Source organism: Melitaea cinxia, chromosome 10, assembly GCF_905220565.1.
Source record: "Melitaea cinxia chromosome 10, ilMelCinx1.1, whole genome shotgun sequence".
Lineage (NCBI taxonomy): Eukaryota > Metazoa > Arthropoda > Insecta > Lepidoptera > Nymphalidae > Melitaea > Melitaea cinxia.
In genome coordinates, this window is record NC_059403.1 from 17,014,923 (window position 1) to 17,159,101 (window position 144,179).

Here is a 144,179-nt window from a genome sequence, read left to right on the forward strand (position 1 = left end):
AAACGTACATGTACACCAAATACATTTACTTACAACGTCTAAAATCTAAAACCTACGTAATGTTTAACACAAAATTTTCAATAATATTGCAGGTGTATCTCTGTCAAAAATGCCGGTGCGATGGGCAGCCGGGGAACCAGACAACGTGAATAACCACGAGGATTGTATTGTCTGGACCGACGGTAGAGTCGCGGACGTGAATTGTTCCAAATTGTTTCCGTACATGTGTTTCAAGAGAAAAACTAAAGACATGGTCATGACTTCATGTGGAACTGTCGACAAGGGTACATACTCGCACTACGTTGTATTATATACATTACTAGCGACCCGTCCCGGCTTCGCACGGGTGCAATGCTGATACTAAATATACTACAGAATGTCTTTATTTATAGTGTGAAACTAGCTTATAGCTTATAGCATAGTTATTAACATAATCACAACAACATTAAAATATGCGTCGTTAGATTACACGCTGTTACAGAATGCGTTGAAGAAATAAAGGTTCACTACTCGTTCCCCGTAAGTGATAGCGTGACAATATGTAGCCTATATGTTGACCCGACTTCTTAATAATATTCGTGCCAAATTTTAAGTAAATCCATGCAGTACTTTTTGAGTTTATCCCGGACATACATACAGACAAACCGACAAAAATTTTAAAAACTATATTTTTGACTTCTGTATCGATTGTTGATCACACCCAAGTATTATTTTAAAAAATTATTAAATGTACAGTTTTGACTTTCCCACCATTTTATTATATGTATAGACTTACATCGTGAGAAAATAAAATGTTAACTGCTAATTTTTAAATGAAAAATAATTTTACAGATTATGAATTGAGTCCTCTAACTGGTAATTGCTACAAGTTCCACCGCCACGAAAGAACTTGGCATCGAGCACATATGACCTGCGCAGCTGAAGGTGGCTATTTGGCTGTGATCAATAGTCAAGAAGAGGCTCTAATCTTGAAAAAAATATTCGACAAAAATTATTCTAAAAATTTTCCTGGTTCATACACTAATCAGATACACATTGGTATGCATGATTGGGATGACCCCGGTGTTTGGAGGACTATCCATGGTACGTTTAAAATAAGCAGGAACTAATGATTACTCAAAAAAAAAATGTGAAATAATTTATATTTCGAAAATCAATTCGCACCCATTGGTAATGAACCAAGATTACCTTGAAAAGTAAAATAAGTAAAAACAGTTTGTAACATTAATCATTTTATTGTAATCTAACATTTTGTTCATACCAGGGTTGAAGATCGAGGAAGCAGGCTACGCAAAATGGTCTTCAAAACAACCTAATAATGTTGAACCTGGTCAGCACTGCGGATCTATGTTTAATACCACTAAACTGAACGATTTCTGGTGCGACCGATTAGCTCCATTCATTTGTGAGAAGAGCCCAAACAGCCTGTTAGATGACGGTATCTCAGAATAACTGCTAAATCCTTTGTATAAATTACCTTAAAACTATTCTTTTTTACTTTTGAGACAAATTGACAACTTTATCGTCACCTAATGCCTACGATCATCTAAAATACTTTGATTTTGTCATTGTGATTTTGTCAATATTATAAAAAAAGGAAATAAAATATCCTAAAATCTATTATCTATTGTTTAATATGAATTATTGACTGCTACTCTTCTATTTATTTACTCAAGTCCGCAGCAATGTGTACATGGAATACGCTGTTTGAAGAATCTGAAACATGCAAAGATTTTTTGAATCCAATTATGTAGGAAGTTTTGTCATTGTAGAGATTTGTGCTTAAAGCTGGTGTGTATTCCGAACACCTTACACATATTTACGTTCTTTTGGTGGCCAGAAAGGTAAGGTTTGAAGAGTGAAGACTTGTTCAGTCTTTAAGAACTATAAGGCGTTTCCAGGTGATGCTGAGAGTAAGTGTTAGCCGATAACCTAGTATTATTCGATACAATTTTCATTAGATACAACACATTAGTGTCAGGGGTCCGTAAACACAATCAATACACAAGCATAAACTTCCCAGACCACGACAAACATCTATATTACCAATATATATTGGCGTGTTTATCATGAGCGGGGATTGAACCCGTAACAGCCAGTTCTGTGACCACTGCACCAACGCGTCTTCAAACTATTATAAATAGAATTAACATACCGAGACGAACATCTCCATATTGAATGTTAGCATGCCTAGAGCTTTGAAGTGGATTGGAATCTGGGCTCGAGCTATGATGATGCAGATAGATTTACGTAATCCGGAGTCGGTGATCGTCTCCCATGAAGAACCGTAGGCGTAATTTGCTACTTCTGCAGCCTTTGTAATAATTATTTGAATCAATAACTACGTGTGAATATCGGCTGCCCAATTTCAAAACACAGTAAGGGACGAATTTTTCGCAATCGATTTTTTTGCAATTTTCGTTCCAGTGGAGTCGTGTGAACATGATTGATTATAATTATAAAAAAATAATTTTTGTCCCTTACTGTGTTTTGAAATTGGGCAGCCGATATGTATAAATTTGTCTATGATTTTGTGTTCAAATACAACGAAATTGTGCAACACTTAATATGGACCACAATAAAAAAATCTACAAATCATAAGCTTTTTTGAAAAGCTGAGCCGTAACTTTTTGTTAACTTCCATGTATATTAAATCTTCGGCCATCAAAACGTTATGCTTACTAAATTATTTTCATACTATTGTATGAGGTAGGGTACAGCAGGATCGTTCCTCAAAATTTGGAGCAGGTATACTGGCTTAGGTATGGGTAGGTAGGCTGACTGAGAAAATCACTGCTTTAGCAGTAGTAGTAAGTAGTGTTGTGTTCCTTTGGTGTGTAAGGTAGCCAAAACTTTGGGGAAGTGTAAGAGGTTAAAGGTAGGTAACGCGCTTGTAATGCTCCTAGAGTTGCTGACGTCCATATGTCACTATATCCGCTTACCATACATACATTTCTGTTGACTTTGTGTGGCATCATTTATGATTTGTTTATTTTTATTTTTATTGGATGAATGTTGAAATAATTGTTTTTTTATTGTTAAAATAAAATATAAATGACAAAGGTGATATTAGTTACTACTCACATTGTAAGTGACGTCAGATGCGAGGTAGCAGGGCAAGTATATGTAAACGATGGTACATGCCACGAACAGGTAGTACATACCGTTTATATCACTCTCCTGTAAATATTTAACTTATCTGACACACGAGAGCTGGGCAGGAGTTAACGAAACATATTAAGTTAGGACACAGCAGGAAATATCCTACTTAAAAGGTTGCTTGGAGCAGCCCGACTAGGGTAGTACCTCGACCTTACAGAAGATCACAGCTAAATAATACCGCTTTTAAGTAGTTTTGTGTTCTTGTGGTTAGTAATATGGCCAAAGCTCCTGGGCAAGGGTCAGCAACGCGCTTGCGATATTCTGGTGTTGCAGGCGTCTATGGTATATGACAATCGTATGGTAACAAAATACCATCAGCTGGGCTCTACGCTTGTTTGCCAACCTGATCGTATAAAAAGAAATACTCGTAGCACCGATTGAATGTGACCGTGATAGTGTGTCTTTTGGAGTATGACATTGATATCATCATGAATTGCACCTCGCACAGGGGTCGCAATTAGAGAATAGTGTTTTTTTTTTCAAACGTCCATTAAATGTGAAAGTGTTTAATACTCATTGAAGATTATATCCATAAAATCTTAAAGTAAATTGAAGTTAAATTTTTAAATTGTTCGGGTTATCCGTACATTGAGCAATATGATTGTTTTGCAAACTAATAACCTCCTTAATTTAGCTTATTTATTACGAATTGTTATTTGCCTGATGCAGGTTTCTTATGAAATTACATAAATGTTTAAGTCAAGTCTCAAGTTGGTGGTCAGCGTTCAAAACCTGTGCCGATATTTATCTTAGTGTAAATAAAGCTCATATGTGTGCAGTTAACTTTCACATGTCCGTCATAGCAACAAAATACGTAATTACTAATTATATAGATGATTATTAATATGTAAAAGCCTAGGCTTGTAATTTGGACAAAATAAGACAAAGTCTCGTCAAGTCTCATTTTCTATTACTTCTTAGTATTTAATATAATATTGTAAAAATATATTTAATATTAAAAAGTAAAACCAATATTTACAGCATCCGCCGTGACCTGACTCAGTGCCATCCCGATCTGCACCACCGACAAAAAGAACATTCCAGCCAACCACACTTCGTAACACTTCTGAATCTCACCTACCAATCTAAAATTTAAATATTTTTATAATGTCTGTACAACAAACTGTAAAAAAAAAACACTTTAAAATAAAACCGACTTCAGAAACGAGAAGGTTCTTAAATTTGACTATATTTTTTATGTGTGTGACCTCAGAACTTTTTACTGAGAGCACGAATTTTTATAATTCTACTAGCTGACCCTGCAAAAGTTGTTTTGCTATATATATTATCATCATCATCATGTATGTTATATCATCATTTATGTTATAAGCCCCCTTAATCTCCCTCCCCTTATAACTTAAGGGCATGAAAAATAGATGTTGGCCAATTCTAAGACCTACCCGATATGCAAACAAAATTTCATAAAAATCGGTCCAACCGTTTTGGAGGAGTTTGGTCACTCACATTGTGACACGAGAATTTTTTATATAAGATTTAGTGAAAATCTGATGGCAGTCGTTAGGTCCCATTTCAAATTGGATCGAGATCTGACGCTTAGTTTTAGTTTATCTCTAATAATGCGTATTGAATTGACTATTTTTTCAACTACCCACGTTATTAGGTTTTTTTTTCGTTTGCGAGCAAACATAATTATTACATTACGTTAATTTTACCCCAGTATCAATAATGTATATTGCTGATATTTTCTGTTTTTAACCGACTTCGAAAAAGGAGGAGGTTACTCAATTCGACCGTATATATATATATATTTTTTGTATGTTCAGGGATAACTTCGTCGTTTATGAACCGATTTTATTATAATTCTTTTTTTGTTGGTTAGGAGATTTCCCAAGTATAGTACCAAAGTAAACCAGGTACCAAAGTTATAAGGAAACCAGGATCTGATGATGGAATCCCAGAGAAATCGAGGGAAACCCTCGAAAATCTTAGTGATGACTAGTGTGTTTGTAAATTTTTTCGTCTACTTACGTTGTATTACTTGTCGATGTAATTGAAATCGGTTTTTTTTTTCGTTTGCGAGCAAACACACTTATTAAAATAAAATTTGTAAATAGGTATATTTAGGCCGCTGTGTCATTGGATTTCTAACGATTCACAATTTAGTCTATATATTCCCACTGCTGGGTATAGGCCTCTTTTTCCGTGTAGAGGAAGGTCGGAGCTTAATCCTCCACGCTGCTCCACTACGGGTTGGCAGATTTCTATTACCTGATAATTTCGCAATGCCCTTCAACGAATTCGGTAATGTTTCTCTTTATCTTGATCACGTCATTTGTATCAATGAATAAATACTTCAAATTAAAGCTTAGTAATTTTATCTTCAAAGATACATGTTGAATACACACAGTGAACATGCCGTCGTAACCTGTTGAAACCAGTCGAAACCAGTTACATTATCTTCAAGTTTAACAAACATGTTAAACTAGAATAAACTTTGAATCTATATAAAGTCTTGCATAACACAAGCAATAATAAAAGCCAAACGAAAATTACTTTAGGGGTTTAAATATATTGTAAAACGAAACTTGCAATAAAATTTTTACTAAAGATTTTCAATTTTCTTAGTTCTTCTTCAGTCTTTATCAATCAAAGCATATGAATACCATCGGCTACATAGAAAATTTTCAATTTTATTGTTTTGACAATTCTTGGTATCGTGGTGTGTTTAATCACCCAATACGCTGGCGGTCGTAGCTTCGATTCTCACGCGGAGAAAATATTTATTCTGGTACAAGTATTTGTTTCAAGTCTAGGTGTACGTTCTTGTGGAAGTCCTTACCTTCAAGAGCACGCAAGAGTGTTGATTCCAGTTGTTATCACAATTATTCAATAACAATCATAAAGAAATTATTTTCCAATTCGCGTTGAAGCAGCATGATTGATTAAGCTTACAGAAGATCAAATCCAAATAACACTGCTCCCAAATAGATTTATGTTCCTGTGGTGAGTAAAGTATTCAGAGCTCGTGGAGAAGATATAGGTCAGCAACTCGCTGGGAATGCTGCTGTTGTTGCAGACGTCCATAAGCTACACTATCCGTTTACAATCATGAGTAACGTACGTTTGTTTGAAACCTTTATAAAAAAGTGAAAGTGGCCTTTGTACACTCTTCTATACGTACCAGTAAATCCAATGAAAATAACCCATACTACGAAAATACTGTAGGCAGCTATCATTTCAAAAAAGGGGCTGTCATATTTCTGATCCTCCGTCAAAAATATTATCTTTATCTCATGCACCATAAAACGTCTAGGATTTTCAGAGAAAAGTGCGGAATAGATCGTACAAACACTGGCTAGCACCGGATAGGACAATGCTGTGGTCCCCATAATAATAATCCATATTTTTTCGAGGATTTTCGTCTTCTTGATTGTACCCTCGACAATTTGCTGGTGCTCGTCTGGTAAATCGTTATAATTTTCGTAGTCCTCGTTTATTCCGTCAAATATTGCTTTCATTTCATTACTTCGGACTACCGTCAAAATGAGCTGATAATAAAAAATTAGAAAAAAATTTATTTAAACTTAATACTCGAATGATTCTGATATTATTTATGACAACAGAACAAAAGTCAAAATAGCTTTAACATGGAACTATTTGGTTTTCTTCACGTAATATTTATTTAATATATTTCCAGTATCAGCGTGAATGTATTCTTATATTTCTCTATTCTCTCGCGTTCTTCTAATACAACATAGCCTATATCATTCCACTGCTGTGCATAGGTTTCTTTTTCCATGTAGGAGAATGATTGGCGCTTAATCCATCATGCTGCCCCACTGCGGGTTGGCAGATATGTTCCCTAGTATGAGAAACGATCGTTATCAGGTATTCATGATAACCGGGACAGACGGCTTAAAGTGCTCTCCGAGGCACGGTGGGGAGATCCATAAGGATAGACATCCAAATCGGAAAGAAATATTTGTACAAATACAAATATCCATCCCGAGCGGGAATCGAACCTGCAAACCCTTGGTGTTTTAGGTGACACGCAACTACTACACCGGAGCGCTTGTTTAAGAATAATTCAAAACTAGAGCATATTATTTGGGATTATTAGTTATTGCAATTTATTTCATACAAGACATAACTAAATCTATAGTAATTAACCCTTTTTTTTAAACAGTAACTGCGAAGTTTGTTTCTGATTCTTCTTAGCAGAATCTCCATTCCGAATCGGCGGTAGCTTCACATAAACTACAATTGATTTCATAAAAACGAATATAATTTTGATTTTGAAAATGACGATTCAAAAGCTGTTTTGAAACCTTGAATAAAGTTAATTGTGATTTTTACGAGAACTAGCACAATCAAATCTGATACTAACATTTCCAAAGCAATCTTTATAGACAACAAAAAAGTCATAATGAAACCAAACTCATCTGTCTATCGTTAAATATAGTTAAGAGCCATTTCACAATTTTACGCTCTGCATGTTTAGGTAAATTTGGTCGCATCGCGCGAGTCGTACGAGCCGCGCGATCTTTGTGCTAGTACGTATAGTGTGACAACCAAAAGACCATCGTGATCATTTTCTGATGTATAATAAAAATTATAACTATGGTATAAAATGTTTTTTACATAATTAATTTGTTAAAAATTTCAAGTATGTTATATAACAACAGTCAATAAATTTAAAATAAAATAAAAAAAATCAATTTTATGAAACAATTTTTTTAAGTTGATTTAGTTTTTTCAGTTTACGAATGAATCTAATATTTACGATATGAATAAAAAAGCATTTAATGACATCGACACCGACAAACGTATTAATTAACAAATAACAAGACAAACAGATTGAAATGCCTATTTGTATTGATAGTGTGAGAAAAGAAAATTAAATTATACATTTGTTTACAGAAATTATCATTATATTATTTTACAGTCATTTTCGTAATATGTTTATTTTATTTATATTTTATTATGAAAGTATCAAATGCGTTTTATCCGCTATAACAACAGGCGCTTGGCGCGTGTGAGCGAAAGAGACGGCTGCGCAGAATTTGGCGTGGACCTTACCTCTAAGAGCGCTAGCGCTCGACTGATTTACCGGGCTTGATGCGTGGCAATATATACTATCTTTTTATTATTTAATATAAAATGTATTAAAAATAATTACATCTTTTAATTATTTTTTTTTGTATTCCTTAATGATGTAAGTTTACTTTGATGAAGATAGTTCGTTAAAATTTCTTAGTTTTCTAAGAGAAATATCGCTTTTAAAATTGTACTTATTTGGAAAATATTCGTAACTTTAAATTTTTTTTATCGTTTAATAGAGACACAAATGGAATAAAAATCTATGATAGTGGACAACAAAATTATATTGCACATATTATGATATTTTTTTAAAATGATGACTTCAAAGTATACATTGCGACCGTTTACCCAGGGAGGAGGCTGATGAAAAGGTTGATAATTTTATACACATAATATAAATCAAAATTCTGATCTGACTATGGACTACAACAAAGGCTGCTCTATTATATTTCAAGAATATAAATTACATTATTGCATCCAACACTGAGATTAACGACGTCAAAATATTACAATTTCGCGGATTGTTACCGATTTTTGTGAAATGGCTCTTAACCGCCTTTGCCTCGTTATTAACATGTAAACGTTAGAAAAAATATATAAAATATATATACATACCTTCAAAATAACAAAAGAAACCGCCACTACGATGATAAACTGTCTGACTAAATTGGGCATATCATTGCGAATTATCCGAAAACGGATGTCATTGGTGGCCAGAATCAATACAGGTATAAGGGTAAGTGTTAACCAACCTACGATTTGAAAATTACTATTATTACTTAAGCTACCATAAAAATAAATATAATAATACCATAATAGTAAATACAATAATTATATGTAATATTATGTGTGTATGAGGTACACATATGCCGCCGTATTCTTCCTCGAGTCCTTTATTTGCTTGAAGTTGTCTGAAAGAGATCGCTCTTGTAGCGATAAGACCGCCTTGTGTACATATGTATATATTCGGGTTCAGTTTCGGGTATATACATATATAGATGTATACATTTTATGTATGTTCGGGGATAACTACGTCGCTTATGAACCGATTTTGATCATTCTTTTTTTGTTGGAAACGTGATATCCCTGGTGTGGTACTATTATAAGGAAACCAGGATCTGATGATGGGATCCCAGATAAATCAAGGGAAACTCAAAAATCCGCAGAACTTTTTACTGGTTATACCGATTTTGATAATTTTAATTTAATCGAAAGCTGATGTTTATCATGTGGTCATATTTAAATTTCATCGAGATCTGATTACAACTTTTGGAGTAAACTTTGATTATGCGTATCTCAGATTAATAAACAAAAGGCAGATGGAGCGCACCGAACATGCGAGTGAAGCCACCAAAGCGAATACAAAATCAAAAGCGAATACAAAGTCGCAGCAGTGCTAAAGATACCGTCGTATTGTTTAAACGTGTCGAGTGATTCATTATTTTGTGTCAAAAAATGCCGTCTTGTGTTATTAAACATTGTGAAAGTTGTTCCCAAAAATGAAAAAAGAGGATGGAATTTCATTTCACAGGTAATTATAAATTATATAATTGATTTTATTATTTATTCACTCAATAAATTATATGGTTATCTCGGAACACAAAACCTCGACATTAATTCAACTGTGTTGCCAGTGTTCGGCGAAATGTTTTTCCCTTCAATTGGGGAAACTACCTGATGGTCTAGGCGATAGTGAGACTGACTTTTAAATGTACGGACGTGTATTCGATTTCCACACGTAATATCACGCCTAAAAAGTTATTTACATATATGGTATATTTTGTTAAGTTGTGGGCAATAGCCAGATTATAATATTAGTGGAATTAATGGAAGATGCTAGATATATTTAAAGAATACATATTGTAATCAGTGTCAAGTTTTATTATTTAATGATTTTTGCAGATTGCCGACAGATGTTGTTCTACGCGAGGAATGGGTTTCTATTATTCGCCAAAGCAGGCAAGACAATAATTGGCAGGCTTCAAAATTTTGCGTTGTGTGTTCATTACATTTTAAAGAGATGGCTTATGCTTTACCGAAAAATGTCGTAGGTTGATAAAAAAAAATTCCAATGTAATTATTTGTAATACTATCTAATCTTTTGGTCTAGTCTTTAAGTTGTCTGTATATCGATGTATGTGTGTGTGTGAATAAATGATGATGATTATTATTATTATTATTATTAATAAATATTTTATATTGTGTATGTTTTTTTTAATTTGTCTAATGAAATAAATATGATACTACTGAAAAACACTAAAGTTTTATTATCTAGAGTTGTAAATATTGTAAAGTCCATTTAAACCTTATCAAACAAAAACAAAATTAATACCCGAAGCAAAGTGTGGACGGACCGCTAGTTATAAAAATCTTGACATATTACCTATTTCTTTCGTTATTTTTAACGAAACCATTATTAATATTATTATTATTATTAAAGTGTTTATTTAGTTATAAACTCATGTATCCAAATAAAACTTTAGAACCTATTGTCGTAAAAGGACATTTAAAAAAATGCAGGGTGTTTTTTTCTTTTTATGGTATCATTATACACACATAGATGCACGTGTTCCTACAGTGCCATTTCTAGTCTCCACGCACACATGAATAAAAAGTGGCTTCATACTTTTTGTTGCACACGCTCCATCTGCCTTTTGTTTATTAATCTGTGATGCGTATTTACTTGACTTTTTTTTTCGTCTACCTACGTTGTACTACTTGTCGATATAATTGAAGTCGCCCTTTTTTATTTTGCCAGGAAACACAATTATTTGGTGTACACTTATATATGTTTTCTATTTAAAATATACCTAAAGAAAATTCCTCACCAATCATGATTTTTCTCTTATTATCGTGACGTGGATTCGGGTACATGAGAGATAACGTTAACAAAAATGTGTTCATCTTGTACGTTTCCGTCAGATTTTTAAACTTTTTTCCGCGATTTTCTAAAAAAGATAATTTAAGATACATTATTGATTTATTGATGGATTTAATTACAGCTTATCATTGGTTTAGAGTGCTTTTTGTAGTAGTAATTGGTGGAAACTTTGCTGGATTATGTACTATCTATTCATGTTAAAGTATTTTATTATGTATATCTGTTTGTTTCTCAAATATAAATTTAATTAAATTACTTAAAGCTATTTTGAGAAGAATGATTTGTGATTGAATTCAATATCCCAAGTATATCTTTTGAAGTATAATCTAACATTTTACAAAAGACTAGCCTTAGTTACTTAGTAAGTTAACTGTGTTGCTACGGCATTAAAGAATATAGCCACCCCCTCTCTTCCCGTGGGTGTTGTAAGAGGCGACTAAGGGATAACACAGTTCCACTACCACCTAGGAACTTATAAAGCCGATCGATGACGGGATAACCGTCATCAAAAGTCTTAATAGTACCTTAAAATCTTAAAAACTTATATCGATTATTTCTACCCATCTTTAGCTTTCTTCTGCTCGTGTCCTCTCTCAGTCAGCACTTTTGTACCCTCTCTAATGTTTCACCATCACAGTAAACACATTAGCAATAAGAATTAAAATTGTAAATGAGCAAAACAAATAAGTAAAACGTACCCATCACTGTGCCCTGGGGTATACTTTTTCAACAATATTCAAAGAGTCGTATTGATTCTGAAATGTAACAAATTTTAGTATTTGTTTTAATTATTTGGTTTTTAGTTCTTTGGTAGTTTAGAAATATTGAGTGTTTTTTTTAAATCAGTAACTGTGGAGTTTCTTGCAAATTCTTCTCAACAGAAATTACATTCCGAATCGGCGGTAGTTTCCCATCGACTATAGTTATTAGTTAAATACGAACATCATTTGAATTTTATAGAATATCTATTCAAATATGCATTTACATCCTACTTAAATAAAGTAGTTTTCGACTTTTTTTTTAAATTACATAGCTGCAAATTGAAACTCTTTGAAGCTTAACCATTTCACAATACTATTTTAGATGTTGCTTGAACATCACCGCACAGGCTTTTCAATCGTCTCAATTTTCAGTACAAAGTAGTTGACATCATTTAGCGCGGTAAATATTTTAATTGCTAGCGTTAGACTACATATATGAGAATCATTATAAAGGTTAAATAATAACATTTATTGGGATAGGGCACATCTTGATCAAAATTAGAAGCAGCCTCACTGCGGAAGTACCTGAAACTTTAAGAAGATCACAGCTAAATAGCATTGCTCTCAAGAAGTGTTGCGTTCCTGTAGTAAGGTAACAATAATTCTCAATAATGAAAAAGGACACTTACTTGTTTATTTTTTTTTATATTTAAAAATATTCTAAGTACTAAACCTTGATACTAACAGCCGCAAATTTACGCTTAATAGAAATAATAATAAGAATAATTCTAATTTACTTGCTTTTATATCAAACGATAAAGTTGTCAACTCTTTTAATGTATAGGATTATGGAATCATATTTTTTAATAAAAAACCTTTAATAAAAATTCTCAGACAGTACACTAAGGCATGTATTACCGTTACTATTTATTTAACTTTGTGACATTTTATTATTAATCTGATTTATTATGTTTATATTTATTGGTTGTATATTTAATGGTCTGTATTTACTGGTTATCAAATCATACATATAGAAGTCATCTTGCTTTTTAAAACAAAATTTTTAATTTATAACGGACGATTCACGAGTTCTTTGTAGTTTAGAGTTTCTTTTGTAGCCTATTTGAGTAAAGTAATTTTTGATTTTGATTTTGATAGGGTAATGTTGTATAGCCTATGAACTTCCATAATAAAAAGGCTACGAAAATTAAAAATATTTTATCTCGTCGAATTGATAAATTCTAAAAAATATAGTGATCAAACAAAGGTTTCTTTTTTTGTACAACTAGGCAAACAAGGGTATGGCCTAACCTGATGGTAAGTGATTACCGTGGTACGTCTGCGACACTAAAAGCATCACAAGCGCGTTGCCGACGCTACCCTCAATCGCCCCGGGAGCTCTGGTCACCTTACTCACCACAGGAAAACAACATTACTTTAACGCTGTATTATTTAACTGTGATATTTTGTAAGGTCGATATACTTACCCAGATTTCAAGTAGGATATATCCCACTATGCCCTTTTTTCTTTTTTAATCTTTTTTCAAATATTGTTGGATTGAGAGCCTTTTCCTTTTAAATCGAATAAGCGGTGATAGGTGAATACGAAGCTACCTGTACGCGACAGCTGTTCAAGTCTCATAGCTTCTTCGATAAAAGGAGATGTCAATCAAAATGCGCTCAGTTATTCGTTAGAATACTTAACCTTACGTCAGAACCTTTATGATTAAAACGTAAAAAGTATATAATTACATACAAGCTATTTATTGACATTTTTATTTTATCTATACTAATAAATAAAATTTGTGTCTATTTGTAGTAATAAAAAAACCGCTTTTTGCTAAATGCATATGGATGTGTACACGGTACATATACTAAAATAACATTTTTATTTTTGTCTATCTGTCTGTTCCGACTTATCTCTAAAACGGCTGGACCGATTTTGACGGTACTTTCGCTGCCAGATAGCTGATGTAATAAGGAGTAATTTTTATTTTAGAAACTCATTTATTTTATAACTCTGCGAAATATAAAATCACTTTTTGGTAAATTCCACGCGGACGAAGTCGCGGACACAGCTAGTAAGCTATTTTTTTTAAATCGTATGTAAACATAGGTACCCGATCGCCATCGCCTTTTAGGATATCCAATTTAATACTTATGTTTTAGATAACATCTTACCGATATACATATAAATAGTAATGCGTAGCTGACCTAGCTCGCCAGCTGTGTAGCGCATCCCTAGTAGTAGATCCCTATCTTACTCACTACCAGATCAAAACATTTACGAGAAGTATAATTTGCCTGCGGTCTTCTGTAAGAATGAGTTCTTTCTCTTATTAAGTAGTTCCAATCTTTGAGCAAAATATTCCCTTTCATGCACTGCTGTTTATGACAACAACTGGGACCAACGGCTTTGTTTGGCAACGTAATGTTCGAGGCTCATTAGGAAGACCTATAAGGACACATACCAAGGATTGAAAAAAAAAGTGCGTGCGTACAAAGTACACATGTCAGTGAAATGAAACTTCTTCGGCAAACTAATTTTTAAGTCTCGTTTATATTTATACAAATGTAACTCTTTAGATTTCCGTTGCAGCGCCATCTAGTTAGTTTGCAATGTAATACTATCGATATTAATGTAACAACCTTTGCAGTTTCTATAGTACACGCTAGGTGGCTCTGTTGTTCGACAAAACATTGTCGTTTCATCAAAACGTTGCACATCTTCGTACGTTTCATCCGTAAAATTTTTACCCTCATGCGCGTAAAGAAGTTTCACTTCAAAAAATACTTATACAGTACAAATGTCTACTCCATCGAACCCACGACAGTCGCTATTAAGGTTACTAGCATCAACAGAGCTGTTGGCAATACTAATATTAATAAATCAATAATTTAGTTTGTAATGTATAAATTGACAAATTTATTAAACATTACAAAACTGAAAATCGAATTGAAATGTACGCAAATATTTCCAAACTTCACACTGTTATATAAATCAAGTGAATGATTCATTTGTTTCATTTGAGTTCAGCGTAAAATGAATCAATCGTGTGTAACAATTAAACGGCGCCGCATCGCAATTAACCGCATGCGTGACCAAATAGTGCGTATTTGATACGGAGTAGACACAAACACTTTTTTATTTATTTAATATTTTTATACTTTGCTGTCCTTACAAATTTGACAAACTCTCTATACAGTTTGACGGCAAAAGGGACGATTGATTTTACACACACTATACTACTATAACTAAAAAAGTTCATAATAATAATAGGTCGGCGAAAAAGTCTTTTCGTATTTTCTAGTAAAAAGTTGCAATAAAATCTTCTTAGATGTATTTTTTGTAACTGGCTGGTTTTGATACCATGAAAAGGTGGCAGTAAAAATGAAATCAAAATGTAAAAAACACTTTCCCGCCACTTTTCAATTGTTTTTTTTTTTATTATTCGCTAAAATCATAATGAATAATACGAAGAAATTCGTTACATTTTAAAGTTTTACTTTAAAAACCGAAAATGCGACTCAAGCCACGAGAAAAATTTGTAACTTTTATGGACCTAATGCAGTGTCAGTAAGAGTAGCACACAATTGGTCACAAAGCGTTTTCAATCAGAAAATTTTGACTTCAAAGATGCATTTGCCCCCACACAGGGGTACCCTAGTGGGGGCCGGGGCAGTCGAGTGTGAGGCGTTAAGTATTTATTTATTATTAGAGTTTTAAAAAGTGTCTAAAATAAAATATAAAAATGTAGTAGCAGATGTGCTGATACAGCTACAAAACTTACAAAATTATTGGTAGCTGAATTGAATCGAAATTGACTGTGATTGCCCCACTTACTTACGACCAATAACTTCTTTTCTACGTTAACGTAACTTTATATTGACATGCTTCATTGGTCATAATAAAAAATGAAACGTTATTATTATTAAATATTTATTATTATTAAAAATATAACAAAAAAATGATAAATAATATTCTATGTACAAATTAAATAAAATCTATTTTTACATTATCGATTTCAGTTGTAAGTTGACAATAAGCAAAGAAGGTTGTTTTTATTTTTATAACATTAACGTTTTGAATTTAAAAGAATTATATAACATAAGTGCTGTGTGGCTACGGCGTGCTGTGTGGCTACGGCACTAAAGAATTTAGCCACCCCCTCTCTTCCAGTGGGTGTCGTAAGAGGCGACTAAGGGATAACAAGGTTCCACAACCACCTTGGAACTTAAGAAGCCGACCGATGGCGGGATAACCATCCAACTGCTGGCTTTGAAATACACAGGCCGAAGACGGGCAGCAGCGTCCTCGGTGCGACAAAGTCAGCCCTGCGATCACCAATCCGCCTGCCCAGCGTGGTGACTATGGGCAAAACACATGAGTTCACGTTATTTTTGGCGTAAACTTGTGGAGGCCTATGTCCAGCAGTGGACTGTATAGGCTGTAATGATGGTATAACATAATAATATATCCATTAACGTCGTCAGACTTAGAAAATATAAATTTAAAAAGGGTCATTTATTTAACGACGTCCTCGCATACCGTCTCACTTTTCACTTTATTTATCCACAAGTTAAATGGTGAATACGTGAGAAACAAACAAAATTTAAGTTAAAGCCTGTTTCACCAGTTCTGAATAAAGTTTATCCTGTTATTAAGTTACGATTAAACAGTAACAGCGGGAGGTAGAATGGGGACATTGGGACCTGTTTCGCGTCAATTTAAAGTACAGCTTTTAGGTTCATTTTTGCGAATATAAACATCTCATTAATATAGTGAAATTCGATGGAAAAATAATAATAAATCAAAAAAAGTGTGTGTGTCAGCTCCGACACACGACAGGAGCTTACTCCTTCAGATCGACTAGATAGTAGTAAGCCTTTTTTGTGCCTATGTAGATACATAGGCACAAAAAAGGCTTACTAGTCTAAGAAAAAGATTCATACCATATCAAATGGTAAATAAACGAATCAAATAATGCCATTTTATTAAAAAAACGTCGTAACGCCATCTATTGAAACCCTATTGGATTCCGATATATGGCGTTAACAAAAACGTAACGAGGTCATTCGTTCAGAAGATTTTACTCCTGAAATTTTCTTCATACCCGAGTAAACTCCAAAAGTTTCATCTTTTGAGTATCATCATATCCGACAAATGACGTTATCCACAACGGATGAACCAGGCCCTTAGACAATTATATCACAGACAATAAAAAAGTCTAGTCTTCGTCGTCTCGTAATTATTCTATGTCAAGAGGCAACATCGAACAATTGAGACTTAGGTGCCCAAAGTTGTCTGGGTTACGACGTGACCTACCTAATACAAGTGTCCAACTCGGGACCCGACTCTAGAAAATTAACCGTTATCAATATCAATAAAGGACTTTTCAAATAACAAATAATGTGAATGATGAAATTCTTTCCTACGTCGCCATTACAGTTTTGACATCAACTACAACTAGAGTTACTTTTAATCGCAATGAGTGTCAACAGGGCCCACTCATAATCGTTCGCGACCCACCAGTTGCAATGGGTCGCAATTCACAGTTTGGGAAACCCTGATTTAGAGCGTAACTTACAACTACTGAATTTCTTGAATTTTTTTTTATAAAAATCTATATTTCTATTCCGAGCGGCGCCAATGATCGTCAATCATGATGATGATAATGATGTGAATGAGCTTTAATGTTGTGACAAATTTAAACAACGATTTAAAATTTCATGTAAATAACTACTCTTACAAAGTATATTTAAATTATACACATTATTACAGTTTGAAGAGACCTTTTCGCTATCTGTGTCTTTTTGAGTTTTGTTTTAATTGGCCAGAGGATTCAGACAGAAACTGTCATAAGCCGAGAATGCTATGACTTATTTCAAATACGTTTGCATTTTATTAATTAAAATTACCATTTCAAAGGTTTTAACATCAATAATTGTTGTAGATAAAGGAATAATACCGTTAATAAAAAATTCGATCGCAATACAATTTTATGTGGATGTTGAAAACGAAAATCGAAAAGACATTTATAAAATTTATTCAACGGTTAAAAAATGTTGTCTTACCGATTTAGTAGAAGAAGATTGTGATACACTCGACGTTTACAGTGAAACATTTGCTTTTGTAAAACCTAAAGATAGAAACACGTTGATACACGTTTTACCCGCTCTGTACCAACACGATTTAGTGGGTTACTGTGAAATAATACTTGTGATCAATTCTTCTGGCAAACAGGAATTGTTAAAGATTCAAATTCCTTTTGATACTGAAATACGAAAAGAGTCTTTGTCTCTTGTCAAAGATTATGTTGATAATAATAAACCTATGGCATGTGAAACTTTAGATCAGAACTCTATAGACAAGTGTTCACCGGCAAATTGTAATTTGAAATATTTCGATCGAAGACCATTTTATGATTTTAATGTTAAAAGATGTATTAAAGCACCTGTTTGCCTTGGAGATATGGAGACAGATTTGCCAGATTTAATTTACGACCCTAAGATAAATGTTTGTAAAGATTTAAGTCTACCGTTGTCGTTTCGAGACATTTATTCCATGAGTACAGGAATTGGAACTGTTGTTACTACTGTCAAACCAGATTTAGTTAAAGTAAGCTTGAAATCAAATTGCACAACAATATCTCAAAACTTGTTATTTTTAAAAGATCTTATGTATGGGAAATTGTTTTCAAATGGAAACAAAGAAGATGTAAATTACGAAGATGATTGTAAGTCTGCAGTTTTTTCTATTATTATTTATATCGTGTATGTGTGTATGTTATTATTTTCATTCGTGTGCTGTGTTAATACAACTGTGTGGGTACATAGACAGTGGTTAAATGGCAACATTGGAAATATAATGAAGAAGATTCGAAGTAAATTTAAGCGGACGAGAAAATTGTCACGAAAGCCTTGCACCCGACGAAAAGTACGAAATGCTTTGTTACGTGATGTCGTAGTAAACGATGTGCCGCTGAAATTACGTGGAAGCATGATAAGCATTTGTGATAGACTCGAAAAGGAAATTCATAAGAAAAAGAGATATAGGAAATCAGATATCGGTAGTCAAATAAGCCTGCAGGAGGATAGGACAGTTTCTCGTTCTACAAATTCTTCGTCAGATGAAGGAGATGCCAGACGACCGTTAGTTAAATAGAATTAATAAGTTAACACTCTGTTTAACTAACGGCCTTCTATATTTTATTTAACTTCAAAAACAGGATGTAATAAAAATGTGTTTAAGATTATTATTCGTGTGCTTTAATTAGTGTGTCCATACGCGATAAGATTACAGAATGAAGAACCAGTGCTGTGACCGTTGGTTCAACGGTCACAGCTATGGATTGTCCCTGTTGCGTTGGCGGCTGTGGGTTCGATCCCCGCACATGACAAACATTTGTATTGGCCATACAGATTTTTGCCGTGAGCTGGGTGTTTATGCAGTCCTTGTGGGTCTTCCCACCGTGCCTCAGAGAGTACGTTAAGCCGTCGGTCCCGGTTGTAATCATGTACACCTGATAGCGATCGTTACTCATAGTAGGGAATATATCCGCCAACCCGCATTGGAGAAGCGTGGTGGATTAAGCTCTGACCCTTCTCCAGCATGAGAAAGAAGCCTAGCAGTAGAATATAACAGGCTGAAGCATTGTTTTAATCGAAAGCTTATATATGTCTTGTTCCATTTATATTTGATCGAGAAATTTTTTTTGAAAACGCGTAGTTTCTTGACAATTTTTTGTACCTACGTTGTATTACTTGTCGATGTAATTGAAGTCGGTTTTTTTTTTCGTTTGCGAGCAAACACAATTGTATCTTGGAAAAACCAAGATTTTTTCAATACATACATCTGCAAGCTGAATTTTAAAAATATGTCGTTATAATTTTATAAAATTCGGACACTTATTAAATAATTTCGCTTCGTCCCCTGTCATTTTACTTCTACATTTAACGTAAGCTGATTTTGCGGCTAAACTAATTTTATATCGGGCGAGATTTTCGATAAACCTCGAACAAATATACACAAAATTTAACGTAAACAATATTTTAAAAAACCAGCAAGTGTTATTAAATTTTGGCTTTGATAAAAACTTAAAATTGCTATCTCTATAAATATTAACACTAGGAGGTAATAATGCCATTATTATTTGTTTTTTTTTTTTGTTTTGTAGATTTAGCAATTCTTAAATATAAGAAATTAATAAACAATAAAAGTAGACACTAAACAACATCTTAACTAAACAACTAAGCTTAAATTAAACAACAAGCCGGAAGTTTGATGTTTACAATTTGCAAACAAGCGTACGGGTCTTTCCCATCCTTTTTTTTAAACTGACTTCCAAAAAAGGAGGACGTTCTCAATTCGACTATATTTTTTTTATGTATGTGACTTCAGAACTTTTGATTGGGTGGACCGATTTCGAAAAAAAATTTTTTAATCAAAAGGTGGTGTGTGTCATTTGGTCCCATTTTTATTTGAGATTTTACAACTACTTTTCGAGTTATATCTAATAATGCGTTTTTACTTGACGCTTTTTTCGTCGACCTACGTAACACACAACTTTTACACTACCACATAACTTTTTACTGGATGTACCGATTTTGATAATTCTTTTTTCGTTGAAAAAGAGATATCCCTAGTTTGGTACCATGATAAGGAAACCAGGATTTGGTGATGGGATCCCAGAGAAATCGAGGGAAAATCTCGAAAACCCACATAACTTTTTACTCGGTGTACCGACTTTGATAATTTTTAATTTAATCAAAAGCAGATGTTTATCATGTGGTCAAATTTAAATTTTATCGAGATCTGATAATTACTTTTTTAGTAATCTTTGATAATGCGTAGTTACTTGACTATTTTTTCGTCGATCTACGTTGTATTACTTGTCGATCTAATTGAAGTCGGTTTTTTTTCGTTTGCAAGAAAACAATTTTTTTTACGTGGGGAAAATCCATCATGGATACCCATGGTGCACATCATGGCGCGGGGGCGCCAGAGAGTTATGTAAGACTCGTATTGACTAAAAAACCACCAAGTTTGAGCAGTCGTCCGCCTGGGTGGGGCGAAATAGGGTCGCACTAACATTCGCCATCTAGGATCTTCCCCATCCTAGGTTAGCTTATCTGCAAATTATTTAGTGCCTAAAGATTTATAATCAGGTTAAATACCTTACGTTATTGCAATATTATTATTGGGGACAATGTAGGTACTGAATGATAATGTGTAATTTACTTGTTTATCTACCTACATAGGGAAATCTATGTTGATAGTAAAATTTTTAAAGGAAAAGTTTATTTTATTCGTCTTAGCGCATTTAAAATAGAAGCTTGTTTTTAATTTTTTTTTACTTTATTTCGACATAACATCAAAGGTCGCAAAGTAAGCTGGCATTACTCTTAAATTTTTTTGGTATTCAAATGTAAATAAATATGTGAACATGACAATAAATTTAAACTTTAACATTATGGTAAAGCTACAAAGTTCGCTCCTTGCTTGATATCTAGATACCAAGTTTCATTAAAATCGGTCCAGTACTTTTGCGTGAAAGAGTAACAAACGTACATACATACGTACAGACATACAAACATTCTCATAAACTTATATATCGCATTTATAAATATTAGTAGGATTTATTATGACAAAGCTATATATAACCAATTATAATATTTTTTTCTTTCGTGGTGTACGTGTATCCAAACCATTTCTGGCAGGTCTTTAAAAAGTTGTCTTTTGACAATTGACAATTTGACATTTATTTTAGCGCAAAATCGCAAACGGAAAACAAATCTAAGTAAATTTGTTATTGCTTATCATTAAAGAATTATATGATAAACTCGTTATCAAAATGTACTTAAGGAAAGTATACACTCTTGTCTTTCTTCATAACGAAACACACATTTTATTAGGGTTAAAAAAACGCGGTTTCGGTCTCAACAAATGGAACGGTTTTGGCGGCAAAGTGGAACAAAATGAAACAATTATTGATGCAGCAATTCGGGAATTACGTGAAGAATGCTGTGTAGACGTTAATAAAAATAATTTAAAGAATATAGGACATCTAGAATTCACATTTGAAGGAGAATCATTACTGATGGATGTGAGAGTTTTTTCTGCATCGGTATATGAAGGCGTTCCGACAGAAACTGAGGAGATGTCTCCGAAATGGTTTAATTACGAGGAAATACCCTTCAACGATATGTGGCCCGACGACCGGATCTGGTTTCCTTACATGTTAAAAAGCAAACTTTTTTATGGTAAATTTCATTACAAAGGCTATGATACAATATTAAATTACGAAGTGCAAGAGTTGAAATCTATGGATTCGTTTTATAAAAACAACAAATAAATCTACTTCTACGGACACTAACGTATGATTGTTATTGTTTGATTTTTTAAAATAATGTGCTGTGATTTTAGCTGTATTAGTTTAATAATATAAGAAAAGTTAATTAAGTAGTCATTTAAGAATTAAAACTAATTTGCATTGTTATAATAATTATAAATAAGTAATATCTACAATGGTAAATTATGTGATTTTTTTTATTCAATAAATGAGAAAAACATTTTTTTCAATCTGTGTCATAGAAAATTTGTGCCATTGTTATACTCACTAGTATGTAGTGTCTCTAAAACTGTGTATGTATCTGCTGCTGTAAAACTGTAATAATTTAGCGAACAATGTAAAACGTACAACTTACTGTTTATTTTATACTTATACCATAGACACTAGCTTGTTAACCAAACTTTTGTTAGTCAAACTTTCTGTATAAGATTCAGAAACATCAAAGAAAGCAGGAAAGCAAAATTCTATTAACATCAAAATCATAAATAACTTTAGTTGAATATGCTTCTAAAGGCACCTTCGAATCATCATCCTACAAGTTAATAATAGTAAAGCTACCACTGATTCGGAATGTAGATTCTGAAGAAAAGTATTAGCAAGAAACTGCAGTTTCTCTTTAAAATTACTGTTATAAGTTAAAATTGGTAATTTCTTGCATCACTTAATTCGCACATCTTCGTCATAAAAAATGTAATCCTGCACTGAAAAATAAGCTTTAGCTATTAATTTCTTTTTAATAAAAGCTTTAAATTTACTCTAAGACTTCACAAATTTTAACATCATACAAAACATTTTAATTTATTTACAATTTTTGTAATAAATACTGTGAATTAAGTTTTTTTTTTTATTTAGCAAGTTTTTTAATCTGTTTTTTATAAGTCTATATATGTAGGTATAAGTAAGTCAGCAAAGAGGCGTAAGACTATTTAAGTTACGGATATTTCGGACCTACCTGTTTTATTTAGAACTAAAAAAATGTAAATAAAGTGTTTTATTTCATTTTCAAACGTGAAAACATTTATATTGTGATACTATATAAAATTACAAAAATGCTAAAACATTCATTTGATTAACTTTTCATCTACAATTCTGAAGAAAAACAATTTATTACTTATAGCAAACTTCAAAAATCATATTGAATTCCATTTACTGAAAATTATGGCTTTCATGGTTAATTAAAGCTGGCATTATGACTTCAATTGTAATTATAAACAATAACAGAGTAGTTAATCTAATATTGAGAAGACACAAAAGACATTGGTCATACGGTTGAAATAACAAAGTCAATAAAACTTTCAACCCCATAGGAAGACATGTAGACATTTTATAGTTACACCTACTTAACCCAGAGAAACCATTGCAAATTTTAGAAAAAAAAATCATAAACAATCTTACCATGTAAAGACTTGTTAAAACAATATACAAAAGATAGTTAACTGCAAACCATTAATATGCTTTTATATTGAAAGCAGTGTTGCCGTTTTAGCCATTTTGAGGATCTAGCGGATTTTCAACGGTTTTAGCCAAAAAGCAATCCATTTTAGCCACCAAAATAAATCTAGCTACTTCTGGCTGCTTTTTAGATTTTTACTACATACATATTTTTATTACTATAAAAAGTCTACCGGCTAATACATACCATCATACGGTACCAATACTACCAAACTAAAATACATAGTTAATTTTAGGCAACACCAATAATGTCCGCATTATGGTTATTTTTTTCAATTAAAGCGTGTGAAACCGCGGGGCACAGCTAGTATATTATAGTCAGTAATTCAAAGTAAAGTAAAGTCGTCGTAGTTTTTTAGGTGTATTTCAAAACTAATTCAAGTTCTAATTAAGCATCAACATAATTTAGCATTGTACTCCACTAAGTCACATTATGTTCTGTAATTGGAAAACGCACACTTTAGCCACTTCTAGCGGAATTTCGAAAGTGATTTATTTACAAAACTGGCAACTTTTTTCTTTGATGTAGCCACAAACTAGATTGTCCTAACGGCAACACTGATTGAAAGATAGTGAAACATGGTGGTAGGCTAGCATTCGGTGGTCCTCTAGTCGTTATCATAATTTCAAATATTTTCATTAATTAATTTTTGTTTCATGGTTCATAATACTTATTTCATATACCTAAAATTGACATTTCTTGTATAGCTCAAAATCATTACCTCATAGTGGATGCTATTCTTATCTTAATTATGTCGGATTTTTCTTTCTAGGTTAGAGTTTAGACTTCTTCTTTAGTTCAAACTTCATACAAATTCTATCAAATGTATGGCTAGCACCAAATCATTATCAGCCCTTTGTAATGTATATTAAGCCAAAAGTGTCATTGGCTAATTTTATTCACTATGGGAATCCTTAGTCTCCAAACATTTTTTTTTTCTATCTTCTGACTACACAAAGAATTGGGCAATAAAAGGAAAACCGGTATTGTAAATGTTTTATATAAAAATTGATTGAAAGACCAACAGAATCAGTGAGATTATGTACACTTTTAATTTTCATAAGGATCACATCACTGACAAAGGGAAAAACGTTATGGGTATATAAATTAGAAATATTATATAAACCTAAGCAAAAATAGTATTTAAAACACAGTTTTTTGGATACAAGTTTCTCAGTTCAGGAGATAGTTTTCAAATTTGGTCATCGTTTTGTTATTCAAATACTTTTACTGGGGGTAGGATACGGCACAGCAGAAAATATCCTGCTCAAAATCTAGAGCAGCCTGACTGGGGAAGTACCTCCACATAACAGAAGATCACAGCTTAATAATACTGCTTTCAAGCAGTGTTGTGTTACGGTGGTAAGGTGACCAAATCTCCTAGGGAGAGTCGGGCGTAGAGTCGACAACGCGCTTGCGATATTTGTGGTATTTCAGGTGTTACTGACACTTATAGAGGCTATGGTAATCGTTTGCCGACGTAGACGTATAAAAAAAATACATTTTATCAGTATCCTTTTTAATCTAATATATAAAATTCTCGAATCGCAGTGTTTGTAGTTAAACTCCTCCGAAACGGCTTGACCGATTCTCATGAAATTTTGTGTGCATATTGGGTAGGTGTGAGAATCGAACAACATTTATTTTTCATCCCCGTAAATATTAAGGGTAGTCTACCCCCATTTTATTTAAATAATTTTTAGATAAATTATTTATTTTTTATTTTATTATGATTTGGTGTTGATAAATACATAGAACCTTAAATTTTCACCCTTCTACCACTAACCCCTATTTTTGAATAGCGTTTAGCGGCAAAACAACGTTTGCCGAGTCAGCTAGTATTCATATAATAATTGTATACAAGCCTATGGATGCCAGCAATAAAATTGCAAGTTCATTACCGATCCAGCTCTTGTGATCATCGGTAATTTTGAAGTACTACAGTTGGGCAGCTCTAGATTTTGTGCAGAATATGTCCCGGTGTGCCTTACCCAAAAATTAAAATGTTGTCGTAGATGAAATGAAAAAAATTGAGAGGTTGTGGAAAAGTAGATATGTTCATTTAGAAAACTATCTCCTCTATTTTTAGTTTTGAATAAATTATAATTATAACATCAAATAATATTAGAAATTTTAAATATAAAAGAAGTCTCTGATATTCTAATATTACAAGAATACATTGGTACTAGGGATTCCAATCCGGTGTCGTTTACAATCCATCCGGATCCAGACTGGATTGATCAAACCATACTAACGTAACTTTTGTTTTTTCATTCCAACGTAAGTAGATCGTAATTGAAGTGTAAAAACCCAAATAAAGAACCAAATTACCGGATACAATTTACCGAATTACAATCCCTAATCCCTATCCTTGTTACATTCTCAAATTTGTTCTGCCACTAATGTGTATTATGAATACTACAAAATCATTAAGACATAAATGTACAATTATTTTTACACAAAAAAAAAAGAATATTTAAAGTAACAAATCATTTACTTTTTAAGTAATTATGATAATTATTAACAAACTGAAAAAGAAAGTACTAAATCATTACTCCAAAATTGTATTAAAAGTTACGTGATCCTGCCCACGAGTTACTAAAAAAAAAAAATATAACGTAACAGAAATGCTTCCTATGTTATATTGTAAAAAAATATTTAGATGTTGAACTCAAAACAGAACTGTACCTCTGAATAAAAATAACTATAATTTTTTTTTATTTTATTTAATACAAATGTAAGTTTTGTTTAAGTAAAAGTTTAAAAAAATCCCCATTTACATTTACAACAGTCACAGTCAGACTTATACAATATTTCAATACATTCAAGGAACCTCGATACATTAAACATAACTGCAATTTATTATGGCGTACGCACGTTGGGGCAACGTGGGGCATTTACCCCACCATTAAACAAAACTGTAATTTATTATGGTGTACGCACGTTGGGGCAACGTGGGGCATTTACCCCACCATTAAACAAAACTGTAATTTATTATGGCGTACGCACGTTGGGGCAACGTGGGGCATTTACCCCACCATTAAACAAAACTGTAATTTATTATGGCGTACGCACGTTGGGGCTACGTGGGGCATTTACCCCACCCTGATTCGAAGATAAAATAATTGATATTTTACATGTTAATAAGGAAATTTTAGGTAGATTTAGCCAGAACTTCCGGAAATTATTATTGAAGTAGTGAGACAGCGAAACTAAATAAAGATATTTAATTTTCGACTACTTATCGAGTTTTACATTCATTTTTGCTCCACCTTTACAAAATTCTGAGTATACCATGCTGCAATCACAAATTCGCTATACCAAATTCTAATGAAAATTCTTTCCCAGCCGTTTCTTTCATTAGCAATAAAAAAAATTTAACAAACACAAACATATTAAATTAACTATTTAGACAACCATAAACTCAATTCAGTAGAACGAACTATCTTTTATTTTAATTTTGATTTAATTTTAAAACAATATATTTATTTAGCAAGTACTTCTTTGCCCTCTAGCGTCTTAGCATCCACTTAGACTACCCCGTTGGCGCAATTTGTAGTGCTTTCTGCTCCGGGGGTTGTGGGTTTGATTAATGCCCAAGTCTGGGGGGTCTGTATGTTATATGATAATTATTTATATTTCAAACTCAATAACATGTTTACTTAGTCTTATTAGTCAATTTTTTTTATGACTTCATGTTTTTGGAACACTATTGATCTTAAAGATGTTGAAGGCATGTAAGGCAGGCGAAGGCTTCGATCAGCCTCTCAACAAACTGCCTCATTATGTAGATATGAACCGCCAAATTATCAAATGTTAATCTTCTACATCAATAAGCGCTGTCCTTGCTAAGTTTCTCGCTAAAGCTAGACGGAGTAAATCTGCCTTTTCAGTACTAAGGCAAGCCGATCTCAATTCTAGACACAGCATTATCTCGTATGTGTCATCTGCTGATAATACTGGTTCGTCGGTTTCTAGGAGAGGTAGCGTGTCCAAGAGGAGCGTCGGCCAGAAACTGGTGAAGAAAAATTATAGGTACAATATATTTAAATTGACTTAAAAAAAAGGAGGACTCTCAATTCGACTGTCCTTTTTTATGATAACTGAGGTAGGGCACAGCAGGAAATTTCCTGCTCAAAATATAGAGCAGCCCGACTGGGGAAGTCGAACTTCAGAGAAGATCACAGCTAAATAATACTACTTACTCTATAGCAGCGTTGGGTTCCTGTGGTGAGTAAGGTGACCAGAGCTCCTGGGGGGGTTGGGGGTAGAGTAGAGTTGGCAAGTCGTTTGCAATGCTTCTGGTGTTACAAACGTCTATAAGCTACGGTAATTGCTAACCATCACGTGAGCCGTACCTTTAATTACCGACCAATAGATATCTGTATGGCTTATACATGTAAATTTTTTAAATGATAGTATAAAAGATATTATAGTTAACAGAGGATCCACTAGCAGAAAAAAATGAAAATATCAGTACTTACTATTCAGGCGCAATATTTGAAGTTATCAAGGAAATGAGGAGTTTTGCAGCCTTCCTGAATTCTCTATTCTTGTACAGTCTATGGAAATCACAGTATTTACCTGAAAGATAAATAAAATCTTAGTATATTTTTATTTTTAGATTTAATACACTTTTTATATTTAAAAAAAATATTCACGGTCTACATCCCCACCCATCATCTGCGTGAGGGGAACAACGTGCAGTCGGGTGTTTTCGACACAGACCACCGGATAAGTGGAGGATGGCTGTCAAACATTGGAAGGAAAACTCCAGCATAGAGACGGAGCCTACAGACCGTATCCTGATGGACTTTCAATTAGTAGCGAGACGCTCGACACTCACCGGGCAGCAAGCGCTCGCCGCAGTGGGCCCCAGTACGGTCAGTAGAGACACTCACCGAGCAGCAGCAGCGTGTCGTCCACCAGCAGCGCGGCGCCGGCCGACAGCAGCAGGTCGGCGGCGGGCAGCGGGCGCGCGCCGCAGTAGGCCCGCAGCGCCGCGTGCGCCGCGCGCGCGCACAGCGGCCCGCAGCGCGCCCGCCCGCCCCACGCCAGCGCCGCGCCCACGCCGCCCGCCCCGCCCGCGCACAGCCGCCGCGCGCCCATCGCTGCCGACACGTTCTGCGCTGCAGTCACGTTACACGTTATATATTTAACTCAACTGAATATAAAATAAATAAAAATAAAATAAAAAAACCTTTTATTTCATGCATTTTTTTTTTTTGAACATTCATTATTTACAATCTTTATTACAGTCATGAAAAAAAAAATATAGAATCGATTATTTTATACAACAGTTAGACATGACCATTTTGATTTTTTCTTATAATAGTAATGTTAATTAATTATAGTTGCGTAAAATTAAGTAAAATAAAATTAGAAGTAAAATTATAACTCAACTCAACTCAACTGAATATATTGAAATGAAATTCCACGTTTTACAAACGTCAAAAAAAATTTCATTCACAAAAAAAAAACAACAAATATAAAAGAAAGTTTACATTGAGTTTACAAGAGGTTACATTGATTATACACATCGTAATGCCTGGTTAGAAAAAACAAGTGCATTGACTTAGTGGGAAAAGGAAAAGTGAAGAAATAAACAAGTGCTTTACACCATACATTGTGGAAAACATCTACCATCGAGTGAAAACTACTTAATCAGTGAAAACATCGTAACTGTGAATTGGTCGTATTACGTATTTTATAGACATTTATCCTCGACACTGTGGACATTTGAAGTGAAAGAACAACTAAACCTGAAGTAAATTGTGCTTTCATAATCCCGCCAATTTGTCTTTTGAATAATAAAATTGTGTGATAAGTTGTTTGAATAAATAGTTTACCCTACTTTTTATTTATAACAAGTGAGCAAGAACTGCACAAAGACACTGGTGACATCTGTCGAAAGTTACCCGTATTACTAATACAAGTCCGAACCATCTTCGATCTACGATCGATCTGTCAGAGCTAGCTATCTTAGCAGTTCGGAACAATAATACAAGAGGGCGTTAGTAGTAACAGAACAATCACTTCAACATTGTTACACATTTTAAAAAATAATCTAGAAAGTATAAGAAATGGAGGAAATTATGCAAGAGCTTCGAAAAATACGAAGAGACTTAGATGAACAAAAAATCGCAATAGAAAAAAGTGGAGAGAAAGTGACAGAAAAAGTTACACAAAATATAAACTGTATACTGGAAGACAAGTTTAAACTGTTCAATGAAAAATACGAGCATCTAAGGGAAAAATGTGAAAACCAAGAAAAACGATTATATTTTCTAGAAAAACAGACAAGAAAAAACAACATCGTCTTTTTCGGAATAAAAGAAACAGAAACATCATATTCTAACCTAGAGAGCCTTATAGTGAACTTCATTAAAGAACACTTCTCTCAAGAACTGGACCGCAGGGATATTCAAGAAGTTAAGAGAATAGGGAAGAAAGGGGAAAGACCTCGACCAATAATTGTGACTTGTTGTACACTCGGCACAAAAATTAACTTGTTTAAAAATAGAAAGGCACTAAAAAATACCAGCTACTACATGACGGAAGATTTCCCACAAAATATACTAGAGAAGAGGAAAGAGCTACAAGAACAGGCAAGAATCGAAAGGGAAAAGGGAAACCTTGTAAAAATAAAATACGACAAGCTAGTCATAAGTAAAAGAAACAAAACAGCTGTAAATAACAAAAGAATGCTTTCAACTTCACCTGACAACCAAACCATAAAAGGAGCCGAAACAATTACACAGACTTACAAGAAAAATAAATCACAAACACTAATAAGAAGAACTTCAAGCCTATCAGAAGGTACTTCAAAACCGGGCATGCTGAATTACCTAATTAACAGAAACACAAACAACTCATCAGATCTGCAGCAAAATAATATCGTTAATATATAGCAATCGCCGCCCCCCTCTCGCAACGTCAACATACAACAAACATCATCAGAACACCAAACTCATCTTCCAAGCCGGCTGGTCACCGTGGAAGATCACGACCATAACCCTCCAAACAACCCTCCGAAAAATGAAAAAACCTTACAAAAAACGCTATACATTCTGACGTATAACGTTAAAACACTTTCATCATATGAACGTTTGTTAGAGCTAAACGAAGCTCTCAAAGAAATTAAATATGACATATTAGGATTAGCTGAAACAAGGTGCCTAGGAAACAAAATTGAAGAGCATGAAAACTTTATTTTCTGCTATACAGGACACACACCTGGAAGACATGGCGTAGGTTTTATAGTAAAATACCACCTTAAAAACAATATAGAAGGATACCTCGGTCTTTCTGAAAGAGTAGCTATATTGAACCTGAAATTCGAGTATACCAGCTTATCCATCATCCAAGTATACGCCCCTACTGCACAAGCAAGTGATGACGAAATCGATAGCTTTTATGCGACAGTAAGTAGGGCAATAGAACTAGCACACAAAGACTTCATACTGATGGGGGACCTAAATGCTAAAATTGGGATACCAAAAAACGAGGAGCATTTGATTATGAAAGCACACGGATATGGAATCAGAAATGAGAGAGGACAAAGACTAATCGAATATGCCAGGGAAAACAAACTATCTATTTTGAACACTTTCTTCAAAAAAAAAGCAAAAAATAAATGGACCTGGCGATCACCGGATGGAGCCAACAAAAATGAAATCGACTTTGTTCTCTCAAATCGACCTCGTCTGTTTAAAAACATAGAAGTACTAAACATAAACTACCCTTCTGATCATAGGCCAATAAGAGCTACAATATCATATGACACACATTTCAAAAAAAGCAGAACAAAGTTTACTAACTGTCAACATAATACACTAACAAGCAAAGAAGATATCACCAAGTTCAAAGAATATCTAAACTCCTACATATCGAAAGATAAAATGTTCGCTGAGACTATTATCCCAGTTCAGAAGTATTACGATAACTTAATCAGAATCATCACCTTAAGCTTGCAAAACGCCAGAGTAGCACAAAACCCAAAGAAAGGCCACAAAATAATTTCAGAGCGTACATTAAAACTTTTTAAAAGAAGACAATACCTGCAAAAAAGTTCGAATAAAACCAGAGCAACTAGAAATGAAATCTCGGCGCTTTACAAGCTTGTCAACAAATACATAAAAAAAGACTACGACAACTACAGATATAAAACTATTGAAAAACACCTAAGACAAACTGGTAGCACAAAAAAGGCATACAAAGAGCTGAAACCAAATAAAACTTGGATCGAAGAGCTAAAACGAGGTGATTTAACTAAAAACAACCGCGGCGACATTATAAGTATAGCGACAGATTTTTACAGGGATCTTTACAACAGAAAAGAGCCAGAGGACACAGACCACGAAAACCAAAATAACAGCAGCAATGATAACATACTAAAAATACCCCAAATTGAAGAAAATGACGTCATCGAGGCATTCAACAAACTGAAATTAGACAAAAGCCCGGGCTCGGACAACTTAACAAACGAGACTCTAAAGATATCTGCCCCAATACTAGCTACACCCTTTACAAATTTATTCAACGCTATCCTCGAATCTGGAGAGACACCCACCCAATGGTCTGAATCTAACATAATTCTGGTATACAAAAAAGGCGACCCTAAAGACATTGGGAACTACAGACCTATAAGTCTGCTACCGAGTACATATAAGCTTTTTTCTTCAATCTTGACCAAAAAAATTAGCTCTACATTAGAAACAAGACAACCTGTTGAACAGGCAGGATTCAGAAAAGGATTCTCTACCATCGACCATATTCACACACTCGAACTTCTCATTGAGAAATATCAAGAGAGTAATAGATCACTGTACTTGGCATATGTCGATTACAAAAAAGCATTCGATTCAGTTTCACACAACTATATCTGGGAAACTTTAACAGCACAGAATGTGGAAAACGAATACTTACGAGTAATCAAAAGCATTTACAGGAACAGCAAAAGTAGAGTTAAACTAGAAACCGCAGGTCCCTGGTTCCCTATAAAGAGAGGCGTAAGACAAGGGGACCCGCTTTCACCTATATTATTTATAGCCACGTTAGAGTCGATAATAAGCAAGCTGGACTGGAACGAATGCGGAATAAAAGTAAAAAATAAGTATTTGAACCACCTACGTTTTGCCGACGACTTGGTACTGATATCAGAGAATGGAAAAGAACTGCAGTACATGGTAGAATCACTAAACAAAGCTAGCAAGCTCGCCGGGCTAGAGATGAACCTCTCAAAAACTATGGTAATGACCAACAACACCCAGGTACAAATATACGTCGACAACGAGATGCTCCAATACACTGATAAATACATCTACCTAGGCAAACAAATAAGCTTCGACAGGCTAAATCACTATCAAGAGATTGAGCGCAGAGCCCAGCTAACATGGAATAAGTACTGGAGCCTAAAAGAAATATTTAAGAGCAACATGCCAATCAAACTAAAGACAAAGGTTATGAATTCATGCCTTCTACCATGCCTGACCTATGCTTGTCAGACATGGAAGTTTAACAAGAATGTTAAAAATAAAATTATAACATGCCAACGAGGAATGGAGCGGAGTATGCTAAACATAAAAAGAATAAATAAAATAAGGCATACAAAAATACGCAACATCACAAAAGCAACAGATGGTTTAGCACAAGCTCTTGCATTAAAATGGAAGTGGGCCGGACACATAGCACGCCTGCAAGATCAAAGGTGGACAAAAAAGGTGACAGAATGGAAGGGGCCAGTGGGCAAAAGAAAGAAAGGGAGACCTTACACCAGATGGGAGGACGAAATCAAACGCATAGCCGGTCCAAACTGGACACAAACAGCACAATCCAGAGAAAACTGGTTAAATTTGGAGGAGGCCTTTACCTGCAGAGGGGTTCTTGCAGAATAATTTTACTAAACAAATTAACAGTTACATAAAACATCTATTATAATAATGTATCTAAATATTTCTTATATTAAGCTGTAATTACTAACCATTATATATTTAAAGTAAATAAATAACAAAAAAAATATTAGATAGATAAATTAAAAAAAAAAAAAAAAAAAAAAAAAAAAAAAAAAAAAAAAAAAAAAAAAAAAAAAAAAAAAAACGATACTAACAAACCAATTTAACTTGCAAACTATTATTTTCTGGAAGAAATAAAAGGCTTTTTTATTTTTTTTTTATTTTATTTATAATGCCTGGTTTATTATAACTGTTTGCTTGTAACCGAGAAAAGAATTGAGAATAGGAAAAGAAAAATAATCACTAAATCGGTACACAGTAAAAAGTTATAAGATAACACATACATGATAGACCAGTGCTAACTTTTGAAACCAAAAAATAAATTATAGAATGCTGAAAGGAAAAATAAATTATGAGCAATCTGAGGTCGGGAAGTGGTAGGAGGAGGATTTAAGGGTAAAAAAGGTTTATCTCGATTTCCAGCTAAAATACAAGTCCTATGGAAAAAAGTTCAATGACAAAGTTGTATGTAGTAAAATGATCTACAACTTTTGTATTCACACTTTTTTCACGTAACCTCAAAATTGATGTGAAAATTAAAAAAAAACAAGTTCTTGGTTATAAGAAGTAATTACACACACAAATACGACAAATATTATAATAAAATTTCACTCACCAACATCAACTAATCCATATTTCTTAGCTTGAGCAACCACTCTCATAGCTTTTGCCTCCGTATCTATTGGTAATCGTTCCAGTAGCAGCTCTGCCCTTTTTAATCCTTCAGGGGGACAGGAAGCCAGGTATGAAAGACCGACAGACCAAAGCGATTTGTGCTCCATTAACAATGAGCCGTATTCTAGGATGAGGCTGTCACGGAGATGACTTGTGACACTGAAATTAATACATTTGTAAATAAATTTGAATCTGACATATAAAAGCCTCCAGTCGGATGGAACATTTGGATGATTCATACAATATATCTTCATATACACTACAATAAACCATATAACAAGTAGAACAGAGACAGTCTAGTTAAATATAAAAAGATAATTAATTTACTCTTAATCCTATTTCATTCAATTCACACACAGGTGAAAATCCAACTTTTTTTTATATACAACTTAGTCAGGAAGCACTCTGGAGCTCTGGTCACCTTACTCACCACAGGAACACAACGCTGCTTGAAAGCAGTATTATTTAGCTGTGATCTTCTGTACGGTCGAGGTACTACCCCAGTCGGGCTGCTTCAGATTTTGAGCTGGACATTCCCTTATGTCCTACGTCGTTTACTACCAACTTGGGCCCATTGCCCGGGAAGCATTTATTTGTTTGAATTAATTAATTTATTAATATTTAATAAAACACTTTTTTCGGATTTTATCGCGGTTTATTATTAACTTTTGATTCCCGACGTTTCGGATACTTTACAGCAACCATGGTCACGGGAGGACTGAGGTGTCAGACGTCCTAACGTTACAAAGTTATTCGAAACTACCCGACATACATCAATATTTATTTAGTCCTATCTACGCAGAATGTGCTAATTGAGTCTTTAATCTGTGGTAAATTATGCTTGGTTTTTGATTTAATTATATTAATAATGGGGTCCCAAGCAGGTGGTAATTGCCAGCCATCTTCTCTATTGAAATTTGGATGTTTTTTAATTTCAATAGCCTCACGGATCATCCTTGGTTGGAATCGGTGTTCTTTTGCGAGGATCTGTGGTTTATCGAATCTAATATAATGGCTAGCTGTGTCTAGACTGTGTTCACAGATTGCAGACTTAGTATAGCGACGATGTTTCAAGTCAGCTATATGTTCTTTATTAATATTTTATTTCATTTGTTATATCTTAATATTGAATATGTTATGTTTCTAAGATATGAAAAAGGAACAAGTCAAGAAACTCACTCAGTCTGATGCTCCAGGATCTGCAACTTCCCGGAGTGGTAAAGTATGTCTGTTAAATGTGATGCAAACCAACCGTTGTCTGATATTTGCTGAATTTCGTGGATAACCTTTTTAACAATAGAAAATATTCATTATAAATCATCAATAACAAATATATATTTTAACATACACATACAGGTGTCTTATCACTTATTACATGTATTTAGATATTTTAAAAATTCTATATTTAAGAGTACAGACATTGTAAGATATTCCCTGGCACAAATCTCTAACTGACAGAACTCTAACTGTGGCGTTGAATCAACATATGCTGTCCTTTTTCATCAAGATTAGACAGTCTGTTATCCCCAGCCATCAAAATCTCATCTATTCCAGATCCCCATCGAAATGAAAACAACTACCACACCCAGTCATCGATATCATCAGAGAGTCTATTTCCCTATCTAACCTGGTACTCCCACTGTGGTCGCTGTCCCCAGGCATCAAGATGACGATACTTTCGTCCCCGTCTCATCTGGTACAAATCTACCGCCGATAGTTCCCACCGTGTCGACGACCGCTCTGGTGTAATGGTGTGTGTTCCGTGTCGGCGGCGCCTAATCGCTGATGGTCGCTGGTTCGATTTCCGCTCGGAATGGATATTTGTGTCTATACAAATATTATTTCTGGTCTGGTTGCTAGACCTTGTGGATCTCATCACCGTGCCTCAGAGAGCCGACGGTCCCGGTTGTTATCATGTATACTTTTTTTTTTAAATATTTAGATTAGAACTTGCGCTTTGTGGTGCGCGCTTGCCTAGAAGATGCCTATTCACTCTCGATTTAAAGATACCCAAGTTATAGTTTTTTGGAAAAATGGAAGCCGGAAGGGCATTCCAAATTTTTGCGGTGCGTATTAGGAACGAAGAAGCAAACCGTTTAGTGCGAGATCGTGGGATTTCAACCACATAGCGGTGCAGATTCATACGATGCCTTGCAGTTCGGTGGTAGAAAGGTGATAATGGAACCAAATTGTATAGTTCTAGAGCACACTCTCCGAAATACCTGATAGCGATCTGTTATGCCTAGGTTTAATTCGCGGTTAGTGCTGACGCCGCTAATTTAACTACTTTTAAATATTCCATTTTCCATACGGTCGAGTTAGTTGCCGTTTACCATCCAGCGCGTCACTATATATATTTTTTACCCAGAAAAGGAAAGTGAGGTGTTTCTAGGGACAGTTACTGTAAGTGTTTGGACTATTAAACAAACTTTATCAATATTTGAACAAGTTGTGTGTTTATTCTAAAAAGACTACCGGGAGGTGCCGCGTAACAGATCGTTACTCATAGTATGGTATATATCCGCCAAACCGCAGTGGAGCAGCGTGGTGGATTCAGATCCGATATTTTTCCTACATGGAGAAAGAGGTCTATACCCAGCAGTGGGATATTACAGGCTGAAGGGTAATTCCCACTGTGTGTGTGTGTTCCCACCCCTTCTTCTTACCTGGTGCAGGTCCCCCTCCAACAAGGCGCGCACGGTGAGGTCCAGCCGCGACCCCCCCGCCCCACCGAGTCCCGCGCACGCCGCCCCCGCCGCGCCCAGCTCCCGCCGCCTGGCCCAGGGCGCCGTGAACAGAACCCAGCCGCCTAGGATGTCGTACCACGAGCTGTACTTCGCTCTGATCGATTCGAACGCCGAGTAATCACCCGTCATTAACTGGAAATTGTTAATTACAACATTTTACATACTAAATATATTAGATATTAAAGAGCAACTACAGAGTTTCCTGATAAGTCTTCTCTGCAGAATCTATATTCCGAATCAGTGGTCAGTGATAGCTTTACTTTTAACAATAATAATTAATTAATTGAAACTGATTATATTTTAATTTCTAAAATGACGATTCAAAAGTGCTTTTGCAGCCTTCTTGAATAATGGAAATTTTGATTTTATATATAAATACGAGAATAGCTTCTTTTTATCCAATATTTCCACGTAATTTGAAATTACCGCGAAACGCAGATCTTATAATTAAAGATAGAATTGACTTTTGGTTCAAAGTGGACAAAGTCCGCATCAAAAAAAAAAAAATTATAAATAACGATATCTTCATTGAATAAAAAAAAAAAAAAAACGATACGATTGAAAGTAAATAAATACTCAAATAAATTTCTTTTCCCAAACTTTTTAATTTTTTTCCTGTCAACATGAAACACATTCTTAAAATAAAAATTTAAAAATGACCTCAGAAATCACAAAAAAAAATTATTAGTCAGATATTTTACACCATCTACTAACCTTTAAATTACTTAAAATTAGTTAAATATATCGTTAAAAAAAAAATAATATAATAAAAAAAAATATTCATAGCAGAGCGTGGTTTCGATCCACGGACCTCTGGGTTATGGGCCCAGCACGCTTCCACTGCGCCACTCTGCTACGAAGTCTCGCCGCAAAAATACTTATCTACTTCTAAGACGTGTTCATAATCTTATCTACTACAACTTTTTTTAAAGGCATAATAAATTGTGTTTGCTCGCAAACGAAAAAAAAACCGACTTCAATTACATCGAAGAGTAATACAACGTAGATCGACGAAAAAATAGTAATACTTTGTTCGTATTCCATATAACGCGACATTATAAAATTGTAGAATTATATAATGTTCTACTGTTATTTCTAACATTTTGTTAGCGATTGTAGGCAGAAATTTCATAAAAGGCCCGTCGTCGATTCGCGCGAAGCGCTGACATCGCTTATTACGGCGGGTTTTTTAGTTGAAGCGGATTTATATTGAATTACGGTTTATGTCTTCTTTATTAAAAATATGTAATGTTCACGTTTTCACACAGCTCCGATGCACGACTGGAGTTTACCCCTTCAGATCAACTGTCTAAATAAATAGGCACAAAAAGGCTTACTAGTCTAAGAAATATATTATTACTATATCAAATTGTAAATAAATGAATGCAATAACGCCATCTATCGGAACCTAATTGCGTTATTAGAAAACGTCTGAACGCCATCTCTAACAAGGTCATTCGTTCAGTAGATTTTACTGTTCAATTTTTTCATTCCGGGGCCTTAAATGAAAATCGATTCTTAAGGAGAAAACTCCAAAAATATTCAAGTAAATACGCATATCAGATATAGCTCAAAAAGTTCGAGTCAAATCTCAATTATATTTAAATGGGACCACATGACAAGCACCACCTATCGATTAAAAAAAGAATCATCGATATCGGTCCACCCAGTAAAATAGTAATGAGGTTAATATAACGTTGGTCGACGTAAAATAGCCAAGTAAATACCCAGTATTAACGATAACTCAAAAATTAAAAGCTCAAATATATTTATAACGAATAAACTGCTACTCTCTACTCTAGTGGAATATTGTAATTTGATCGATAGTGAACGAAGTAATTTCATTACATTTTGATAGATGGCGTTGTGGCAAAGTATTGAACATGACCACAGTCGTCTTAACATCGTCATGTAAATACGTGTCATCAAAGATTACTCAAAAATTGCTCATTATATCTCAATCATATTTAAAACGGACGACATGACAAGTATTAGCTTTTGATTTATACAAAAAAGATCAAAATCAGTGCACCCAGTAAAAAGATATAACGTATAATACAACGTAGGGTGACGAAAAAACCGTCAAGTAAATACGCAATATTAGATATAACTCACAAATTACTAATCAAATCTCAATTAAATTTGAATGGGACCACGTGACGAATAGTAGCTTTTAATTTATATAAGAAACGTCAAAATCGGTGCACCCAGTAAAAAGTTATGAGGTATAATACAACGTAAGGTGACGAAAATAATGTCAAGTAAATACGCGTTATCAAAGATTAATCAAAAAGTAGTTATCAGATCTCGATAAAATTTATATGTGACCACATGATAAACATCAGCTTTCGATTAAAGTAAAAATTATCAAAATCGATACACCCAGTAAAAAGTTATTGCGGATTTTCAAGAGTTTCTCTCGATTTCTCTGGGATCATATCATCAGATCCTGGTTTCCTTATCATGGTATCAAACTAGGGATATCCCCTTTCCAACAAAAAAAGAATTATCAAAATCGGTACACCCAGTAGAAAGTTATGTGGTATAATACAACGTAGGTCGACGAAAAAAGCGTCAAGTAAAAACGCATTATTAGATATAATTCGAAAAGTAGTTGTTAGATCTCAAATAAATTTAAATGGGACCAATCGGCACACGCCACCTTTCGATTAAAACAAAATTTGTCGAAATCGGTCTACCCGGTCAAAAGTTCTGATGTAACATACATAAAAAAAAAATACAGTCGAATTGAGAACCTCCTCCTTTTTTGGAAGTCGGTTAAAAAGTTGCACACTTAACGTAAAACCTCACGTTTTTTTTTTTTTTTTTTACAGCTCATTATACTAATCTTGATTTCTGTAAGGTTCATTATTTGAATTTTTTTCCTAAAATACGAAAATGTATATTAGGTAAATAAAGATTTTCTAAGTTGCTCGTAACTCACGAGTGAAGATCTTTTTTACTAATTTTCACACCAACTACATTGATAATTATTAAAAGTTTGCTATTCAAAACTAGCTGTCACCCGCGGTTTTGCTCGCGTAGATATTAGTGATATTTACAAAGAGGTCCCAAGATAAAGTTCCTAATTGAGAATATTGCATTAATTTAAGACCTCTTTGTACACAAAATTTATGATTCAATTTTTATGCACTAATGCCACAAGAATTTAGTATGTATGGAATTGTAAAACTCCTTTTAACTGTCAATGTGTAAAACAGTAATTTCAGTAAAAAAAGCTATTCCCCTGTTTGCTTTAAAAATTATATACTAAAAAGTTTACTAATAATATTGCATATTAGATTTTGACGAGTTTTTAATCCGTGGATACGGCGTTTGCACTAAATATTATTTAAAAATCTATCTAAGAATGAAAATTTCAGCATCAAATATAGAAAATATCGTAACAAATCAACTAAAATTATTGTGCAACATTTGTGATAATTTTGCTACCAGCATCATTATATATTAATTATAGAATGGTGTCATGATAATTTGACGGAACAATTCGTTATAGTTATATATTATATCCGTTATTCATTTATAGTTAACTGTTCCCAACGGTTAAACAATTATTTGTTAAAAAAAAATCTTTAAAGTATAGGATAAATTCGGGATATTATGAAAATTGCATCCCAAATATAAATTAAGCCAAAAGTTAAAAAAAAATAACGTTTATAAAAAAAATTACACTTACCCTCATGATAAGTTCAAGCTGGTCGTTCTGTGCCAATAGTCCACTGCTCAGTTTTGAACGACACTCTGCTTGCCAATGCTTCCATGATATTGTGAACTCCCCCGTTGATATGCCTCCATATACCTAAAATCAAGATTATTGGGATTAAATAAATATTATTGTTTTTAACAAAGCTTGAGTTAAGAAGTCCAATATTACACTAAAGCATATTAATTTGTCATTGTGTGTAATTGTAATTGTTGTTTGTTATGCTTTGTGGTTACAACAGTAAAAAATATAGCAACCCCCTCTTACATTGGAATAGCGTGGTGAATGATCCTTCTCCTACACTGGAAAAGAAGCCTATGCCTAGCAGTGGGATATTACAGGCTGAAGCATATTATTTTTACATTTTAATATAACTAGATTGGCGAACAAGTCTAAGGCTCACCTGATGGCAAGTGATTACCATAGCTTATAGACACCTGTAACACCAGAAGCATCGCAAAGCGTTGCTGACCCTATCTCCTACTCCCCCCAGGAGCTCTAGTCACCTTACTTACCACAGGAGCACAACATTGCTTGAAAACAGTATTATTTAGCTGTGATCTTCTGTAAGTTCAAAGTACTTCCCCAGTCGGGCTGCTCCAGATTTTGGGCAGGAAATTTCCTGCTGTATATATCGACACCAACAATTTATACTATGCCAACTCAAATTTTCGAATTCGAATGAGTTGGTTTTTTTTTAATGCAAACTTGATAAAGTGTGTTTTTATATGTAATTAAAAATTCTAAAATTTGCAATGAATAAATTAACTATTAAAGATACCAAATTTCAAGTTTCTTAATTAATGTAAAAGGTATCACGTTTTCCCCTTTATAAGCCTCTATTGTAACGTTCACTTTTATGAGTTAGCTTAGTATAAATTGTTGGTGTCGATATTATACCTCAGTATATTGTATGCTTTATTTATCAAGTTACTGTGTCATTCTCTCAGAATTTATTCAAAAGGATATTTAAACATAATTAATTAATAAGATTTTCATATTACATTATTTTATTTATCTAAACAACATTCAGATACTTACATTGTAAACAGGCATACTCCTTAAAGAGTTGTCAACAAGTTTGAACTCGTTACTATCAGCATTGGAATGTAGTTTAAGTAATGATCGTACCACGTCAATACGTCCTTGCACCACCATACCGATAACGGTGTCCCAATACTCCGGATGGTCTTCAGACCCTCGTTCACATGCTTCAAGTAGCTGAGCAGCAGTCTGCTCGTGACATGGGAAATGAAAACGCACCCATTCTAACAAGAACGGCAATACTACTTCTCCAGGAATTATGTCGATATACAATATTTCGCATAGATGCCAAATGCATTCGATAGAATAAAATATTGTTATGTACGAAAGAAGTGTATTCTTCTCTAGACCGTCTGTCTCCTTTTCCGCAGCTTCTTGCAGGCTTTCTATGCATACTCGGATGATGGAACGATATTGGCGGGAAAGCTTTAAAAACTCGACCTGGTTGTCTGAACTTTTCGAAATTTCGACAAGCTTTTGTAGTGATAAAAAAGTTCCGTTTGCTTCGTTGACTAATTTACGTAAAATTGGCGTAAAAAGTACAATATTTTGACGAATGTTTAAAATTTTATCGTTAGATTTGGCCGCTGTATCTGATGTCGTTTTGTTTACATTTTGGCTTCGAGGATATATACCAAATTGATTTCCACGTCTCCAAGCACAACCTATACGTTTGTCAAAACATTTATCCGGTAAAACCTAAAAGAAACATAGTGTTTAGAAGCGGTCAAACATAACCTCAGCCACTTTTCCTGTACGTATACTTACAAATGTTTTAACGCAACTAACTGTTTGCGCCTCGGTAACCACTGAAGGACTTGAAGAAAAGCTTGAAAAGTTCATTTTTTGAGAAAACATGAAATTACTGTTAATCGTATACTAATAACAAGTTCATAACCGTTTATTTTCAAGTTTCAACTTTCAATTATTTTTAAGCAGATGCTGTCATGCTTTGCGCTTATTTAAAATTGTCAAAAGTCTTATCAAGTTAACACAGATATAATAGTACCTTATAATTAACAAATGCGAATAGTCAAAGCCGATGAAATACTTTTCATATTTTCTTTTTTGCAAACGTGTTAATTTTATTATTTTTTAAACTATTGAGTATGTAAATGTGATTTAAAATTAATAGCATAAACTCATAAAGTAAAGATATATTAAGTTTTATTAATCTATGTTCCAAAATATTAGCTTGCTCATTCATGTTATTAAGCACAGATAAAATGAAATCATTCATCACCGTCGTCACAATATTTTAAAGTTAATATTCGTGCTTAATATATACAGTTTTTTTAGAAGATAAAGAAATTTATATTTATAAATTAAGGTAAATACGAATGTTCCTTTACTTTCGCATATATTTCACAACATACTATTAAACCACTGTTTACTTGACCGGATACAGTGTTGGAGGACATGTTGATTTGTCATGAATGAGACGATTTTTGTCAATTCGTCAAAAAGTGTTTTGTTTGAATGTTAATTTGTACAAAATTGTTAAGTAAATCGAGTAATAAAGTGTTGTGGTACGTGATAATAGTATAATGTGTGATATATGTTTACTTTGATAAGTCTGAATTAGGGAATCAATTTGTTTTTAGTGCCATCGCATATATATTTGGTAAGTGTTGCTTTAATATTTCCCTGTCACTCGCTTTTTACCCAGCGATTCGACCGAGACACCGTTTCGCACGGTTTAGTAGACCTTCACCTCACAGTGTGCTTAGTGGCATCGGATTTTCGAAATTTGCGAAAGAGACTTCGGTAACAGCTTGACGTAGCAACGAACTCGCTGCAAGGAAACAAAAATTAGGCCGCGATTATCTGGTTGTCTATTTGTTTGTGTGTTCGCGAGTTCAGTCGTCCTGACGTCACGTGTGTTTAACGAGGTGAAAAATCTTTGTGTTCGTGTGTACCTTGATATGATAAAAGTTTATCAACAATTGATAGCTGTTATGATTTAGATTACGACGTGCCGTATTTCGTAGTGATTGTTTTCCAGAAAAAATAGTGAACAGTGTTTGTCTTTGAGATTTTAAACTTGTGAGTTTACGAGCTACTTTTTTTTACTTTAATTTTTACTAGAAAATTCTGTGTTGAAATTGATACTGTGAAATAATATTATCATCACACATTTGGAAATAACTCACAAAAAATAAATAGATACACGAGAACAATATTTAAAAGTTAGTCGATGAAAACATTATTTTAATTTTTCATTTAGAAATAACATAATATTTAGTAAAACTTCTTTAAAACTGTCAAGGTTGCAAATCAGGTAATGTACTTTTATACTTTTTATAACAGACAATACTAACCTTAGTTCTAATAATGAAACAAGATCAAAACTTATTCTATATTCAATACTATTTTTTTTTACATGCTGTTTATTTTTTATTTTTTTATTCTAAAAAGAAAAGACTTTTTTTAATTGTTATTTCAAGCCATGAAGACTGATGACTAAAACAAGATAGTTCAATCTATGTTAGATACTAATATTAGTTCTTAATTATCAATAATACTAACAGCTTATTTTAAATTCTGAATTAAAAATGTTCTTATCATACATTTTTTTAATTGGTGTTTCAGGCCATTAAGAAATATTTAGACGAAGAATGATTACACTGTCAGTATCTTGAATATATTTATCACGTCAACAGCTTTATTCTTTTACGTTAAAGATAAAAATTGTAACCAATAACCGTTACTTAAAAAATGTTTTTAAATTTTCACATACTAATATATAAGCAACTGTATTTGTCTCATACATATAAAAAAGAAAATTAATAACTGGTCAGTAGAGATTGGTTGAATATTATGTGCAAGAACCATCGGTAATATTTTTGGTTAAATTATTTTATCATGTAACATTAACAAGGTAAGGACGCCTGCTCGTCATCACCGATTTGTCTATATCACATGTAAGTCTTGGCTATAAATTAAAGTACCGAAAGTGGTACTCCAGATGGCCGCTTTAGTGAGCCTTTAGAAAATATTTTTATTTATCGACTCGGCTCTATTAAAATAAGAACCCCTATTTATAAAATCATATATATTTTTGTGCATAATAAAATGAAATTTTTAGAATATTATCTTTAAATACAGGTATGATCTGATAAAATTTTGAAAAATTAATCATCATGATACAAATTCCTAGACTAAAAATACCTCTCCTTGTGATATTTCGTAATGCTTTACTAAACCCTTAGAGCCTCACGTAATAAATGTTGACAAAGCTATGCTTAATTTCTGATATAAAGCAAAATAAAAAATGAAATAGGTGTTATTTTATTGAATATATGTGTACTGTCAATTATTTAATTTATTTGTGTTTGTATAATAAAAAGTGTATACGTATACACGACATTACATAATCTAAAAATTATGTAAACTTTATGAAACAGTCAGATGATATAAACGCATTCTTTTGTAATAAATGCACATATAAAGAAAGAAAGAAAGAAAAAGAAAACTTTTTTATTAGCCTTTTTTTTTGTTTACAATTTATAAAAATTAAATAGGAAATATAATAATATAATAATAATAGAAACATAAAAGAGTACAATAAACAAAAGGATAGATAACAAACAAAAAAAAGCAAAAAGAAAGAATAGACCAACTAGGTTTCTGCCTCAGCATTGTTTAAAAAAAAATAATAAAGCAAAAAGCAATGTTTAGGAATGAACTTAGCTTTTTTTTACGTACAGTCTAACTATAAATAAATAAAAAAGAAGCTAAAAACGTCATTTAACATTGACAACTGATAAATAATAAGGAAGGAAAGAATGCATTTAGTAAAAATAATATTTCCTTATCACGTCTTTTAATAAATACAGGACTGAGGTTGTCGGATTGATGGCCACGGTCGTTCAATGTCACTTCCTCTGTTGACTGTTGTTATCGCTTGTTGATTGATAATTATCACAAAAATCCCTCTAACATGCAGGTGCTATCAACATTTTTTAGCAAAACGTAATAGCGGCACTTTAACATGAGTGCTATTTTTAACCCTGATGAAAAGTGTTATAAATGTTTCCTATAACATACTTAGTTCAGGAATTGAACATCTAACCATGGCTTTATATAAATCATTACATAGTACGCTTTAACCATGGCTTTATATAAATCATTACATAGTATGCTTCAGCCTGTAATATCCCACTACCGGGCATAGGCCTCTTTCCCCATGTAGGAGAAGGATCAGAGCTTAATCCACCACGCTGCTCCAATGCGGGTTGGCGGATACACATTACATAGTATAAAACAAATTTGTTTCCCGCTGTCTTTATGCTTAGATCTTTAAAACTACGAAACGGATTTTGATGCAGTTTTCTTTAGTAAAGAAAGTGATTCCAGAGAAAGGTTTATAAGTATAATACATGTATAATATAGTAGAGTAACACTGATAGTTTTTGCAATAGTGCGAGGGTGGGGTGGGTCGCAAGTATTACATAACTACTTACATAATAAATACATATAGTGATAATAAACCGATTTTAATTATGTCAACAAGTAATACAGAGAAGATACTACCGTCAATAATATGCTGTAACAACTAAATACAGAAGACTTACTTTTACCGTAAACCACTTTTTGTAAAATAGGTTAAAAAAACTACCAAATAACTTAGCTAACAAAACCATACAAACATAAAACATATAAACATTAAATTAAATGGCAGATTCTTATCAAATAGCAAAACCTTGAGGATTTTATATATATATAAACAATATTTTAATACATACTATATCTTTTCATATATTTACATTCGAATATGCAGTGTTGTGTCACACAACTATAAATAGGATATTTTTTTTAAAGAGTAACTGTAGAGATTCTTGCCGGTTTTTCTCTGCAGAATCTACGTTCTAAATCGGTGCTACCTTAACTTTTAAAAAATATTTAATTTGTAAGATGACGATACCAATGTGCCTTTGAAACCTATATATTATTATTATTATTATATTATAATAAATATTTCGAAAAAAGTTGTTGTAAGCTTCTTCATGAGAGTAATAGAGGCAAAATTAGTACACAAACAAAAAAAAAATAAGTTTAAAATATCAATTAACCCTTACTCAAAACACAGGTATCTTAGGAACAAAGTACCATATCTTAAACTAAATTAATTTTTTGAGAATAAAACACGAAATAAAATGACTGTATATAGTTGATAGTGATGAAATCGCATTGCAAATGTTTTTTCTCGGAAATGTGATTCACTTTTTTTCCCTTGAAGACGTAGAAACTTAACTAGAATGCATAGGGTAATGTTTTTCAGCCAGCACCAAACTAGATGGTTCTTTTTTGTGTTTGTTATTATCAAGACAATGTTTGAATAAATGAAAAAAATATATATAAATTTCGAAAAAGGAAAAAAATATAAATTAAAAAACTGGCAGTAAGCACCCCGGGTCAGCTGCTATTGTATTAAAGATTTTGTAATAGCAACCTCCTAAAATAGTTTCCACAAAACCGAACGTTGTATAAGATTCATCTCATTAGCGAAGCTATTGTGTCATGCATTTTGTTTTATATTGTTTAATTCAAAATTTACAATGTTATATTTTAAATTACATAAAGAGTACATTTACATAATTTAATGTGATTATTGTATGACATAGCGCTATTACGTAGTACCCTTACGACACCTTCCACAAAGCTGTTCTGGACAAGGACCCTTGAACTGCAATTAATGAGAGCCCTTAAGTCCGTCAGTTCAGCTTTTCTTTTTTCAACTACAAGGTATATTACATTAGATGTTTTGGTTGGGTGGTGTAATAGTCATTGTGACCAAATCTTCTGCGAGTGCCCAGAGCCCTTAATATTATAAAAACAGCGGTCTTTCAAGGCAATGGTTTTATTTACTAACTCGCTCTTAATCGGGAGTAATATGGGTATGGGTATAAAATATACGCCGATATGACGCCGCGTTGGCGCAACGTTTACGACGGTTCGATCCCCGCACATGACAAACATTTGTATTGGCCATACAGGTCTTCGCCGTGGTCTGGGTGTTTGTGCAGTCCTTGTGGGTCTCCCCACCGTGCCTCAGAGGCACGTTAAACCGTCGGTCCCGGTTGTTATCATGTACACCTAATAGCGATCGTTAATCATAGTAGGGAATATATCCGTCAACCCGCATTGGAGCAGCGTGGTGGATTAAGCTCTGATCCTTCTCCTACATGGGAAAAGAGGTCTATGCCCAGTAGTGGGATATTACAGGCTGAAGCGTATAAAATAATCATAAAATAAAAGCGTTTAAACTAATGTACTAAAATAGTTTAGGAGAAGTTTTTTCGGTTCAAAATTTGGCCTATCTGGGTTAATATTCGTCAATAATCGGAATATTAAAAGCAATACATTTGCAACCTTGACTGAACTAAACAGCATATGTAAATGGTAATTATGTAAGCAAAGGTATTATACAAAAATGTTAATTTAAATACCGGTATTGTTCTAAGAGGAATGGCGTACGATAAGCATCATCTAACTGAGCGATGAAGGTCGCACATAGTTGAGCGGAGGGACGTGTGACAGCCGATGTCAGCGGACGCCCAATCATATGATCGGGTCGATGACCTCCCGTGATACGGGAGAACATAGGCAAAAGATTTTGTTGTTTTTTTTTAAATATATATTAATAAATCTGATGACTCCGCGAACTCGGTATTCCCATATATATTTATCCTAAAATTATTTAAGATAAGTTACACGATAATGAATACAAGTGAAGTACGAGTTGAATATATATTTAATTAATTTATTTAATTTTAACGCAGAATTACAAACTTAGACCTAGAGTTAGACTACGCTCTTTCTAGGCTAGTTTCTAAATATTTTCAACAGTATTTTACGCTACAGTGTAATAATATGAAAAAAATAAATATTTTGTTCGAACGCACATGTGCGGCTTTTTTTTTCTTTCAATATATAATTGCTTCAGGAAGTTGACTAAACAGTTTAAAACGCAATAGTTCGCTGACCCATATGCGGCTTTAGTTATTTTATATACAGTTGTACTGTATGTACTATTTTTTAAAATTATTTTATACATTAATCTACTGTTTCCGTCGAGTTATGTATAAAAAAAATATAGAAAAAAAAAACAAGAGCTTAATGATAAACGACCCCAATAGAAAAGTGAACGTTTGTCTGGAATGAAACACACACTCACAAACAACCAGATAACAACAAAACATCTGTATGGCCATACGTATATATTTTTAACCGACTTCCAAAAAAGGAGGAGGTTCTCAATTTGACTGTATTTTTTTTTTTTTTTTTTATGTATGTTACATCAGAACTTTTGACCGGGTAGACCGATTTCGACAAATTTTGTTTTAATCGAAAGGTGGTGTGTGCCAATTGGTCCCATTTAAATTTATTTGAGATCTAACAACTACTTTTCGAGTTATATCTAATAATGCGTTTTTACTTGACGCTTTTTTCGTCGACCTACGTTGTATTATACCGCATAACTTTCTACTGGATGTATCGATTTTGATAATTCTTTTTTTGTTGGAAAGAAGATATCTCTAGTTTAGTACTATGATAAGGAAACCAGGATCTGATGATGGGATCCCAGAGAAATCGAGGGAAACTCTCTAAAATCCGCAATAACTTTTTATTGGGTGTACCGATTTTGATAATTCTTTTTTTGTTGGAAAGAAGATATCCCTAGTTTAGTACCATGATAAGGAAACCAGGATCTGATGATGGAATCCCAGAGATATTGAGGGAAACTCTTGAAAATCCGCAATAACTTTTTACTGGGTGTACCGATTTTAATAATTTTTAATTTAATCGAAAGCTGATGTTTGTCATGTGGTCACATATAAGTTTTATTGAGATCTGATAACTACTTTTTGAGTAATCTTTGATAACGCGTAGTTACTTGACTATATTTTCGTCGATCTACATTGTATTAGTCGTCGATGTAATTGAAGTCGGTTTTTTTTCGTTTGCGAGCAAACACAATTATGTCATATGCTAACGATAAGATTGAACTCACGAGCGCTAACGAATATGCTAGTCGCTGTGAATGCTAAAGCGTCGTCGTATATGTTTAATCCCTTGAAAAACTGCTTATTTATTTCAATTTGAAACATATAATAAAAGGCGCTGTGTGTAGCTGATAAAAAGCTACTTTAAATTTTTATTTATATTTATCAAAAGTATTTAAAAAATTTCATCAAATGTGTCACAGACTATCTGTGCTCTCTGATAAGTTGTAAGAAACGGCAAACAGCCGACGTTTATCTAAAGAGTTATTAGCTTTATATCAATAGGCGTATTTTATTTACTTATTTTTTAAATTTATTTATTATTTATTTATTTTTCTATTACACGAGCGTAATGGCTGCTTCTTGGATTATAATAGAACCTTATAGCGATCTTTAACATTTTTTTTAAATCTTAATATCAATTAAAATTAATCTCAACCTGTCTCCTAAAAAGTAAATGTATATTAATAGGCATATTTTTTTTGTATAATTTTCGTTTATCGTAAGTTCAATGCACGTTTCGGTTTGATTCTGCACATCTATTATCTTCGTAAATCACCGTGAAATTGTTAAAAAATGGTACTTATCGCTTTTGATATAAGTATTATATTTGTTCAGTAGACGCGAGATATAACTTGATACGGTTGGCGTCAACGGTACGCGGGAATTGTCACGGTGTTTTTATTATTATCGAGTAAATAAAAATTAATAAAAATTTATTTCACGTAGACGTCAAAGTAATTTTATAGTTTGTGAAAATCGGATAAGTAACTAAGCGTTTTCGAGGTAGAAAACAGTGGAAATACTCTACGCTTACGCTTCAGCCTGTAATATCCCACTGCTGGGCATAGGCCTCTTTCCTCATGAAGGAGGAGGATCAGAGCTTAATCCACGCTGCTCCAATGCGAGTTGGTCGGATATACTTTACTTGAAATGAATAGCTCTCGAGTTTAGTTGGTTCCTGTGGTGAGTAAGGTGGCCAGAGCTTGGAGTCAGCAACGCGCTCGTAACGGTCTACTCGCTCCTAATCTTGCTAGCTACGATAACCGCTTACTATCAGGTGGACAGTAGACTTGATTGCCACGACAAATTATCCAATTTGATGCATTCGTTCGGCTGTTTAGTCGTATATTTTGGCGATTAATTTTTATTTATCAATACGTAAAGCAAAAACTTTTTATCCCATTTTACGAAAATTGCGCGGACGAAAGAGTATGAAACTTCGCAAATTATAGTTTATATAGAGGAGTGCTAATGCTATTATATTTTTTTAATCATCCATAAAAATACATTAAATAAATTTAAAAAAAAAACAATACACACATGTATTTGACACACACACGCATGTTTTTGACAACAGAACTTTAATAATGTTCAAACTTATACTTTAAATTAATAGTAATATTAGCGACCACACTAGTATAGATTAATTTATAATGCATAATTTTTGGTTTCGTTAAACTCAATTACGCACAACATGTGACCTCCTTAAAATTGTTCTAAAGTGTAATTAACTGAGGGCACAGCAGGAAATATCGTGCCCTGAACCTAGAGCAGCCCGAGTGGGGAAGTATCTTGACTTAAGAGAAGGTAACAGCTAAACTCTGCTTTCAAGCAATGTTGGTTAGTTGGTAAGGTTGGTTAGTTGAAGAGCTCCTGAGACGGGGGGTAGAGTCGGCAACGCGCTTGCGATGTTTCTAGTGTTGCAGGTGTCTATAAGCTACGGTAAAAGCTTACCATCAGATGATCCGTACGCTTGTTCGCCGACCAAGTTGTATAGAAAAAAAATAATAGATTAATGAATAATTCCTATAAATATATATATAGATTCCAATAACGTCGCAGTTATTTTTAAAGTTGCAGTTGGTAAACAAAGGTGGTGGCCGTTAATGGTATCACCTGTCCCATTACCCATGCATGCGATGAGCGATGTGGGCAGTTTTTCATAAACGTGTTCTATTTTTAAATGCACTTAATATTTAAATAATCTAGAATTTTGTGTAAAAACTCCTTTGACTTTAAACTCTTTGGCCGATAAAACTGAACGTTCTGCGTGTTTTAATATTTCGTGTTGAAGTTTAGTATGTCTCTTTTACTTTTTAACCGACTTCCAAAAAAGGAGGAGGTTCTCAATTCGACTGTATTTTTTTTTTTTTTATATACTTTATGAAAACTACTTAATATTAATACTTTATTATACTTATACTATAATACTTTATGTAAAATGAGGAGTCGAAAGCGCTTTTGAAACCCACTTGAAGAAAGAACTTATTGATTTTGAAATAATTTTAGAACGTTCATGTTTCTATGAATGGTGACATCTCGTTGTGTGTTATAACGGTTTTGATTAAACTAAGTATAATATCGTAGTTTTTACGGTAAATTATAATTGAACCGCATGTGTTACAATTCTAACTTATATACAAAAAAATGAGTGTGCTTTAGGACCACACGACTGAAGTAAAACTTACGAAACGTAACTCTCTCTCTTTATATCTCCCTCTCGAATTCCGTTCGCCTTGCTCGATCACTTTTTTCATAACGCTCTCGTCACGCGTTCACTAGCTTACTCCCCAAATCTAGCGTGCGTTAGAGGAAAAGAGGTTTTACTTCAAAAAATTAGTTTAATATAAACAACAGTAAAGACAAAACATACCCTTACAGCTGAACTTTTTTGTATATATACTAGCGACCCGCCCCGACTTGGAACGATTGCAAAAACTATCAGTGTTCCTCTACTGTATATGCATATATTATACATATAAATCGTCCTCTGGAATCACTCTATTCATTAAAGACTAGCTGACCCGGCGAACTTCGTATCGCCTAACAGTCGATTCTTTAATTTTATTAACTTTTTTTTTTTGAATTTTTCTCTCCATAAGAACCATCCTCGTACTTCAAGGAATATTTAAAAAAAAGAATTAGCGAAATCGGTCCAACCGTTCTCGAGTTTTGCGCTTAGCAACACATTCAGCGACTCATTTTTATATTATAGATAACCGCATAAAACTCCGTTGCGTTGTTTTAAAGATCTAAGTATACAGGCAGCGGGAAGCGACTTTGTTTTATACTATGTAATGATGATGTATAAAATATAGCTTAGAAATAATTTGTACGAAGCAGGGAGGTACCAGATGTGTTTTAATTTAATGCATCTTTCTGTGCTTGTAAACTAAATGAATGAAGCACTTATCCGCGTACATACATTTCGGCTATCCATTTTTTTATTTATATAGAGTATTTACCACGCCTTTATTTAGTAATCGGTCGATCATTATCGAAAATGTGGAAGTACCGAAGTAACCGTGATATTTTTATAGGTTTTGTATTTATCAGCTCTTCGATGGCTATCGATAAGGGAAATTGTAATGACGGGGTTGTCGACCCTTCCATTCATTAATCGTTTCATTATTTATTTCTCTTCACATTATAATCAAAGGCTATATTTCCTTTTATGAAAAATTGTAAATGTTTAACAAAGGGTCACGTATTAGGTACGTTCTCTAAGAGCGATGACATGGTTACTACTAGCTGGGAGTACTGCAGGGGGAAAATCTAATTTTAAATTATTATTTTTTTATACCATACACACACGGTCGTCTGTTCCTACGGTAACCAACTTATTCTAAACATTTTTGAATATCATATCAAAAATTGACCGCTCCAGCGGGATTCGAACCCGCGTCTTCGACATACCGTGTCGACGCTCTAGCCAATTAAGCTATGGAACGATATACCCGCTAGAGCGAAACTTTTGATATGATGATTTTTACTTTCGGTTTAAGCGAACCGTGGCGCCGTCTATAGTGAGTTCTTTACAGAGACTCGTAACTATTCAAAGTTTCATATTACAATGAAAATCTTTGACAGGAGACGACACCATGCTATTTTTAATATGTACGATTTTTATTTTTGTGTTACCCACAATTAGGAATTCTAAACATTTTTGAATATCATATCAAAAATTGACCGCTCCAGCGGGATTCGAACCCGCGTCTTCGACATACCGTGTCGACGCTCTAGCCAATTAAGCTATGGAACGATATACCCGCTAGAGCGAAACTTTTGATATGATGATTTTTACTTTCGGTTTAAGCGAACCGTGGCGCCGTCTATAGTGAGTTCTTTACAGAGACTCGTAACTATTCAAAGTTTCATATTACAATGAAAATCTTTGACAGGAGACGACACCATGCTATTTTTAATATGTACGATTTTTATTTTTGTGTTACCCACAATTAGGAATTCTAAACATTTTTGAATATCATATCAAAAATTGACCGCTCCAGCGGGATTCGAACCCGCGTCTTCGACATACCGTGTCGACGCTCTAGCCAATTAAGCTATGGAACGATATACCCGCTAGAGCGAAACTTTTGATATGATGATTTTTACTTTCGGTTTAAGCGAACCCACGGTTCCTAATTGTGGGTAACACAAAAATAAAAATCGTACATATTAAAAATAGCATGGTGTCGTCTCCTGTCAAAGATTTTCATTGTAATATGAAACTTTGAATAGTTACGAGTCTCTGTAAAGAACTCACTATAGACGGCGCCACGGTTCGCTTAAACCGAAAGTAAAAATCATCATATCAAAAGTTTCGCTCTAGCGGGTATATCGTTCCATAGCTTAATTGGCTAGAGCGTCGACACGGTATGTCGAAGACGCGGGTTCGAATCCCGCTGGAGCGGTCAATTTTTGATATGATATTCAAAAATGTTTAGAATTCCTAATTGTGGGTAACACAAAAATAAAAATCGTACATATTAAAAATAGCATGGTGTCGTCTCCTGTCAAAGATTTTCATTGTAATATGAAACTTTGAATAGTTACGAGTCTCTGTAAAGAACTCACTATAGACGGCGCCACGGTTCGCTTAAACCGAAAGTAAAAATCATCATATCAAAAGTTTCGCTCTAGCGGGTATATCGTTCCATAGCTTAATTGGCTAGAGCGTCGACACGGTATGTCGAAGACGCGGGTTCGAATCCCGCTGGAGCGGTCAATTTTTGATATGATATTCAAAAATGTTTAGAATTCCTAATTGTGGGTAACACAAAAATAAAAATCGTACATAACCAACTTATTCGTTAGTTTACAAGTAACAGCCGAATATTATAGAATTTTTTCTTTTGATAGATATACTCAGAAATAATAAATATATAATTTATATTATCTGTATAAAACCGCTGTGGTGTACTCGTAATGGCGCGTGTGTCACGTGGGCCTAAAAATCAACAGTTGCGTGTTCGATTCTCGCTCCGGATGGAGATTTATATATCTGCAAATATTTGTTACCGGTCTGGGTGTCTTTCCTTGTGGACCTCCCTACCGTGACTCGGAGACCGCGTGCAGCCGTAAGTACCGGTTGTTATCATAGATAACTGATAACGGTTGGTATTCATAGTGAGAAGCTCAGCTTACTATATGCAGAACAGTCAACTTTTACTTAAAGAAATTACTTAGCTTAGGAATAGTCAACCATATAATATCCCCAGGAAATATCCTGCTCAAAATCTGGAGCAGCCGACTGGGGAAGTACCTCGACCTTACAGAAGGTCACAGCTAAATAATACCGCTTTCAAGCAGCGTTGTGTTTCTGTGATGAGCAAGGTGACCAGAGTTCCTGGGGAGGGATTGGGGGTAGAGTTGGCAACGCATTTGCGATGCTTCTGTTATTTGCCGGCGTCTATAAGCTACGGTAATCGCTTACCATGAGGTGAGCCGTACGCTTGTTTGTGGACATAGTTGTATAAAAAATATGCCTTAAATATTTATTATATTTTCAATTGACTTCAAAAAGGGGGGATCTGACAAGTAGATTTTGAATTATCTCTAGTAATGTGTATTTACTAGACTATTTTTTTTCACCTTTCGTTGTATCACTTGTCGATGTAATTAAAGTCGGTTTTTTTTTTCTGCCAGCAAACACAATTATTTATGATCGTACTTACTTCAAACGATGAAAGGTTATGAGTTTTTCGTTCCTAAACCTCGTTCCGAATCGGTCTAGCCGCTAACAAAGTCTAGCGCGGTGTTCGTGCATCACTACTAGATCGCATCACTCAGTCAAGCCCCCTTCTAGTGCTTCCTTCCATTACCTAACAACCCCGATAGGGCGGATATACACCCCTATGTCTTTATTATGTAATGCGTAATATGTTTATTGAATTTTACCTGGACCGACGATCTACGTAAGATTGCCGGTGTAGGCTGGATGAGGATTGCGGAAGACCGGAATGTCTGGCGAGAACTTGGGGAGGCCTATGTCCAGCAGTAGACTGCAATAGGCTGAATTGTATGTGTTGAATTTTACTTAATTAGGACTGGAGAGTAAAAAAATCAAAATTTTGTTAGATTATTCTTTAATTGCAACTTGCCTTCGTCTATTATAAGGTACGGTAATTGCTTACCATTAGTTAAGCCGGTTTTGAAAACAAAAGATCAATTTAAAACAAACATGTGATTTTCAACAGAAAATACTTAACATTACCTAGGCGGCGTATTTGGGGGTAACGATAAATCTATTACTAGCGGTATTTATACTAACATGGTTAAACGCGCTAATCAAGAACCAGTGGTTCAAATTGAAAAATTATTTTTGTGTTGAATAGCCCATTTACTGAGGAAGGCTATAGGCTAGTTTAATCCTCAAATTGACCCGCGTGAAACCTCAGGGCACAGATAATAATAAAAAAATGTATATAGCGCAGTGTAGACCCAGCGTTACTATGTAGGGCAGAGTAGGCGTAGCGTCGTACGCTGCTACAACGTAGACTATTGACGGACCGTCATTGTAGTGGTAATGACATTGACAGAGACGTGATTTTTTTTTTTAATTTAAAGTATTCAGCCAACACGGTCTACACAAATGCCGTGTTGAAATTTTGTAAGTACAACTTTTTTTTAAACGAAGCTCGTACTGCCATTATTATTATTATAATTATTATTTGTTAATTTATCGATTATTTAATTCTCTTTTATTTTTATATATTGAATAATAAAATGATAATAGCGAACACAAAAAAGGATTATCCAATTTAGTTTAGTCGTTCGGTAGTTAAGCGTTTACTTGAATTTTGGAGATTTATTTTTATTTATATAAGTTTTATAATTTTTTTTTTTTTTTTCGTAGAGGTTTTGTAGTTATTTTTTTATGTATTGTAACGTTATTATTTCTAAATTGTTTTGAAGTGTTTTGTAAATATATAGAATTCAAAACGTGTGATTCAATTTAACAAACACTTTAAAATATTATCATAAAAGATGGATTTGATAATTCATTACATATTACATTTTAATAACCATAATATTCAAAATCATAAAAAAAACGAGTGTACCTACTTTATACCACACGGCTGAATTCAACTTACGAAACGTCACTCTCTCTTTCCATCTTCACTAACTTATATCCCGTATATACTTCCGTTCGCCTCGCCTGGTCACACTTTTCGTCACGCTATTTCGCATAATATTAAAAGGTATTTTTCATTTTGAAATATAAAAATTTCGACTTAAAAGGTGCGACAAACGTTAACTAAACAATATAATATTTATATACATATTATATTTGAAAAGTTTGTTTATTTAATCGCACCAATCAGGAACTACTTAGTTTAAATAGAAAAATTATTTTTGTGTTGGCTAGCCTGTTTACCGAAGAAGGCAATATTTTATTACGGGTTTTCTTCAAACTAACGCCGGTAAAACCACAACTAGTAAACTATAAATAAATAAAATAAATCATTAAAACGTGTTTTTTAACCGACTTCGAAAAAAGGAGGAGGTTCTCAATTCGACTGTATTTTTTTTTTTTTTTTTTTTTTTATGTATGTTACATCAGAACTTTTGACCGGGTAGACCGATTTCGACAAATTTTGTTTTAATCGAAAGGTTTTGTGTGCCAATTGGTCCCATTTAAATTTATTTGAGATCTAACAACTACTTTTCGAGTTATATCTAATAATGCGTTTTTACTTGACGCTTTTTTCGTCGACCTACGTTGTATTATACCACATAACTTTCTACTGGATGTACCGATTTTGATAATTCTTTTTTTTGTTGGAAAGAGGATATCCTTAGTTTAGTACCATGATAAGGAAACCAGGATCTGATGATGGGATCCTAGACAAATCGAGGGAAACTCTCGAAAATCCGCAATAACTTTTTACTGGGTGTACCGATTTTGATAATTTTTAATTTAATCGAAAGCTGATGTTTATCATGTGGTCAAATATAAATTTTACCGAGATCTGATAACTGCTTTTTGAGTAATCTTTGATAACGCGTTGTTACTTGACTATTTTTTAGTCGATCTACGTTGTATTACTAGTTGATGTAATTGAAGTCGGTTTTTTTTTCGTTTGCGAGCAAACACAATTATTATTGTTCCGATTTGTGTACCTTACCTTTTGTGTAGATTAAAATATCCTTCCGTGACCATGGTTGGTGTAAAGCATCCTACACGTCGGGCATCTAAAAAACTTAATAAACCGAAAAACCCGAAAAGTTGTTTCGTTATAATGAGTGAAATTCGCGTAAACATAGAAAACAATATAGATTAAAATGTGTTTAATTATATATATTTTTTTTTTTTTTAATACACATATTATTTACGACATATTATTTTTTTTTGTAACCAAGTCGGGTATAAAAGGTTATTTAATAAAGTGGAAACTTGGGGAAATAGACGATCGATTTGCAATGTTACATAATAGTTATGTTTTTTTCAATCTTATACTATGTATTATGTACAAATAGAGGTCATTATATTTAAAGTTGGATTTTTTTTTTTTTATTTACTCGAATGTTGGCGCAGTTTAATGTAGTGGCCCTGCTTTTTTGCGGTTCGCGGGTATGATTCCCGCCGAGTCTGGGTGTAATATTTGTATTTATATATCTATATATGTATTATTTTTATATTTAGCTGTAACAGTCGGCTGTTACCTATAACACAAGAATTAAGGTGCTTACCGTAGAAACAGACGATCGTGTGTGTATGTCATAAGGTATTTATTTATTTTATTTTTTTTATCTTCAAAACGCCTTCCCTGTATTTCGATTATATAAAGTCAAGAATTCTGATAACATTTTTACGACATGCGAATTTATAAATTTTCGCAATTTAGTTATTCAAGCGTTTGCGTTTTGCGTGTTACTGTAACGAACGAAAATTCTCGTACGAATTTCTGAAATATATTGTTTGAAATAAGATTTTAGTACTTAGAAGGAAAGGAAATACGTTATACCTACGTATAGTTGAAAGAATTTTTGCATACTAGCCTCTATCCGCGACTTTGGGTGCATTTATTTTCTTCATTACGCACTCACCTGCAGTTGTCCACTTCTAGACCTCTAGGTCTAGTCTTTTAAAACCCAATAATCACAATCGAATTGTGCTTGCAATTTCGTCTAGCATATTTTTAACCGACTTTCAAAAAAGGAGGTTCTCAATTCGACTGTTTTTTTTTTATGTATGTTACATCAGAACTTTTGACTGGGTGGACCGATTTTGACAATTTTTCTTTTAATCGAAAGGTGGTGTGTGCCAATTGGTCCCATTTAAATTTATTTGAGATCTAACAACTACTTTTCGAGCTATATCTAATAATGCGTTTTTACTTGACGCTTTTTTCGTCGACCTACGTTGTATTATACCGCATAACTTTCTACTGGATGTACCGATTTTGATAATTCTTTTTTTGTTAGAAAGGCTATATCTCAAGTTTAGTACCATGATAAGGAAACCAGGATCTGATGATGGGATCCTAGAGAAATCGAGGGAAACTCTTGAAAATCCGCAATAACTTTTTACTAGGTGTACCGATTTTGATAATTCTTTTCTTGTTGGAAAGAAGATATCCCTAGTTTAGTACCATGATAAGGAAACCAGGATCTGATGATAAAATCCTAGAGAAATCGAGGGAAACTATTGAAAATCCGCAATAACTTTTTACTGGGTGTACCGATTTTAATAATTTTTAATTTAATCGAAAGCTGATGTTTGTAATGTGTTCACATATAAATTTTATCGAGATCTGATAACTACTTTTTGAGTAATCTTTGATAACGCGTAGTTACTTGACTATTTTTTCGTCGATCTACGTTATATTACTCGTCGATGTAATTGAAGTCGGTTTTTTTTTTCGTTTGCGAGCAAACACAATTATGTGTTGCCAGATTAAACATATGGACAAATAAACGTTCTAGAAATAATTGTTTTATTAGTCAAAAAAATTGAAAACCATTATTGCCCAAGCTCAGTACTTCTCGTGTATTTCGTTTTTTTTTTTCCATCCTTTTTATGTACAGACCTCGGTGGGAAACTGTACGGTATTTGAACTTCGAGGTTAAAACAGTTTAAATTTAAAGCCTCAGTGCGTGTTTGATTATGTTTGGACCTATTACGTTGCTAAGCAACCGATCAGCGTTGAAAACCTAGGAAGTAGATTTAAATCTAAGACAGAAATATACCTGTGTGTCATAGTGCAGTGCAATAGTGACGTGCTACGTATATTACATGCATCATTGGTACATCACTCGTAATCATCTTCACGTCACAATACTTGTGATGATATTATGATATTTTCATACTTATAATTGGCTTTTCAAGAGTCATATGTATATTAAATCCGTCAACCCGCAGTAGAGCAGCGTGGTGTATTAAGCCCCAATCCTTCTCCTACATAGAGAAAGATACCAATGCCCAGCAGTGGGATGTTGCAGGCTGAATCGTGAATTATGACGCATAATAATTGACTATAATTCTATTTAGCTTTAATAGTCAAGGCATATGTGATATTATTTGATGCTTGATTATCGCTGTGGTCAAAACAACTGGCTGTTTTAGTAGCGGTCACGTGTTCGATTCTCGGTAATGACAAATGTTTGTTTGACTTTACGGGGGTCGTCAACAGTAAGGTTTTATGTGTGGATGGTGACTCTTTATTGATAGAAAAATTATCACGTCGTTTTAAATCATTCTTGTGTAGTTGAATAATTAATGGTAATAAATTTCACGCACTAGTATTCCCTAACTCGATCTCGTTTCAAATATGAGAGTATAAAATAATATATTATTTACCAAACCTAGTTAGTTTCAGCTCCAAAATAGATTGAATCTTGCCAAACTGTCTAAAAATTTAGTTTTTCTCTATAAATAATTTAACTTTTTAACTGACTTCCAAAAAAGGAGGAGGTTCTCAATTCGACTGTTTTTTTTTATGTATGTTACATCAGAACTTTTGACCGTGTGGACTGATTTCGACAATTTTTTTCAATCGAAAGGTGGTTTGTGTCAATTGGTCCCATTTAAATTTATTTGAGATCTTACAACTACTTTTCGAGTTATATCTAGTAATGCGTTTTTACTTGACGCTTTTTTCGTCGACCTACGTTGCATTATACCGCATAACTTTCTACTGGATGTACCGACTTTGATAATTCTTTTTTTTTTGTTGGAAAGAAGATATCCCTAGTTTAGTACCATGATAAGGAAACCAGGATCTGATGATGGGATCCCAGAGAAATCGAGGGAAACTCTTGAAAATCCGCAATAACTTTTTACTGGGTGCACCGATTTTGATAATTATTTTTTTATTAGAAAGAAGATATCTCTAGTTTAGTACCATGATAAGGAAACTAGGATCTGATGATGGGGTCCCAGAGAAATCGAGGGAAACTCTTGAAAATCCGCAATTACTTTTTACTGGGTGTACCGATTTTAATAATTTTTAATTTAATCGAAAGCTGATGTTTGCTGATGCTGTCATGTGGTCACATATAAATTTTATTGAGATCTGATAACTACTTTTTGAGCAATCTTTGATAACGCGTAGTTACTTGACTATTTTTTCGTCGATCTACGTTGTATTACTTGTGGATGTAATTGAAGTCGGATTTTTTTTTCGTTTGCGAGCAAACACAATTATGTGTTGACATTTTTTTATTTGATGCGTTTGCCTATGCAATAAAAACCATTTACACAATTATAAAAATTGATCTACTCTTGTCTGTCCGATTTCCGAAATTCCGGCATCTTTTGGCCGAAACCGAAACTCAGACTGAAACTAGATTTTTTGGCCAAAACTGGCCGAAGCCGAAATCGTTATTACAGTCTGACCTCACTATACTTATAAAACGACTCGTTTTAGTCACGAACCGTTCGATTACGAACACGACATCTTCAATTACGTCCGTAAACGTAAACAAAACGAATCTATAATTGAATAAAGGAACCTAACTTGACACGTATTAAGAGCCAAAACTATTTAAGGACCAATTACTGATGTAACAATATATCCTGATAACGTCCTGCATCTTTATTCGTTTAAAAGAAATCGTATTTGTACCTTGAGCGTTCATCTGTTAAAAAGGGAAACCTGACAATGACGGTATGGGCTTCAATACTATCGATTTTAGATTAAAATACCCCCCCCCCTGTCCCTCTAATTGTAATACCGTTTGTTCTCATTCAATCCCGGTTATTTTAATCTTTATAAACCGATTATATACATTTTACTTGATATCGTAACCTCTCACCTTAAAATGCGAATACAGAAATTTCAAAACTAGAAAAACAGTTTATTTGGTTATTTCGATTTTGATAAGATTTATATGGTTATAGTTTAGACGTAAAAAAAAAAATAACTAATAATCCTCCCAAAAAAGTAGACATTTTGTTATTATAAAAGTACCTACTTACTGTGTTTGAAAAATTAATAATGCTATGTTACCCAAAAGCATGTTTACATAAATTTAGCCGCATCTGGTTCAGTCCTGTCCTATTAAAACCTAAGTGGTGTCATCACGACACTTAGGTTCTTACTGGTAAAAGTTATTATAAATTAGGCGAACATTACTTAACGTATTTAAATTGTCATGACCACTGGAAAATACGAGGAAATCTATATGTATCGAAATTCTTAGAATTTCTGCTTTCCCAGTGAAGTGACCTTTTCAGTCATAGGGGTGTATTTATTAATAACTTGCCAAGGATGGATTAAATGCCATTATCAATGCATCTATAACACTATACATATGAAAATACTCATATCTCATATAGGAAATTAATTTCTTTTAATATATTTCGTTTCACTCGCTTTCTTAAAACCGCCACTGTCTATTAAGTGTGTTAAAGTTATTTGGGGGGGGGGGGGGGGTGTTTCACCGGTTATCGTTAAAGCTATGTGACTTATGACCGTATCCAACAGATAAAGTTAATGACGCTTCGCAATAGTAAATATAAAATTTGTAGTTTGTTATTAAGTCAGGTGGAACAGACTCTAATAAACCATTTTGCTTTTCGCGCTCATAATCTAATTGTTAACCATCGGTGATACAGACCCTGTATTTAAAATGTATATTTCTTTTTAAAATGGTATAGAAATTGCTTTAATGTATAGTATGATATCTAAATTACGAACATAATCAGCCCTGTACACATATCATATAATATATGTCGTGGAATAATCATCAAAATATGTATACAGGTATATACGTATATATAAACTTTATATCGCGTCTGCGCAGGTCAATAGCTCGGCGTGGATGACACCTTAAATTGTAAACGCTCGGAAGTGACATGTGTGTTTGATAACAAAATGTCATTGCCTTTGTCAACTTGTGATAAATGTTCAAAATTTAAACACCTTGAAACAATCGAAGAGTATAGATATAGTAACTGTTACATAGATTCTTTCAAAAGTGTTTTCATATGGTATATGTTAGAAAAAATTATGTTGCTTGAATTATATATTAATAATACTTCAATAAGGATTATCATAATTAATTCAACAAGGTCAAAGTCTAGTCATTATCTTTTTATTTAAAGAAAACTTATTAATTTTGATAAGTATGAATATATTTGTTTCTTATAGTGTGACTGACAAAAGTAACTTATATTTATCTTAGCTATTATAATTATCAGAATATATTTCCCAAATACCATTTCCACGTTTTACGCTCTATGTGCGTTAAAAATAATTGCTGTCCCCTCTGTTTACGCGTCGCGAGCCAAAATAAAACTTCGTCACTCGAGTATACTCCGTACTGCGTCTTTGTGTACGTAATTGTCTTTATATTTTTTTTCTTTTTTCATTTAAAAAGAGCAGAGATAAGCGTCACATGCGGTTTTTGTTTACGTGCGTTTATTATACGATTAATATTGAAAAATATGTAGAATAAATATTTGAAAACGCTTCAAGTTGTACGTAGTAGTAAAATCTGCTTTTCCTTAATTTTAGACCTGTACTGTTTTTTATGTGTCAAAATATTCTTAAATTTATTCGTCTACGATCTTGTAAATAAGTCTGATAGTACTCATAGTTTTTTTTTTCTTACATTTTTTATATTATATGTATGAGAGTAGAGTTTATATAGACGCGTTTGTTTATTTGTACATTTCGCTTGTTCCAGATGCCCCGCGCCCGGGAAGAAATGCAAGTAAACGTGGCGGGCCTAAGGAGAAATATTAAAAACCTCGCGCACAACTACTCAGATGCCCAGGTATTTTATATTTTTCGTGTCTATACTAATATCATAAAGCTGAAGAGTTTGTTTGATTGCTTGCTTCAACGTGCTCATCTCAGAAACTACTGGTTTGAAAAATTCTTTCAATGTTATAATGCCATGCATTTATCGAGGAAGGCTCTAAGCTATTTTTTTTTTCAAATAAACGCGTGTGAAACCGCGGTGCACAGCTAGTATTTGTATAAACACAAAGGGTCTGTTTAGGAGTAGAGTAGTTTAGGAGTCAAAATAGTATATTAGTGTTTGTTATATATACCTTGTTTAGTAAACTACGATTTCTAGATTTACAAGTAGCAAATATATTAAGGAAACTGTGGAAAAAAAAAGTGATATATATAATTTTATCTACTTGATACCATCTTAACAGATAGCTTTAACAGAAACCCGGTAAAGCAGGCTCTAAAATTAAAATAAATAATCGTCATTAATGAATTAAAGAGTGATGTTAACGCTATAACGCAAATGTAAAAATCATATGACCTCACCGAACAGCCTTGTACAGATTTAGAAAAATTAAAGAAACCTTAAGGTGATTTTTGTACTAATGGAGTGATTTAGCTAAATCACAGATGTGTTATGTGTACACGTTTTGATGTGAAATTTCGACATTTCCTCGAAGTATACTATGACAACAGACATCGTGCGTTATTATGAATAGAATTTTAAGAACAAAAGTAATTTTTTTTTCCATGAAACAAACCTCAGGAATGTATATGTTTACAAATGTAAATTCGCTTTTTTATTTCGTCAAAAATATTAAATTATTCCGTATCGGGGGATGGCTTGATACACTTTGGAAAGCTTTAAGCAATTAGCATACATGCGGACATTTATTACTGATTAACTAAATATTGTTTTATTATGTGTAACGTATATGTTCATGACTTAATTTGACAGTACTATTTTCGTTCAAATTTAAATAAATATTTTTGACACTAAAAATTAATTATTATGTTATTTATAATTTAAAATCACAAAAATTAATTCTGACCTCGAATCATAAATGTTTTATTTTCAAATTTAGAACAGTTTTAACAAAATAATGTGTAACTAAACCGGTACTATAATTTAAGGCATCTATAAATACGTAGATATATAATTCTCGGTACGAGATTAAAACAGGAAGCCGTTCAAAATTCCTCGAATTACCTTTAATTACAGACGAGACATTAACGCTTACATTTCGTTTTTCTCCCTAATTCTGTTACTGTAAATATTTTGTGCAAGCATATTTTAGTAATACAGTTGAAACATTGTATGGACGCAGTAATTTTAGCTACTATGACTTACATTAATCTAATTAGTCTTTAACGTGTTTATTTAATAAATAAATGAATGAATCAGGCTGTAATCATTACATTGCTGGCATCCTCTTCACCATATTAGAGAAGTATCGAACCTTAATACAACAACGCTACACGACAGCGTTGGCTAATAATTTCCCTACTAAGAATAGCGATTGCAATAAAGTGTCTGATAGCAACTGGTGTTGATAATTTTACGTGATCTTAACGCTGTAGGGAGTTCCTCAAGGACATATTCAGAACAAAAAAAATGCGTGTGAGCAATGCACCCACGACAGGAAGTGAAACTTAAAAAATCGTACGAAGGTAGGCCGTTACCGTTTGTTCTGTCGACGATGATCAAAAATGTAAGCGCCATGCATAACGCGTCGCATACTGGTTTTAAGTAGTAACGTATTATATCTCATTCTATCCTATATATTTACGTGACGCATTTTCGTTTCATCGTGTTTCAAATCACCACGATTCTAAAGAAATTTCACATTTTAAAGCGTATCTGTCCCGAGCGAGGATTGCTGCCTCATAAGTCTTGAATACCTAGTTTATAGTGGATGAGTGATAAAAGTAACTAATATTTTTTATTGCGCAACAATTTGATTGATAACGAAAGAGCTCTTCGTGCATAGGTAATGCCAATGTTAGAGAGAATCGATGACTGATAACATTGATAACTCGTGAGTTCGTGACTCATCTAGCGTTTATGCTAACATATACGTCATGCTGATTTTAATGTGTTTGTATATATATTTTTTAAACAGCTCAGTTAATGGTTTTGCTATGTTTTCCTGTTTAAAGGGAAAACTAGTTTCAATTTTATAGTTGTGCCAATTAATGATAATTCCAACCTCAAATGATATAGTGAGGTCATACATTAGTAGGAAAAAAAATTAGTAGTGAGTAGGAAATTATTAGGAATTTTAGGAAGAAAAGTGTCAGAAAAAATATGAGAGGAGTTTAGGACAGTTAAAAATGATCGATCATTAATTGTCGTCAAGACATATTGCCATTAGTTTGCCTTGAAGATATCCCTATTGTTATTAGTGATGAAGCCTCTCCGTGTACTGTTCATCTTTTTATTTTATTTTTATTATTTTGATGTGGGTGTATATTTGTGTGTAATAAAAACATGTAGCAATAAATGGCCTCACACAATGAAAACCATGATAAGTGGACTATTCGAAGGCTAAAATAATCAAATTAAAAATAAAACTTTATTCAAATAGGCATCAAAAGCACATTTGAATCGTCACTTTAGACATTAATATTTTACAGTTAGTCTTAATTTTTAGTCTGCATAATAATCTTAATATATATAAATCTCGTGTCACAATGTTTGTCCTCAATGGACTCCTAAACCACTTAACCGATTATAATAAAATTCGCACACCATGTGCAGTTCGATCCAACTTGAAAGATAGGCTATATTTTATTTTTATATATTAATTATTATATTTAAGAAAAAAATAAAGAAGGCGGTACAAAGTTCGCCAGGTCAGCTAGTCAAATTATAGATCTTTATTATAATCACGTATTAAAGGGCGCATAAAATTGATAGAAAAAATAAAACATTCTACATTCCACGTTTAAGTTACACACAAAAAATCAGTCAAGTAGGAAATAGTTTAAGTACAAGGTTTACGAATCAAATTAAACCATTGCTAATTTTGACGATTGATAGATTATGATATTGATATATTATATAGTATGTGGTTTAATATAGGTATTATATCTACTCTAAATATTTACATAATACGAAGAAATGTTTGATAGACGTTAAGCAATTTCTGTAATGATCGTAATTAAACTTGGCACATACATTAACATAGGAACAGATGCCCGTGTGTATACGTTATGAGCTTCAGTTTGTAATATCCCACTACTGGGCATAGGCCTCTTTCCCCATGTAGGAAAAGGATCAGAGCTTAATCCACCATGCTGCTCCAATGCGGGTTGGCGGCTTCAACCTATTATATTGTTTTAAAAGACCTCCAATGCGGGTTGGCGGATATATTCCCTACTATGAGTAACGATCGCTATCAGGTGTACATAATAACCACCAGGACCGACGGCTTAACGTGCTCTCTGAGGCACGGTGGGGAGACCCACAAGGACTGCACAATTATATATACATAGGATATCTAGATAAATGCGTAGGATACCTTTTATTCCAACATTCTCACGATCGCATCGCATCCACTGCAAATCGCGAAGCGCAGCTAGAACATACAATGTCCAATAATTTCTCAGTACGGAAGCGACTTACATCCTCAACGCTAGCTGAATTTTAATAAATATCGAAACATTTTAAAAGTCAAAACACGTGAAGTATATCCTCGGATGTCGATTTATATTCCGGTCCGAATCGATTTAAACCGACAACGATTATTGGGTGTTTCGAAGCTTATATTTGACAATATGTGTCTTGTTAGTTAATGTATTAATTAATAATTGTTCATAAAAGTGTAAACCAACTTCTATACAATGAAGATAAAATGTTCCCAATTCGTTCAAAACAGTATTAAAAAAAAAAAAAAAATATCAAATTGACAATCCCTCTTCTACCTATTCTTATGTTGTTTTAAAATACATTTTATAGACCAGCTGATCACCTGCTCCGAAGCTTAGAATTGATAAAATTAAATAGGTTTATTAATTTTTGATAATTTAAAGTGTGGGTATCGATGTAAAAAAGTTTGAAAAACTGTGATCTAGTTTCTTATTTATTCGAATGTCATAGACGCCTAACAATTTATTTTGTATCATCATAATCATTCATTTTAATAATGTTATAAATTTGTAATTTTATAGTGATTATTATAAAAAGCGTAATAATGTATATTTCGTATTTTATACTTACTATAGCGACTATGATGATGAATAAATTTTTTTTTATCACTATTACAACGGTTATTGGTAAGATTGTCACAAAAATATACAAGTATCGTTAAATAATACACATTTACAGTTTTACATTACGTTTTATTATTTACATTGCAAATCGAACTCGGTAGATTTTATTTATTTATTCTTAAGTAGTTACTACTGGTATAAGTATAATTGCTATCTTACTAGGTTATTGTTATTTTTATCATCGACCCTAATTACAAGCTGAATGAACGTCATTTTATTTAACTTTCTAATTTAGTGGTGATTTAGAAAGTATAGTTCGACTTGGGAAAGGAAAGGATATTGTATAATAAATAACAATGCCTTCAAGCAGTGTAGTGTTAAGAGCTTCTGGGAGATTATGGGGTGGGTCGGCAACAAGTTTGCGATGCTTCTGGTATTGCAACCGTCTGTAAGTTACGGTAATCGCTTACCATAAGGTGAGCCGTACGCTTGTTTGACGATCTAGTTGTATAAAAAAATGTTAAAGTAAAGCAGCAACAATATCTGACAATATGTTCATTTCCGCAACTTATACTACGTTACGATGACAATGTCAACGTCAAACGTAATGTCAAGTATAAATGTTGTGCATTCAAAATAACCATCAATGAGACGGAAATTCGTGACGTGAGACGGAGGGTTCGACCTTGACGCTTGTCTAGAAATTTGTACGGGGCTCTTAATTTTTCCAAATGCAAATAGATTATACATATATTTAAAGATAATATTCTGAAAATTACAATTTACATAGCACTGAGTTTAAAATATTTCCCGAGAGTAGGTCTAAAAGTTGTAAAAATCATCACGTGATGAATGATCGACCCCTATGTCAAAAACACGGCATAAATACAGAAATAGATCAACTTCTCTGTGGTCTCTCATTGGTAAAAAAAAAAACTTGTTTTATTGAGCTAGTTTTACTTTAACTTTTAAATTATGAAAGTTAAAATTGATAATACTATAACTGTTATAGGGTGTTTTTACGTCTACTACACAAGCTCTCAAACTTTAATACCCCAAATAAAGTTTTAGTAAGCTTTAGTGTTCAAAAACCGTATGGGACCTTAATATGATAAAATAATCTATAAAAAATACTATTATGATAAAATTATATTTTCGTAATTTCATTATTCACATTCATAATTTCCAGGTAAAAGTGCGCGAGGCGACATCAAACGATCCATGGGGCCCATCAAGCACGCTTATGGCGGAGATCGCCGATCTCACGTACAACGTGATGGCGTTCACCGAAATAATGCAGATGATATGGAAGCGTCTCAACGACCACGGCAAGAATTGGAGACACGTTTACAAAGCCCTGGTGCTGATGGAGTATCTCATCAAGACGGGCAGTGAAAAGGTCGCGATGCAGTGTAAAGAAAATATATTCGCGATACACACGCTCAAGGACTTTCAGTACATGGAAGAGGGGAAGGATCAAGGTAATTTGAATTTGGTACACTTCATAATAACTGCCAGCGTGTAGTGGATTAAATTCTGAATCTTCTCCTACATGGAGGAGAGGCCTATGTCCAGTATTGGGACGTTACAGACCGAATGAATCACATCTATATCAAAATAAATGTTACATGTCTGTCGTTATGTTCATGCTAATTCTAAGCTCATTCTAAGTTATATTTTAAAAAATGTATACATATCTAATAAGCGTAATTATAATAACGACCTTAAGTCATTCAACATTCAAAATTACATCACTCAAATATTGACATTTTGATCTCGTAGTAGGTGCTAATTTTATCCTCGCCTTGGTACATACATAAAAAATTGAGTTTGGTAGTTCAATCGTTCATATAAAACATTCTATAATTCATTGTGGTTTCAATTAACAAAATTTTACATTTATCTACTAGAATTCAGTAACTGTTGTAATCATGGCTGGTTCTAGAAATCATTGTGATTTTATATAAGGGCACCGAAAGGATCTTGTTATATTTTGGGGAGAAAAAGTATCTAATGTAGTAGTAGCTCGCATTGACTCGAATCGCGCTGAATTTTGTCTAATTTAATTCAATAATTTCGCTATGAATCACGGCCAAGCTACAAAAATACAGACGACAAAAATTATAGTGAGCCTATATACTAAAAAACTTATTAAAATCTTTAAAGTGCCTTTCAATTGGATTTGTTACGTTATATTTATAAGTTTATTGTAAGTATAGATTGAATAACTTCGAACTTTTCAATAATAATGTTCCAACAACCAACAAACCAATGTTCTAACTGTTTTTTTATATACATTCGCTTCTACAGCTAATGGTATATTTTGATCGAATACTTATTTTTTATATATCTAGGTAGAAATAGCAATTTACTTATTCGGAACGATTTTGAAAATGAATGAAATCTTATTTATATATTTTTATTGTATATTATTTTGAAAAGTTTGAGCGGAAATAGCGTAGCTCAGAACAGAAAATCTATAGACCAGATGCATCGACAACAGATAGTTGAGATAAAATTTAGAAGGTAAAACAGATAAGAAGTGTAAAATAATAAGTGTTTCAAAATTTAAATCAAGTCAAGTTCTGACCACGGCCTTATATACAGGTCATGAAACTAAGCCCAATTTCAATGGTGAGAGATTAGTACGATAATGTCAAAACTTTTCGTTCGCGTCAACGCCGCTATACGTCACTGCTATCGCTGTGTACGGTCACGTTGTGCGGTGATGACGATTGACTGTAATTGCTTACATTGAGTGATGTTCAGTTGTAATTGATTATATTTTAACACACAATAGCGTTACGTGTGTTAGAAAAAGAGACAAAATGCTATTCTGTCTTCGTTGCACATCACACCCATCGATTGTCATGCACCTGGCGGCCGTAAACCATTAAGCCGATGTACCCCCACTACGGGAGTTGCACGGCCTGTGACCGTGGTTCTGGCGGATGATTTATTCAATTATTTAAGTACTACATATTTCTTTATTGTTTTTTTGTTACAAATCAGTGTGATTAGTTACAAAAGAACTAATGTTTATTCCTTTAGTATTGTCATAGGACATGCATTTATAATATTATAATCATCAAATACAGGTCTGAATGTCCGAGAAAAGGCGAAACAACTAGTGAATCTTCTAAAGGACGAAGAGCGTCTAAAGAACGAAAGGGCGAGGGCTTTGAAAGCGAAGCAAAGGTTCGCGCAAAGCGCCAGCGCCTTCGGTAGCGATGGAGCCCTCGACACACCCTCCAGCCCTACCTACCCTACGGTGAGTAACGAGGTATAATCCGTTTGAAGATTAGATAAATTAAAAAGAAAGATATGGGCTAAATACGTTCTAATCTCGTTATTGTTTTTGAATAACTTGTTTTTGAATTTAAGAGCTAAAATTCTTGAAAGTTTTTTAATTAGGGTATTGATATAGTTGATTAGTGCCCACGTAAGACTGTTCAAAAAATAAATCGCTCCTAGTTGAATTTACAAAATTCGCAACGTCTTTCTAAATATATATATTATATTTGTACCGCTTAATCGAAATATTTACTCGACTAAACGCTTACATCTATATAGTATTAAAATCTTTAGCTATATAAGTTCCATTGCCTTTCCTTGCCGGCCCAAAAGATTTTAGTTCAACAATGAGATAGCTACATGCTTCTATAGTTATATTACAACCCAATCAAATTAATATTACTGAATAACATTCGGGCCATAGCCTATCTGTAATAATAATTAATAAACGCCTTACACTCAGGCCAACACTAGGATTTACTCGTGTGTCGGGAGCTTGGGCACATACAATACAACATGTGCGTTTTTGTGACCGCTAACGCGTCATTAAAATCTAGTAATTTTTAAATTTTATCTTGAGTTTGCCACCGTAACGTATTGATTTAAAACTATAGATTGTCTAGACGTTCGATAAGTGTACCTTGTGGTAAAATAAACGTTTTTATTTAACTTAATTTCAGCTGAGCAATAGCGAACCAGCGGAGTGGTCAGGTCGAGACGCAGAGCTGGCGAGACCGCTCACTGCTGGGGAAGAAGAACTGCAGCTACAGCTGGCTCTAGCCATGTCAAGAGAGGAGGCAGAGAGAGAAGAGAGACGGAGGAGGTCTGACGATGTTCGCCTGCAGCTGGCTATTAGCCAGTCTCAGAACGATTTCCAGTAAGTTTTGCGTCAGTTTCCTTGATATTGGCGATATTTGGTGATTTGTGGACTTAAATGGACAAAATTTGGGCACTTATCAAAAATTGAGATTCTTAAGATACAAATAGACTGAAAACTTACTGGTTACCTATCTAGTGGTTGAATAGTGTTTTAATGAGTGTAGTTTAGATAGATTTACAGGGTCGGCAGCACTTTGGGAATATTAAGAGGGGCGACTAACGAACCCTATACGGTTACTAGAGTTCGAAGCAAGAGTCCTTTGCTTTCCTATTGTTGCTATAAATCCTAAAATTCCGAATAGTATACTACGTAGTTGGCTCCAATATTCCTTTCCCTAAAAAATTGTGAAAAAAAATAATTGTTTCTTCTCAATAAAAAAAAAAACGGCTTGCATTTACGTCGACAAATATTAAACAAACATTATAAGGCATAATTCAAAAAATATTCGTCAGTTGTCGCTGTAATTAGAATGGGACCACGTGACAAGCATTAGCTTTCGAAAAAAAAAAAACGAATTATCAATATTGGTGCACCCAATAAATAGTTATGCAGTTAACACTCATACAAAGTTGAATTGAGAAACTTCTCCAAAATCAAAAATAACTGTATTGAAATATGGCTTTAAAAGCACTTTTGATTATAATTTTTCAGCCAACCCTGCAGTCACCAACCCGCCTGCCTAGCGTGGTGACTATGGGCAAAACACATGAGTTCACGCCATTTTTGGCTCGATCTTGTGGAGGCCTATGTCCAGTAGTGGACTGCGATAGGCTGATGTGATAATAATTTTTTAAAAGTTAAGCTACCACCGATTCGGAATGTAGATTCTACAGAGAAGAATTGGCAAGAACTCCGCAGTTACTAGCAGTAGCTAGTTCTTTTGAAAGAACTCTTGTCTCTTGTCGCTTTGGCGCAGCGGTCATAGCACTGGCTGTTTCGCTGGCGGTCGCGGGTTCGATTCCCGCTCACGACAGACATTTGTGTCGGCCATATAGAGATGTTTGTCGTGGTCTGGGCGTTGTGCTTGTGTATTGTGTATGTTTCCGGACCCCCGACACAGGGCACATCCTATGCCGTTGAGTGTGAAGCATTTTAAGACAGTTAAAAATAGACAAAGTCCTATCCAAATATATATGGATTATTATCCTTACCAAAAAACAACCTATAACTCTAAAGTTCCTGTCTCTTAAACTCTCAGTATCCTAACTCCTAAATCCTACTACCGATCCTAGACTCGAACAATATCTACGTGCGCAAGCGCATCTCAACATCACAATAGATCAAAATATGGAACTATACCCAAGGTGCTGGTACTTCGGCTGTGTGGATTGCTTACAGAAAGTAATTGAGTTAGTGGTTCAATAAATAAATAGCTAGTTATATTAGTTGTTTTTGTAGTGATTCTTATGTGGATACAATATCATTATACCATCTTAAGAGATATCCCAAACTCGAATGAAGTGTTGAGTATCATTTCAATTGAAAACATCTAGGTTCGAACCATGCTACGTAGCGATTATTCACGTCAATTAGACATTTACCTGTAAATAGTCATGTCAGTTTAACATTCATCAAATCACGAGTCTTTTATTAAAATTTAAAACAATAATATCAAAGAGACAATATCAATATTAAAATATGGAAAAAAAAATCAAAACATGTACTAAGCCGATTATGATTTCCTTTTAAATAAGAAAGCCTATGCATCAAAAAATAAGCTATACAACATAATGACATAACTAGGAACAGAGCATAAATCATAATCATTTACTGTCTTGTTATAAAATCTTCACAAAGAAATAATTTGTAATTGCAGAACAACGGGTGTGGAAGCCAAGAAATCCGAGCAACAGTCCCATTTGTTAGACTTGCTGGATGTAAATCTATCCCCAGCCGCCCCTGCAGCTCCGGCCGCCACTGGAGTCCCTCTCGGAGGACCCCTTGGAGCCACCGGTGCACCCCTAGACCCATGGGGCTTACCATCACCACCAACCCATGCCCAACGACCACCGCCCCAGGTAATTAGCTTACATATATAATACAATACCAAGAAGATTTTATTTATTGTATTTTATTTTCTATTTTTTTTAGTTCAAATTTTGGTTGTCTGGTCTTTTTTTACATGGTTTATAAATCTGGATTTTTATTAAAGTAGTAGACAGATATACACTCAAACACATACACACTCCCCCACACAAACACACCGCTGCCACAACTGACACGAGTTGAACGAACTGTAACAGAGTTTTGTTCTATAGTCTTTACATTTGGACCTCGGTCCAGCTGCGGATAATATGGTAAGATTAATAAATATAATTATATTGTGTTCGGCTAAACTCATATAGAATATAAAATACGGAAGTAAATTAAAATCGACACAGTTTATTAGTCTACACATATTATTAATCAACTTTTTTATTTTATTTCATTTCAAATCGTTGTCCTTCATGAAAATTGTGGGCTATAAAAAAAACGTGCTATGATGTACATGCTTGGCTGTGTGCCTACGGTATTTTTTTTTTTTTTTTTTTTATAACGATATATATCCACGGGCTTATAATGCCCGTGCTCTTGTTATTCCAATTATTTGTTTGTTACTCTCGATAACTTGGCACCTACATATGCAACTTAGAGACTAATTAAACTAAGCTTAGTATCACTAATCCTACGTGAGTCCACCGACCAAAATTTAAAGTTATGCTATCTTAATTTACTTATATATATAATTACTACTATTTATTATTACTTTTTCCTTTTCTTCACTTTTATCTTACAATTGTCCAGGGGTAGAAGCTGTGTACATTTCTTGAAATTTTTGTATTTATACTGTTATTTTTATTATCTAAGTTTATATTTACACTTATATGCTAGTTATCATATATGTACACTTATTTCCTAGTTACCTTATATATACACTTATGGCCTACTGGCCTACTTACAATATACACTTAGCCTAGGTTACTGTTAGTAAGTTTTTTTTTTTTTTTCATTTTTTGTTTCTTTTTTATATATATTCTTATATATTTATCACCATATATGTATTTTTTTTTAAATTAATATTATATAATTAATCTTAATTAATTTGTTACACATGTTAAGTATAAATAATTTGTACACGTTATGTTATATGTAATTAATCCTATTTAATTTAGTAATTATTATTTATATTTATATAATTAATCGTATTTAATTTAGCACTTAGTACTTATGTTTATATACACACTATTTATTTATTCAACAAGTGTCTTCACACGTCAATAGTTTTCAACATGTCGAGCACACTCTCAGTGACGGCGGCATCTCTGTGATGAATCGCCATCTTGAGACTGTGCTCGAGTATTTTCTTATCCTCGGTCTCCGCTGCCCTCGCCACAAAGCGACCAATTGCGTCGTCACGGTCGTCGGTGTAATAGACACAGGTGTTGGTGTGTCTAGTCACCGCGACTACAGCGTGCGAAACGCTGTCGTGGATCCTGAGCCTCCTCGCCTTCGTCTGGAGGACAATGACGTCCTCGTAGGTCTGGCCCTGCGCCTCGTGGATGGTTAAGACGCGCGATCCCTCCCCGGATCCGTATCCCTGGTCAGTCAGCAACCTCTTCTCCTCTTGCGTAAAGACCAGGTATAAGGTTCGGTCTCTTCTTGCAGGAATACGCGCGCCCGTGAGGCTCTCCACTCGCAAAGATCGGATCTTTGGGCTTGAGCTGTATACGTCTTTATAAACTTCGCTGATGGCAAGGGCTACGTCTTTGGGATTTCGATGCGTGCATGACAACTCGCACGAGATGGTTGTTATCCGGGTTGGTCTACAGTACCGCATTTCGAACAGGTTGTCCCTGTCGATGTACGGCAGCTGGTTTATGTCTCCGATAAGGACTACCTTCTGAGCTCCCGATAGTCGGGCGGCCATTACTATGGCTCCGAAGTGGTTCATGAGGGCCTCGTCCACCGTTAGGCGGTTGATTTTTGAGCCCTCGTTGAACCCATTAACTAGAACGGAGGCCATAGTGCGCACCTTTTGCTTGGCTTTGTTGCCGTAGCGGTGCGCCAGTTTTTCTTTTAAGTCTTTGGCCGCCTCGACTGTGGTCGTAATCACGACCTCCGTGTCCTCATCGAAGTCCCCGACTATGCGAGTTGTCTTGCCGCATCCCGGTACCCCGTTTATCCACTCCAGTGATGGTAGTCCCCAGGGCACGGTCGGTAAGCCGTCCCGGTCGCCCGAGATGGTTTTCGCCATCCGTAGCATCCGGTCCCCCAGCATTACTTTCGTGCATCTGGCCACTACCACCACTGGGTCCCCTTCAGGTGTTTCGAAGGCTTGTGGCTCCTCGTCATTCCCCTCCGACTCGACTGCGCTCACGAAGCTTGCTGTGCTGTTATATGCTGCCATATACCTACCCGACATCTTGCCCTTGAGTATTTGTCGGGTTTCACTGTTGTATATGGCCGCTTCGGCTTCCTCGAGTTCCACCTCCAGTAATCTTTGGTGATCGTACTGGTAGGCCTGCATGATCTTTTTGCAGGTGGCCAGGCTTACCTCGCGGTTTGCCTTTATTATCGCCAGGAACTCGATTAGGGCGTTCTCCGCATGTTGTAGCGGTGTGGAGGCAGGTCGAAGTCTCGGCGGTGTTACATGTCCCATGTCGGCCTTAGTACGAGCGGCCGGTGACGCCTCCGGGTGCCTCGGACTATTGTCTCTGGTGAACCTGCTCAGCGCCGCCGATTGCCGCTCACCCTGTCCAGCCTTTTTGGGAGAGAGGTGATGCGGGAGCTTGCCTGGTTTTGGGGAGATGGTTGCGTGGATAAAGGTCGCCAATGGCATCGAGCTCGGCTTAGGTTCAGGTGTGGCCTTTGCCTTAATTCGCTCTACCTTCTGGGTCTCGATCCGTTGTTGTAGGCGCTCCGAGCCGCAGAGCGTGGACTCGTCGTCGGCCGGAGATGCAGGAGGTGTTGGTGTTATGGATTTCGGTCTTAGATATCCGAGATCCTCCCCCCTGTCTTCGTAGACTATGACCTCACTGTACTTGGAGGCCATTAGGCAACCGTACCTATCAGATACGTCACCTCTATCATATCCGACCCTCATCGAATCCACGCTAATTCTTTTGGGGATTCCACCGGGGGTCTCGCTCAACCGGCGTAGCCACACACTAGACTGCGTAAAGGGGGACGTCTCTCCCCACTCGAACAGCACGATGGATTTGTTATTCAAACGCACCAGACGGTAGGTCGAGTCGCCCTTCTGTTCTTGCGATAGCGCTGTGATTTTAGTGCGCTTTATACTTGTCTTTTGCGTGCTACCCTTTAACAGTAAAGCGAGCCCCGGCGAAATCGCCAGCCGATCGCGTCCTTCGGAACGACAGAAACTTATTCCCATCCTTTCTACTTCGCTGTCCATGAACAGAGCCACGCATCTGGTTTTAATTCCCACTACTTCGCTTCCGTTCCCTTCGCTAAGCGAGGATTGTGTCATCCCGCTGTGGGTCGGTTGCGGAGGTGCGTTTTGGTCGGCTCTATTCCTGAACAGTTTCTGCAGCGAGGAGGGCATGATCTTTGTTATTTGACCCAGAAGGGTGCGGCCAGGAGAAATCCGCGGAGCCGTTGAGCTGTTTCTCTGAGTGGCTTGTTGGACACAGTTTTGTTGTGTTTGTAGTTGTGCGTTGTGTGTTTGGGTGTGTGTTGCGTGGACGACGGTGTTAGCGCTCTGCGTGGGTATTACAGCAGGTGGTGGAGCGGTCGTGCTGTTCCTTTTTGCGGCTATATTGACGGCCTTTCTCGCGAATGTGAGGAAGGCAGTTCTGTTTTTTTCACTCTCCAGGATGGTATGGAGCGATGTCTGCTCAAGTTTGATCTGGAGTTTGAGTTCTAGATCTAACCTATCCTTACTGAATCTCGGGCAGTCCAGTATAACATGCAGAACTGTCTCCTCACAATTCGGATCGCAGATACATGAAGGACTGTCAGTGAGGTGGAATCTGTGGAGATACGCCGCAAATCCTCCGTGGCCGGTCAGAATTTTTGTGTCGACAGCTGTTGGTGCCGATTTCCTTACCAGCCTGCAAGCGGTCTTTACATCCGGTAGGAATATTTTCGTGACCGAGCCCGTCTCCGAAGAATTATATCTTTCCTGCCACATCCTGACAGTCTCTTCCCTGATCTGCCTTCTGACATACGAGATGGGTACTCTGTCGTAGTCAGGTGCCGTCTTTTTTGTTAAGGCCGCCTTTTTGGCCAACCCGTCCGCTCTCTCATTGCCCGGTGTTCCAACATGGGCCCTCAACCAAAAGAACCGCACTGTCTTATTCTCCTCCCGGAGCTGTCTGATTCGACTCTTCATTTCCAGGGCCAGAGGGTGAGTCACTGAGGGGCTCCTCAGCAGATCTAAAGATGACCTCGAGTCGCTCAAGATGTTAATGGAGCATGACTTTGAGGTTTTTGCCATGTCCACGGCTCTGAAGAGTGCGTACATCTCCGATTGAAAGACAGTGTTGTGCGGCTCTAACCGGAAAGTAGAGTATCTTACTTCCCTGCCTTGGTCCCAGCATGTGAGGGCGGCTCCTACTTTACCCTCTATTTTGCTTCCGTCGGTAAAGATGAAAGGCCCGACGATGTTGTGTTCTTCAAGGACTTCGGGGTTCAGATTCTCTAAGCGCTCGTACTCTGTTGTCATGAGTAGGGAAGGGTGGGGATTTTGCATTGGTCCCACCCTGCGCTCTAGCTCTCTTCCCGGTGGAAGAAGATCCGTGCTGTGACCTTTTTTGGTTTTGAATAGTATGGCCGCCTCTCGGACGCGAAGGTCTAACGGGAGCAAGCCAGTGAGGACTAGTGCCGATGTCAGAGACACCGTTCTGTACGCCCTGCACATTTTTTGTGCAAATCCTCTCTGCAGTGAGTCTAGCTGCTTTCTTATCGACAGTTTTTCTGCTGCAGGGGACCATACGCTCGCTGCGTACAGAACGATGGGCTCTATCACCGCCACATATATGATCCGTACGATCTCCCCATTCAGACCCCAACTCACTCTCGCCGCGCGCGCGAGCTGTTTATAGATGTCCGCCGCTTTTTTACACACGGCGGATACGTGCGCGTTGAAAGTGAGCTTCGAGTCCAAAATGAGCCCCAGCAGTTTTATTTCATCTACAAGCCTCAGTCGAGTGCCGGACATATGGATTATGGGGGTGTCGTATTTGAGTTTTTTAGTGAGCACCATCGCGTTGGTTTTGTGCGCGGCGAAGCTCAGCTTGTTACGTATACCCCACTCTTGTACGGCCGCTAAGGTGGTTTCGGCTGAGGTCTGTAGGTTGCTGGTTTTTTGGCTGGAGAAAACGAGGACAACGTCGTCCGCAAAGGCCTGGCAGTATACCCCCATCGCGCTGATCTCTCTCAGAAGCGAATCCAGTATGAGGTTCCAGAAGGTCGGCCCGCCAATGGATCCTTGGACACAACCCTTCGTGGTCTCCTTTTCACTGGTCGCTCTGGCGTAATTTACGATGACCTTTCGGTCCTGGAGGTATGAGGCGACCATAGCGTATAGGTTTCTCGGGCAATGCTTGTCCACTAGCTGTTTTTTGAGAGCCGGCCACCATGCATTGTCGAAAGCGCCCTCTATGTCAAGCGATACCAGAAGTACTATCTTCTTGGACTTAATTTCCTGCCTGATATGCTCGACGAGATCGTAGAGGGCGTCTTCCGTTCCCCTCTGTGGCATGAATCCGTACTGGCTTCGGTGCAGCGTGGGGAAGAGTCTCCACTGAAGTCTACCTATAAGCATTTTCTCAACTGTCTTTCCTAGGATTGACAGGAGTCCTATAGGTCTATAGGACTTCGGGTGGGTGTAGTCCTCTTTGGCTGGTTTGCGGAGGATGCGTACGTGGGCGACTTTCCACAGCTTGGGGAAGTGGGACAGCGATAGGCATTTGTTCGCCAACGCTAGGAATAATTCCCTGTTGCAGTTTATTGCCGCCGCGCATATATCCGACGTTAACCCGTCTGGGCCTGGAGCTTTTTTGGGATTTTGGCTCAAAAGAACCTGTTCCAGCTCCGCGGCCGTAAACGGCGGGTCGTCATCGGACAGATCTTCTAACTCCGCGGGAGTTCTGCCTTCTACGGCCTCTCGGATCTGTTTGTGATGGGCGGTTTCGGTCTCTACAGAGTCATCAGGGTAGAACGTTTTTGCTAGGAGTTTTGCCGACTGTTCTGGTGACAGTGTTTCGCCTGATTCGTTCCTTAGCAATGCGTCCTCGTGTCTACGAGAGGTCTTCCTGATGACTCTGTAGATACCGTCCCACACGCTTTCGCGGTCCTGTGCCGTGCAGAACTCTTTCCAGCTCTGAGTGGCTGCTTTGTCTGCCGCTTGTTTATATTTTTCCTTGGCCCGTACGTATTCTTCGATGACGCCAGCCCTTCTGCAGGGTGCAGCATTTCTGATGCGACGTTTGGCTCTTAGTTGTTCCCTTTTCAGGGAATCTAGCTCTTCCGACCACCAGGGCGGTCGGGGGTCGCCTTTCCATGGTTTTATCTTCGGGATGGTACTCTCGCATGTGCGGTGAATAATCGCGACGTATTTTGCGATTATGCCATCGAGATCGTCCTTGTTCGAGACATTTCGGACGGCTTCCAGAGTGATGCTTTCTTCCGCGAGGCCGGTTGTTAGGGTAGCGGAGAAATCTGTCCATCGCGCCTTTTTGGTGTTGTATCTACGCGTCGAGATTGGGTCCAATGGTTTCAAGGGCCCCTCAGTGCGCAGACTAAAAGTAATGGCGTTGTGATCAGATGTGATCAGATTTCGTTCCACTCGCCAGGTTTCCAGTCTCGCGAGAAGAGATTGACTGGTTAGTTGCCTACGGTATTAAAGAATATAGCCACCCCATCTCTTCCCGTGGGTGTCGTAAGAGGCGACTAAGGGATAACACAGTTCCGCTACCACCTTGGAAAAACCAATCGGTGACAGGATAACCATCCAACTGCTGGCTTTGAAATACTTAGGCCGAAGACGGGCAGTAGCGTCTTCGGTGCGACAAAGCCAGCCCTGCGGTCACCAACCCGCCTGCCCAGCGTGGTGACTATGGGCACACACATGAGTTCGCGCCATTTTTGGCGTGAACTTGTGGAGGCCTATGTCCAGCACTGGACTGCAATAGGCTGAAATGATGATGAATGATGATGTACACATATGGAGAAATTGCCGCAAATATTACTGTTGTATATCCTATCATATAATCTGTTATAATATGTCTATGACTAATTATTGTCTATTGTCTATGTCCTTTCCAAATAATGAAGTTATATAAAGTCAATCAAGAATATTTTTTAGCCATCTCATCATAAAACGTGGTGTCAGAAGTGGGATACTAAATTTCTAATTATCTATGTAGCGAGAGTGTGAATTTTGCTTCTTTTCTTTAAATTAGGCGTCGATTTAGATCATCAGATTCTCATCAGCTAGAATCTTCATCTCATGTCTTACTGAGAAGGACAGTAGGCCTGACCCTTGTTTTTGTATACAAAATAGCTCGGAATAATATTTTATAACTCAGCTTCGCTCTGAGATTGTATTCACGGTAGCTTCCTAGTACCGTTAATCAATAATAATATTGATCTGTATCGGAAGCATCTGTCAATCTTTAAAGAAAATCAAATAGAAACTGACTGAAATATGCATCCTTAAAAGTTTAAAAATTACTTATACAAATTTTCGTCCAAACTTGAATTCTTAAATTCATGATTTATGAAAATATGGAAACAGGCAACTTTTAATTGATATCAAGTCTTAATACTAAATGTCGATGCTTCTAAAATCTCCAGAGTACCATTCATAGTATATCCATCCAGAAAACTCCTTTTTTTAAGACTTTCCTTAAATCCTTTCTAAGCTGACATCTACTCAAAATAATATAATCATAATCAACATTGCTATATCGTGTAATTTTCATACTTTTGTGATAGTCACTAGTCAATTGACTGGTCACTAGTGAGAAGTGATCAACGACAGAGTGATCTATTGCTTAAATATTTTATGGTCATTATCTTTCCTTCAGGATACATCTCCAGATGCGTGGTCTTCGGTAACCAGTCCGGCACGAGACCCCTGGGCTCCTGCTGCTGCTCCCCTGGCCGACCCCTGGGCACCTGTTTCCCAGGTATTTTATCTCTACTAATCTAAACCATGGTGCTGGGATACTTAACTATGAGCCATAAATGTCAACAAAGATGAATCCATGATAGACTGGTTCAAATTCAGGGTATTATCACCTTAGACTTGTGGTATTTTTTGTACCACTGATATTACAAACGACGGTCTTCATTGTGGTAAGTGGTTACAGTAACACATGAATGTCTGCAATACCGGGAGCATCATAAATACGTTGTGGACTCTACCCCTGATTTTTGTTACGAGCTCTGCCGGCTGCCTTACACTTCTCGAGAACATCGTGGCAATCATCTTCTGTAAGGTCAATTCACTTTCAATGTTGGATTGCTCGAAATTTTTAAACAAGATTTTGCTTCCTGTACTGTTTCCAACCTGTAATTTCGATTCGTCTTATTTAACAGGTGCAAAGCAAATCTCCATTGTCGCTGCTATCATCGCCTTCGTCTTCTGAGCTGGAACAGTTCGACGCCTTGTCCCAACGTCAGAAGGCCCCCGAGTCGGACCCATTCGACCTGTCCGCCTTAGGTAACCTATCTGTCTTTTAAAATTGAATTCAAAACTCGTAATGATGTGTATAACTTGGGTTTGCCAATGACTATTATATATATTTTTATACAATTAGGTCGGCAAAGAAGCGTACAGCTCCCTCATTGTTAGCGACCGTAGCTTATAGACGTCTGCAATGCCAGAAGCATCGCAAGCGCGTTGCCGACACTATCCCCGATTCCCCTAGGAGCTCTGGTCACCTTACTCACCAACAGGAACACTGCTTGAAAGCAGTATTGTTTAGCTGTGATCTTCTGTAAGGTCGAGGTACTATCCCAGTCGGGCTGCTCCAGATTTTGAGCAGGAAATTTCTTGCTGTGCCCTTTTCAGTTATAAAATCAAAATGAAAAATAACATTCTTCAAATAGGCCCCATGAGCGCTTTCGAATAGTCATTTTACAAAGTAAAACTTTAAAGTGTCTACGATTTTATTTTTGTGTTACCCACACATTAGGAATTCTAAACATTTTTGAATATCATATCAAAAATTGAATCAATTTTTGATATGATATTCAAAAACATTAAAGTGATTCTCATTTTGGTAAAAGTAAAGCTACCACCGTTACATTACACGGTAATGTAACTAGAGGTGAGCAAAGAAAGTAGGTTCGCTCCTCTAACACCAACTTACTGTTAATCTTTAAAAATTGAAGTAAATAGTATAAATATCTCAACCACGACGTACACGATGACTCGTAGGCGACGAGCTGGCCCCGAAGCCGGCGTCCCCGAGCGCGGCGGGCGGCGTGAAGAAGTCCCCGTCCACGTTCCTGGGGGAGAACTCGTCGCTGGTGAACCTGGAGCGCCTGCTGCAGCCCGCCGCGCCCGAGCCGCCCGCGCCCAACCCCTTCGCGCACGAGCGCGCGCCGCCGCCCGTGCGTACACTAACCCACTACCCGACCGAGCCCCACAAACCCACCGATCCCCACTTCCCCACCGAGCCCCACTACCACACCGAGCCTCACTACCCCACCGAGCCCCACTACCACACCGAGATCCACTACCACACAGAGACCCACTACCACACAGATCCCCACTACCACACAGAGCCCCACTACCACACAGAGCCCGCACTACCACACCGAGGCCCACTTCGCTGCCGAGCACCACTACCCCGCACTGAACCTCATTATCCCGACCGCCTTCCGTACCTATAGTGACCACTACCCGCCGCCCCCACCCAACGACTCCAATAAAATCATATTAAGTTTATTGCGTGTTCCTATTCCCATATATTAAAATGTTATCAGCAGTATAATTAATAATTTTATAAAATTTCAGGTTAAGCTGTCGATCAACGAAATCAAGCAACAACAGATGGGTCTCAACACGGGGCTTCCGTTCCCGAGTGCGTCGCCCGCTTTTGGGGCCCCCCTGGGCGCGCCGCTCGCGGCCCCGGCTGGTATCCCTGGGGCTCCAGTGGGCATGGTGGGTGCCTCAGTGGGCATGGCTGGGGCACCGATGGGTATGCCGGGGGTCCCGGCCACCACAGCGGCCGCAGCGGACCCCTGGGCGCCGGCACGAGCCTCGTCCCCCTGGTCGCCCCCCGCCACTAGGCATACTCCAAACCCCTTCCTATCCTAGCCACAGGTAAGAAACTTAAATATATAACGTTTTTTGTGCATTTCTATTCAATTTTTACATTATTTATTTACAATTATTATTGTTTACTTATTTTTACTGTTATTTTACATTCTAAGTTTTTTACTTTTAAATTTATAAATTAATCCTTTTCTATAATTGTTGTACATTACTGTGTGCAATAAAAGATAAATATTATTTTATTTACAGAGAAGCTGTCAGTAGGCAGGGCCGCACCCGTGCTTGAACGTACCGCTCGGTACGAGACCGGTGGTAAAACAGACCCACGAGTTCGTGAATACAAACAATTACTAAATTAAACCTCACAGCAATAAGACAAATAATTAATGTATAAATCGACCAATTAACATAAGCTCCGTGTTTATGTGTAATAAGAAACACCTCTACAAAAACATTCGTCCTTCAAACCGCTCGTGTAGCCATCGGTCGTTTAATTATAATTAGATCCTATCTAAATACTTCGATCAATTCATTTACGTCAATGGATTACTATTACACTATACATTGAACTGTCAATATTTTTGAATCACACGATAAAATTAGTAAACGTCAACATGACAGTTTTCTACATAGTGTAGTCTCGTCTTTATTTAGAAAAAAATATATATATATTGACAAGATTGTTTATCTGTAATGTTTTTTTTTTTTTTTTTTTTTTTATAATTCTTGTGAATGTATTTAAATTTAGAATGGAAAATAACGTGAAAACTATTGTGGTGATAGGTTTTAAATTAAGAATATCAGGATACAGTATATAATAAACTAGACTGGGTACCGCTGTCGCGTAGACTGGACGTGTTCAGAAACGGTACAGATTAAAAATACTAATTTCTTTAAAAATAACAGCACGCTAATATTTTTCATCTATGTTTGTAATTAATTAATAAACTTTATATTACAATGAGGTGCTAATGAGCAGAACATACCTAAAAAAATAATAACAGTATTAATATTTTAAAGGGAATTTGTAAAACGGTTTCTGAACGCGATTATAGTAGCATAGAATAGTGTCAGTGGTCCGTTGTCAGTATTCCAGCCAGGATTAATTAACACCAATAGGAATAATTTATTATCTGTAGCCGTAAACGGTTTTGGAGGGAATACTTTCAACGTACTGAAAAACGGTTGTTTAAGGAATTAATATAGAATTATGTAAAAGGAACTTCGTGATGTGGTTATTATGCTTAAATTTAAAAAAGTGTTTTGTCCTTATTAAATCCTTTTCCTAGATAGAGAAAGACCTATGCCAAGCAGTGAGACGTAACAAAACATTGTCTGTTATATCTGTTAATATGTCATTTAGGACAGTTTTATTAATCATTACTTTTAAAAAATATGTATTGTATCATATTTGTTACAATACAAAATCAATTGTATTTCAATTTGTACTATATGTAGGTATGTTGTATTACGTTAGGTTGACTAAACCTAGAATCGATTTTTAAAAGTTTTTTTTATCACTTTCCAATACTTTTTAGTCAAATTAATAAAGCTTACTTTTTTGACAATGTGACTAAACTCTTTTTGTTATAAATATATAATTTTAAATTATTTTTATTGTGTTAATCATGTAAAGATTATATAGAATTAAAAAAAGCTAATCAAGTGGACTTCTAACGCACTTTTAAATTGTCAAGAGATTTACAACAAAAAGGCCTCTTAACTGCTACATAATCATTATAAATTAATTTTACATTTCGATTACTAGTTCTCTCATAAATCACGGCGTATTCATTTTCTATTTTTAACTATTTATATGGAAAGTTTTTAAACTAAATTTAATGATTTCAAATTTAAAGAAAAATGTTCAAAATTATAATATTAATGTAGATATCATAATAACTGCATTACGAGTTTCCGGTCCACGATCACGGGCTACGCGTGGAATGCAAATCGTGCCTTAGATTAAATTGTATTGTATGACGGGAACTCGCTCCGTGCTGGGAGCTTAGGAATTACAAAGATAGATAGATAAAAACTATTACATTCATTACGAAGAATAATAAGGAAATACAAAACTTACTAAACGTGTGGAGAATTTACGCGTTTATCCTTATTGTTCTCTATATAACTCCGACTTAATACTAGATACCCTCTTGGGGATGGTCGGGGTTAGGGTCCGCAACCCCCTTGCAATGATTCTGGTGTTGCAGGCGTCTAGTATTTATATCGTCGGTTATAGTACAACAATGCCTACAAGGGGCTATATAAATTTATTAAAAATTTCTAAATACAATTTCATTAGAACATATTTGAATTTTTTTATAAATGTGTCTGGTGTCGATACTATCGATAATGATAAAATTTCACTAGCACGTGTTTGAATATTTTATTAGTGTCTGGTATTGATAGGTTGAAACGATCGATAATGATGTCTATATACATTATTTTGGTGTGATAACGTCTTATAAATCGATGAACACCGGCTGCACGTACGACAAAGTGTCACGTTCCGACTGAGCATGAGCGTGAAGCGAGAGGCACGATCGCCTCAAGCTTTGACTTGTGACACATTTATCTCTGACATCGTGACATCAGAGCTAGCAGTTCAAAATAATTCAGTGATAATAATCAAATTCAATTTATAAAAATATGCTATTTTTCATCAATGTATCTTTATAACGTTATCAAGTTAAACTATCGTCCGTAAACCGACTTTATATACAACCAATTTTTTTTTTCTGTATTTAGGTGTGTGTAAAGCCATAGAACAACTAACATACAAAAAAATAATTTAAGCATCTCACATCCCAGCACAGAGCTGTCCCCGCGAATTTAACGTTACTATTAAATAAGCCGATAGTTCAGCTACCAGGAATAAGACAGGCTATATGGACAGGATTTGTTGAACAAAAACATTTCAAAAATACAAAAAAATAATCAAAACCTAGTGACTTTTTTTGTTAATACCCTGTCTGTTAGTCTTAAAATTACGCGCAGTTCGAACTTATAAAATCAAATGGGAAAAATTGATTGTTATGTTTGACTAGAGAACGTTTGATATGTAACAAGGTATAAAATTAAGTATAATTTCTTGTAAATTGATTAAAAAAAATCGTGTTGTGTATGAGATCATTTTGTGAATATGTTATGTAGGAATGTCGTGTTGTTTGTTCTGCGCGCAGCTCAAGCCGCTCGTCCATTTTGTAGAACTTGCCTTAACAACGATTATAGCATACACCTTATATTGAAAATACATAATTGTACTGTAACTCTGCCCCAGTCATTTGTAAAATACCTAGTAATGTCATTTGGTTTTCTATATTATACACGTATCATTAATTCGGATGCTACCAAGCTGTCGGTACACGTGTGTGTAACCTTTTTTTAGGACTTTTTGTTTTTTTACGGAACAATTGACAGGGCCGAGGCGAGTTCATGACTAATATGTCCAAATCCGCTTTATTACGTGTGTGCGTACAAAATATTCCATTTCTGAAGATCACTGAGAATTGCTAACTATATTTTGGTGATCACAAGTGTGTCTATGGTAGGTGTGTTGCCAGACCTAATTGTGTCGATGATGTTGCTATTCTTATATTTAACTTATGGGATTTCTCACACTGGCAACACGTGACTAATGTTTTTTTTTTTGCTTCATTATTTTAACAAGCGATTTATTGGTTATTTGTATATCAATTTTAAATTTATGTAGATAAATTATTTAAATATATTAATTTTGACCAATAAAATGCATCGATGCTAATCCAATGTGTCACTTTAGCTAGGGAGAACTGTAAAGATTTAATGTAACTATTTAATTAAAATATATAAGTTTTTCAACAAACATCGTTTATTCATTTATTTGCACCCCTTCCCCCAAAAAGGCAATATAAATAAAACACCAGGTTTTTACAATATGATTATAATTTATTTATTAATAGTTTACAAAGACGTTATCGTACAAACATTTAGGATCAGCAATAATACGCAGTACATACGCAATCATTATTTGTTCATTATTAAAAAAAAATCGAGACACGTCGCTTCCCAAACACAAGTACAAGGAGAAGTCACATTCAGGCTCCTGAATCTTACTCGTTTACTACGCACCGGATAAAAAACTCGTAAAAAATCTAAAAAATCTTGTCTTAAGATCGAAAAACCTCGGAATGGACGTACGTTCGGGAGCGGTGTAGACTCTGCTTAATCCTATACCGATATTACTTATATTAACTTAACTAGCTTATTCATTACGAAGCCAGAGCCCGAGTGACGAGTGCTCGGCGGCGCGTCTGGTATTGCGAATAGCCCAGTAAGAACTACGATACGGTACATTGATTCTCCGCTATAGTTTCTGTAGGATCAGTCTCACGATGCCGGTATCACTAACCTAGTCTCGGTACTGCTCGTCGCATCAAACTCATCGACTAGACGCTGTCCGACTATCAGATAGATACTCTCGAAACGTTCCAATATGATAATGTCCTAATTAAAATTTATCAAGTTCGATACGTTAATTAAATAAATAAATATTTCAAGCGATACTGTGATACAGGAAAGTATAAAAATAATTCTCATCAAGCGGTCACTGCGGCGGTCGCCGGCGGTAAGAAAATAATAATCTATGATTACGATAATAATTAGACAAGCGATATTTCATTACGATCACATTCGCACTCGCGCGCGCGATAAACATCTTAATCTTACTAAATGCCGGGCGGCGCGTCCAGCTGACGCTTCTTTATTATTTTTTTTAGTGAAATGTAAATTAAACAATGCCAGATGCATTGCAAACATTCCTGTTTTATATTTTTAAGTACCACTGTCAGCGGATTCTGCCGGGAATCAGCTGTTTGGATCGTTCGGACGCCATCTTGTCCGTGTACAAAATGGCTGCAAGTGTGACAACATGGCGTCACCTGGAGCGCGCCCGCGGTCACTCGACTGAACAGTTTTATATTTAAGTTTTCACGCCAGACTGAACTTATTAAAAGTATGGATTACAATGAATAGCATTGGAAGGGTATCGTGAGCGGGATTTAGATTCGTTCAAGGCTTTTAAAAATCTCCGATCGTCTGTTTAAATTTGACAGCCGATTCGAGAGCTATACATATGAGAAAAATATGAATTGCGCCGGAACGAACCTTTATAACGTTACTAAAGTAATTTTTCAGACAGGAGGTAGAGGGATCGAAGGATTTCGTCACCACGAATAAATAAATAGTCTTAACACGTCACAAGATTTGGCACACTACTCAAACGATCCATGCCAAAGCGTGACCGGCGAGAAATCCTCGAGAGAGGAGGCAGGGATCGGAGGTGGGAGGTACGGGGAAATAGGGAGGTCGCCGGGTTGCATAGTTAGTACCCTCAGTACGTGGCACATCTGACCCGGGGAGCGAGGAGGCGGGGGGGCGAGGGGAGTAGGGGGGGGGAGTTAGTACTCCCAGTGCGTGGCTTGCGCCAGGTCGGGCCCGGCGAGGCGGAAGTTGCCGTTCTTGGCGGCGGCGAGGTAGCGCTCGGCGGCGCGGATGGCGAGGCGCGTGGGCTCGCGCAGCTCCAGGTGGAAGGGCTGCGGCGCGTCGCTGTCGCACGACACGGCCTCGCTGTCCGCGTGCCAGTACTTGCCGTTCTGGCCTGCAACAGTGACTGCCGTGTGGGCCAAGACCGAAGCGGGCCCGGCCAGGTGGCCTGCTCGTATTGAGCAGCCCGCCTGGGGTACTACTTCGGCCTTGCAGAATATCACCGCTAAATAATACTGTATTCGAGCAGTGTTATGTTCCTGTTGGTGAGTAAGGTGACCAGAGCTCCTGGGGGAATTGGGGATGGGGTCGGCAAGACGCTTGAGATGCTTCTGGTGTTGCAGGTGTCTATAAGCTAAGGTAATCGCTTACTATCAGGTGAGCCGTCCGCTTGTTTGCCAATCTAGTTGTATATATAAAAAAAATCAACCTATGAACTATCTGGCGGGTAAAGGTTGACTCGAAATTTTGACCCAGGGGACGTGTGTCCTTATATAGAAAGTGAACGTACCCATACTACGTGACTTGTTTTCACAATTTTAACCCCCAACCCCCTTGTTGAACACCCTTAGTATTTTCTTACCCCCTCGAGCCCCCCTTCGAGTTTTTACGTAATCGGAGTGGATTACCCCTGAACGGGTCACGTAGTATAAGCACATTCCCTTACTACGTTACTTTTTGAAAAAATATAATACCTTTGAAATAAACGGCTCCCTTAGGACCGCGGATGACCTGAATGGTCTCGTAGTTGGCCTTGTTGCACTCCAGCTTCACGCCCTTCGGGCCCACGAACCCTTGCTCGCACTTCAGTACCAGGATAGGCCTGCAGACATATTACAAATATGTTATATTATTAAATCTTATTATTTTGTAAAATTTGTTTTTGAATATTCTGCGTAGTTTAATTCACATACATATTATTGTTATTTAAATTTCAATTAAATAAATAATTATAGATACACTTTGACTGTTGTCTTTTGGACAGTACGTAAAATAATTTAAACGCACAAAAAAAAAAACTGGGACAAGTAATATCCTGAACGAATGGTTTTATTTTCTACAACAAAGTAATCGATTCTAATGTTTGGTATATTGGGAAATCCAAAGTAAATCAAGCTATTTCTACTCCATAGTTTATAACAGGGAACAGAGATTATAAGAACAAAATTAAAAAATCAAAGTAGCTTTATTCAAGAGCACATTCGATTCGTCATTTTACAAATTAAAATTATAATTATCGTAAAAGGAAAACTACCACCGATTCGGAATGTAGATTTTGCAGAGAAGAATTGACAAGAAACTCCGCAAATACTCTTTAAAAAAAAAGATCGTGTTTTAGTACAAAATTAGTAATATCTTGCATGAAATACAGCGTCAGTAAGTGCAAACATCTTTCGCTTCCACTCCACAGCTCTGATCCTTCTCCATGTAGGAGAAGGGTCAGAGCTTAATCCACCACGCTACTCCAATACGGGTTGGCGGATATATTCCCTAATATGAGTAACGATCGCTATCAGGTGTACACGATAACAACCGGGATCGACGGCTTAACGTGCTCTCCGAGGCATGATGGGGAGATCCACAAGGACTGCACAAACACCCAGACTATGGTAAACACCTGTATGGCCAATACAAACATTTCCAGACATATTTATCTTCTATGTAATCCTGCACCGAATAATATAAGATTAAACTGTTAATTTGAGTAAATAACCAGCAAAACCGACCCTAAATACTTCTAGAATAGATATAGAAAATGTGTCTCACCTGTTGATGAGGTAGAAGTAGTACTTGCAGTTGTCGTCAATGGTGTCGGAGTTTGCGTACAAATGTCCGGAGCGCTTCGTCATCAGGTACTTGCCGTTGTTGGCGCGGAACGCGACCGCGCCATCGCCTTGCCACTCCAGCTCAAATAACGCGTTGGACGACCTAGTACATACACACTGGGTCAGCTTTTCATTGGGACGTGACCTAAACATCCCACAGCTGGGCATATGCCTTACTATGCAGAAGGATTTGGTGCATGATTTAAGAGAATATGTACATTAAATGTGGTGGGAGTAGGGACATTAAGTCAGGTTAGTTATTAGGGGCAGTACTGACTTGTTATCCCCGCTAGCCTGGATACCCCCACCGGTCTCCAGTGTCCAGTATCGGTCCTGCATAGTACGGATGTACCAGCGTCGCGTGCCCCAGTCAAACTCCAACTGGAAGGTCTCGTGGGAGGAGATCTCGTCTTGATTTGCGGTAACGTCCACACCTGGAGAACAGTCGCTAGTTATACTGTTTTTCATAGTAAACCATTTAAACTTAATAGCGTATGATCAGAATATGATGTGGCATCCAGATCAAGCAGACATCTGTCTGTACAGCATATATAAACATCTTTCTGAAAATATTTCGAGGATCCTTTTTATAAAATAATTAAGTTCTTGGTGACTAAAAATTGGTATTTTAGAATGCCAATTCTATTGCAAACAATCCGATAAAAATCACAATGGCAACTCTTAGGTATAAATTTCTAAGCCTAATAGAAAATAACAATAAACGTTGAAAAAAATCACACTATATGTTACAATGCAACAAGCTTCGATTTATTAATTACTAGCGACCCACCCCGGCTTCGCTCGGTTGCAAAAACTATCAGTGTTCCTCTACTATCTTATACATATATTATACATATAAACCTTCCTCTGGAATCACTATTTAATAAAGAGAACCGCATCAAAATCCGTTGCGTAGTTTTAAAGAGCTAAGCATACAGACAGCGGGAAGTGACTTTGTTATCCCCACTAGCCTAGATACCGGTCCAAGTTTATATATGTAATGATTTGAGATTGTTGATTAATTAAGTAAAATGACGAATCAAACGTGATTTCGAAGTCTACACGAATGAAAAGATTTTTAATTTCTTTAAACTCGTCGTTCAGATGTTAATTTTTCTTGAACACTCGCTATAACAAAGCGCCGGTAGTAATCAAATACTCATAAATTCACTATTAATCTTAATATATATAAATCTCGTGTCACAATGTTTGTCCTCAATGGACTCCTAAACTACTTAACCGATTTTAGTCAAATTTGCACACCGTGTGCAGTTCGATCCAACTTAAAAGATAGGCTATATTTTATTTTGATATATTATGTTATTATTATATTTCAGAACAAAATAAGGTGATACGAAGTTCGCCAGGTCAGCTAGTCCGTTAATATGGAACAAGAATGTTACAAGAGTACGTCTCGATAATTATTGTTAACAGCGGACTGGAAACAAATAAAAGGCGTTCATTCAAGCGAGTTTAATCACCGGACACGTCTGAATGTCAGTCGCGGTGTCGCGCGGTGATTGTGCGATGATCGCACGGTAGTCGCGCAACTAGCAATTAGTGGACATAACGAAATAATTGAGTACGATTATTATACGCAAAATATGTGACATAATTATGCTGAATGATTAGCGCGCGCACTGCGGTAAAAATTCTTACGATAATTCCATCGCTAAACGATTAGGTCATTGTACGTCATAATATACAATATATTCGTAACAGCAATATATAACAGAATTGATAACCATATCGTAATTTAAATTAAAAACAGCACTATACTACTAAAAATTAACAAACTTATACTTGTGTGCGATCTCAAATCTATAAAACCTTGTCATATCTTATCCAATTAATAAAAAAATTTACACTGATGTATATTTTATTTTACTGCAAATATACTTAATAGCAAACACAGGAAAAACATTATACGATAACTTTAAAATTCTTAAATTACGTTTGCATTGCGAATTAAAAATCGCGCGTCATTTCGTCCAGTGCGCGGCGTCGTCGATACGTCGCCGTCGGCTCGTGCGCAGGCATCCGTGCAGGTGAAACTAGAAAGCAAGTCTCACAATGGAGGTTTTTTGCGCGGAATAACTGCGCCGAGATCGTCGGAGAATTACATCGGTGTTGATATAACGGAATTTGTTGAAATATAAATTGTTTTCTTTATTTAACTTGAACGCGACTTGGGATCTTTCATAATCAATTTTCAGTGGAGTATTTGGAGCAACTTGATTGGAATTTTATTTGTGTTTTATCTCGCTATTTTTGAAGTAGAACTTCTTTAGGCACGCTTGACTTGAGTAAGCGTGACGAGAGCGTTGCGAAAAGTGTGATTGGGCGAGGCGAACGGAATTTGAGAGGGCGAAATGTTGGTGAAAATAGAAAGAGAAGGAATTACGTTTCGTAAGTTTTACTTCAGTGGTATGGTCTAAAGCACACTCGTTTAGTATTCTAGATAAGTTTTCTAAGTGTGACTGAGAGCAGTAATATAATCACGTTAGTGTTTTTTGTAAGAAATTTAGTACAAAGCCTTAAATTAACAAGAGACTTTTGACACCAACGTTCAATGCTTCGTAAAATATTATTAAATAGTGGCTAAACGTTCTGAGATATATCTTACTCTTTTAACAGTATTAACAAAATGTACCATCACACCACAAGGTTAAATAATAAACCGCAATATAACTGCATTCACCAATCACATATTTGCTTCAAACAGAAATTGATACTTCGAACCCTGACCCTAACGAAACGATATCGCATATACGATTTTTTCGATTAAGCTTGTAACATCCTACTGCTGGGCATATGCCTCTTTCCCCATGTAGGAGAAGGAGCAGCTTAATCCACCACGCTGCTCCAATGCGGGTTGGCGGATATACTATGAGTAACGATCGCTATCAGGTGTACATGATAACAACCGCGACCGAGGGCTTAAAGTGCTCTCCGAAGCATGATGGAAAGATCCACAAGGAAAGACATCCAAATCGAAAAGAAATATTTGTAAATACAAATATCCATCCGAGAGAATCGATATGATATATCCTCACTACACCAGAGCGGATGGTATCGCCTATATTACGAGTATAACACTATGCTAAAAGTCCTAGAATTTCTTCTAGCGTTAGACAAAGTGCGAAGCTTACAAAGTGAATGCAGGAATTTCATCATAATATTAACATATTGTTACTAAGCTTATTTTAAAATTAATTTAATTTAATTTGACCGTCTATTATCATTTTTAATATGAAAATTTTCATATTTGTTACGCTTATCATTAAACTTATTTTAATGTTATCTTTTGAATAAAACCCGAATTGTTTTTAATATTTTTATCGTCATTTTCGTTACTGCTTTCAGTATCTAGTCTTTGATTCTAAATAGCCAAGTAAGTTTGAGCCATCCTAAATGTCAATCCTTCAAAAACCAATATCCCTTATTTGCGAAATTTTGTGAGACCATATGTTATAAACGAAATGTTGTGCTGGAATGTTATACTGTAATATGTATCGCAATTAAATTTTGTACAGATACTCAATATTCTAAAACATTATTTTAAGGCCTATCTTTCACTTTAAATTTCGGCTCCCAGTAAGGACATCCTGTATTGGGTAGCTGGAAACGTATAACAAAAACGTCGAGACCTAGACAAAACGTCTTTTGCCCTTAACAAAAATTTGTCACGTACGGGGATCGACCCGCAGTCAGTCAATTTTCGTGATCAATGCGCTAACGTGTCGTCGAGTAACCTAGTTTTTCTAGTTGAGCTGTCATCACAATTGTATTAAAGCATAATATATGTATAACTTATTAAAATGTAGCTCCATGCTACTTTCCTTGAAATGAAATGAAATGAAAATATATATTTCGCCATAAGGTATACACAAATAACGAACGTAAAAAAAACAAAGTCTTAGCAAAAACATTTCCAAACTGCGTTCCAAGGTGATTGCGATTGTGGACAGACCCTTTTATCATGCGTTCCCTATTATTCCACAAGTATACATTTTTGCCATTGTTAGGCGCTTGTAACATGTTCTTAGTTCCGCAGGAATCGTGACGCCGCTGAACGTGTTCTTGAGAACGTGACGCCGCATCAACGGGACGGCGTTTGTTAAGATTGGACGTAATTTACACAAACAAAACGTGCCGTTACATACAACGAGTGGAGCTATTTTAATTTACTTAAGAAAAAACAGAACTCTTACACAAGAATTAGTAATGTTATTAGCGCCTAAAATTGGTTCTAGATTACCAACATTTATATGGGCATATAATTCTAACTTTCTGGAAAATTCAAAATATATTTGTTAAAATGTTAAGTTTAAAATATATTATACCTACTCCTTTCAATTCATCCAGTAACGGTTTTTAATAACCACAAAATAATTTTGGATCAAACTCCATAACTCAAACAAGATCAAGATCATTTATTTCCAAAATTTAAATGGGTACATTACTCTGACTTTCTGGAAAAATGGTAACGAAACCGGTAAAAAGTTGAAATTTTAAATCGAAAATGTATTGTACTCGTCAGAACTCCTCTAACAATGGTTGAGACTACTGAAGCAATCTCGAGAAACTGCATATAAAACCTTCTGGCATCAAATATGCATCACTGCTCGCAGCGGTTCCGGCCTTCTCAGAACTCGAGCCATTGTTGATGGGTAAGCGACATGTTAACCTTGTGTCTATGATGATAGATGCCATTTTCGTATGGCAGAAAATTGCGAGCTGCGTATCATCAGCTCAGCGCACATTGTTTAAGTCTGTCAGTGTGTAACAATTGTCTGTTTAGTTGTGATTGACAGGATTCGTTTTAGAAATTGCATTTTCCTTAGTGTCAGTAAACGTTTAGTGGTTTTCTTTTATTTTTGAACGAATAATATCGGTAAAGAAACACGCTTTTTTTAATATTACATGATACAAAATATATCTCAAGAATTATTCATCAGAAGAATCTGAACTATTAATGTTTCTCAGACTGCGAATAGATCTTAGAAAACTAACAAACCATCAAAAGTGTATCTGAATAAAATAAACCTAAGTATCTAATTAAAATTAAAGTCAACAACATTTAAAAAAAGATAGAAACAAAAGTAAAAAGAATTAAAATTCAAAGAACTACGTATCGTTCAACCGAAGTAAATAATTACTATTCTTGGTACGAAGACGCTGTCTGCGTGGAGACGGTCTTTCTTATACAGGATGATTACACACGGTTATTGTTAATATTTATTGTGAGTACAAGTACGGATAGATCCTACATCTACTGCGAATACGGTAAATACTATTTATTATATATGAAATTTTACTATGTAATAAAACTGTGGAATTATCTGCATTCCTAGTCTACCTAAATACCTATACCTCTTTTTCTACTTTTAAAACAGCGCAACAACTATAATTGCATAACTTAATGAAAATAATTGTATTTGCTAACAAATTAAAAAAAAACGACTTCAATAATATCGACAAGTAATAAAACGTGAGTAGAGGAAAAATTCGTCTATTAAATACCCATTATTGGATGTAACTCAAAAAGTACTATGCAGATCAACCTTTCTATTCAAAAATCATCGAAATCACTCCACCCAGTCAAAAGTTCATAGGTAACATACATAAGAAAATACAGTGGAATTGAGAAGCTCCTCCTTTTTTGGAAATCGGTTAAAAATTAAGGAACTAAATCAGCCTGTAATCGTCTCGCAGCTGGGAAAAAGCATATTATCTATATATCAAAAGGGTTGGCGCTTCATGCTGCTTCGTTATGGGATAGCTGGTCTTCACATATATATTTCTATCATGATTAACCATTGCTATCTAGTATCCACAACAACCGGGACAGACAGCTTAACGTGCTCTCTGAGGCACGGATGGGAGGCTCAGGGACCAGAAATACATTTTTGCATAATCATTACAGCATATACAGTCCACAGCTGGACAAAGGCCTCCACAAGTTTACGCCAAAAATAACGTGAACTCATGTGTTTTGCCCATAGTCACCACGCTGGGCAGGCGGGTTGGTGACCGCAGTACTGGCTTAGTCGCACTGAAGACGCTGCTGCCCGTCTTCGGCCTGTATATTTCAAAGCCAGCAGTTGGATGGTTATCCCGCCACCGGTCGGCTTTTTAAGTTCTAAGGTGGTTGTTGAACCTTGTTATCCCTTAGTCGCCTCTTACGACACCCACGGGAAGGGAGGGAGTGGCTAAATTATTTAGTGCCGTAGCCACACAGCACTTTTAGCCGTAGCCACACAGTATTTTTGCATAAATACACATACATTTTCTGAGCGTAAGTGGTAAAGCGATCGTCGATGTTAAACCAGACCATATAAACATACACCAATTCTAAACTCCATCTCTCGCTTATATTAAGCCTATGCAGTCTGGATATAATATATGATAATATATAAATGCGCACAGCCTTATTCTCCACGATAAAATAGCAATTATCTCCCGCGTCGGAGCGCGCTTCGCTCCAGCTTTATTGAACCGTAATTACGACATAACAATTACAGGGAACATTCACTTCGAGAATAATCTCATCCTTACAATGGAGTTGTGCGCTTTGTACTGATTTTAGACACACCTATTTTATTGGCATTAAAAGTAATTTTATTGACAGCAAAAGTAATTTTATTGACAGCAAAAGTAATTTTATTGACAGTAAAAGTAATTTTATTATGGAAATCGATTAATGTTCAGGAAGGTTGAGGTTAAATTAATTACTTAAATTACGTCTTAAATCTGGGAAGTTGCTAACAATACAACGAAGTGTTGTCAAATCTTCATTTTATTATTGAAAGGTATTAAAATTTTACCAAGTGATACATTTCATAATGTTATTATTTACAGAACAACACAAGACGATGTATTAAAACCGTAATCTTAAAATCGACTAGTTTCATCTAGTGAGACATCTGTCATCAACCAAACTTGAGAGTAAAAAGTAGGGTAGATTGAGAAGTGAGTTGAGACTTTTAATTTTTAACCAATTTTATTTTCCCACTGCATTTTTATTTAAAATTTCTTTACTGGTGAATGCGTGACGAGAGCGTTACGAAAAGTGTGATCAGGCGAGGCAAACGGAAATTCCTAAGGTCTAAATTTTCCACTGCATTTTTTATGTAAAATTTCTTTACGCACATATGAATTAGGGAGTATGCTGGTGAATGCGTGACGAGAGCGTTACGAAAAGTGTGATCAGGCGAGGCAAATGAAAATTCCTAAGGTCTAAAGCACACTCGTTTTTTATAATAATTGTATATTTCTATGTTTGTCTTATGTTTTTTTAATGTATGAGTGTTATGATAATAATTGCATGTTTAAAAATAAAAATCGCACTTACCCTGTTTAACGGAGACGTACTTCTCGTTCAGAGCAGCTATGAAGGCGGCCTGAGGCAGGCTGTCCTCGAGCGAGAACAACTCATCACGTGTGACGGCAGTGGAGCGCGTTTTGAGCACGGCCTTGGACCCGATGGGGGCGAGGTAGGCCCCCGATGAATCTCGTAGGGCAAGCGCCCCTGAGTGATATTCTGCGCTGAACAGGCACTCGGCTGTGCATGTGTCCAGCAGCTATGGAGGAAAAGGGTTCGTTTCTTTAACTAATGTTATATCTATTTAAAACGACCACATCACATGGAAGGATTTTTTTTCAGAATTTTTTTTAAATTTAAACCATCGAGTGGTGCTCCGTACAAAGCATGCCTGTTTAGCTCAGCTGTGCATGTGCCCAGCATCTACGAAGTATTCGCCTAATCTTTCCTCTTCATGTGGATATTGGGTATAAAGATACAATACATCCCGATAAGACATTTGATTGAGGTTGGGCACAGCATCAAATTTCTTGCTTAAAATCTGGAGCAGCCGTACTGGAGAAGCACCTCAACATTACAAAAGATTACAGCTAATAATAGTGGCATACAAGCGTGCTGCTCATCTGATGGAAAGCAGATACCGTAGCCTAGAGCGTAGCAGATCCTATCCTCCCCCCCCCCCTCCCCGCAGAGCTCTGGTCACCTTACTCACCACAGGAACACAACACTAATTGATAGCAGTATTATTATTTAGCTGTATACTCCTATAATGTCGACCTACTTTCCAAATCCAGCTACTCTATATCTTCAGCGGGATATTTCCAGCTCTACCCTCCCTAAACATAAACTATTCTAATGTGACAAATAATAAAAATAATCTCTCAAAGATCTTTAATTGCAAGAACCTTTCTCTGTTATACTCATTTCCTCTAATCAAGACGTTAGTATCGCATTACTCGCGTCTCGTGAATACAAAAAACATCTGTAGTGTTCATAGACAGAACAAATACATAATAGAAATGTGTGTAGATCTGCGCATTCCATTCTAATCGGTACAAAAATTAATTTAAAACAATGATAATAAGATTTAAACAATTAACATACGTATATCAAAGTACCGAATATTTCTGAATATACATTTTTATACAATTTTGATATTATAGACATTATGCTACTTCTATTCAACTATTTGTTCTAAGTTCATTGTTTTGAAACGCACTCACGCAGTGCACGCCATTGTAATGCCATAGCACTGTCAAATGTTACTCATTGTGCTGTCTGCTTGGAATAGCAATAGAGTAGCCATTCGCCACACGATAGCCGCGCGACTGTCGCATAACTGCAATCCGTGATTATACTGGTAATGTATGAGTCTTAAGCTCAAGGTCACGTGAGTGTCTTAATGTGAACGACCGGGTAAAGTTGCTTTAAATAGACTTAGCAGATTCGTGAGGTAGTGTGAATGTTTGTTGAAAGTTCTGTAAGCTACAATATTTCTAGATATATATTGATTTTAATGTATTTTAATTAACCTTTTTTTAACTTGTAATCGTAATAACATTGAATCGTGTTAATTATAAAATCTAATTAAAATATTTCTTTACTAATTTCTTTCCAAAGATAACGAAGCTTTGAAAACATCAAAATACAAGTATTTTATGTGTTTGAAGTGAAAAAAAGCGTCGTTAAACACAAGAATCTACAAGATTTCCAGTTTTTACTATCAGAAGTATTTTCCTGCTATAGATAAGGATATAAAACCAAAACAACAACTTGAGTCATATTTTTTTCTCGCGTTTTTGTTATGGAATATGCAATTAATTTAAAAAAAAAATAAACGTTTGATAGATAATTACATGACTCTTTTATTATACAATTGGTAATTATATTATAGCTAGCTAGATTCCGCCTATAAAATACCACTGCTAAGCATAGGGTTCTTCCCCATGTAGGAGAAGGATCAAAACTTAATCCACCACGCTGCTCCAATGCGGGTTGCAGGTAGGAATTACATTGGAAGGTAACATCTTACCCATGTAAACAAATTGACAAAGGCCTACCGATGAGCGCGCTTAACATTGAAAAAGGAGGATTAAACTGTCGGTACTCTTTTTAATTTTAAAGTCCTATGATAAAAAAAAAATAGTCCTTACCTTGCCAGCGGCGCTGAGATATTTGTTGTTGCAAGTGTGGAGAGCGTACTTGCCGCCCTCATCAGCCCTGAACTCGAGGGTGAAGAGCGTGTCCTCGCCCCAGGGCACGTTCGCGTCCACGTGGATCTCGTCCAGAGACTCGGATAGGTGAGCGAACCGCTTGCGACCGATCGACCGCAGGTTCACCTGACACACAGACAGACGTTTGTTACAATTTTTATTTCATTAACTGAGGAAATTTACAGCTGAAAATCTGGAGCAGTCCGACTGGGGAAGTACCTTACCAGTACTTTGAAGTACCAGCTAAAGGATTGGGAATATTGTCAGCAACACGCTGGCGATGCTTCTGAATGGGTAATTCACTTGATTTAAACTAAGCCAAGTAATTGATGTTTTAAAAATTGTAAAGGAAAATCGTTAAGCTATTTAATCGGGTTTATTAGGGAAGGAGAGAAGGGGAACGGAGGTTTGTGTTGACCCTTGCATTAAAAGTAAATAATAAGTTATGATGACTTCATTATGTACTTATATTCGAAATGGAAAATGACCTTATTTAAAACTTAACGGCAAATAATACATTTGACTTGAAGTTAAGAAAAACAAAACAAGTACAACGCCAGACACGAAAGCGCAATTACAGTTAACATCAATGAAAGTCAAACAAAAACTGACAATATCAAGTATCTAAATCAATCTTGAGAAAAATAATAATCTATATAAATAAAAATGAATGTTGTTAAGCGCATAACTCGAGAATGGCTCGGCTAATTTATTTTTTTGTATGTTCCTTAAGGCCCACGGAAGGTGTTAATACAAAAAAAAATTTACTATTGACAGAACGAAGTCTGTCCGGGCAGCTAGTTTAAAGATAATACCAATTTCCTTTTAGATAAAAATAGTTCGTCTTGTATATTCAAATGTCGAGTCACTCTAACAGTATCTATTTGTCATCACGCAAATAGGATACACATTCTAACACATATTTATGATAATATTGTATATCAACACTTTAGATTTACAAGATTGGACGAATTTAGCTAAATTTGTAGTTATAAACGATTTGCTTGTTATTTAGGCGTTCGTCGTATAATCTATCTATATATTAATACGTGAAGCCAAAATTTTGTGCTCCTTTTTTAAAAAAAGTGCGCGGACGAAGGAGTATGAAATTTCGCACACTTATAGTTTATATAGAGAAGGGGTGCAGAATGCTAACATTTTTTTTAATTATGCGTAAAAGATACAAAAAAATCAATTTAAAAAATTACACACACTACCATGCATTTGACACATACACGCATATATACTCTTTTGTTTAATGTTCAAACTTATTATTTAAAAAAAAATTAAAAAATAATAAATTAAATTTATTTATAATTTAAATTAATTATGGTCGGATTTCGACCACTGGGCGATCACTAATTATTATAAATGTGTATACGTGCGACTGTCTTAGCGTTAATGTCTTCGAATTGAGTACAAAAGAAGATTTTGATTCAATTTGAATGCGACATTGTCGTGACTAATTCATTTATTGTTTTCATGAACTTGGTATAATCTCCACGGTATTAATTTTACTATTTTGTTTGATATTTGGGAACATCAAAGAAATTGTCATCCAATAATATATGAGGCATTTGTAAGAAAAAGCTTTATTAGAGCGCAGACGCGAATGTGTATGGTTGCCAGGCAACATATTGGTTGCCACGCAACCTACTGGTTGCCATGCAACCTATGTGGTTGCCCGGAAACCATATACGTTGCCACTTGTCAGGCCGATGTACAAATTGTCTAATCGAATGTAAAAGTATAATAAGAATTGTAACTGAATAATAATAATTATAAAAGGCAATAGAGCTATTTCATTGTATTATTAATTTAGTAACGTCGGCTCTTGATTCTGTAAATACATTTTTTTTTGAATAGTCTAATAGTGGAAGAAAGTAATTAGCAAATTATTATATTATAACTTCATTTTTTAAAATAAACAGAAATCTTACATGTGAACTCTGATAAATTTAGAAGACATGTATACAATAGGAATAAGACAAAACTCGTTACTCACCTGTGGCCTTGCAGCCAAGTGTACATGCCAGAGTTCGGCATCTCCGGGGACCTTGGCCGTGCAGGTGAGCTTGTCGGAGCTCGATCCCAAGAAGTAGCCGCGCTCGACGTTGCGGAGCGCCCAGCGACCAGTGCTGTCTTCAGCAACGCTGTTCAATTGAAAAATTGTTTTTATTTATTTGATTTCATAATATCAAAAATATTTTCTTATTAGTAGCCAGCATACTACTAGCAGTAATATTACAGGAATTTCCTTAAATTCTATGAGTGAGTCGTGCGTGTTTCATCATCATCATCATCATCATCGTCATCATCATTCCAGCCTATTGCAGTCCACTGCTGGACATAGGCCTCCACAAGTTCGTGCCAAAAATGCGTGAACTCTCATGTGTTGCCCATAGTCACTACGCTGGGCAGGCGGGTTGGTGACTGCAGGGCGTCCGTGTTTACGGCTACGTATATAATTTTAAAATTTTAGTTGCTTGCGTTAAACATTAAAATTCGGCTTTAGTAAAAGTGGTTCCCAAATTTATGAATACGTCACAAAGCCGGAAAGTTAACTGTTTACAAACGATTACAGTTCAGAAATTTACATATAAGAGAAGTTGTTATTTTGCTTTCAAAAATAAATACGCTAAGATTTAAGATGTTTGCCTCCCTTTTTAGAAAAAACCTCACAATTACTCCACATAAATTATATATCATTTTATAGATAATTGCTTGCTCTACCGGCGACAACAACTAAAAAATTTGTAATTTTGTGAAGTGATATTTATTATTATTAGTGCGAATTATTTGCACAGGCATTACTAGTATAATTATAACAGAGGAACAGACCACAATTTAATGTTAAGCTCAAAGACATTACTAGGACAGTCATTACGTTCTTATACCTTTAACTGTAACCGACAACGAATTACTATACGTACATTAAACATTGTTGCGATACACCTCGATAACGCATAACAGCACTAATATCCTCTACAACTATTAAGCCCTTTATTAATCTATACAATCCCCCTGTTAATGACTACTCGAAACTGACTGAACTTTAAAAGATTAATCACAAAGAACGTTACGCGTATTTAGCTTCTAAGCTCCGAATCGAGTGAAAAATGAAAAGACAAACACTCGACACAATGGCGGATGCAACACGCTCGGCTAATTAAAATGCAGGGCGTCACAGGAGTGATCCTCGAAGCGAGAGCCTGCCTAAGATGAAAGGGGTCAACGTTGCTTTATAAATTCTTATCTTAGCGCCGTGTTTGTTTACATTTTTGTGAACTGACCAATCCAAACATTCAAATTTTTTTGAGTCCAGAAGTTTTCGGACGCTTGCGATTTAAAAAAAAAAAGTATTTTTGTATGGAGTTCTCAATTCAATTGTATTTTTTTAAATGTATGCTACCTCAACTTTTGACTGTGTGATCAGATTTCGATAATTTTTTTTTAATCGAAAGGTGTGGTCCCATTTAAGTTTATTTGAGATCTGATGACTACTTTTTGAGCAATCTAATATCTAACGCGGATTTACTTGACTGTTTTTTCGTCGACCTACGTTGTATTGTACCGCATATCTTTTCGCTGATACTGATTTTGATGATTCTTATTTTAATCGAAAGGTGATGTTTGCCATGTGGTATTATTAAATTTCATTGAAATCTGGTGACTGCAATTTAGACGAGGCGTTGGGGTAGCGGTTGTAACCAGCTGGTACACACAGGTTGCACAGTTATTTGTTAAGACCGGTGAATGTGATGTACGCTTCAGCCTGTAATATCCCACTACTGGGCATAGGCCTCTTTCCCCATGTAGGAGAAGGATCAGAGCTTAATCCACCAAGCTGCTCCAATGCGGGTTGGCGGATATATTCCCTACTATGAGTAACGATCGCTATCAGGTGTACATGATAACAACCGGGACGACGGCTTAACGTGCTCTCCGAGGTACGGTGGGGAGACCCACAAGGACTGCACAAAAACCCAGACCACGGCAAACACCTGTATGGCCAGTACAAATGTTTGTCATGTGCGGGGATCGAACCCGCAACCGCCAGCGCAACAGGTACAATCCATGGCTGCAACCATTGCGCCAACGCGGCGTCACTGCGACGGCGGCGGCGAATGTGATGCTTTTATGTTTTTATAACGAATCTTACATAGAGGTTCATAGAAGTAGAGGAATGAGGTAAACGAATCACGTATCGAAATGAAAGCCACGTCCAACTTACAATAAACCTAACAAGTTTAAATAAAACGCTGAGTCAGGACTACATAGAAATGTTTGCGTTAAACACAAATAAGTATAAATAATAAAACTGTTTTGAAACGCAACAGGTATGCTATTGACGAGTTTATTTTAGCTTGTCATCGGACCTGATTTCACTGCGCATGATTTATGAAAATCGCTTTAAACTTTCAAATAGCTGTAAATACATATTTCATACTAGGTCATGTAGCTTAAGGCTTAGATAATTCAGATTCCTAACGCAATTTCCAGGGTTGTCACTTCAATTAATAGCGAATTAGCTCGCTTCATTCGTTTCTCTCGGCCCGAGGACGCAATTATTCTTCTAAACACTTCTCTGCGAGGGCTTCCGTCATAATCGAGTGAGGTATTCGGCACGCGCTCATTAAAATTTACATTTCAACCCCTATCTCCCCTTGAAACGGAAAATGTCAAGCTAAACTCGACCTTAAAGAGTCGGAAAATCATTTAGAAAACACTGAGGAATAAGATAAAATATACCTTGTTTTAAGGGTACATAGTACGTTTTTGATTGTCGAGTGTTACCCCTCCTAAGCAAGGATGCTTCTGATTTGAAAAGGTTTAGGTGCCATTTTGTATTTTCGTCAAACAATTCGTTTTTGTTGGAAATATTGTGGAATTAGCCCAATTAACGTGACATGGTCGATACGATCTACCATAATAGGGTTTTAATTTATTGCCACGGAATTTTAATTTATGGGAATGTTATTTTTTTTTTTTTTTGTTCAAATTCAAAGCAATTAAAGAGGGGTTATGGTAATGAATGCAGCTAAACATTTTTTATTGACTGACCCAGTAACTCAGTCTACAAATATTTTGAATAGATTCCAATTGGTACCAAGATACTCTTAATATTCATCTAAATACCCATAAACTGCCCTAAGAACGGCAAGAAATGTATACAATATGATAATCAAATCTTGTTCAAAAACGAACTGCATGAACTGAACGACTCTCTACCCAGATAAACCCGTGAGGTTTTCGTGATACCTAAATTTCAAAAATATTATTTAATTGTTATGTACTGGCTAATAAATTATAAAAAAAAATGTATGTCCCATCATATCGCCAATTTACTGCAATATTGTGAAGCTACACGACGTATGAAATTAATTAAGAAAAAAATGGTAAAATCTATATTTTATAGATTTCAATACTGCACAATTACACAGACGATTTTGTCAACGTCGAATAAGGATGGATGGTATACCTAAATCTAAATTTACGTTGTCAACGGCAAAGGCGAGTACTTTTTAACTATCGGAAAATATAATTATTTTGTATTATAAAGGTTATAAGCAATTCTGAATAAATTTTCACTAACTTAATTTTTTTTTCAATAATACTTTTTGTTGTATTTACTTGACTATTTTTCCGAATACACTAAGTTGTATTAGTTATCGATGTCAGTTCAAGTCTGTAAACACAATTATATTTTGTTTACTCGTGTTACAGCTGAGTTCATCGATTCGTATTCAACTTAAGGGATGATTCATAAGTGAATCTCGGAGAAATGTGAGGCATGAGTCAGTCGCGTCGTCCACACACGAAGCCTTGTTATTGTTTTGATCGCTCCACAATGGGTAGGTATTGATAAGATAGAGCTGTCTGGGTTCGTTGCCAATTGTTTGTCATTTATAATGTGAATAAATAATAATATTTACATAATGATATAGTATCGATTTGAAAATATTTGGACGTTTGTGTTGGACCTCGTGATTTAATAACTTGATACATATTTTATATACTAGAACTAGCTGAACCCGCAAACGCTGTTTTGCCATAATTATATGTTATTAACCCGCTTAATCCCCCCTCCCCCTTATAACTTAGGGGTATGAAAAATAGATGTTGACTGATTCTCAGATTAAATTATTAATCTGATTAAAATCGGTCGAGCCGTTTCGGAGGAGTTCAATGTTTAACACCATGACACGAGAATTTTATATATTAGATAGAAGATGTATGTATAATGAATGTTTTTACTCAAAAACCGAAATAATTAAAGCTATCTCGATCTAACATAAAATCTGATATTTTTCTTACTCTGTTTACCATTCTTTTTTCTACGCTCTGACTTGATTTTAATAGTGATATTGCATGTTTACGTCTTCACCAAATCTAAGACAGTAAAAATAAATAAATAATAAACGCTTAACACTCAACGGCCCTCAGTAGAATTTTCTCCTGTGTCGATCTGGGAACACACACAATACAGAAGCACAAACGCCCAGACCACGACAAACATATGGCCAATACAAATGTCTGTCGTGAGCGTGTATCGAACCCGCAACAGCCAGTGCTATGACCGCGCCAACGCGTCATCAATATAAAAGTTTATTTCAAATTTCTTATAATATTCACGTAAAAAGCTTATCAAACATCATGCTACGGGACTTTGGAGATGTTATCGATGTAGTTACGGCATAATATTTCTCCTTTTCTAGCCTTAGAATGGATGTTATTTAATGATATTTAAATTATTTGTTTAAGCTATCAGTCTTCCTGTCATTAGCTGATGTGTTGCACCAACAATTTGGTTTTCGGCGAACCTTGTTATTGTCGATGTTCTGTCAAGCGTTGTCTAAGAATTTGTCTCTTCCTGTAATTATGGTAATACAATAAAAAAAAACAATGCGCGAGACACATTTATTTTGACAAATTATTATTTTGCAGATAAATTATCATGGCGTAAAATTTTAATTAATTCTTTAAACGTCAAATAGAGTAACTAACTGCTCTTCAATAAACTAAATATAGGAAATTACTAGTTTTGTACTGAAATTATTGAATCAAACGTACTATCGACATTAATATTAAAAGCCGGGAAAGGTTTAAAACTTTCACCAAAATTTTGCCTTAAATTGGCGCCATGTATATTAAAGTAAGAATATAAGAATATTAGTCACACAAAAAGGACTCAACTTCCGATGAGTCACTGAGATTAGTATTCGAGGGTTGTGTCAGATTTATCGCCTTCCTGAGACTCGCGTCTTACTTGCGATTTATTTAAAACAGGACTCGTAGTGATAATAAATTGAACAGTACTTAGATGGAAACGCCTAATTTAGAATGTATTGTTTTACGAGATTTGTACCGAGTGTGATTTGCTACGTTTATAGCGAATAAAAAAGCTGACGACTCGTTGACGCAACAGTCACAGCACTGGTTGCATGATGCAGATGTTTGCCGTGGTCTGGGTGTTTGTAGTTCTTGTGGGTATCCCCACCTTGCCTCGGAGAGCACGTTAAGCCATTGGTCCCGGTTGTTATCATGTACAATTGATAGGGATCGTTATTCATTGTAGGGAATATATCCGCCAACTTGCTTATTGCCTGATTATACTACAGGCTGAAGCGTAAAAAAAAGCCTAAAATTGTGCTTTGGCTATTGTTTAATTGAGGTTAAAACTGTTAAGCATTTAAGGATTATACGCAGCAGGAAATCTCATGTCAAAATGTCAGGTCTTGATTAAGGCTTTTATAATCTTTGGCTAATTACTGCCCAAATTGGGACCAAATTTTTATTACCAACATAGTTTAATTGACACACGTGAATTGACCATTCTTGCACTGACGAACAGGTACATAACAATGTTCCAGGAACAATAAAAAGACGAATCAGAAACTACGTTAGCACTCTAAACAACGAAAGCAAGTTTCCCGGTCGCTACCGCAGTAATAACAGGATTTACTAGAGCTGGTCTAGTTCTACGTTTAATTTTACTAGCGGCTTATAGTCAATGAGTGATGACAGGTTAGTCATTACGGCTTTGGAGATCTTATTTTTCAACTGATTTCAAAAATATGAGGTTCCCAATAACCAATTACCTCATAACTTTTATTTTTCAACTGATTTAAAAAAGATGAGGTTCCCAATTACCAATTACCTAATAACTTTTCACTGGGTGCAACGATTTTGATGACTCTTGTTTTATTTCAAAAAAAGTTTTTGTGATATCTCAATAATGTGTATTTGACTGTAGTTGTCGATGTAAAATTAGTTCGTGTGTTTTTATAAGTATCAGATAAACAATACACAATTAAAATTGAATTGTAATCATTTCGATTGAGAGCAATGATGTCACAATTGTTCGTAAATGTTTTCTGGTTAAAAATTCATATCGTACCGTTCTTATGAAGAAGGAATAAGTTCAAATACAATATAATACAAATACTCTTTATTGTACACTATCAGAGAACAAAATTTTACACCGAAAAAGAAAATATAGAAATGTACAAAAGGCGGTCTTATCGCTAAAAGAGCGATCTCTTCCAGACAACCTCGGGCATGAAAAGGACATGACAAAAGAATTAGAAATTAAGTTTGGTCTGAATTTCGGTAATTCTGGCATTATCGTATTCATGAAGTGTTACTGATTATTTGATTTGTGAGTTCTACACATATCAATAGTGGATGTGGCCTATGGGTAACTGGCAATGTTGTATGGACGATAAAATGGAACGATTTTAAGGATTGGCACACAATGGGTAGTCTAGCACATCCGTTTGTTAATCGCATATCAAGTATCTATTCTCTCATTGTACTGTAACAGATGGTAATGTCTTAAGTCTTTGTTAAAGCCCTTTTCTTATTTGAAGATTAATGTGTCACGATTCTCTACCGACTCGCGTGTAAATTTTGTTATTGTTAATCACTAAAATTCCCTTGTACTTTATCCGTTAAAGCGAGGTGGAGAGTTTTATACGCAAACATAGTTGGCACCCAAAAGAAAGAACACCGAATCATCAATTTTTCTATACATTTAATTAAAATAGGGATGCAAAAAAAAAAAACTGTCAGACATTTTTCATGTATTTACATTTGTTTTTGACTGTAAAAATTGTTTGAAATACACAAATTTAATTTGAAATCCTAAAAGTTAAAAAGGTATAACTGTAATAACTGCAGTATTTTGGTATTCTGAATCAAAATCAATTAAAAGTAACTTAATTCAAATAGGCGTCAAATGCACTTTCGAATCGTCATTTTCATCGTTGTTCATCATAGATTATTATTTTTAAAAGTGAAGCTACCACCGATTCGGAATGCAGATTCTACAGAGAAGAATCGGCAAGAAACTCCGCAGTTACTCTTTTGAAAATAATATATATACTGTGTTTTATTACTTTCCTAAGAACAGAAAGTTATTTAAAACTACATGTATGGTATGAATCTCTAGATAAGTGATTAGGCTTAAATATGCGAAGCTTACCTGATCTGGAACTTGCTTCCAGCCTCCTTCTCGTCTGATTCACAGGTGACGTTTCCGAAGGAATCAACGGCGAGGTACTTGTCTAAATGTGAGCGCAGATAGATCATACCTGGAAACAAATGGTTTTATTAAATGGTGTTAAAGGTTATTCGGAATTAGGAATGCTAATCTCCAAAGCATAAACCGAGTTTCTAGAAATAGAACTTTCCAGATCTTCCATTTTTCTTTGGAATATTGAATATCCTATAAATTTAATGTGATATCTGTCTAAAATTATACATAACTACCGCGTTCAGTTAAAGCCATGTTAATTCTGGTTTAATTTTCGTAAAATGAACGCCAAACACCATTGGAATAAATAAAAAAATACTATTAAATGGAATAAATAAAAAACGCCGTATTAATACTGGGAATTCATTGATACAGTCATGTCACCTGAATCTTGAACGGAAATTAAAAACTTAGACGATTTTATATTTATAGCATTTACAGTAGTTTAGCGTCCTCTGAATGCACTAGGGTATGTCGACTGTCTGGATGCAGTCAGTGAACCTGTCTGCGGGATCGAGATATCGATTCCCGTGACACATGTCTCTTTAGATAACTTGTTTTAGTTCTGATAAAATATAATAGATGGCTGTACGAGCCTCATTACGTAAAAACGATTCTTGCTACCGTTTTATATGTTAGTTGAATGTTTATATGATGAGTGTTCTAACATAGTGTAGCTATGTTTTAATTAGTAAGAAAACTTGGTCCTGTGTGGTCCAGATATTGTATTTTAAATGGTCTTGTTAGGTTAAGAGTTAATCAAAAAACATCTAATTCTACGGTCTTCAATTTTACTAACATTTTAATCTCGATCACTCTCCGACTTATCATTAATTTCGTGTCTCCTTTATTCTACGTGGTATTGGCCAAATAATCCGCCTTATTATACCACAATTAAAAGCCACTGACTTAATAAGAAAAAGTACTGCATCTCGAAACATAACTGTCAATATGGACGTAGCTACAATACAGCAGTTAGCGAATTCGACTCGAGAAGTTTTTTTATTCGTCTTTCTTTTACGTCCGAAAGTTACGAATAGTCAAATTTTACTGACAATAAACCCTTTAAAATACGTGAAGGCAACTCATATAAAATATATTGAAGGTTCATGTTTTAAAGGTTCAAAGTAACTACAAGCAAGACTACGGTTTTTGGAAATTGACGACAAGTAACCAATATGAGCTCCCCCACGTTTCCGTTAGACTCGTTAGAGGCTTTGTGAGAATGTAATGGTATAGTAGTGCAAAAAGGTACATCTCATATATTATTAATGTTGATATTTTTTTTTAAAAATACGAAAAAATCGAAAATAATTATTTCGACACCACTAACTAATTTTCTTAAATAATAATTTCTTAAATATCTACATCATACATTGGGTAAAAACAATTTTTGAAGTAAATTTCATTACACATGCTTGACTTGGGGAGTTATAACTGGTGAATGCGTGACGAGAGCGTGACGGAAAGTGTGATCAACCGATTTGAACGGAAGTTGAGAGGGAGATTCTTTCTATCTTCACTAACTTCATCATCATCATTTCAGCCTATTGCAGTCCACTGCTGGATATAGGCCTCCACAAGTTCGCGCCAAAAATGCGTGAACTCATGTGAACTTCGCTAACTATATCTGTCTTTCTATCTTCACTAACTTATGAGAGTTACGTTTCGTAAGTTTTACGTCAGTCGTGCGGTCTAAAACACACTCGTTTTTTATTATATGTATGTATACATTAAGAATATAGGAAATGTATTTCTCGATTGTTGATTCAAATTATCTACCACCAATCTATACATCTATACAAAAGAATAAAATTGGAGTGTATGTTTGTAATATTAAAATAGCTGCGTTTTACTAAATTCATATGTATACACGATACAAATACCAAAATAATACTTTTTACATTTTTTTCTGTCTGTCTGTCTGTCTGTTTGTTCCGGCTAATCTCTCAAACGGCTGGACCGATTTTGACAGGACTTTCACTAGCAGATAGCTGATGTAATAAGGAGTAACTTAGGCTACCTCTATTTTAAAAATGTATAATATTTTATAACTCTGCGAACTAAAAAAATAATTATTTTGTTAAATTCGACGACGAAGTCGCGGGCACACGGGCTAGTTTTTTAATATCAGAAAACATCAAAAGCTGCTTGTTTGAAAATAGGAATGTTGTTTTATTGACGAGTTTTTATTGACTTATTTGGTTATTTTAGAACCAATAAATTATGTTTTAGTCGTGATTTAGTGAAAGTATAAAAACTAAACACGAATTTTTTAGAGAACTTGGTCACAAGACGATAAATCTGCATAAACGTTTGAATCAGTTTAACATAGAAAATGAGAGTATTAGATATCATCCAATAGTATAAAATGTTTGGTGATACAGACTTTCCCTTTTTTTTTAATTTTTTTTTTTTTTGAAATAATTAAGTTTTTGTATTACAATGAGTACTATTAGAATAATTATTACACACAGTTTGACTAGTCAATTAGTTTAGAATAATTGATATAATATAGGTAACTGTATTCCGAAGTCGAGTCGAAACACGATAGCGAGTAAGACATCTAAACCAGGGATGTCAAACTCAATTCTGCAGAGGGTCATATAATAAATTTAGAATGTGTAAATAAAAAAATGCGCATTTTAAAACTTCCGTAGAGGAATCCAGTGAAGTTATGATTCTTCTTTCTGTGACATGTTGCGGTCGCGAGCCGCATCTTTGACATCTCTGATCTAAAGAGTCGCCCGTTATATCTATCGAAAGGGGTGGGGGGGGGGGGGGGCTATTTTGAGATATATAGAGTATTTATTTCTCGCGATTTCTAAACCAAAGAAACAACCAACAAGCACGCTGCAACCTTGATGGCTGTCTAGAAGTTTACATCGCGATGCTTAATATTTCAAATTTTAAATAGATTCTACCTGAATTTAAACATAATATCCAGTTTACTTTGCACAAAAAATACACCAGTAATTTTTATAATGGGGGTGTAATCTAGTAACCTCACCAAATGTCACCAAGCAAGGGGGTAAAAAATTGCTAAAAGACATCAATGGACGATCCTTAAGTCCAATAGTATCTATTGAACAGATCAGCTGAACCAATAAGTCTCGTCTTTCCTACTGTCAACCGGAAATCAGACGCTCATTAGGAATATGTAAATAGAGATGAAATATATCCAGTGAAATGCTTAAACGGACTTTATTAATAAATCAATATACTAAAAATATTATACGAATATCGTTTCTGTTATTTGAATAAACGGAATTATGTTTTTGAATATGACATACTTTGTTGAGACATATTTTTTGTTATTAACCGTGTTTTATAGCTTTTTTTGTATCGACTATCAGTACCTCGATGAAACGAAAATGAACGATAAAGAAAGAAACACAAATGTATATAGGAGGAAATGAGATAGAATACATTACTACTCATAACACGTAAGCGACGTGTTTTTCATGGCGCTTACGACTTTTTTTACGAAACTACCTTCCTACTATTTTTCAGAAATCTTCTGCCATGTGAAATAATTGCACACACAAATTTTTTATTTACGTTTTAAAGACACCTATGATTTGCGTTATTAAACTTTGACTCGTGGGTACTAAAATGTTATTATTAAAATGTTAATATCGCAAAAACTTTCTACCCTTGTTTATACGAATATATTTTTTCATAATTCGTACACTTACAGTTTCTATAGAGGAGTGCATAATGCAAATATTTTTTTTTGTTGTGCATAAAAAATACATTAAATCAATGAAAAAAAAAAAACATAACACACACTACCATGTATTTGACACACAGACCCATACATACTCTTTTGTTTATTATTATATAAGTATAGTCATTAACAACAGAACCTTAGTAATGCTCAAACTTACAATTTAAAATAATTATGGTCGAATTTCGACCACTGAGACCACTAGTAACTAACCACTCAACATGAAAATGAAACCAACATATACAAATATATAATATATTTAACACCATAAAACAAAAACGAATCAAGTTATCACTAAGTAAACAGTTGGATGTGTTGACGGTCCCACTGAGTCTTGTTTCACGTGGGAGCGACGCTGGAACAATGGTAAACGTTCTTGCGAGCTCTGTCCCACTTACATCTCGTCTTAATGAAACTGTTACACCGTGTCGGATACGTGACGGTTAATTTGAATGAGTTTGAGTGTTAACTGAGCCGCTAAATCAATAGCTCAACGGCGGACAGCGGGATTGTATTAAATGTGGGAATAGTAGTGAAGAAAAGTATATAATAATATGTATTCATAGTTATTTGCATATTTATTATAATTTTTTTTTATGTCGGCGAACAAGCGTACGGCTCACCTGATGGTAAGCGATTACCGTAGCTTATAGACGCCAGCAACACCAGAGGCATCGCAAGATCGTTGCCGACCCAATCTCCAATCCCCCCAGGAGCTCTGGTCACCTTACTCACCAACAGGAACACAATACTTGAAAACAGTATTATTCAGCTGTGATCTTCTGTAAGGTACTACCCCAGTCAGGCTGCTCTAGATTTTGAGCAGGAAATTCCTGCTGTGCCCTACCTCAGTTAAGTTGTGTTGTTACATGTATACCTATGCTGACGATAGACCATTTCCTTTGCCCTAAGATTAAAGCCACCCTTAAAAAATAAATTGCCAAAAAATCTGCAGTTTTCGGAAGAGCCTTCAAGACTTATCGACAAATCCGGCGTTGGAATAAATAAATACCTAACACATTACGACCCCAATAGGATGGGCACCCTGTTTTGAAGATTTGAAGCCTACTTGAATATAGTAAATTTTTATTTTGACTATGATTGCTACTGCATAAGTTAGTTACTATAACCATGAGAGAAGATTGTACACTGTAAAAAGGAAATCCATGAAGTAAGAATAAATGGAAACAAAACAAACTTAAGAATAATATTTTACAAATGATATCCGTGTTATGAGAATAAAAATACGATCTTGTGTTTTCAGCTTAACCGTTGTTGTTTTTGCGCTTTAAAATCCGCTGACAATTGTTGGCAATTGGAGTCCCTATAACTTACGCTCTTGATTTGAAAGTTCTACGCAAAACATGCAAAATTTGGTTCTGTTAATAAAACCTTTGAATTACCTTTTTTACGTAGACTCCTTCCTAACCAGCTTGCTTAGTGTCCTAACCCATAGTACCAAATACTCAAATCATACTAAGTCTCTGTTAATCATTTGATACTGTAGTTTCGGCGGAGGATTTTGAGATTTATCAACCCCCCTCCCCCCATTACGTGAGATTGACGCTGAACATAATTTAGATTAACGGGAAATAACTGTTCAAGTATACTATAGTTAATTTATTTAAATTAAATAAAATTCAAGGCGAAAATTAAATGATTTAAATTGCCATGAGATTTATTTTAGCGAGCAAAATGAAAACGCAAAATATATTTTCTTAATATCTGTAATATTTTATATTTTTTAAGTTGATGTGAGATTTTCGATTATGCCCTCATTGGTCTAAATGAGATTTGGTGAGATTTCAGAACCCCCTCCCTTCCATTCTAAGCTCACGTAATATTCAAATGGATGTCCCCTAAGCAATTCAAGATATAAGACGATATCTAATGGATGTCCCCTAAGCAATCAAGACACAAATAATCAGATGTGTATCAAAAATATTTAATTTAGCTTCCAGTATCGTAGTATATCGCCATAAAAAAGTTTACTAGTTTTATACGAGTGATTGATCATAACTACAGCACTTGTTGAACGTAACCTGCCTCCCTTATAAGTTTTTAAGCTATAAACATTTGAACAAGTTAAAACATATATTTGAACAGGTTATCGTTGATACAGTGGGCGGTGCCGGCAGTATTGATTCAGAGAGGGTATCAGCTGGGACCTTGGCAATGGGGTGCGAATGGTGAGAACAGGGCTGCCGATTTCATATTAATTATAATTATTTAAGGCACGTATTAAATGTACACATTTACAGAAGTTATTGTTTGGAAGATCTAAATTTGTTGTAATAAAAATTTTGTTACGTATACCTATATAGCGGTGTGAGTATGCCAAGGATTCAATAATTATAATAGGCTGGGATTCCAGACCAAAATGATAAGAAATTAAATTTATGTAAGTCTCTTACAATTAAATACATAAACATCTATATAATAAAGACCTAGAATAGACTTAATCAACCAATTATTAAAAAAAAATACTTTGAATAACACGTTTGAAATCACGCAGGTCATCTAGCATCTAGCAATAATCATATTTTTAGAGATGATAAAATATTCACGTTTGCGTATTTTTAATATCCAAATTTAAAAAATAAATAACTGGTTTCGGGAAATCAAACAACCCTAGATGCGCCCCTCTTAGAGCGCTTTCACCGGACGTGACCGGGGTGGATTTTACATGTGCGGGAGAATTGAAAATATTTAAAATATACACGAACGTTGACTTCAAAGAGCCCCTGGAGCTCGTAAACGAATGGGGCTTCATAACATGCGTTCTTTACTTCAATCAAATTGTTAAATATAAATTTTAATTTGATTTTACTCGCGTCATAAAAATTAGTCAAGCACGAGTCTTACTCCAATCTAAAATATACATGATTTTATACATATGACAATTTGTACGTTAATATCAAAGTTACCCTGGAAGAGATAATGGAGACCTTGTGACGGCCAAAAATAAATGATACAGCTTTCAAGTGCTATGTTCCTGTGGTGAGTAAACTAGAGAGAACGTGAAAAGAAGGGTCAGGGGTACGGTTAATCAATGCTCCTGGAGTTGCAGGCGTCCATAGGCTATGGTAATCGCTTACCACCAGGCAGGCTACACGTACACAAAAAAAATGTCCTTTGAAGTTAACGATATTTTGCATTGATATTTTTGCATGTAATATTATGTCGTAATATAATTAACTATTGTTAATATACATTATTTTATAAAGGTGTATACTTCTGTTACACATTAAATTGTCAGTTGTTCAACGCGTCGAAGCCACCTGCAATATTGGGAGGGTGCAATTAGCGTGCGGCGGCGAGAGGGTTGGGAATGCAATCAGCATTTCGTACATGCTCGTTTTACTCCGATCCGAACATTTCCCGTTCCTGTTTAGGTACGCAATTTTATCTTTGATTTCGTTCTGTTTGACTGTCTGGCTTTCGTTTTTTTTATTGTGTTTTTTTTTTTGAGATTTACATGTCTATTTAGTATTTATTCTACGACTTTTAAAATTACAAATTCAATGTTAGTAAATACTCTTGGCTTTTACTATAATGTTATTAAAAGTCGCAGTTCGGTGACAAAATATCGATTGTTTGAGTAAGGGGCAAAATATTGTCTGAGAAACGATGTAACAAAAAATTTAATATTTAGGAAATACCAATTAAAGGATCTTTATGAGTGTAACACAAGTCAAAACAATCATTCTAAGGCTTTTTAACCGACTTCGATTCCGAAAAAAGGAGGAGGTTACTCTACTCGACCGTATATATTTTTTTTTATGAATGTTCGTGGATAAGTTCGTCGTTTATGAACCGATTTTGATCATTCTTTTTTTTGTTGGAAAGAAGATACCCCAAGTGTGGTACCATGATAAGAAAACCAAGATCTAATGATGGAATCCCACAGAAATCGAGGGAACCCTTCAAAAATCCTAGTGACGACTAGTGCGTTTGTTAATTTTTTTTTCGTCTACTTAGGTTATATTACTTGTCGATGTAGTTGGAAGTTGTTTTTTTTTTTCGTTAAAACAATTAGTTTCTATAGTTATTTTTATTATTGAGATTCTTAAGATGTAATTTAAAAAAATTGTGCAGTTTTCTCCTAAATGCGTCTAATAGTTGGGCTTCCTTTTTTAACAAAAGTAAAATACACAAACAAAAACAATAAGAATAGAAAATATATATAGACTGCAACTCACTATCATTGGCGTTTCCAGAAGCGGGTTCCAAGGTCCATATCTGCTTCTTCTTGAGGCTGGTGCCGTTCGCGTTGATCTTGAAGCCGAAGGTCTCAGCTGTGAGGTACCGGTATCTCGAGTTGATCAGCCCGATGGTCCACCAGCCGCGCTGCTGGTTCTGAGTGATGATGTCGCCAGCGCCGTTCACTTCGCCGTTGCTGTGACCGTTTAAGCCGTTCATTTTGTCTGGAAACAAATCATTTAATTACTTTTTTTATCATGTAAGACTTTGCTGATATTACAAAGGTACATTTGTATGACTTGATTGTACGATTTGTTAATTTTTCTTGTACAAGCCCGTTCAGTGAGGATGTTTATATGAGGGACCATTATTTTTAAATAAGATTATAATACAGTGTATACAGAATGAAATTAAAACAATTAACGATTCGTTATAAACACCGATCGACAAAGAATAGTATTTCTCATTATATTCTAGATCATATCCCGGTCTTAAAATAGTATTCGAAAACATAAAATACAATACATTTTAAATTTTTATAACAAGTTTCTGCAACCTCTCTATCTTGTGTACTTTCCTAGTACCAAGGAGTTTGGTTTTGACGTTTATGTGGGTACTTGGCGATTAGGTCAATGAATTTAAAAAAATAAATAAAATAAAAAATATTCTTATATTATGAATGACGTCAAATGAATTTAATTTCTGAAATCCCAAATATAAATCATTCAGCGAAAGTAATTTCCTAAGTTAAGAAGAATGCTGCTATGGCGATAATTCTCAAGTTCTCAGCCTCGAAATTGAGACATTATCCATTGTCTGTTTGTAGCTAAATTAACTTCCATTAACTTTTAAGAGCTTTAACATAATATGTTATTTTCACACATTGTTTTATTATAAATATACATATATTTCAGTAAGTTATAATGTTTTTTCTAACAACAATTTACCCACGGCTCGGTCTTCTAGGAAGACAATAGAATTACTTTTCCTTCACGTTTCATTTAGTTATTTAGATCGCGAATTGAATTTATACTTTAAATCTTATTTTTATATAAATAAAGTTGACAATACGAAAGATTTAGACGTGACCGTGAATAATAGGACGGAATAAATAAATTCAATGGAAATATTTTTAAAGTTAATTTAGAAAAAACGTCAGGATATTTTTATTTCTAGTAATTTATGAATCATATACCTACTGAAAGCTACTTCGATAAATAGCCTTTATTTAAAAAACTGATTACTATAAATTACTTACTTTACTAATTAATAATATTAATATACAATTGTAAGAGATCATAATATTGCCATATGTATATATGTATTGACACTATTGAAGAGAGCAATTTTTGCGTTTCTTGCCGAATTTTCAACCGACTTTCAAAACAGGAGGAGGTTCTCAATTCGATTGTATTTTTTTATGTATGTTATCTCAGAACTTTTTACTGGGTATACCGATTTTGTTTATTCTCCTTTTAATCGAACGCTGATGCTTGTCTTGTCGCATTTAAAGTTGATCGAGATATAATGACCACTTTTTGAGTAATCTTTGATACCGCGTACTTACTATACTATTTTCTAGTCTATGCACGTTGTACTTGTCGATGTAAGTGACGTCGCTTTTTTTTCGCTTCAGCCTGTAATATCCCACCACTGGGTATAGGCCTATTTCTCTATGTAGGAGAAGGATCAGAGCTTAATCCACCATGCTGCTCCAATGCGGGTTGGCGGATATATTCCCTACTATGAGTAACGATCACTATCAGGTTTCCGAGGCACGGTGGGGAGACCCACAAGGAGTGCACAAACACCCAGAGCACGGCAAACACCTGTATGGCAATTACAAATGTTTGTCATGTGCGGGGATCGAACCCGCAACCGCCAACGCAACAGATACAATCCATGGCTGTAACCGTTGCGCCAACGCGGCGTTTTGTTTCCGTTTGCAAGTAAATACAGCACGATCTACATTCAAAGTATTTGATACGTTCGTATTAACTACAATTAAGGTTTCAAACCCTATTTGAAATTTAAATTCTCGACTTTGTTCATAACACTAATCTAAGTTGAATACCTAGCCTATCTTAGCCCACCAACGACTAGATCCACACATAACACCGCTAGACCAGATTACGGCATCCGCTGTTGCTTCCGTATGATAATGACAGTTTGTCATTTAAGCCTAGAAAGACTGGCCTAAATAGATTATACGAAATTATCCTATTATTTCTATTAATTAAGTTTGTATGAGTGTCAAGATAACACAGTTGATATCGCCAATGTAAAGTAGAACTGAGAATGATTGAGAAGAGAAACTCTACTACTCTACTCTCTAACAAATCGTTGTTCACTGACACAGCACTGGTAATATGTGGCTGTCGCGCTGACAGTTGTGGGTTCGATCCCCGCAGATGACAAACATTTCTATTGGCCATACAGATGTTTGTCTGGGTGTTATCATTACACCTTAAAGCGATCTTTACTCATAATAGGCAATATATCCACCAAGACGCATTGGAGCAGCGTGGTGAATTAAGATCTGATTCTTCTCCTACGTGGGAAAAGAGGCCTATGCCCAGTAGTGGAATATTACAGACTGAAGCGATTAAAAAATATAATTGACATAACGTTAAAAAAATAATATAAATTATGCAGAAGCCTATATTTTATTAATTATGTGCTGCATTTCTACAACACAGTGGTTGAAACATCAGAGCAGCATGGTGAATTAAGATCTGATTATTTTCCTATTGGGGAAGAAGCCTATAGCAGTGGTATATTACAGACTGAAGCGTATGAACGCAGTTGGCAGCGACTCGTTTCGAACGAAAGCCGTTTTGTTCAATTCCCATCCAAAAATCTATTAGTATTTTACATTTTGTTTAGTGTATCAAAAGATTGAGCCTTGTTTGAATTTAATAATAATTAATAAACGATTCACACTCAACGGACCAGTAGGACTTTCTGTGCTAGGGGTCCGGAAACACAATACACGAACACAACGCCCAGACCACGACTAACATCTATATGGTCGATACAAATGTCCGTCGTGAGCGGGAATCGCGAGTGCCAGCGCAACAGCCAGTGCTATTACCGCTGCGCTAACGCGTCGTAATTTTAATCACAATATCGTTGTTGTTATGAGTGCAACACTTACAGTTATTTAAAAGCATAAAGGACTTAACTACTAGATAGAAAACTAATTGTGACTCACTAAAATTTTTAGATTCTCTCGCGGTTAAAACGATATACATCTGTGACCGAGGGTCTGCGTCACTACTAGTGGTTGATAGTTTATTTGGCACATAAGTTACTGATAGGCATTATCGGCAAGAGCTAAAAGAAAGCCTTTTTATCCTTATCTAATATAAACTACAGTGCTAAGACACCTCTTGGATGGCAAATGAACCGTTACACGTTAGACAGGCAGGCATATAAATAACTAGCTATGCACCACGGATTCACTCGCGATAATTTGAGGAAAAACGTATATAAAAATATTATATATGTATAGCCTCTCTCGGTAAAAGGACTGCAACACAAAAAAAAATCAATTCTAATCAATAGTTCCTGAGATAAGCCCGTTAAAACAAACAAACTATTCAGCTTTATAATATTAGTTTAGATAGAGGTCCTTTAAAACCTTTTATAAGGAACCCTAGCGTCATAAAACCAAAGGGCACATTTATTACACATGCATTTAGACGCTCCAGTAAGGATGGCTTTTAAACCACATTAAGCTCTTGTAATTATGGCGTATATCAAGATACAGTTTCAAGTTATTACCTAGGTTTTATGTTCTCTTAGTATCATGTCTTTTAGTGCATATGAATAATAAATTGCGGATAAAGTGTACCATCATATTTAATATCTAAAAGCCAAGTGTGAGTATGGAAGAGATTTCTTTGTTGTTTAGTGTTTTTTTTTTTTTCCTTAAGTAAAACTTATTGTATCGCCCTAAATTGTTTCGTTCATCTATCGCATGTCGCATTACAGCTTGCCCCGGAGTAGGGATTAAGTGAATGGCGCAAGGCTGAGCAGCCATGGCCAATATGGCGGCGTCCACAGCTCGCATCAGCTGACCGTGTAGCATTTATATTCTCAGTTATTCGTGAAGTTTCATTTGCATCGTGATTTCATAAAACCATACAATTAATTTTTTTGTACAACAATTTTTTTGTATCAAGTTTTATGATTTTAATGTTTCAAGACTGTTTGGTATAGTGGTCAGAGCACGTGGTTGCTGGTATAGCGCTTGCGGGTGGTTACTAGATTATGATAAATATTTATACAAGCCATACAGATGTGGTGTGCTTTGATGTGTATGGTGTCCTATTAGACTGACTCTAACACTTCGCTAAGCTATGATAAGCATATATTACTGTTAGTATAGGGACATGCAGGTTGTCTCAAAATATTATTTAATTGAATTAAATTGTAAATAAATTTAGTGTCTGCAACTCAGGATTTCGGTTAAAGCAGTGTTCATGCTGTAGCAGCTTAAGCTACTTAATTATCTGGTTTAAACGAAACGTTACTTTTTGTTATCATGTGATTTATTACTAATTAAATTAAAAAAAAGAATTATTATCGGCCGTTAACTTTGTATGCCAAGTTAATTTCTTTATATATAAGTAAAAACAGCTATTTGCAATTAAAAATTCACGCTTTTAACACATCAACCAAAGCACATACAATTAGAATTAAAACACAATTTCATACAGAGATCATCGTGGAGAGTATCATAGAGATCTCATTAATATTTATGTATGTAAATATGATTAATTAGCTGAAATCTGCGTCCAGTGCGCAGGCGTCACGGTGCGGTGGCGAGGTCGGCCGCCAGGTCAAAGGCACCAGGTATTGTGGCGTTAGGCCGTGTACTGGTGAAGCTTGGGTGGCTTTATTTTTCATTAATACCTAAAATCTCTTTGATTTTATAGATATATGTGTAGTATTCGCTTTAATGAATAATAATATATTAAAAAAAAATACTTTGCTTTTCTTGCTGGTTCTTTCCGAACCCAGCAGCTTCAGATTAATTATTCATTTGCAAAATAACAGTTCGAAAGTCTTTTTTAAGAATTTTTAACCGAGTTAAAAAAAATAGATTCTCAATTCGACCGTACACACATATATATATATATATATATATATATATATTTGTGTTCGCAGATAACTTCGTCGTTTATGAACCGATTTTGATGATTCTTTTATGTTGGAAAGGGTATCCTAGAGAAATCGAGGGGAATCTTCTAATAATATATATATATATATAGGATAAGCGTGAATATTACGACACGATAGGCTTGATTATTACGTCACGCCGTCCATTCATTAATACAATAACATGCTAAATTCGGAGAAGTCTTTTGAAAAGGTCTGACTGTATTTAGGTGTTTATGTAATACAAAGATAAAACAAATAATAAAAAAACCTAATTTTTCCCAAACAAAACACGGGTTTTTATTATGCGCTTGCCGTCCCGTGCAACTACACTACTGCCTTATATGGGTAAATATTTTTTACTTCCCTAAGTTGTCTGTTCACTTTTATAAGTCATAAACATAGTAGTTTTAGGTTAGCTTGAAGAGCAAACTTGATGAACGTACGAGGCCACGGCACTTATATACTTAATTTTACTCATCATTCATCATTTCAGCCTATTGGAGTTCACTGGGCATAGGCCTTCTCAAGTTCGCGCCAAAAGGCTTATTTCACCGCCATCCTGCCGGGAACTGAGAACTGACGTGCCTCTGACTTTAACTTCAAAATATAGAGAATACATGATATGACAATGAAGACAGATATATTCGACTGAAGTCTTCAAGAGACCAAGTCTTTAGGCCACTACTGCGTAGCCTTACCCTATCAATCCTATCGACGCACCCATCACAGCCCACAATTTAATACAATTGTCCCTTAAAGGGCTTGTCCTAACTCATAGGGAGTGTCTAGGACATCCGCATAGAAAAAATGGGCCTTGAAATTGATTGTCAAACGAGTTTATATAATAGACCCTAACCATAGATGGTTGTATAGATAGAAATGTTTGTTTCGTTTATCTATAATATAAAAATGAGTCGCTGAATGTGTTGCTAAGCGCAAAACTCGAGAACGGTTGGACCGATTTCGCTAATTCTTTTTTTTAAATATTCCTTGAAGTACGAGGATGGTTCTTACGGAGAGAAAAATTCTAAAAAAAAAAAATAATAAAATTAAAGAATCGACTGTTAGGCGATACGAAGTTCGCCGGGTCAGCTAGTTTATAATAAATGTATTTTTTGACCAGCATAGTTTTAAGTTACATGTAAATTAAGTGATTTAAGTAAATTAATAAGTAAATTCTTAAGTAATTTATTAAGGTAATAATATTATAAAACTGAAACTCTTGTTTGATAATTTAAACGCGCTAAACACAGGAAAAACTGTTTCGAATTGAAAATTATTTTAGCGTTGGATAGATTATTTAGCGAAGCCTTTTCCTCAAATTAACGCAGGTAAAACCGCGGTGCACAGCCATTTATTTAATTTAATTAAAGTTTTCGAACAAGTTAACATTGAAAAAGTATTATTTAGGTAAAAGGAGCAAAAAATAGGTAAAAAAACTTTTTAAGTTAAACGGTTTTATGTTAAACATACATTGTTTAAGATAAATGTACTAAAAACCAAAAAATAATAAAATAGATACAGTCGTGGGAATTATAAACATATGCATAGACTAGACTAAAATAAAACCGTGGGGCACGTCGATTGTCTACAATCGTTGATTAAAATGTTTGTTTTGTAATGTTACACTATAATTAGGCAGTTGTTCAACCGACAAAGATGGACGTGTGATAAGTAGGGCTAGAATGTGGAAACTAGCTAGCAAGCTCGATTATAAGCGAGTTTTAGGGTTTCATAGTGGTGAGCGAGTAGTACTTTTATCATATGTTTTGTCGATTAAAGACAAACTACGAGCAGTGAAACGATTCTTCGCCAGCCAGCAGTGTGAATGTCCAACGATAAACTAGTTGAAACATCTCTTTTATTTACATGGAGTGTATAACTATTGGAATTTCCATGAGCAAGAAAATAGTAAGTAATTTCCTCACCGTCTGCGGGCCAACTGCCTATTTTAACGACGAATTAAACGATTCTTCTATCGCACATTAAGTCGATAATTTGTAGACAATTGACGTGCCCCACGGTTTTATTTTAGTCTAGTCTATGCATATGTTTATAATTCCCACGACTGTATCTATTTTATTATTTTTTGGTTTTTAGTACATTTATCTTAAACATTGCAATTATGTTTAACATAAAACCGTTTAACTTAAAAAGTTTTTTTACCTATTTTTATTTTCTAGTTTTTAGTTTTTATTTCGCATTCTGTTTAATTTATTTAGTGCTTCATTATTGCAAGGCCCATCTTAAATATTGAGGTTGTATAGTGCACTGTATTCTTCTTGTCAAGCCCTTTTATTAACCGACTTCCAAAAAAGGAGGAGGTTCTCAATTCGACTGTATTTTTTTTTTTTTTTTTTATGTATTTTACATCAGAACTTTTGACCGGGTGGACCGATTTCGACAAATTTTGTCTTAATCGAAAGGTGGTGTGTACCAATTGGTCCCATTTAAATTTATTTGAGATCTAATAACTACTTTTCGAGTTATATCTAATAATGCGTTTTTACTTGACGCTTTTTTCGTCGACCTACGTTGTATTATACCCCACAACTTTCTACTAGAGGTACCGATTTTGATAATTCTTTTTTTGTTGCAAAGAGGATATCCCTAGTTTGGTATCATGATAAGGAAACCAGGATCTGATGATGGGATCCCAGAGAAATTGAGGGAAACTCTCGAAAATCCGCAATAACTTTTTACTGGGTATACCGATTTTGATAATTTTTGATTTAATCGAAAGCTGATGTTTATCATGTGGTCACATATAAATTTTATCGAGATCTGATAACTACTTTTTGAGTAATCTTTGATAACGCGTAGTTACTTGACTATTTTTTCGTCGATCTACGTTGTATTACTCGTCGATGTAATTGAAGTCGTTTTTTTTTTCGTTTGCGAGCAAACACTTGATACCCATATTGGTGGGATTGATAAAAAATTGTTATCAGACATTTGGTAGCGGCGGCCAGCTTAGATTTCAATTCTGCATAGTAAATTGTATTCTACTTGTTGAGCACTTTCATTTGATACCCATATTGATGGGATCGATTAAACCTACGTTAGCCGCCATTTTGTAGCGGCCGCCATCTTGTATTTCAATTTTTTATAGTATATTGTATTCTGCTTGTTGAGCCCTTTCATTTGATACCCATATTGATGGGATTGATAAAACCTACGTTATCCGCCATTTTGTAGCGGCCGCCATCTTGGATTTCAATTTTTTATAGTGTATTGTATTCTGCTTGTTGAGCCCTTTCATTTGATACCCATATTGATGGGATTAATAAGACATAAATTATCCGCCATTTTGTAGCGGCGGCCATCTTGAATTTATAATGATAATGAATAAACATAATTGTATTGTCACCAAAATCCAAAGTGTATACAAAATTTCAGATTAATCGGTTGACAGGAAGAGGGTGAAATTTGAATTACTAAATTTGACCCAAGAATAAAAAATAAATCAAACGGGGTGAGCTAAATAAAACCGTTTAAAAATGATACATTCTTTAAATTATATTTTGAGAAAAAATTGCAACTTATTTATAATTAACTAATCCTTGTTACTATTTATGTATTCTATATCCATAAATGCTCTTAATTTGTTGTTTTGTTATATAATTGTAATTATTTAAGTCGCACGTAAAAACGAACAACTTTCCGAGACATACAATTTTTAGTAATAATAAAATTCTGAAAGATTTTATATATAAATGAATATTGTTGTGGTTCCCGCCTCGAGTCTGAGTTTGATACATATCTATTTATTTATATTATAAGTATTATTTATATGTATTTATCTAAAAACAATATATGTTGCTATACGGTACAATTGGGTGTTACCTACAATACAATAACATTAAGTTGCTTACAGTAAGAACAGACGACCGTCACGACCGTGTCTATACATTTGTGAAAAATATGGACAAACCACTTTCTGAACCCACCTATAAATATTTCACAACCAAGTGAGATATTTTTATGACAAAAGACATTAAATAAAAATTAATTTGTCGTTTTTAGTATTTTTCGTTACTTATTATTTATGTTTCTCACCGTTTATAGCTTTCCTGAACTTACAAATATTTCAATACCAATATTAACCAAATCGGTAAAGCCGAAACGCAGCAACTGATATATATATATAACAATAGCTTCATGTTTAGTACATAACATTTATTTCCAATAAACAATACGATTGGAGCAACTAATTATTCATCACCCAGTTTATTTATATAACACTGATAGAGTGAAGAAGGATGTTTACACTGCACACGCGTTCGTCCTGATAGTCTGTACATGTTAAAACTAAAACAATAATATTAAATTTATTGTGACATTACAAATAAAGTTTTCTGTTAACTTTTAATTCACTCGCCAGACGCGTACTTACTTGACTATTTCTAACCGACTTCAAATAATAATTGTGTTTGCTCGCAAACGAAAAAAAAACCGACTTCAATTACATCGACAAGTAATACAACGTAGATCGACGAAAAAATAGTCAAGCAACTACGCGTTATCATAGATTACTCAAAAAGCAGTTATCAGATCTCGATAAAATTTATATGTGACCACATGATAAGCACCAGCTTTCGATTAAATTAAAAATTATCAAAATCGGTTCACCCAGTAAAAAGTTATTGCGGATTTTCGAGAGATTCCCTCGATTCCTCTGGGATCCCATCATCAGATCCTGGTTTCCTTATCATGGTACTAAACTAGGGATATCCCCTTTCCAACAAAAAAAGAATTATCAAAATCGGTACATTCAATAGAAAGTTATGCGGTATAATACAACGTAGGTCGACGAAAAAAGCGTCAAGTAAAACCGCATTATTAGATATAACTCGAAAAGTAGTTGTTAGATCCCAAATAAATTTAAATGGGACCAATTGACACACACCACCTTTCGAATAAAATAAAATTTGTCGAAATCGGTTTACCCGGTCAAAAGTTCTGATGTAAAATACATTTTAAAAAAAATACAGTCGAATTGAGAACCTCCTCCTTTTTTGGAAGTCGGTTAAAAAGGAGGTTTCAATTCGACCGTATATATATAATGTATGTTCGGGGCGATAATTTCGCCGTTTATGAAACGATTTTGATAATTATTTTTTTGTTGGAAAGGAGATTTCCAAGTGTGGTACCATGATAAGTAAACCAATACCTGATGATGGAATCACAGAGAAATTGAGGGAAACCCTCAAAAATCGTAGTAACGACTAGTGCGTTTGTTAATTTTTTTCGTCTACCTACGTTGTAACTTGTATTACTTGTCGATGTAAATGAAGTCGGTTTTTTTTTTCGTTTCCGATCAAACACAAATATTACAATTTAAGCTTCCCAGTTTTAGATAAAAGTACTTCTTATTTAAAGAAGTTTTGGATCGTAACACGATACGCTTTTCCAATGCGGTGTTGCGTACAAATAGCTTAATCATAACAACATTCTCGTGGTTAATTAATGTTTATTATCGTGGCCTAAAACGAGATGATTAACGAAACGAATTAATGATAAATTAATACATTAATATGAAATTACAAATGGTTAAAAGCGGTTTATGATCTACGAAAGTTCTCGCCACACCGTTAGTGGGACTCCCGTTAACTCTCCACAGTGACGGTCGCTTTTTAACTATATTGAAGTTATAATTAGATTTAAATTTCTTTCGTTATAATGACTTGAAGATTTCCTTAATTATATTAATCTTATTAATAAATAATAGTGTTATTAATAATCTTGATTAAAGTTTGAAGAACCCGACTGGACTTACAGAAGATCACGGCTAAATAACACTTCCCTCAAATAGCGTTGTAGCGCGTAGCGTGTACCTGTGGTGAGTAAGGTATCCAGAGCTTCTGGGGAGGGTCAGTGATAGGCAAGGCCTTTGCAATGATCCTGATGTTGATGGAGCCCATAAACTACGGTATCCGCTTACCATCAAGCCTGCTGTACGATTGTTTGCCACCTTAGTAATACAAATTATTATGTTTGCTCGCAAGCGAAACAAAACAAATACCGACTTTAATTACATCGACAATAATTGTGTTTGCTAACGAAAAAAAAACCGACTTCAATTACATCGACAAGTAATACAACGTAGATCGACGAAAAAATGGTCTAGCAACTACGCGTTATCAAAGATTACTCAAAAAGTAGTTATCAGATCTCGATAAAATTTATATGTGACCACATGATAAACATCAACTTTCGATTAAATTAAAAATTATCAAAATCGGTATACCCAGTAAAAAGTTATTACGGATTTTCGAGAGTTTCCCTCGATTTCTCTGGGATCCCATCATCAGATCCTGGTTTCCTTATCACGGTACTAAACTAGGGATATCCCCTTTCCAACAAAAAAAGAATTATCAAAATCGGTACATCCAGTAGAAAGTCATGCGGTATAATACAACGTAGGTCGACGAAAAAAGCGTCAAGTAAAAACGCATTATTAGATATAACTCGAAAAGTAGTTGTTAGATCTCAAATACATTTAAATGGGACCAATTGGCACACACCACCTTTCGATTAAAACAAAATTTGTCGAAATCGGTCTACCCGGTCAAAAGTTCTGATGTAACATACATAATAAAAAAAAAAAAAAAAATACAGTCGAATTGAGAACCTCCTCCTTTTTTGGAAGTCGGTTAAGAAATACGACGTAGGTAGTCGATGAAATAGTAAATCATTTGAGAGAACTTAAAAAGTACTCGTTAAATCTCGATTAAATTTAAATGAGATCTTTAGATTAAAAAAGAACCGTAAAATCGGTACGCCCAATAAAAAAATGAGGTAACACACTTTTTTTTAATATCTTTATTAGGTACTTTTATACATATGTACATAACAGTCCAGGTAACACACTTAAAAAAATAAAAAGACGAATTGAGCTTCCTTTTTCGAAGTCAATAAAAAAAAGTCATGCGATAGTTTAGATCGATTGTTGTTACTTTATCCTCTAAAACGGCTAAACGGATCTAGATGAGAGTTTGCATAGAGATGTGTCAGTATGAAGTAGCCCAAGGTTTTTATAGTAATTTAATAAAGTATGTCAAGCACTCGGTCGAGTTCGGTAAAAGTTCTACATGAGAGGAATCTCTGGTGATGTTTAGTTTTAAATCTCATCTCTGTTATTTGATTGTCTATTCGTCTATTGGCTACGTAATCGCTACACCTTCAGATAAGCTGTACGCTTGTTTGCCGAACTAGTTTTACAAAAAAAACTTAAAAATGTAACAAATTGTCTTGTACACACAAATAATAGGCAACTCAGACAAAGTCAAGGGTATTGGCCAGTCGATTAATAATCAATGCATTGAATTCCAATTCAATATATACCTACTCCATTCGAGTGTACGATACTTCAAACTTTTTGAATATTAATTTGACAAGTCATTTTTAACGACAGCACAGATACAAAATGTACATAATAAAAAACAGTTAAAAGTTTAATTATAATGGCGTTATATGTGAAATGTTTTTATGTCACAATTATAGTTTAAAATATAATATTATTATACTGTATGTGATTCAATGATTAATAATATAAAGACGGAAGTCTGAGGTTTTGCATTATAGAAAACGGGTCAATTAAAAATCTAGTCTTAGACAGATGGTCTCTTATTTGAAAAAATGCTATATCTCTATAAAACTTAAAGTTATGAAAATTTTAAGATTACAACGATTTTATAAACACAAAAATGTTATTTTGGTATAAGTACCGTGTATACATACATATGAATTTAGTAAAAAGCGGTTATTTTAATATTACAAACCGACACTCCAATTTTATTAATATGTATAGATTTCTCTCAGCATATCTTAGCGACATTGTCGTGGTTGCAAGATAGTATAAATTTAATTGAATAATAATTCGTTTTAATGAATTAATAATAGTTAAAATGAAGTTACCATCGATTTGGAATGTAGATTCTGCAGTGAAGGATCAGGAAGAAGCTATACAGACTCCTTTAATTTAAAAAAAAAAACAATAAGTGTGTCTCTCAGTGGAAAATACGCGAAATCTTTTTAACGAATTGCCAAAAGAGTATTTATTGCTAAGTTCATTTACCCAATATTTCGGGCATGTGTTTTACGATCAGTTTATTTTACTCCAGCACATGTCGATGGGAACAACTTCGCATGGGGCAGGTCGTTCACCGTCTCCGGCTGGGATCTGCGCATTGCGGATTTAAGATGCATCTCTACTCAACTATAGACTAGCCCGTTTACAATTTGCAATGTCTCTGCTTTCTACTCTGGGATTGTGGCGTCAATTCTCACCTATTTGTCTCCAGTATGTATGGGTTTATTATACATTTATATTTATTGATGTTTATTTTTTGTCATTGTTACATCTTGTATACATCTAGATCGATGAAAAAATTTACGGCTCACCTGATGGTAAGCGATTCTTTTAACTTATAGAAGCTTGCAACACCAGAAGCATCGCAAGCGCGTTGCCGACCCTACCCTCAATCTCCCCTTCCAGCTTTTAAACTTTTTAACAGACTCAAGTTGTAAGTTTTATGAACTTCACAACGATTAAGTCCATACTTGAATACATTGTATCTCAAAAATTAGTAGTTTCTTTATGACATAAATGTCACAAGCGATGTCGTCGTGCGTATCGAGTCGTAAATAATATTGTTTAAAATGTACTGGAAGATATTTTTGGAAAATCTCCAGCCTGTCTTTTTGTTAAAAAACTAGCTGTGACCGCGACTTCGTCCGCATGGAATTTATAAAAGAAGTTATTGTTCAGTTCGCAGAGTTATAAAATAAATAAATTTGTAAAATAAAGCTTAAATGTAACAAAGTTACTCCTTATTACATCGATATCTACCAGTGAAAGCCCCATCAAAATCGGTCCATCAGTTTCAGATATTAGCCGGAACAAACAAACAGACAGACAGACAAAAATTATAAAAATTTTATTTTGGTATATGTAGCGTGTATACATACATATGAATTTAGTAAAAAGCGGTTATTTTAATATTACAAACAGACACTCCAATTTTATTTATTTGTATAGATTAAACTTCAACCTTGTAGTGAGACGTTAAGTATAAAAAGACTATGGCTATACTTAAATTGAAAAAAAAAAGTGCAAAGAAACATTTTACGAAATGAAGTCATCAAAAGAGGTTTTATACAAAGGCAGTTCCGATTATATACTTAATGTAATGGTTTTTTAAAATTAAAAAAGACTCGCTTTAGTAAAAAGCTGCAGTTTTTAAGTTGGTTTAAGTGTGTTTTCATAAAGAAAGAGAAATATGGTTGTTATTTTTTTCTGTACATATTCAAAGAGGTTGTATACATAACATACTACTGGCCCTTACAATTTCACTGAGTTCCTATCTGTTTTCTCAAAAATATTTTGTTTTTTTTATTTTTTGATTTTCTTAACGGTTACGAATGCAACAGTTTTTTAAGGGTTAAGACTAGACAGTTTAAACCTAATTCTAAACATAATAGGTTTAAATATAAGACGTTACAATTTAAAGCATAATTTATTAATTTGCGTCACAATTAGGGAATATCATCGCATAACATTTATTTGCATATATGTATGTGTATGTATACTTTGTGTATGTGTATATGTATATTTACGTCTGTTAATATCATACTGCTTGTTAACTTTATGCCAATTCTTTATCAACTGTTTGGACACTTCCCTACCGCTTCTCTTTTTCTTCGCTATGTCCTATGCCCAAAGGTTGTCTGGAAGAAATCGCTTTTAGCGATAAGACCGCCTTTGTACATCTTTCTTTTCATGTATCACTTTTGTTGTAATGTTTCTTTGTGATGTACAATAAAGAGTATTTATTATTATTATTATTCTTAACATTGACATTAAATGGTAGATTCAAGGATAAAATTAAAAAAAACAAAACAAATGGAACTATTGAACATCATTATATTCTATTATGAGCGGAAAAATGTTCATAACTACATTAAAATGACAAAGCTCACTGATATAAAAGCTCGTGTTATCTTATCAGCGACCTGATAACGCTTATAATAGAACTCAAACTGGAACCATTATTACTCAGAACTCCTTGATAAAAATCAAGTTCAAGTTCTTTAGACGTCACAAAATTTTTAAGTTTTTTTTATCATAATTCAAACTTTATATAGGTATATATATACAATTATGTTATACATTATGATATGCACAGACAAAAATATAGAAAAAATATTGCTTATAATCCTAGATATTCTTATTTATAAAATTATTTCCATAATTTCATATATAATTTGATAATATATATAAATCTCGTATCACGATTTTTGTCCGGGCTACGCTCCGAAACTACTTAACCGAATTCAATGAAATTTTGCACAGATATGTAACTTTGTAACTTAAAATATAGGCTATATTTTAATCCGATATATATAATTATTACATTCAAATAAGGCGGTACGAAGTTCGCCAGGTCAGCTAGTACGCAATAATATATAATCAAGAAACCCTTATATATAATGTTGATACCTAATATATTTCAATAAAAGCTCTTCGAAACTACGCCACATTGTTATATACTAACTATGTATAGCTAGTCCATTACTCCAGGGTTCAGTTCAAAGGTCTATGAACGCGTAATCTCGAGCATAAATAAACGTACCAGACCAGCGTCGAGGATACTCTAAACAAATTCCTAACATTATAAATACATAATAGTGTATTGATTGATTGTCCACTGGCTACCAGATGATTGCAGGTTCGTACCTGGCAACGGAATATTGTGAAATAGAGTGAAAAAATGTCTGTTTTTGAAGAAATTATAGGCTTGTTTATCCACCAACTCGTAGATTAATTGCGTCACGGATTAAGTTACAAGCTCCAATTTTCCCGTTATAAGCTGTTACATTTTGGTTCAGTTTATGTTCGACTTTCTTTATGTGTTCTCGAGTTTGGTGACGGAGGTTCTAGATTAAAACCTAACCTAAACTACAGTGGACGAAGCGAAACAAGTATGTAAGGATTGTAGCAAGTGGAAAGAAGTGGTCTCTGCTTACCCCTACGGGCAATGATTGATTATATGTATGTAAACCATAGGTATTAGTATTCCTGAATTAATTGGGTATTATTTCGGCCCGCCTAATGGTTAGCAGTTACCGTAGCCTATCATGGACGCGTGCACGCATCGCAAGCGAGTTGCCAACTTACCGCAAAAGCTCTGCCTACATTGTTGTTAGCTTTTGTTGCTAGTTGAAATCAGTATTATTTCGCTGTGAACTTCTATAAGATTAAGCAGGATATTTTGTGCTTTGCCCTACCTCAAAAAAGTTACTTAAGAAGTATTTACTTAAGGCCTCTAACGCAAAGTTATAGAAGTGAAACTCCGCAACGAAACTTGGATACTAAAAATCACAGTAAGCGTTTGATTTCCTGTCAATTTCTTTAGCACCGTTATCATAATATCGTATGATATAAAGAAAATATCATGCAAAAGTAAAAATACGTAATTACGGCGCTAAGTATTCGTAAGTAGCGGGTATGACGGAAATGCCTCATCATCCTGCGTCAAACCAGCTAAAGTAACACTCCGAGCGCACGCGATCACATCAGATTAATAATGATCGATTTTTTTTACAGATAATAACAGTATTCGAAGTTTTTTTTTTTAATATTTGATTTGTAACGAACTATTTTTGATTTGATTTATGTTACATATTAGCTTCTCGTCTTTGGAGATTTCGTTCATTAAAAATAGGGTAGCAACGAAACAAGCTTTCGTTTAAGGGTCCGCCATTAAACCTACATTTCTTGACGTACTTCATACATCATATTACTAGTAATTTTTATCAAAATATATATTTTATTGATGATTCTTAACACAGTTAAGATCCATGCTCATTAGGCCATTACCGTATTCAATGATACACCCTAACTTTTTACTCTACCATTGACCATGGCGTTGCAACAATACCGAAATAACGGAAACTCAAAATATAAAACTCAAAACTATTAATGAAAAATATTATATTATTAATAATATGAATAATATTATAATACCTAAGTATCCCGTTTGGCGTCTTAACCAAGTTGATCCTAATATCACTAAAGTATCTGTTAAAAATATATATTTAAATTAAAAACCACACCAAACGACTGAATTACTCCAGTTAACTTTACAAACATACAAAACGTAACTCTATCTTTTTATGTACTAAAATCCCTCTCAACTTCCGTTCTCCTCGCCCGATCACACTTTTCAGAACGCTCTCGTCACGCATTCACCAGCTTACTCATAGTATTTCGTGTTCCAAATTAGACATGGAAAGGAATTAATACAAACAGTTACACGTACTTAAGGTGAAATAACAAAATTCTGCACTTATGCTAATGTGAATGAAGCGTTAACGAGTTTTGTTTCGTGAAACGTAGACCCGTTGAACCGGTCCGTATGTCGAAATATCGAACGGTATTCATACGGTATTAGTGGGGTTATGGGGCTTATGGGTCGAATAAGATCTTGATTGAAATGGATGTTTTAATTTTGGTCAATTGTGCTGTTTCGGTTTATTTTTAACATAGTTGATGTCAAGGTAGAAATTTGTTTAGGTTATTTCTTAGAAAGATAATTATATACGAAAATCGGTCAAGAATAGCTTAAGTGATTTGGTTATTTTCATTAAGTATTCGCATTTGTAGTAATTGTTCACGTAATAAGAAAATTTTTGTGAAATTCGCCTTAAAATTTGAAATTTGTTTTAACTCAGGTAAGGGCACACTAGGAAATTTCCTGCTCAAAATCTGGAGCAGCCCGACTGGGGTAGTACCTCGACCTTACAGAAGATCACAGCTAAATAATACTGTTTTCAAGCAGTATTGGGTTTCTGTTGGTGAGTAAGGTAACCAGAGCTCCTGGGGGATTGGGGATTGGATCGGCAACGCGCTTGCGATGGTTCTGGTGTTGCAGGCGCCTATAGGCTGCGGTAATCTCTTACCATCAGGTGAGCCGTACGCTTGTTTACCGTCCTAGTTGTATATTTAGAAAAACATCATAATTATAAAATATTGTTATAAAGTAACTTTTTATATTTTACTTGACGCGATGTTATGAAATATTTGGAGAATTTAAAGGAAACTAATTATAAGATACACATTTTTAAACTACACCCGATTTTTGATAAAAGATTTGACATTTTTATAGCTTCACTATATTCAAGATTCCTAAATTCTCTATGTTAAGTTACAGGTCATAAAACATGACATAATATAACTGTACAATACATAAAGAATCGCTTAAAGATAATTACTTCTTAGTAATGTTAATGTGTGGTGTCTTCGATAGGTTGTTGAAGCAAATGATTGAACCCCTTCTCACAACGAGCTCGTCAAGATGAAGTAGGTGTTGTCGAGTGGCGTTGATGGCCTGTGACCCATATTATTGGCGATCCTTATTTTATTATCATAAGGTTCAACTTTGAATGGTTTTGTTAATGATATTGCTGTGATAGCTTTTGCTTTAATGTCGAGTCGTGACATCTTTTGCGGGTATTTTTTTTTGTTTGATGCAAACTTGGGCTAAATCGATTGTTTCTATTATATGAAGATTTTCATAAAAATATACTTGCTTTCTCAACTGTGTTGCTTTCTCAAAGGTGCTTATTTTGACCCGACACTCTTGACCGTGAAAAATTTAATTTAATATTAATTTTACTATAATATATTTAGAGTCATTACAATGAATAAATCCATAGAAAGCCTATATTCTCCTAGAATAAAAATTTATCTTAAGCCAAATCAAAATAAAACCCATATCTGCCTGCATCCAAACATCGTAGAAAGGCGACAGTAGCCTACAGAATAACGATTTAGTTCCAATATTTTCGAATTAAACTTAGGTAACTGTTTCTGGTTTCCCACGTCGCAACAATTGTGATCTGCCTCAGTCCTCAACCCTGGTGAGTTCGCGTGCGGCGTGCCGTTAGCGCGGTTCAACGTCCGCACAGCGCAGCGTCGCTCGCCACATAGTATTAGCTACACTTTGTTAGAATTGTATTTCTTTTACTTGTTTTTTTTTTTTTTTTTTTTAATTGAGATTTATGTTTTTTTGTGTTATAGGGTTTTTTTTTAATTTCAGTGATTAATGTGGCTGTACAGAATTTTTAAAGCTTATTTTTTTTTTCGTTTTCAAACAAGTTTTTTTTTCAGTATTGATAAGCGATAATTTTTTATTTCATTATTTTATTTAGTATGATGATATTATGGAGATTACTATGTTATAGATCGTTCAACTTATCTCGTCGCATGGTTCTATGTGCGTGTTTGTAAACGCGTAGCTCTGATTTATGTGACATTGTCGCGTCAATAGTCGTCGGGACAGCACGTATATCACGTAAGACATCGTTGTATGAATGTCAATAAAATACCTAAACTACATCAAATTACTTTGTAAATATATCACTACTGGTCAAAGGCATTCACTCCAATGGGTAGATAACATCCACAAACGCTCCAAGTGTTCGCAGGTGTTTATTGTAAGAACCGGAACTCGAGGCGTTTTTACGTGCTAGACACATCAGTAAAACCCACAAAGACAAAAAGCAAGACCAAAAACAAATAATTTTATTACATTTTTTTATTTCTTTTTCATTAAAATAGTGGAATTAGTGACATTACAATGAAAAATATTCTACTGTCATTATTTGTTTTATGTACATAATTATACTCGTAGCTTAGGATTAACAATATAAGTCTCGAATCTAAATACCTATCATACCTGTACTAATAAGCAAAACATAACTGTAATAAACAAAAATATAAAGCAAATACTTATATCTACAAAAAAGAACAAGTAAACCTCATTAGATCCAAGTTGTCAGATTACCCGCGCGTAAACAGTGGCTAATGATTGTGTTGCCACAAAAAACTATTATTAGAAATTTAGAATTATAACTTTTAATATGTATACTTATTTTTATTTTTATTTCAATGGTTTATTATATTTCTGTTAATGTTGTGTTACGTAATAAAATAAAATATACCTTAATATTTAATATTTAAGGCATATTTCATTTTTAATTAGCGTAATTATGTTTTTAATTAGCCAATAAATTTTTAGAGCTTAAAACCTCAGATGAGTGCTACAAAAAAAAAACTAATATAGAATGTTGAGAATTCAATTAACTACTGTGTATTTTGACTGTAACAGATAGTCGATCTATTTTAAAGAGATTTCAAAAAAGGAGGTTGTATTTTTACGTGTACTTCATAACTTTTTACTGGGTGTACCCATTTCGATTATGTTTGAAGTGAAAACTTTTTTAGCCGCGTTGGGAACTTTTTAGTAGGAGAAACTCTTATAGGTTCGCGTCACCGACATGCTCCAGACTGGCGAACGTTAGACGCTTTTTGAAATATGTCGATGATAATTGAACTCGATTTTTTTTTCGTTTACGAGCAAACACAATTATTAACGTTCCTTTTGCCACACAAATCAATCTTAGCTAGCTCTTCAGTGTCAAAACTCGATGCATTAGTTTATACTTAGCACTTTGTAAAAATCAAAAAGATTCCTGAGTTCATATGAATTTGGAATGCCCTTCCGGCTTGCGTTTTTTTTTAAATAATTGTAACTTGGGTGTCTTCAAATCAAGAGTGAATAGGCATTTTCTAGGCAAACGCGAACCATCTTACGTTGCATCTTCACTTACCACCAGGTGAGATCGCAGTCAAGCGCTAGTCTATATGTATATTTAAAAAAATAAAAAAGTTAAGTTAAAAAATGAATTGCAATTTATAGTTCAATGGCCTCGTCGTCGCTAAAGATGTTATTGCATCGAAATTACCGTTATTTTAAATTTTGAGATGAACTTACCATAATTATCTTCTTAACTATTTTTGAAGTAAAACTTCTTTAGGCACGCTTGACTTGGGAAGTAACCTGGTGAATGCGTGACGAGAGCGTTACGAAAAGTGTGATCGGGCGAAGCGAACGGAAGTTGAGAGGGAAATAGAGGTTAGTGAAGATAGAAAGGAGAGAGAATTACGTTTGTGAGTTTTACTTCAATCGTGTGGTCTAAAGCACACTCGTTTTTTCAATTTTATTTTTCTAATTTTACAGATTTATATAAGTAATAACTGACCCCGAAACCTTGTTTAGCCATATATGTCGTTGACCCCCTAAATCCCCTCTTATATCTTAGGGGTATAAAAAATAGATGTTTGATGATAAAATTTCATAAAAATCGATCCAGCCGTTTCGGAGGAGTATTGTAACTAACATTGTGACTCGAGAATTTTATATATGAGAATAATTAATGTCAAAGTATATTTCAGTATCGAAGTCCATGTTTAGTCTGCCTGCTTTGGAATTCCGCAGAAATGAGATAGGCGAGTGACAGGAGATAACAGTAATTCATTGTATATATTTGACTAAAAATATTACATATATTGTATAAAACAACTTTTTCGTTTTATTCTGATAGATTGTTAGCGATTTATCGAAAATAAATTCTAAGTGGGCTTATTTATATGTACCTAAATACTATTTACATATTGTGCCTAATGTGAGTTATAGACTGGAAAAAATAAGTAATAAATCAATTTAATCCCTCATACAACATTTGACTTAAAATTTTCATTTATAAACCAATATATCAAAAACAACCGTTTTAAAAATAATATTCGAAATATTCAAATTCGTACATCAGCATTAATCAGTGTCAATTAAACGCACACTTTCATACCGAACATTTAAATTTGGAACGAAATTAAAAAAAGAAATTTGATTTGAAATACATTTAATGACTCACTGGACGCGCAGCTGCTTCGTGTCGAGCTTAAAAGGGCTTGAGAAAAAAAAGTTTACTCTCGCCGTGTGCGCGCAACGCCCATGACCTTGACATTGTCGCCCGCGCACTGTGTAGTGAACGATTCATTCCATTTTCGAATATGGAATACGACGATTGCTTTTTTATTTTGATTTGATGCCACTGCTACACGTGTGTTCTTTGAGTACGACAGTAAAAAAAAAAGTACCTTACAGAAAGCGCACTTAATGTAATTATGTGAAAAGTAATGAACCTTTCTATCTTAAATATTTGATTTAATTTCCAAGTTTATTAGCCATAATTTCTACACATTTAGTAACATAATAGTTTATATAATGTAAATGAATGCAAGACATTGTGCCTCGTAAGCGCAGTCGAACACCCATTGAATCCCATGTAGAGACACGGTCTGCATGATAATGAAAGGCATTCAAGGGAGGATATGACATAGACATATTTTTTTAAACACTTGAGAGGTCATAAAAAGTTTATTCAAGTTTAAAGTGTATACAAATATGCCTATTATTTTAAACTATGTGATACCCGCGACTTTCTCTAGATTTCTTATTATTGAAAAAATATATATTTTGATTGCAATGGTTTGTAGTAAAAACTCCATTTATAAATAGTGTAAACTATACGAAATTTTAAAATACACATCCAGGATTACAATTATGAAAACTGCATATAATTAGTGTAGCAGTTTTTGGGTACTCTCAGAATAAATATACAGATAAACAATACTTGCCCTCACAGACTTATACCGGAAAGTAATAATTTTATTACACATAGGTAAATACTTGCATTTAATGTTTTCTGGAAAGACAAAGATTGCTAGCGATAAAATTTCAAACATAACTAATTAATCTCAAAAACATTTTAATGAAAGAACAATTTTTTTGTCCTTTGTGAAACTAAGAGTAATTATTATTCAAGGAAATGACAAAGAGAGCAAATAATCACAGCTGTCTGAGCACGTTCCAAGTTGTTCTTTAAGAATTTTTTTAGACATTTCCTTTCTATTACTAATTGTTGTATGAGTTTGATTCGTTTTTTTAAAGCCATAAATCCAAATTAATGAATGAATAGTTTTTTTATAGTACTAGCATAATTTATTTTATTTTCGTCTTTTATTGTATTTTTCTTTTTAACTTTAATCTCGTTCGTGAACTTACAAAATGTAAATATTGATGGAACTTCAACCAGTGCGATCTTACGGAAAATATTATAAATTGAAATAGAAAGAAGACTATATATCTAGTCACACAACAACATTTTGCATAAACACCATGCAACAATAGCCACGGTCTCAAGAGTAATTACAACCAGCCTCGCCGCATATGGCTACAGGCTAACTTATGCAATGTCAGGAACTGTGTTCTGCATAATTCTATACAGATAAGGAGAAATTGTATCGTAAGACTGTTTAGTATTACCGACTGGATGTATGATGGTTTTGTTATCTTGTCATCAAGATTCAAAGCCTTCAGTTTCTTTAACTGTATGTGGAAGAAAGAGTTTCTTTTAGGCTGTATTTTTCGCAGTATGTATGGGTAAAATGTGAATAATTTAATAACTTTAATACAAATAGGTAAATTTAAATTAGTTTAAAAAATTAACATATAAATAAACGCTTCACACTTAACGACGCCAAATAGGACAAAAATAATGTGTTAAGAGTTCAAAACTACACAGCATACAAAAGATGTTTTTCGCGGTCTGGCCGCTAACATTAACATATATGGCATAGATAATATAAATGAACCCATAACCGGTAAACACAAGTATTATTATGTCTGCGCCAACTTGTCAAAACTAAATGGAGAAATATATATTCCTTGGGTATAAGCTAAATCAAATAGAAAAATATTTATTCCTTAGATATCAGCAGGATGAATATAACGGCTAACCACTGTCAGGCTTAAAAAAATACGTCAAAATAAATCGTAATATAGCTAATCTCAGAGGTTTATCAATGTTCCGCCAGTTTTTCGTGGTATATCGCTAACTCATACAAAGAATCCCCATCGTCTGTTCGACACGTACGATTAAGACATCCATTTCGAAACATTATCTAGCACTAGACGTGCTATGGGTTTGACTACTTTTGCTCCTCCCCTATCGGTAGCCTGTGGCTTTTAGCCTTCCTTAACAAGTAGGTTTACTAATACAAAAATAATTTTTCAAATCCATTCAATAGATAAGGGAACCAACATTCAAAAAACGAGTGTAACCACACGACTGAACTAAAATTTCTTTAGATTTTTTTTTTTTTTTTTTATTGGTTCAAAATACAAAAAACATATAGTTAAAACTTATACATACGCCTGCCACGAAAACTCACAAGAGCTTATCCGGACAAGCCGTATCCATCTAACTCCATCCATCCATCCATCCAACTAATATCCATCTAACTAATATCTCCCTCTCAATTTCCGTTCGCCTCACCCGATCACACTTTTCGTAAGGCTCTCGTCCCGTATTTACCATCTCACTCCCCAAGTCAAGCACGTGTAAAGAAGTTTTACTTCAATACATTTTTATATATGTTCTTTGATATATCATTTTAAATTTCGAACTCGAAACTTGATCTCTGACTCCTAAACTACATCTCCCAAAATGTCGACGAGATCTTGCGAGATTAAGGGCCTGTTTCACCATTTGTGAATAACGCTATTTGACGGATGACGATACAAATAGACTTTGACAGCGGGAGGTAGAATAGGCCAGTAAGACCTGTTTCTCCTCAATTAATAAATTGTAACATTAAGATTATTATAAGCCAATAGAAATATCTAATCAATATAGAATTAGATGGTAAAAAATAATCATCATTCATCATCATTACAGCCTATACAGTCCACTGCTGGACATAGGCCTCCACAAATTTACGCCAAAAATAACGTAACTCATGTGTTTTGCCCATAGTC

At 35.0% G+C, this 144,179-nt stretch overlaps 6 protein-coding genes, 2 long non-coding RNA genes and 1 other non-coding gene across 9 annotated transcripts in view; 5 read left to right on the forward strand and 4 right to left on the reverse strand.

Annotated features, from left to right (window-relative positions):
- The window catches only part of LOC123657487 (hemolymph lipopolysaccharide-binding protein-like), a 3,111-nt gene extending 1,491 nt beyond the window's left edge, over nt 1-1,620 (forward strand). The window contains exons 5-7 of the mRNA XM_045593030.1: nt 93-284; nt 832-1,083; nt 1,265-1,620. Coding sequence (XP_045448986.1) covers nt 93-284; nt 832-1,083; nt 1,265-1,452 — 632 coding nt within the window. The 3' untranslated portion in view covers nt 1,453-1,620. The remainder of the gene's footprint in view (nt 1-92; nt 285-831; nt 1,084-1,264) is intronic.
- On the reverse strand, nt 1,223-9,089 carry LOC123657488 (odorant receptor 4-like). The gene is made up of 8 exons (XM_045593031.1): nt 9,086-9,089; nt 8,839-8,975; nt 6,305-6,671; nt 5,392-5,548; nt 4,142-4,247; nt 3,085-3,180; nt 2,156-2,314; nt 1,223-1,716 (listed from the first exon to the last, which is right to left on the reverse strand). The coding sequence occupies exons 1-8, from the start codon at nt 9,087-9,089 to the stop codon at nt 1,672-1,674; spliced, it is 1,071 nt and encodes a 356-aa protein (XP_045448987.1). The 3' UTR covers nt 1,223-1,671.
- Nucleotides 9,090-9,515: 426 nt separating this feature from the next.
- LOC123656980 lies at nt 9,516-10,393 on the forward strand. The gene is made up of 2 exons (XR_006743630.1): nt 9,516-9,754; nt 10,126-10,393. It is a non-coding gene; the product is annotated as an uncharacterized LOC123656980 (long non-coding RNA).
- Nucleotides 10,394-21,659: 11,266 nt separating this feature from the next.
- LOC123657489 (oxidized purine nucleoside triphosphate hydrolase-like) lies at nt 21,660-22,160 on the forward strand. Its single transcript, XM_045593032.1, has one exon. It carries the CDS (start codon nt 21,660-21,662, stop codon nt 22,158-22,160), a length of 501 nt encoding a protein of 166 aa, XP_045448988.1.
- A 4,170-nt stretch (nt 22,161-26,330) lies between these two features.
- Nucleotides 26,331-42,656, reverse strand: LOC123657022 (nuclear pore complex protein Nup85). Its single transcript, XM_045592625.1, has 9 exons — nt 42,582-42,656; nt 41,811-42,512; nt 40,743-40,865; nt 36,965-37,177; nt 35,478-35,584; nt 34,240-34,457; nt 28,512-28,739; nt 28,095-28,194; nt 26,331-27,625 (listed from the first exon to the last, which is right to left on the reverse strand). The coding sequence occupies exons 1-9, from the start codon at nt 42,654-42,656 to the stop codon at nt 27,427-27,429; spliced, it is 1,965 nt and encodes a 654-aa protein (XP_045448581.1). The 3' UTR covers nt 26,331-27,426.
- On the reverse strand, nt 37,829-37,900 carry Trnam-cau. The gene has a single exon. It is a non-coding gene; the product is annotated as a tRNA-Met (tRNA).
- A 616-nt stretch (nt 42,657-43,272) lies between the features above and the next one.
- LOC123657491 (epsin-1) lies at nt 43,273-84,535 on the forward strand. Its single transcript, XM_045593033.1, has 9 exons — nt 43,273-43,437; nt 64,244-64,333; nt 69,701-69,992; nt 71,610-71,794; nt 72,486-72,682; nt 74,502-74,703; nt 82,720-82,812; nt 83,234-83,357; nt 84,078-84,535. The coding sequence occupies exons 2-9, from the start codon at nt 64,244-64,246 to the stop codon at nt 84,533-84,535; spliced, it is 1,641 nt and encodes a 546-aa protein (XP_045448989.1). The 5' UTR covers nt 43,273-43,437.
- A 171-nt stretch (nt 84,536-84,706) lies between these two features.
- Nucleotides 84,707-86,488, forward strand: LOC123657351. The gene is made up of 2 exons (XR_006743693.1): nt 84,707-84,968; nt 85,170-86,488. It is a non-coding gene; the product is annotated as an uncharacterized LOC123657351 (long non-coding RNA).
- A 3,873-nt stretch (nt 86,489-90,361) lies between these two features.
- Nucleotides 90,362-119,510, reverse strand: LOC123657352 (protein singed). The gene is made up of 9 exons (XM_045592916.1): nt 119,283-119,510; nt 111,300-111,408; nt 103,818-103,965; nt 101,753-101,938; nt 99,630-99,858; nt 92,550-92,706; nt 92,214-92,375; nt 91,142-91,269; nt 90,362-90,561 (listed from the first exon to the last, which is right to left on the reverse strand). Exons 1-9 carry the CDS (start codon nt 119,500-119,502, stop codon nt 90,362-90,364), a joined length of 1,539 nt encoding a protein of 512 aa, XP_045448872.1. The 5' UTR covers nt 119,503-119,510.
- Nucleotides 119,511-144,179: the final 24,669 nt, after the last annotated feature.

Coding starts and splice junctions, on each gene's coding strand:
- LOC123657488 (XM_045593031.1), bottom strand. Junction 5,549..6,304: donor TATTTTCATTGGATTTACTG/GTACGTATAGAA, acceptor TGGTTTCAACAG/GTTACGACGGCATGTTCACT. Junction 4,248..5,391: donor GGGCATTGCGAAATTATCAG/GTAATAGAAATC, acceptor TTTAAATTTTAG/ATTGGTAGGTGAGATTCAGA.
- LOC123657489 (XM_045593032.1), top strand. CDS start 21,660: ATGTACTTAAGGAAAGTATACACTCTTGTCTTTCTTCATAACGAAACA.
- LOC123657022 (XM_045592625.1), bottom strand. CDS start 42,656: ATGAACTTTTCAAGCTTTTCTTCAAGTCCTTCAGTGGTTACCGAGGCG. Junction 42,513..42,581: donor TTAGTTGCGTTAAAACATTT/GTAAGTATACGT, acceptor TGTTTCTTTTAG/GTTTTACCGGATAAATGTTT. Junction 28,195..28,511: donor CGACACGCTGCTGCTGCTCG/GTGAGTGTCTCT, acceptor TTTATCTTTCAG/GTAAATACTGTGATTTCCAT.
- LOC123657491 (XM_045593033.1), top strand. CDS start 64,244: ATGCCCCGCGCCCGGGAAGAAATGCAAGTAAACGTGGCGGGCCTAAGG. Junction 69,993..71,609: donor GGAAGAGGGGAAGGATCAAG/GTAATTTGAATT, acceptor CATCAAATACAG/GTCTGAATGTCCGAGAAAAG. Junction 74,704..82,719: donor CCCAACGACCACCGCCCCAG/GTAATTAGCTTA, acceptor TCTTTCCTTCAG/GATACATCTCCAGATGCGTG.
- LOC123657352 (XM_045592916.1), bottom strand. CDS start 119,502: ATGAACGGCTTAAACGGTCACAGCAACGGCGAAGTGAACGGCGCTGGC. Junction 91,270..92,213: donor TACTTCTACCTCATCAACAG/GTGAGACACATT, acceptor ATATGTCTGCAG/GCCTATCCTGGTACTGAAGT. Junction 90,562..91,141: donor GGGAGCCGTTTATTTCAAAG/GTATTATATTTT, acceptor TCACTGTTGCAG/GCCAGAACGGCAAGTACTGG.